Here is a 111,159-nt window from a genome sequence, read left to right as displayed (position 1 = left end):
CAAACTGGTACTAATTGTGCTACTACTTACACTGTATCAAACTCCCATTTATAAAATTATCTGCATCAGAATGCCTGGGGTCTGGCTTGACCTTACATTTGTAGGAATAGACTTCCTACCTCCACCGTAGAAGCAGAAGGCAGCAGTGGTCTGGGCATCCTTAAGAGATAGGGGTGCCAACAGAGGCGACTTCTCTTGAAGACCAATATCTTAACTCTTCCTTCTTTAGTTTGTTAGGTTAAAGAACACCTGGAAGTCATAAAACGTCTTAGATTCCATGGTTCCTGCAGACTATTAAACAATATTCTACTAGGATGTAGAATTACATGTATGTAACTATATATGTAACTATTTTTGCAGTCATATAGAGAAATATAATATCTCAACCACAATAATGTGTCAATAAAAGAGCCTTTTCATAGGCTGTTCCTAAATTTTGTGGTAATATTTGTTAGCAATTTGTTCATTCTTGTTGGTCTTGGGAACAGCTGACACAAAAGATTTTAAGAAAATTTATAGGAAAGAGTTAAATAGAGATAATTCTATTAACTTTCTGAAAATTGAGAAAAACTGATCTTATTCTATTCTTTTTAATTAAAATTTATTGGGGTGGCAATGGTGAGTAAAAGTACATAGGTTTCAAGTGTACAATTCTGTAATACATCATCTACGTATCACATTGTGTGATCTTGTTCTATTTTAACTGATGGTATCCAGATACAACTTTTGAAAGCAATCTTTAAACTCTAAAAGTTTTGAATTAAAGAACTAAGGAGAAGAAGAAGGGATGGGATTGACGCAACAGTGACTCCCGTGACTTTATATTTAGGACCCACCTTTTTGTGTCCAGTACCCCTGAAAACCAAAGTAGGACAATTGACTCACAGTAGACTAGACAATAGAACTTCCATGACTAGAAAGATTTAAAATATGACAAAATACCTAATAGTGGTATAAATTGATATTATTTGTCCTTTTCAGGATACGTAATGCATACACTGAACAACAAAAAGTAGGGCAAATACATAGAGACAAAAAGTAATTTGCTAAAGTAATTTCTACTCTCAATTCTACTTCGCTTAGCTTACTTGAAGTGGCATTGATATGAAACAAAATCAATTAGCTTTAACATTTTAAGAAGACGCTTCCTAGAAAAGCAAAACAATTTGCCTAGGATTGAGCAGGAGAATGTAACGATGCTCATTGACTGTACTGAAATATTTATTGAGTGAAAACTAAGCACCTGACTCCTTTGTGCTTTGAAAGCAGAAGCTGCTGCAAAGCCATATTATTGGCAGTGGTTCTGGGAACTTCCCTGAACCTTCAGATGTCTGGAGTGTTTGCAGTGAGAATTCTCAATCCTTAATTTAAAGATTTTTCGATTTCCACGATTAGTGCACTTTATCAGTCACGAGCTTTGACAATCTAATTCTAGCATTTCTTTTTCTTTTCCCTCATAATTCAATACATACTTGACAGACTTAAGTTCAAAAGAACATGGTTGCAACTAAAGCTAAACACCTGATTGTGACTAATTATTTGCATCTGCTATAATTGTAACACCAGTATCACTTTTCTATGACTAATTATTTAAAATAATGGCAATATACAATAAAATATTCAATCAATATTCAAGTAATTGTACAAACATTTCTGGACAAAGCATGGTTTCAAGAAAGCATGGTTTAAAATAATGTGTTTACTGACCAGCAAGGTCCTTGTGAAACTCCTTTAAATGTGTGCTTATCTGTTGATAAGTAAAAGTTGAAAGTCCAAAAACTGGGGTCATCATTATGGAATATATAAAAGTGAAGGTTGTTTAAAGTCATGTAGCTTATTTGTAAGTCAAGGTATTACCTTTATTTCTTCACTATCCATCAAGCAACAAAACATACTTTTTTCTGGGGGAAAAAATGAATGTCAAACTTTTCATTATAATACTATGGATAGTGAGTAATCATTTAATACAAATTTATCTCTACAAATAGAAGATATAAAATACATGTACACACACACACACACACACACACACACACAGTTCCCTGCATTGGGAGGGGTTATTTCCTACAAACGTATTGAGAAGTGCATATAGTGAGGCTGATATTATTAATACTTTTCTCAAATTGTTTCTCTTGTAACACAATGTGTAGGCACTTTCCAGGAAAATAGCTTTATTTTATTTACTTTATTTTTGTGAGATTTTTATTAAAATAGCCAGCATTCAATATTATGTTAGTTTCAGGTATACAGAATAGTTATTCACCATTTATGTACCTAAAGGAGTGATCATCGTGATAAGTTCAGCAACAACCTGACACTGTACCATGCTGTCACAGTATTATTGACTATATTCCCTATGCTGTACATTATACCCCCATGATTTATTTGTTTAATATCTGGAAATTTGGACTTCTTGCTCCTCTTCTCGTTTCCCCTTTTTAAAATTTTCAGTGACAGTTGACATTCAATTTTGTTTTATGTTAATTTCAGGTGTACAGCGTAGTGGTTAGACATTTATATTATTTAAGAAGTGATCCCCCGACTAGTCTGATACTCACCTGGCACTTTACAGAAAATCACTTTATTTTAATCTTTTGGAGCTTAAAAAAAAAAAAAAGAATTTTCACTTATCATTGGAAGCTGTAAAACCAATTATACTCACAATGATATTTTGTGTTGTTTAATTATTTTTGCTTAATTTAGTTTTGCTTTAATTCACCCTAGTGAGAGGCATGATGGAATATTTAAGAGCATGGGACTCAGGAGACAGGCTACCTGGGCTTGAATTCAGGCTCTCCCACTTCCCAGCAGTATAAGCCTGGGCAGTGCTCAACTTCCTTTTGCCTCAGTTTCCTCACTTGTAAAATGGGAATTAATAACTGGATTGTTGTGAGGAATCAAGGAGTAGTGAATGCAAAGCAATTAGTATAGGGCTTGGCATACACCTTTCTCCTGGGCCCAGCTCCTCCTCCATTTCAGTTCTCTTTTCTAGCTCAAAATAGGCAAAAATAAAAACACAGTTCTTAATGGGTACCAGAGGTATTTTGGATGGGACAATTAATTCATAGTGCAAAACTAACCAACAAATTGCAGAGTATTTATTGTCCTTGATGTCTGGGCACTAAATGTCAGTCGAATCCTACTGTCATTGTGACACCCCAAAATAGTACCCCCCCCCCGCCAACCACAACATTTGCAATTGCCCATCTGTGTTAAGAACCACAGTAGGTATGTAACACTTTCATTGATGTCAGCTAAAGATTATGGGGGGGAAATGGAAATAGTGGTAGATGAAGTAGACAATAATAACATTAACTACTATTGGTTGAGTCCATACTATATGCTGGAGCTTGTAACAGACCTGTAAGGAGAGAATGAAACTAAGACTTAAACATCAAATAACTAATCCAAGTCACAAAGGTATCCAGGTGGTACCGGAACTTGAATTCATGTTTATCTTACAGCATATCGTGTGCTCTTGCTCATCAAACTAGATCGTTTGCTGTTTCATGTTAATTAAACTAAGTCAGCTGAACTTGAGACACCTCCATCAGTTTGACCGAAGACCAGATTGGGTGCAAAGTTAACACACTTATCTATACGTCTATAAAGCATAGCTTGAACAGATCTGATTTTGCTCACCCTGAGCCTTGGATTCTTGACTTTAATAATTAGGTCGTGTTCAAGCACTTTGTAGATAGGTATGCATAACAATGTCTACAGTGTGAAAAGTGACAAGAACATAACCTGGAAGTCTCTGGGTCTTTCTAGCCTGTGGATATGGCTTCCGTTGGTTCATTGTCTCTACTTGCTCAGACATAAATTCCTGCCTCCAGAAATGTTCCCCTCCAGCATGCCTAGGCATTCCTAGAAGCTTGCTCAGATATGCCCAGGATCACCTGTTTTCCTCAAGCTCCACTCCAGCCTCTGTTTTATGAAACCCCCACTTGGGGGATACCTCATCATCGACATCACTAATGGAGCCTTCGATGAAAAGATTAATAGCTGTGCCAAATGAATTGTTTCCTGGCATTTCCAGGCTGACCATTTTGAAGGGCCAGAGCCATGCTGGGTTTCCCACAGAAGTGAGGAGGGTGGCTGTCTTCCCAACTCTGGGTCACATTGTTCTGAGTCATCTGCAAAGAACGTCTGCTTGAGCCCTGAGTCCACAGAATTTCTCAGGAAGCTCCTTTAGTTTGGGGCTCACCCATCTTTCCACTGGTTCTCAAACATGTCTGATGAACCAGACAGGGAGCAAATAGTATGGTGGTCATGCTTTCCACTCTCCTTGTCTCTAAGAAAGTAAAAGCAAAACCCCTTATTTTGGTGGTTAACTTTATGTGTCAGCTTTACTAGGCTAAGGTGCCCCAGTATAACATCCGTCTGGATGTTGTGTGAAAGTTATTTTTTAAGATACAATTAACATTTAAATTAGTAGACTTAGAATAAAGCAGATTCCCTCCATAATGTGGGTGAGCCCCATCCAATCCATTGAAGGCCTTTAGATAAAAGGCTAAGGTCCCTGAAGGAAAGAATTCGGCCCCAAGACTATTGTAGGACTCATGACTGCAACATCAACTGCTGGACGTTACAGCCTGCCAGTCTGCCCTGCACATTCGGGACTTGTCACCCCTATAACTGTGTGAGCCAGTTCCTTAAATCAGTCTAAATATAGATCTAAATATAGATATTAGATAGATATATAGACATAGGACAGATATTTTAAAAATATATACTATAATGGGATATCCTAATAGTATTTAGGATAATAGCATATAGGATCATAGAATATATAAAGGATTACAAGATTATATTGAAATACATATAATATTCCCTATATCTCATATATATATGTGTACATATATATATATATGTGTATATATATATATATATATATATATATATATATATATACTATATCTACCTACATCTATATCTAATATCCTATTGGTTCTGTTTCTCTGGAGAACGCTGATTGATACACTTACCCTATCCTCTTTCAGACCACCCAAAAGTAACTCAACAGATGCCCACAGACATCACCTGCTTGCAAGGTCAGCAACCAGACATTGATAAATTACCATTTTGAGGTCCTCTGAAGTGCCATTTTATGCTGTAGATTCATTATTTATAGGAGATACATGGTGGGTTAGGATATCAGTCTCAGTTTCTCTCACCTAGACCTCTAAACAAGTGTTGCTAAGAGGATACCTCCTGTGCTGGTCCTGTCTCATGTTGTTCTTTCCCCAGCCAGTTGGCACTGGGATATCTGCTTCTTCAAGAACATTCCTGCTGCAACAATTTCTATTTCTACTACTACTATAATTAGCCAACATTTATTGACCATTTCCTCTTTAACCCAAATGTCAGCTGGGATATACTCACTCTCTGAGATAAAATTAGCTTGAATCCACAGCCCCATGAAAGTCCAAATTTCTGCAGATTTTTAAATGAGAAGTAAAGTCAACACATGTCATCTTACACTTACACTCAGCTTTTTTCCTCTACTTCTATCTACAAGCTACTCAAACCAAATATTTGAGAATATATATGCAATACTGAGGATTTTTTAGGACTTTTAGGCTTGCTTATGTCCCAGTACCCAACACAGTATCACCAATCTAAAAATGCATATTAGTGTAGTGAATAATATTTGAAATATTAATTGAAGTTTCCTTTCTTTATGTTTCCTTTTACCATTATCTTTCCTCTTACTACTGAAGCAGCTGTAATATCTTTGTGTACTCTAAAAAGGAGGTCAGATATAAGCCTTTGAGTAGCAGAGTTAAGCTGAGAGCCACAACACCTGAAAAAAATGTTTTCTGGCTTCCAAAAACTTAGCTTTGATTATCTAGAGCCAAAGCCCGAAGGAAGAAGATATAAAGTTTACTCTCAAACAATATATGGGGAAGAGAAAGATGAAGAGCCCATTTTTGGCCACACAAAGAGGGGATAAAAGACTTTTGTTGGATCCCCAGCCAGAGAGAGTCAAAGTAGAGAAGACAGCAAGAGAGAGTTTATGAGTGTTTCCGGAACCTGCCCCCACTCTTGGCCTAAGCCAAGTCCAGGTAGGGAAGGCAACTGGAAATCTAAGATGGGTTTAGGGAACCCAAGCCAGAGAAGGATTGGGCTTTCCTTCTCAGAACATAGCCTGGGCAGACTTTGAATCTTTTAGAGGAACTCTGCATACATTCTGGCACCAGCAAAATCTGAGAAAGATGCCCAGACATCTGGCCCAAGCACAGCCTCATGTGCTCCCTGGGTGATGTGAGGACAGCAGCAGAAGATTACCTTGGCCCTGAGAGGGGGACGAGGGTGACACCCAGGCCAGTGGATGTGAAGGACGCTAGGATCTATGCCCCAGTGAGCAGGACTCAGAGTGGCCTGCACTCAGCAGATAATCTGGAGGCCTTTTAGGAGGACAGTGGTCATTTCAGCAGGACATGCATTCAGAGGCTGGTGGGATAAGTTGCAGTTCAGTGGCTGTCAGAGATGGACAGGGATTAATGGAAGACTAGGCATCCTTTTCCCCTGATCTGGATGATCATTAAATTCTTTTCATTTTGGAACACACATCACCTCCTGGGCAGAGAGGAGGAAAACTTGAGGGAGAATAGGAAATGACTGAGAAAATAGCCATAATCTACAGAGTTTCAAACCCTAACTATTTGAGTTCACCTTGAATGGGAAGATTACTTTTGTCACTACCGATTAAAAGGGGGGATTCAAATTTTAGTTCAATGCTAGATAAAAGAAGAAAGTTACAGTTCTGCATACCTGTGTAGTATTGGGATAAGTCTATAAAAGTTTCACTCAAAACATCTGTCATTCCTGCCTTTAAAATGCTATTGCACTCACCCGCCATGTTTCTTACTGGCCTTTCACCTAGCCTTTCTTTTTCTCTCTGACTCTCTACTCACAGGCATTTCTCTGCTCCTTTTCCACCAAAATTTCCTTGGGAACTCCAAATTCTCTTTTTGTAATGAGCAAGGCAAGTCAACACTCCCCAGCTCTTACTTTCATCGCATACCAACCAATTAAGTCTTTGGCAGCTCAAAGCACTTTTCCATTGAACAGAATCTGTCCTTAAAAGTCACTTAGGGATATGAATGGCAACTTTCTCCTTTCACAGCTATATACCAGAAATGTGCCAGTTGCCCTATGTATTTCACATCACAATAACACAAAAAAGGAAAACTGATAGGATCTCAAAAGAAAATGGAGGGAGACATGGTCAGAAAATTTGTGGGCAGTACTCAGATCCTGGTCTCCGTGTCCCCATTTCCTACACTAGTAGGCACTGTATTGCAAAAACTTCTAGTCTTTGCCTATGTGCTTGCTTAACGCCCTTGAGGTTTAAGTCTTGATTCCATTCCTTCTGAAGGCTTGGATTTCTTCCAGTCTGCTTTGCCTGATTTACTGGTTAATGAAACGGCTGATGGCTGGTTGACTCTGTCTCTCCAACTCAAGAGCTCATTATCTGCTTTTTCATTTTGGCAACTTTCTCAGTAGTGTAATCAGCCTTGCTGCCTTCTGAGGCCTGAGGGAATCTTTTAATTCCTCTTTGATGAGAATAGTCATTTCCTGCCCTGAGTTTCAACTGAAATTTAATCATGAACATTTCCTGCACATCTCTCTAGGAGCAGTAGCTAATGGGTGATATTATTGTTGAATTTTTTTATGTTCCCCTCTGTGGACTACTAGGATCACCCAAAGCAGTGTTCCTGCAACCTCCTTTGCCAAAAATTCCTCCAAAAGGGAGTTGACTTACAATAAATCCCAACCAATGTTCTCACAAGTAAATGGAGGAAAAGAGAATTCTGTAAATAGGTGGGATCACCCAAAATAATTTGCCCTAGATTTGAAAATTATGTATTTGGCAATACCTAGTAGCTCATGAAAAGTAGACATTTCATATATTTTCTCTTTTCTATAAAGACTGAATAAAAAAAGCACATTGCATTTAACCTTGGCAAACCAATTATCATTATGAATTTTATCTATTTTAAGATTATTTCACTATTAAAAATTAATAATTTTTAAGATTATTGAAAACAATCATAGCTAGAAAAATAATCTTTCATGAATTGATAAACTGTGCTACAGGAACTAAGCAGTCAAGTAAATCAAACTCAAATTTAACTTAATGAATTTCTCTGTTTTAAAAATCTATCCTAGGTTGGCAGATTGTTTTAACAATTAAAAATCAATATAAGATTAAAACAAAGTCCATGTTATCATCTTAATAGATGCAGAAAAATAATTCCACAAAAATCCAACATCCATTCTTAATTTTTTTTTTTAAGGACACTCTCAGCAAACTAGAAATAGAAGAGAACTTAACCTGATAAAGGGCATCTACAAAAATTACAGCAAATATCATATTAAATGATGAAAGTCTGAAGACTTTTTCTGTAAGAAGCAAGTCAAGGATGTCCACTCTCACCACTGTTATTCACCATTATGCCAGATGTTCTAGCCAGTGCAATAAGGCAGGGCCAAGAATCAGAGATATCCAGATTGAAAAATAAGTAAACCTCTATTTGCAACTGACATGATTCTATACACAGAAAATCCTACAGAAATTACACACAACAAAAGCTATTAGAACTAGCAAGGAAAGTTAGCAAGGATACAGGCTACAAGATCAACACAAAAACCAATTTTATTACTCTATACTAGCAACTAATAATTAGAAATTAAAAATAATACCATTTACTATACTATTAAATAATGGGAAGTGGGGATAAATCCAACCAAAAAAATGTAACAAATACTTATACTGCAAACTACAAACATTACTGAGGGAAACTTAAAGAAGAGTTAAATAAATGGAAAGTTATACCATCTTCATGGATTAGAGAACTCAATATATAATGTTACTCCCCAAATATATTTGTACATTTAATGCAATCCCAGTCAACATTGTAGCAAGTGTTTGTATGATTGACAAACTGATTTTATAAATCATGTAGAAATGCAAAGAACCTAGAATATTGAAAAGAATTTTGAAAAATGAGAACCAGTTTGGAAGTCTTACAGTAACTAACTTCAAAATTGTTAAACTACAGTAATCAAATCGAATTTGCTTAAGAATAGACATATATGGTCATATATGGTCAATTGACCCACACAAATATGGTCAATTGATTTTTAACTAAAATACAAAAGCAAGTCAGTGTAGAAAGGATAGTCTTCAATAAATGGTGCCAGAAAAATTGGATATCCATATGCAAAACTGATCCATGCTTTATACCATTCAACTCAAAATGGATCATAGATCTAAATGCAAGACCTGAAACTATAAAACTTCTAGGAGAAAATTTTTGTGACGATGAGCAAAGTTTTCTTACCTATAACACAAAAACACAATCCACTAAAAAACATCATAAATTGGGCTTTATCAAAATCAAGAAATGTTTTCTCTTTGAAAGACATTTTAAGAGAGTGAGAAGACAAGCCACTGCCTGGAAGAAAATATTTGCAAATCACATATCTGATAAAGGATTTGCATCCAGGATTTGTATATAAAATACTCTCAAAACTTGGTAATATGAAACTACACAATTTTTAAAAATGGGTGAACCACACATGGAAACAACCTAAATATCCATTGATCGATAAATGTATAAAGAAAATATGGTGTATATATACACAGTGGAATATAATCCAGCTATGAAAAATGAAAATCTGCCATTTACAACAACATGGGTGGAACTTGAGAGCATACTAAGCGAAGCATGTCAGACAGAGAAAGACAAATACTGTATGATTTCACTTATATGTGTGATCAAAAACATAGACGCATAGAAATAGAGTTGTCAGGAGCTTAGGGGTAGAAAAAATAGGGAGATGTTGTTCAAAGGGTACAAACTTCTACTTATAAGATGAATAAGTTCCAGGGTCTAAAGTATAGTATGGTGACTAAAGTTAACAATACTGTATTTTATACATAAAAGTTGCTATGAGAATAGAGCTTTAATGTTGTCACCAAAACAACGACAAAATGGTAATTATGTGAGGTGAAGAATGTGTTAACTAACCTTATTGTAGTAAACATTTAGCAATATACATGTGTATCAAATCATCACAATGAACACCTTAAACTTACACAATGTTATATGTCAATTATATTTCAATGTTATATGTCAGTTATATATCAATAAAGCAGGAAAATTGTTTTAAGTGAAAAAAAATGGGCAAAAAATTTGAACAAGCACATCACCAAAGAAGATATATGAATGGCAAAAAAACACATGAAAATATGATCAACATGATTAGTCCAACAGAAAAATACAAATTGCAAATGGATAAAATTAAAAAGATTAACCATACCATGTGTTAACAAAGATGGTGAGCAATTGGAAGTCTCATACACTGCCGATGGCAATGCAAAATGGTACAAACACTTTGGAAAATAGTTTGGCAATTTCTTAAATAGTAACACATATAACTTCTATTTGACTCAGCTATTCCACTCCTAGGCATTTACCCAAAAGAAACAAAAGCATATGTGCATACAAAGACTTATGAGTATTTTCTGCTGTTGTTTGAAATCGATTATAAGGAACCAAATATGTAAGTTCTCTTGTATATTAAACCTGCCACATACCTACCCGGAGTTGTCTGCCTCCTTCCTTCTCTCCTTGCCCTTCATGTATAGGGGCCAGTTTTACATTTCACGGGGGAACTCTGGAGTTTGTGGACCAACGCTAAGCTATATTCCAAATTGGTTACCTAATTCAAATTGCCATGCTCTGTCCTTTCTACTAGGTTATTGACAAGGTCATCATGTTAATGGGGATACTGATATAGTGCCATCAAATAGATCACTGGGCTTTTTTAGTCAGAGGCTCACATCTGGTTCGAGAGCCATGGGAGGTACCTGAGTCCTGAGTTCAGAGCAATAACATACCTCCCTTTGGCCATCACACCATTGGCTATAAATCTATGACATAAATAGGAATGCTGTTGGAGAAGTGGAATATACATTTAGGTTTTTTAAAGCCCTACAAATATTTCAATCCTTCTTTTCTTTCTTTGAGCCAAATAAAAATTCTCAAATTATTACCTTATAGAAATAATCAACTCCTTGATAAGGGTTAAAAACTTTTACATTTAGTTGACTTTGGGTTTACTGTCAGCCTTTATGACAAACTTGGAAAAAGACACCGGGTCTATGTTAGTTCATTTCACAGGGTAGCTGCTTCGCAAATGTTTGTTGAATTGACCAATTATTCAGATCACCAGATATTTACTGAACTAAACTCTGTAGAGCCTCCAAGAAGAAAAGGTCTCTGTCCTCAAGGAGTAATGACCTTGTTGGGGAGACTGGGTACAAACACTTGCTCCTACTGAGAGTTAATAATACAACACTTCAGAATAATAAAAAGCTAGCATGTAATTAATTGCTGGTAAAGTGATGAGAAACACAGTGAAAAATGTCTGTGCAGAAAGCAATTATTCAAGCATAGATATTCAAGTGTACATTTCACATGAGAAGATGGTTTGAATTTGATCTTAAAGGGTGGCTAAACTTTGGGTAGATGAAGGTGTTAGGAAGGGCTGCTATGAAAGACATGAGAACAGGGAAATGCAAAGATTTCCTTCCTGAGAGCCTGTTTTTCCACTGAAAATAGAGTGCAAAGTTATGGGGTGAAGTTGTTTATGTCAGAGTAATCGACGGTCTTTATTGATCTCAAAGAAGCAAAACATGTCAAGTATTCTTTAGGATTTTGGATACTAAATAAAATAGCTGAGATTCGAGTTTTGAAAAATCAGATAATCACTTTATACTGATTTCTTTAGCTACTTTTTAAACTACACACTGAAGAAATATCATTTGGAAAAGTAATTATCTTTTCCTAGAGTTTAAATTTAAAGTTTAGCTGCCATCTTAGTGTCCATGAGTTAAAGTTCAATTATTTAAATAATCAACAGATTCATTTATTCCCCATGAATATGAGTGCTTATAGTAATTTTCAATATGCTGTATTTAAAAAAAAAATCCCAAGTGTTTTTGTCTTTTATAAGCCACTTTGTTTTTTATTTTTTCAAATTCTATATTTTAAATTGAGATTATGTTCTGTGTGGAGAATAGTTTTCTGTTTATTTCTCTTTAATTCATGGCAGCATATCAGTCTTAAAGGTCATTTTCTCTTCCCAATAACTGGAGGTTCAGTTTGGTTTCTGAAGAACCTTGTCATGAGACAGTTTTACACAGAACTTGTATCCTGTGTCCTGCATATGTGCCCATCTGGAAATGACAACAAATTGGTTCTTAAAAGTAGATTGCCTGGTTTTGAAATACACACTTCTTATACAAGAATGAGACTAGAACAAAAACTTCCTTTGCTGAGGGAATCTAATAAAAGAAAATGAAAGGGAACATATCTATTATTGGAGCAAAAATTGTCATCTTCTTTCTAAATAGCACCAGAGGCACATGTGAAACATACTAAGAATAGGAAAAAAAATCTTATTTATTTTTTATTTTATTGTTAATGTAGCTTGTGTGAGGCAGCTGCAAATCTTCACTTTCATGGAAACAATCCCACACCCTTGTTCACCCCAAAGAGTTATTTTCTTCCAACTAAGAACAAATTTTGTTTTCCTTTCATAAGATCATGGAATTTTGAAAGTTAGAGATCATTCAGTCTAATTTTATTAACTAAATGGAGAGGATAATGAAGGAAAATAATGGGAGCATCTACATATCCCGTCACCCACCCTTGTGCTCATCTCCAAGCTAACTACACTCCAGCAGATCTAAAAGATCTGGTGATTTTAGGACTCCATATCTTGGCACAGGCAGTTCCCCTTGCCTGGAATGACCAGGTCCTTCCTCATCGGGAACATGCCTGCTCATCCTCCAAGGCCCAATTCAAAAGTCATCGCATCTATGGAGTTCTCTGAGGCAAGCGCTGTCTTCTGACCCTTGTGTTTTCCTGGAGTACCTGGTTGATACCTCCACCATGGCTCTTGTCACTGTGTATTATGATAATCTGTCATTTCACACACTAACTGGACCATGAGTGACTCTTCTTCAATCCTTCATTTTTATCTATCCATTGCTTAGCATAGTACTTGCCACATAAAAAGATAGTTAATAGCTGATAATTGAATGATTGGCCGGAACTTGCATGCAGCTCTCCTTGCCTCCCAATAGATTGATTATACATTCTCAGATCTGTTTCTTAGCTAAATTGAAATCATTACTTGAATCATGATTCCAAGCCCCACACTTTTTGGATAATAAACTAAATTAGCATAGTTGCTTGTTTTTAAGCTTCTTCAATATGTTTGTTGGATACATTACTAACCACAACTAACTATTCATCAAATTGAAGGAGTCATTCAGACTTCACCCTAGGAAAATTTAATCACTGGACTCAGCAAATTAATCACTGGACTCAGCAAATTTAAAGTAAAATTAGAGTTTGATTATTTTTGCCTTTTGGTAAGAAATTTCTTTGTCCTAACTAAATATGATTAGGCTTCATAATCGAGTTTTTGTAATTTCTTATCCTCATGCTTGTGCCTGGGGAGTTTTCCTTCGCTCGGAAAGTCTCCTGTCAAGTATTTTAGGGACTAAGAAGGACAGAGAGAAATATACATACATCTTTCTAAAATATTGCCAAGTACAAGATATCAAACCAAAAACAACAAAAGAACAAGACAAACAAATGAGAAAGAAAAACTCATAGACACAGACAATAATTTAGTGGTTACCAGAGGGTAAGGGGGTGGGGGTGGGAGATGAGGGTAAGGGGGATCAAATGTATGGTGATGGAAGAAGAACTGACTCTGGGTGGTGAACACACAATGGGATTTATAGATGATGTAATACAGAATTGTACACCTGAAATCTATGTAAATTTACTAACAATTGTCACCCCAATAAATTTAATAATAATAAAAAAAATTTATAAATTTAATTTCTTGAAGTCAGCTCTTCCAATCCAGTGGTAAAATGGAAATTATTTACTCTGGGAACTCTGACTGCCTTACTGAGTAATCATTCCTTCTGTGACATGAGGCCCCAGCTCTGGGTTCCTGTGTGTTCTCTCCATTGCGATATCATTGGTTTTATATGTTTATTTAAAACGAGCCAAACTGGTATACACATTTCAGCTCCGAAGGAAAGGCCGCTAACCTGTCTGAAAGGGGAACTCATTAGGAGTGTTGGACAAAACTTTTGGATAAAAATCAAAGGCTACATAAAGCCTGGTAAAAGCAAACTCTGTAAGCAGACATGGAGCCAAAAATAAATGTTGTGTATTGGCAATGGCTCAGGGCTCAGAAGTTAGGCTTTGAAACTTCTGGTATAAGTTTCAAACTTTCCCTGTAAACTGAAAATATTAGTATTTTCAGTTCGTTACAGTACTAAGTAGTTGTTCCCTGGAGAAAAATGCAGAAATTCTAAATGTTATTTTTATCTACTTTTTTCCTCCATTAAGCCAGTTGGTGTATTTGTTTTTCAGATACAGAAACTATAGTCTTTAAAATTTGCGTTATGATTTCCTACAGAGAGTTTTACCAAAGGTAAAATAATGTCTCCTCATATATCATGCTGCCACATTTTTTTCCCCTGAAATACAAAGTGACTGTAGCGCTTGTATATCCTGTGTCTGGACACCAACCAGAATGTTTTGCCCTCTTCCTTATTCTTCATAGATAAATAGGCAAATATGTGTATGTTGTATATATGTATGTATATTTGTATGTATACTAACATGTATATATGTACAAATATATATGTAGAGAGAGAATTCTGTTAAAATACATTTTTAAACAAATTACCAGACAGACCTTATTGACTATTAAAGGCCTATGATAGACGCTATGGAAATAATCATCTAATAATAACAGTGAAGTATATTTTTTCATTCTGCATCCCGGTTGTACCTACACATCCCATTTCACCTGGAAACAAAGTGGAGACATATTGGGAAAAGATGTTTATACATATACATCCTGGAAAGAGCAGGAAGTAACTGAAAAATCTCATGAGAGCCTTTCTTGAGACAAAGCCAGGCCAGTTTGGTAGATTCCAGATGTTTGTGAGCTTATTATAAACTTGGAATTGTTATATGAACCCTGACACTCACCATTACTTCATCCCTTCCCCACCCCCACCTGGAAACTTGAGGTAGTATGTCTTTATACCTTGGACTTAAAGAGGGAAAACCCAAACCACCCGTGACCCTGGCAAAACCCTTCACCAAAACCTTCCTATCTATCTCTTTGCTTTCTCTTTAAACCAAGAAAGGCACCAGGTTGCTTTCTAAAGTTTTCAAAGTCTGAATTCTAGTTTTCAAATATTGTTGCTATGAATCTAGCTCTTTCAGGAATTGTTTTGACTATTAGAACACTGAATTACTTTCTCTCCTGAGTGAAAACACCAAGAGCCAGGCTCTACAGAACAGACATCAGATCCCTAACCTTCTGCTGCTTCCTGTCCCTTAACGCCCTAAACTGCCACAGTGTGGAAGAGCAATTACATATTTACCAAATTATTTGAATAAAAGAAGAACTCTGTGTGTGTGTGTGTGTGTGTGTGTGTGTGTGTGTGTGTATATATATATATATATATATATAGCAAATAAAAGAGAAAGTCTCTTTCAATTGGAAGTGTTCTCTGTATAGCTTTAAATACAATGAAAGGCAAGCAGATAGGAAAACAATGCCTGGAGATAGAATAGCATCTAGAAATTTGCATGAGTTGTCCCGTTACCTGGATGACAGTGACACACCGTGACTGGATGTGACCTAAGCTTCCTCTTCCTCTCTGAGCTGGTGTGTCTTTCCCATCAAAGTCAGTCACTTAACCACGTGTAGAACCTTCTCTACTGTCAGGTGGTTCTGTTCCAAGAGGAGATTCACTTTCAATCTAAGAGTATATTTTCACTCATTGATTTCCACACCCAAGCCCACTGAAAGTGCATCAATCAGCAAAGCCTTTCAGCATATGTATGTCACAAGATGTGTGACATTGGTAAGTAGAGTCGGCAATGATGACTCAAGCCCAGTTAAGTTACAGGGAAAATCAGCAGTTACCCATCCATAATCCAGTTTTCTAGAGGCAAATTCTAGGGTAAAAAGAGCTGCCTTATAAGACTAAAACCTCAGTTTGTATTATTGAAGAAAAATGTGTGTCTTATTAATAACATTTAATAAATAAAATGTGTATCTTTTTTATTTTCGAAAATGGGTCATTTTCTAATGATCACAGACTAATAACAATCCAATCTTTGTGACAAAATCGCTTTTAGGAAGAATTAGTTGATTGCAGCTATGGTTTTTTTGTTTTTGTTTTTGTTTTTTGGGGGGGTCCCCCAACCAATGATTTTCCAAAAATCGAGTTTCTTTTACCCCTTGGAAAGCTACTTTAAAGTTTGCAGATTATTTTTGATCTTCTACTGTGTTTGTATGACTCCTGTTATGTGAGGTGGAGACGACTTTGTGACAAGTGTTGGACTCAAATTAGTGCAACAACAGCCAAGACACAGAACTAAACAAAAACATAAACAAAAACCATTTTCATAACATCTGTTCCCAGATCTCAGAGCCTGAGTAGCCTCTGTGCAGCTCAATCAGTTGCTGGTACCCAAAGGAGCTGTTTGTTCTGTGGCACTGGAAGGACCCCAGCATGTGCTGAGGGAGTGTCCTTGGTGCTGAGGTCCCATGAGGCTGAGCACTGTGGGTGGGTAACAGCCAACCAGGTGAGGAGAAGGAAGGGCTGCAGAGAGAACCGATGAATATGTGTATGTAGGCATAAGATGAAATGTCAGAAGCGGTTTGGTTCAAGGGCCATGGGAAATGTGCACAGAATAAAGACAAACTTTGAAAAGAGTTATAGTACAATTGGAACATGAGGAATAGAATCCAATGAAGTGTGGAAACTCAGAAGAAAATGAGGGAGACGGGGAGCTGGGTTAACATAGCAATGCAGGTCAGGTGGTGGTGGTGGTTGAGCTCCAGTAGTGAGAGTCACAATTTGGATGTGTAGTGTTTAGTATGAGTAGGCTCCAGATCCAAAGGTGGTGGGAATTGGTGGAGCACCTTTGGGCCAGGGATCTAAGGACCTGTGAACTTTGTTTTTTCCAGGTTGTACTATTAGAACACTAGAGTCCCAGATCCCTTTCTAATTTCTATTCAGTGCCACCTGCAACTTCTAATATTAGTCCTCAGTGATGAGGGATGAAAAGAATACAGAGCCACCTCTATCAATGAGATTGCTATTTGAAGGGTTTGGATCTAAGCTATCAGAGGCTCTCTAAATTTTATACGTATTAGTCACAGTGATGGGGAGTGAGGAAACTTGTTTAAAATACAAAACAACCCCAAGATCCATTTTCAACAGATCTAGCATCAGAATCCAGAAATCTGTATATATAACCAGCATTCTAGACCATTTCGATCAGGGCCAGTGGCTGGCATGTACGCAATGTGGTACCAATTAGAAAAAGTCACCTCCGCTCGGTGGACCAATATAAAAAGCTCTCCTTCCTCCAGTCCGACACACTCCTGCCAGACAGCACTCCCCAGCCAGCAGCACTGGTGGAATTTCAGCCCTGTCTCCTGCCCACTTGGCTTGGGCGGAGTACAACCTTTACAACCTTCTTCATTTTTTTTTTTAACTAAATTTATTGGGGTGACAATTGTTAGTAAATTTACATAGATTTCAGGTGTACAATTCTGTATTACATCGTCTATAAATCCCATTGTGTGCTCACCACCCAGAGTCAGTTCTCCTTCCATCACCATATATTTGATCCCCTTTACCCTCATCACCCACCCCCCACCCCCTTACCCTCTGGTAACCACTAAATTACTGTCTGTGTCTATGAGTTTTTGTTTCTCATTTGTTTGTCTTGTTCTTTTTGGTTTATATACCACATATCAGTGAAATCATAGGGTTCTCTGCTTTTTCTGTCTGACTTATTTCACTTAGCATTATACTCTCAAGGTCCATCCATGTTGTCACAAATGCTCCTATATCATCTTTCCTTAACGCCGAATAGTATTCTATTGTGTATATGTACCACAACTTCTTTATCCATTCATCTATCGAAGGACATTTTGGTTGTTTCCATGTCTTGGCCACCGTAAACAAAGCTGCAATGAACATTGGAGTACACGTGTCTCTATAGAGAAATGCTTTTATATTTTTGGGGTAGATACCCAGGAGAGCGATTGCTGGGTCATATGACAACCTCCTTCATTTTAAATGTTGGCCTTTAAATGTGCAAAAACCTACTTTAATTCAACGTTTCCCATACAGCCCCAATGATAACAACGTTCAAGTAACTTACTAAAATGAGGGATCCCTGTCTCCCACCCCAAGCCTATTGACTTAGGCTCTTCAGAGGCACAGATTGGAAATGAGTATTTCTAACAAGAGGCTCTGTCATTCTGATTCTCAGAAAAGTTTGGGGAGCACTAATTTGAGAGAACATAAAACACTGGTTCAACCTTTGTCCTTGATGTGTTCTCTCGCCTGAGGAAATCAGAGGCACCTTTCTAAACCAGATCCTATTGCTTCTCAGAACGGAATAGAAAAGCATAATAATGTGGACAGAGAGCAGACTTGAAAAGTGTACAGGAAGTTCCAATGCAGGGAACAATGACAACCTGAAACAAGCTACCCATTTTCATGGAAGAAGTTAGGAATATTTCCTTGCATTTTTAGGTTTAACAAGCTGTAAATATGGGGTTTGTATCCACAGTGCCTCTTCCAGTTGCCACACTATGTAAGATTATGGATTAAGTGAATTCAACATTTTCATGTCATCAGCCCTACACATTTTGAACACTTTAAGTTGTAAGCTTATTTGATAATAAAATTTATTCATATGTCTCACTGTTTTCACTTTAATTTTATAAAACAGTACAGAAATAGTATGTCCAGGAAAGAACAAAAGATTGAATAAAACTGTTAGAAGATTTGATTTATATAATCTTCTTTCTTAAATGTCTTTAAAAAAACAGCAGAAATGTGAATATAACACATGCTTTAAGAGTCCAATAATTTTCATGTAATGACCAAATCCTTATAGCATGCAGCTTTATAGTACCAAAATCCTACAATGTATGTTATTTGGAGTTACAACTCATCAGTGTCTTATTCTAAAACAAAACAAAATAAAACAAAAATCTCCATTATTGTGACCTGTGGAAATTAGATTCTATTCTTGAAGGTATTCTGGTCAAGAACTGGATTAGCAATGGATAGATGGTAGTAATATGAGTCAGAATAACTGTTTGATGTTCCTGGTGGATATTTATGACAAGCAGGGTCCTTGATTATTTGATGGTCTAATGACCACTCATAACCATGCCTGGAGATTTGGTTAACATTTTCAGGTTTTGTGTTCTTCACAAAATTGATTCCTCATGAATGTAAATGTTCACATCTATTTCTGGAGGAGGGTACCCATGCTGTGAATATTTGTTAAGTGATAAACATGAAAACCCAACATGAAAAGACTATTCTAAGTCAGGTCTGCTTTTAGAAAAGACAGAATTCTTTGTGAGCAGCAAATGGAAACCTTGCCAACTATCTGATTGAAACGCCAAAGGTTTGAATGACTCAACTCTGTTTATGGAGTAAGGGTGCCACAGAGGCTGAAGATATTGGAAAAGCCTGCAGCCATGCTTCCTTCCAAGGGCGTGGTGCTAAGAAACTCTTGGCCATGCTGCTCTGATGCTGCTGAAAGGCGGAACTGGAATGGGGACTTTCTCCTCCCAATAATCAACCAGAGTTTCATTAATATTTAGATTAGTTTCTCTGAGAAATAAATTTTAGCCTTTTAAACTTATTTTTGTAATCAATATTTAAAAATTAAAATTAAGAAGCATATTTTTTTTAGAGTTAAGTTTTTAAGGCATTTATTTCTTTCTATGGCATTTTGGGTTGCTCCACTTTAGCTCATCGTGTGGCAGGCTCTTGGGTATTCTGTCACTGTCCAATGTCTGTGTATGACTGAGTTTACCTATAGCCTGGAGTGGGTACTGCCAAAAAACTGGCGATGAGCCTGTATCACTACACATTATAGTATAAAAATAGATACTGACTTCTGAACTACACATGTAGACTAACAGCTACTGCCGCAGTTACCTGCCCTAAACTAATCAGATGTGCTGTTAAAGGAAAGAAGCAAGCAAGAAATCTTAAAAATGGTTCCTTTAGAAAGTCGGAGAGTTTGGAAACTCTGTTAGTGAGTAAAGTAACAAGTGGTATCTATTAGGGAATGGTTAGCTTGGGGCTGACTTCCAAGTATAGTTTGCCTACCACTGTGGTAATATTGCCTTTACCTAAATACTTTTTCCTTCCCCTAGTTTCTGCACTTCACAAACTACCAAAACTCGGACACGGTGAAATAGATAACAAGAAAGAAATATCCAGGCCCAGATATTTTCACTGGAAAATTTTACCAAGCATTCAAATAACACCAATTTTGTATTAATGCAATCGCTTTCATAAAGAGGTAGTACTTCCCAATTCCTTTTACAAGGCCATTATTACCCTGATATCAAAACCAGACAAAGACAACACACACAAAAATTATAGACCAATAGTTCTCACAAACATAGATGAAAAAATCCTCAACAAAATTTTAGTAACCCAGTAATGCATAAAAAAATAATACACTATGACCAAGTAGAATTAATTCCGGGTATACGAAGTTGGTTCAATATTTGAAAATCAACCAATGTAACCCGCCATATCAACAGGCTGATATGATCATATCAGTGTCTCTATTTGCAGACAACGGGATTGTCTACATAGAAAATATCTAGGGATCTACAACAAAACCCTAAAACTTAAAAGTCAGTTCAGTAAGGTACCATGATACAAATCAGCACACAGAAATTAATTAAATTTCTATGTACTTACAATGAACAAGTGAACCCAAAGTAAAAATGCAACACCATTTGCAATTGCTCTAAAGAAAATGAAATATTTAGACATAAATCTAACAAAATATGCACTAGGTATATATAATGAAAATTATAAAATTCTGATTAAAGAAATCAAATAAAATTTCAATACTTGGAGAGACATACTATGCTCATACATTGGATGACTCAATATAAAAAAGATGTCAATTCTCTCTAAATTGATCTATAGGTTTAACACAATTCCTGTCACAATCTCAGCAAGGTTTTTTGTAGACATAGACAAGCTTATTCTAAAATTTATATAGAAAAGGAAAAGCCCTAGAATAACCAAAACAATTCTGAGAAAGAAGAATACATTGGGAGGAATCACTCTTCCCAAGGGTAAGCCTTCCTACATAGTTACAGTAACCAAGACTGTGGTACTGGCCACAGAATAGACACATAGATCAGTGGAATAGAGTAGAGACCCAGAAATAGTTCCACACAAATATGGATTCAATTTATTTTTGACAAAGGAAGAAAAGCAATTCAATGGAGGAGATATAGCCTTTTAAATAAATGATGCTGGAGCAATAAATGGACATCCATAGGCAAAAACAAAACTGTAACCTAAACCTCACACCTTATACCAAATTTAACCTAATATGGATCATGGAATTAAATTTCTGACATAAAACTATAAAACCTCTAGAAAAAAAATAGAATACAGTGTTTGGGTGTAAGGACTAGACAAAAATTTCTAGACTTGATAATAAATGAATAATTGATAAAAAAGGAAATTAACAAGTTGGACCTTCCCCCCAATTTAAAACTTTTTCTCTGTGAAAGACCTGTTAAAAAGATGAAAAATAAAAATTGTAACTGGAAAAGATATTTGTAAATCACATGTTCAACAAAAGACTTGTGTCTAGAATATATAAAGAGATACAGTCTTTTTGGAAAATAACTTGGCACACATACTTCCTAAGCCTTTTACCTAAAGGTCTCCTTTTTGCGACCTCTAAGGAGATCATCCTAAATAAGAAAAAAATGATGTGCAAGAAGAAATTTTTCATGATGTCATTTGAAATAATAAAAAATTTTGGATGCAATCTAATTTCCCAGCATAAGCAAAAGGGTTAATGACATCAAGACATGCATCTATCCAGTGAAATTCCGCTGTCATTGAATGTGATGGTTAAAAATACAAAGTAGCCAAAAGAAAAATGCATATAAGTTAATAAAAAACACAAAATCAGGGTGCCAAATAGTATACATTACATTTATGCCAAAACAGAGGGTATGGATGTGTAAGAATGATACGTATGTCAGTATGATAAAATTTGGGATTTTTTGCTTTTCTGTATTTTCTATGCTTTGTAAATATTTCATTTTTTAACTCAAAATAAACAAATAAAATTCCCAACCCTTCCCAATGTTTACAACATTTATCACTTTGAGCAGGTTCAAAGGCATAGCTTTTGTATAACATCATGGCTGTGGGTGCTTGGTAGGAGGGGTGGAGGGGGTAAGCTGCACTGGTCACGCTTGTCTGTTTTTACAGTTGGTCTGAGGTCAGTATGATACCAGGGAAAAGATATTTTTTGCCTTCTACTTTCTATTTCACATGGCTCAGCACTCAATTTAGCGCTATTAACAATCATGATTCATGCTTTGGGGTAGTACGTGCCATGTGAGCTGTCTGGGCCCCTAATCATCACTTATTACATTGTTTCTGAATTCTAAATCACTGTCAACAGAATTGAAAAAGACCCTTGTACACTGTTGGTGGGAATGTAAAATGGTGCAGCCACTATGGAAACAGAACAGTTTCCTCAAAAAATTAAAAATAGAACTACCATATTATGCAGCAATCCCACTTGTGGATGTATATCCTAAGGAGGTGAAATCACCGTCTCGAAGAGGTATCTACATACTCATTATTTACAAGAGCCAGAATATGAAAATCTAAATGTCCACTGATGAATGAATGGGTAAAGAAAATGTGCTATATACATACAATGGAATATTATTCAGCCTTTACAAAGGAAATCAAGGAAATCCTACCATTTTGACAACATGGAGGACATTAAGCAAAGTGAAATATGTCAATCATAGGACAAATACTGCATAATGCTTCTTATATGTGGTATCAAAATAAAAGTCAGAAGCAGAGGATAGAATGGTAATTGCCAGGGAATGGGGCGAGGGGAAAATACTCAATGGGTATCAAGTTTCAGTTGTATAAGATGAGTAAATTCTAGAGATCTGCTGTACAACAACAGTGCCCATAGCTAACAGTACTGTGTTGTGCACTTAAAAATTTAAGAGGGTGGATCTCATGCTAAGGGTTTTCACCACCACCATCATAAAATAAAAAGCAAGGGAACACAAGAAGTCTTTTGGAGGCGATGGCTGTGTTTAGTATGTTGGTATCACAATTGTATACATATTTCCAAATTCATTAAAATGTATACATTAAATATGTGTAATTTTTAATATATAAAGTGTATCTTAATAAAACTGAAAAAAGAGCACTGCCTTTCCTGGGCAATAGAATATGGCTGCCCTCTGTTCTATGTTGGCAATAAAAATCTTGCCTATAACATATCCCTTGTGCTAGCAGATGCAGTACAGTCTTCCAGATGCAAATCTATTACTAATTTGGCAGTTTACAATAAATAAACAGTAATGATAATGTCAGTATCTCTTTATATTTTAATGCTTTAATATGGATCCCTCTGCATGTGTTTTTATAGGTCTGACGAACACAAGTGTTGATCCCTCCCCACTTCATAAAAATCAAATATGATTTGAAGGCATAACATGTGAGGGCAGTTAAGACCATGGAAATTCAGGTATTATGAATCCAGATATTTCCCTGGAAATGAGCAAATTTACCAGGAGATAGGTGTCTGACCGTAAGAGTGCTTACAATATTGTACATTTTCTTCCGGTATGTTGTAATTCATCAATACATATTCATTTATGTAATTGTTTAATGTTTCTCTTCCACTCAATTTGAAAACCAAAACTCATAGCCTAGCTCATAGTTGGTACCTGTTAAGTATGCACAGAAATAATAAATGTGAGATTATAGGGACATAAGATATTCTTCAGACTGTTGAATAGAGAGGATAAAACTAATATTTATGAGAATCAATTATGTGTTAGGAACTGTGTATGTTTTCTTATTTAATTCTTGTTACAATCCTTAAGCCAGCTACATAATTGCATTTGAAATAACCAAACTGACTATATTCAATATGGTTGCTGTCCTTATCATGGTGATCACTTCTTTAGATATATAAATGTTGAATAACTGTTGTGTATACCTGAAACTAATATAAGATTGTATGTTAGCTATATTTTAATAAAAATCTTTTAAAAATAAAATAAAGCATAGGCACAGACAACAGTTTAGTGGTTACCAGAGGTTACCAGAGGTTAAGGGGTAGAAGAGGGTAAAGGGGATCAAATACATGGTGATGGAAGGAGAACTGACTCTGGGTCATGAGCACACAATGCAATATATAGACAAAATATTATAGAAATGTATACTTGAAACCTATATAATTTTTCTAACCCATGTCACTCCAATAAATTTCATAAAAATTTTTTTAAAAATAAATAACCCAATTGAAGTTCAGAGAGGTTGAACCATTTACCAAAAGTAACACAGTTCGTTTTGGAACCCAGGTCTATGTGACCTTAAATACTTTGTTTTTTTCTACATCTCACTGCCACCTTAAGCCCTGCTGAGAGGAAAGGATTTAATAACCAAATCTCCTTTAGAACAGACTGGAAAATAATTGTGGGGTCATCTGTGGAATAAGCTTAATGGAGAAAAGAGATCACCTAGCAAATATGTATTTTATGAAGTCCTTGCCTGAAAAGTCCACATACTGCTGGCTGTGTTGGGGCTGAATTCCGGCCACCGTCAGGTTGGAGAAAAAAATGACAGAGAAACCCCTAGTCCTAGAAGCATTGTCTTTAAGGGAGACACTTCTCTCAGGGGTTACAATGGAACGTGATTGATGCCACCATAAGATGTCTAGTGGATTTTTCTTGGTAACTCTCCTTAATCCCACTTTGGTTGTCACACAACAACTTTGAAAGGTGCCTGAAGAATTTTTGATGCTATAATGACCTGAACAGTTAAAATAGTTTAAGTGCTCTGCAAAACCCAATACCGTTATATCTCTGTTATTCTCCAAGCATATCTACTTAAAATAAATTGATATAGGGCCATGTATACACTATTAAGGATCAAGAAACAAAGGGCAATGTGCCAGTCACTTCGACAAGACCAGCCATATTAATTCCTTCAACTAAAAGTCTTTTGTACCTGGTTGTGTGCCCGATGTGGGACTGCAAGACCAAAGAACAGAATCCTCCCTCATGAGGCTAACACTTTAAGTAATTATTAACAATAATCAAAGTCTGACCAAAATCCCCTGAATAAAAGCCTAACAGACAACTGGGACTGAGAGTTACTTAACTCCATAGCTGACAAGCATTGTTTACATGAAGAGTTAGAGAGAAAAGTAATCGAATACATTATGTTCCTTTAGGAGAGAACAGATTTCTCTTTTTCAGGCCAAATTCCTTCTGTGTCCCTTGAAAAACAATGGAAGCACAAAGGCAATGGGCAAAAGGAGTAGTGAGGATTTATTTGGCTAAGCATTTTGTACCGATTGCCCATTTCCAAGAGATAGGTTAATGATGTATGTTAAGCCACATGAGTTTAATGAAATTCTTCAGATAGTTTAAAGCTAATTATATATTTAAGTACAATTCTGTCTTAGAGTTCCATTTCATAAGGATAACGTCTGGTTTAGAAACTGCTCTGACTTCAAGAAGCTCATGCAAATACATTTTGATGTGTTGAGTGTAAGTGAATCAGAAACATATGGATTTTGTTTGCTTTGTAATACATAGGAGCTTAAAAATCAAGTGGAACAGTGGTTATCAAACTGTGTTCTGGGAAAATTAAAACAGTTTTTCTCTCAATCAGACCCAATGAAAACCTTTTCATTTGTATCCTTAATGATTTCTAGTAAAAACTTGGCACAGTTCTGAATTTTACTTTTTCTATTTTAATGTCTCATTTGGGGACATACCTCATTTAATAACCTCAGGCTTTAGGGATGACCTTTGCATTGCTTATGATTCTCTATCGAATACATAAAACTAAAAAAAAAAAAAAAAGTCCTGTGTTCAGACTTATTAATTTAAGTGGAAGTGAAGTTGACTATACCTGTTTCCTTTAGTGGTTAGTGGATGGATAGGAGAATACAATTTTATTTATCAAAAATCAATATTGCATTTGAAAGGAGGTTCAGGAATGTGGATCTTGCCATATTATCCCTCAGTTTGCTGTAGAATTTTATATCTGAATTTTTCTATACATTAATCTGATTGATTGTTTTCAATTAAAAACTCTTAGAAAGTTGACTGTGTAAGTTTTATCTGCTTTTATGGTGCTTAAAAAGTCCCATATTTCTCTAGGACCTGATTGATGATCAATGCAGTTGCATCGAGAATTTTCAAAGCATTTTAAGACCTCACACTTTATTTAAAGAAAAACCCTCAAAACCCAAATAACTCATTATTCCTTTATTACAAAATTTAATTTTTAAGTGCCAGACATAAAATCAACTGTGGATTAGAATTGCATAGTATTGCTTTTCTTTCTTATAAGTAAAATTTTATTTGTACTCAAAAAGAAAAAAAATTGCCTGTGTATGTATCCTTCATTCTTTTTAGAGAGGTTTACTTTTCTCCAGAGAAATATAAAAACACATGTTCTTGAAATGATTGTTATAGCTAACTCTATGGTCATAGGAGATCAACCATAATTTTTATGTTCAAACCCCTGTAGAGGTGCCATGACAGTCCCTTTTGCATACACAAAGTCAGGTTACCACTATTAATATTTAATTTAAGGAAAGTTGTTAGCCCTTTATACATTTTCCTACAAAATTATTTAATATTAGCCTAATATTTATTTTCATCAAGCTGAAGTTAACAGTATAAATGAGAACTTGTCAAAATGGTGGATCTCTGAATAAGAAAGTATATGTCACCTGCACCACCCTATCCTGACCATCTTCTGGGATAAAGTGTATGCAATACAAGGAATAAAACCTCATCAGACTCTGGGCATTGCAGCTAGTGGACACTTACAGTCTGTTTTTCACTTAGGTATTTGCCTAACTCGGTTATCACAAGAATTACCCAACATATCAAGCTGTCAACTGGTTTTTGACACCTATGTCAACACCAGATAGAAAGCAATGATTGCAGCTCTCCAGCTACACCCCTCCACACACCCCCTGACATCGCTAATCACAGGGCTGCCAGCTGGGACATATGATCAAACAGTTTAGCCTTACTTTCTTTTCCCATAAGTTTTGTGTAAAGTTTTGTCTTTTGTATGACATTCTGTTTTAACCTCCCCCAACCATAGAGACATAACCCAAGCTTTCCTAAGCATTAAAAAATACATCTTTTTCATCTCTTAGAAAAAATAATCAAGCATTATATTAGGATGCCTAAAGCAATGTTAGAAAATTTGTCTTTTCTAGTAATGTACCCTGTGTACTTTTGAACTTGTGCAGGCTTGGGACACATTTCATCTTGTTGACAAATGGTTTTGACAACTGACAGGTCACTGTCTTGCTGCCTCTCTAGCTACATTTCTACTCACGTCTGTGAAACCACAAGGTCAAAGGACAAGTTGTCCTAAGTACTGAACTCCTATATTTGTCCAGTGGGGAAGCATGTTTGAGGCAGATACTACTCTCCTGCCAACTGCTTCAACCTTGACCCACTGGACACCTGCCACCTTCATTACACAAGCAGTGATGCATCCGTGATGTATCTCTCCTAAGGTTTACATTCTTCTCAAGACATCCAGTTGGCTGGGGGAACTTCCAGAGAATTTCCATTACATATAAGCAATGTCATGGGACTTGCTTTGAGAAGCAAAATAATAATGGAAAAATCATGATATCTAGTCTGGATTTTTTCCCTAGCTCTACCACTAACTACCGTGATGGTTTTTTTGGAAGACAGTTAAATTGTCTATGTCTCAGTGGAAATGTAATGTCTGTATGCAATGTCAGAGGGGTAGTAGATGGGGGCAGGGGGGTTATCACTGTGTGAGGAATATAAATGATAAATGTCTAGCTATTACATTGTTTTGTACACCTGAAACTAATAAATAAAATAAATAAAAATAAATTATCTAGGTCTCTATATACTTCTGTGTGGAATGAAATAGCTGTATTGGGTCATGCCAGAAACCCTGCTTTCAATTTTTCAATGCACCTGCATGGTTTACCAATGAATAGGGAGACCACAACAACAAGAACACAAATCCTAGGTTCTCTGCTGTCTTGTGACATGTTGGATTACCACTTGCCTCATTTTCTTGGAGATAATAGTAGAACCATAGAATAAAAATAATCTTAGGAAGTTATCTAATCCAAGCCACTTACCTGATCACATAGGTACATTGTGGGGACAGAGTCCCGGAGAGCACTTTCCAGGCTCTCGGCCTCACTTGGAAAGGTGCTGGCTCAGTTATAAGATGGCCATCAGCTGTAATCGGATGGCCATTGCTGTGGCTGGGTGGCCATCAGCTATTACTGCTTAGCCATTGGCCACTAATATTACTGCCGCTTGGGGGTCGGTTGGTTGGCAGAGAAGTGGGCTATGGATTGTGCATAGTGTGGAGCCTGCTTCCTGTATCTCCAACCCAGCCGCCATCAAGAATATAGTGGTATGAACCCCTTATCCATGGCTCCATTGATGTTCCTTTTTGGCCTCACCATATCCTGCATTCTTGTGCCAGGAGCGAGACCAGAGACCCTACATGACATACATACTTGTAAGAGTGTTGAATATGTTGCAGCTTATATTTGTTTTATCACCAGTGAATTTCAATGGGAGAGTACAGGCCAGAGAAATGTGTGTAGAGTTTTTCTTCTTTGATGATTATATTTCCTTTTTATAATTAATCATATAAAGGAATTGACTGCCCAAGCATGATTTACTAAAGAATAAAATAATATGTAAACATCAAATTCCAAGTATATCATAAGTGTAAATAGAGAACACAACACAACCAGCATGAATGCAGAGTATCAACCAGTGTGTGCTGGGACAAAGGAACCTGAAAGATGATTTTACATAACCAGCTGCAAAACAGAAGTAAATAAGAAAGATCAATATCTGAAAACTTTTTATTAGACTAGCAATCCTGTCACCTCTAGTCCCCAGGACACTCTTTATTATAAGATGTTGTCAAAGACTGTCAGGAAGCCATGGGAGCTTGCATATCATTAAAAGAAAAAGTACAGTGGCACATCTGGTAAATCTATTTCCATGACAAGCACAAAATAATACGTTCTGGTATAAAATTGATTAGTTTTGTTGCTAAACATAGAGACGAGAACAAAATACAAAGATATTCAAAATTGTACTTCTTAGAGAGAGAAAAAAACAGGTAGACCTCACAGATACGTCAACAAGTTTGGCAAACCAACTACAAACAAAGTTGAAGGCAAATATTATGCTCAGAGAGAAAACGGAATTAGCTCCTCCCAAACTCCTTTTACTAAATGACACGGTCAATGGTAAATATTACAAAGGCATCCAGGGGTTGAGTTAGATGGGCATAGAAAGCAAAGGAAAAGCATTCCCCTTGAAAATCTCTTAGGATGGTGGTGATGGGATGTCAATGGTTACCACTTCAAAGACAAACGATCTCTTACTTAATACAACAAAATCAGTTTTTCTGCCACATTGGCACAGATCCTTACTACTTTGGTTGACATTGGATGAATTAGATGGATTTCATTAGATAGATTTCTTGATGTGCAAAATAACCACTTAGTGCAGTGGAATGAGAGACACATGGGATCGTAGAACAGCTTAGGAATGAAGAACAGACTCTCAGCCCCTATTTCATGATTAATTTGAGGCATAAACACATGGAGTAGAAGAGTAGGTGGAACTGTACTATTCTTTCTGTTTCTCTCTCAATCTCTCTCACTTCCTCTCTATGCATAGAGTTGAATACTCTAAATTAAATGTGCAAATTGTGCAATACTTTTGCATCAATCCGTTTTGAAATGATAGAACAACTCTGCATGTCTTCATATCTATCATATTTCACTTTGCTCTTAAATAACTGATGTGGAGTTCTTGACATGTATGTGAGGGAAATGTGCTTGACAACTTTGCTATAGGAGAAGATATATTGCAGTTAAAGACTATTTTGTGAACTAGATATCAACTGAAAAAAAATGCACTGAGATTAGTGTTATTATTAGGAATGGGTGCAGCAAATTAAAAAAAAGAATAGCACCTGGATGCTATCCACTGACTTATTTACAGAGGACAGTTTGTAATTCAAAAATACGCTTCCTAATGTTGATCACCTTGAAGCTTGTAATGATAATGAACTTCTAAATTACCAACATTTTCTCAAGTAGCTTATTCCAGTGACATATTTAGTACCTAGACAGAATCTCCCTCTCCCTCTGCTCCTGCTTCTTCATGTAAATCTACTACAATTATCTTTGCCTTGGGGTTGGGGAGGGGTGAGGAGAGAGGCAAGGAGGAAATGCAGCTGTCCAAGTGTTGGTAGGATAAGTTCAACTCATAAGGGAATGTTAGGACCTTAGTTCCAAGCTATATTCACCAATTCCATTATAATAAATCAAAGCTAATATTTGACCCCAGTTTCTGTGTCTGTATCTTGATTATCTCAGAACTCAGAGAGAAAAGAAATTAGATTAATTCAGAAGCCCAAACCCATGATGCATCAGTCAAGAGACTTTGTAAATGTACTAGCAGAACTAACAATGGGTTGTCAAGATATAGGATGATGAGGTTTTTGGGTTGGCTGAAGCATTTGGTGACTGCAAGTGAACGGCAGGTTTTATAACTAATATATTGCAAAGTCTCAACTCACTAAAATATATAGAAGAACAATCCCCCCCAACTGTGTTTGTTATACGACCCCATTTCTGCCGAGTAATTCAATTTTCTCTCAGTCCGATTCTATAACTTTTCAAGAACCTTATTAGAGCAGTTTCAATTCAGTTCAGTCTCAATAAAGTCCAATTCTTTATTTCTCTTTCAGCTTTATTGAGGTATTCTTGGAATACAATGAACTGTACGTGTTTGAAGTGTATAATTGGATAAGTTCTGATACATATAAACACCTGGTTCTTTGACCTACAGAGTAAGTTATATGTTATGAAAGACCAAATGAAAGTCTGCTGAAAATGCCTCCACCATCCATGATAATAAATCAAGAGGAATTTCACGTCTTGAGCAGAATGGTAGAATACAGGGACTGTGGTCCCTGTCATACCCCATTTAAATTTAATTTAAAATACACAGGTCAGGTAATGACTTGGGGACTTTGTGCTTCCCAGTTCTGCAACCTTTGCCTCTGCTGGGCCAAAGGTCCTCATTCCTGGGAAGGAGAGGAATCATTCTGTGAGGGAACAGCGTAAGGGCTCCGCGGAATCTTGAGTTCTTTTCCTTGTCGTTTTCAGCTTCTTATTCCAGAAGACGAATAAGCAAAGCAAAGAAGGAAGCCCTGGTTAACATGGAGATACAGGGTTACTACTATGTAATAAGGGCAAGGAAAGCTATGTCTTACATCCCTTTGTAGGAGCTTTCTCTGGTCATGAATGCACTTTTACCCATGTTCTGGGGTAGTCAACAGCCCCCAGGAGAAGTGCTGCACCATATTTGATGGAAATTGTCCCATTTCTCTCTCCCTCAGTGAGATAATTCTGAGTTAGATCATCTACCCTGTTTCCCAAAGGATTAAGCACCACTTATCAATGTAATACTTTTCTAGATAACACATCTTTCATTAGCTTCCTTCCTTTGCTATCTTAATCCCCTATTCCCTTATTCCTCCCAGATAAATTTCTGGCAGTAAAATCCTTGTCTCAGTGTTTGTTTCTGGGAAAACCCAAATGAAGTGTTCTAGCTAGTTGTCCTTCCTTTAAAGACTTGTCAAGAACATTTTTAATACACCATCGAGGTGATCGTTAGCCACGCACACTTCAGGAACCATTGCGGTGACGTATACATAGTATAAAACAGTGTTCTGATCACTTACACGCTCATCATCACGACCCAAAGGTACAAGAAAATGTCTTCTGCACAGTTGCTTTAAGAGTCCAGGAAATCGCATGCTAGTTTTAACAATCCATTTGAAATACTTATTTATAAATACATACATACACACAGGCATTTTAAATGTGGGTACTTAAAAGGACAAATTCCGGTTCTTTAAGAATTGTACCATGTGGAACAGCTTGTTTCACCCTTGAATCCTCAATGAAGCTGCTTTGAAGGCTGTGTCAATTATACTCTGCCTAAACCCTTTCACACTGTCGTCCACATGAATGACACTTCCTGGGGTTATACAGGGCAAAGCTAGCCAGACCTTATGGGTCTACAACATACAGTGGAAAAACAAATGTTTACCCCCTTAAATATTCCTGCCAGCCCTTTTTAAGTATAAAATGATGTGAAACATTCTATCAAACTGCACGTTCCCAACCAAATAAAAAAGGAAATGTTCAATTTTGACTGTTGAAGCTTTTATTCAATACCGGTTTTATTGTCCCAAGCTGCTTTATCTAATGCTGGAATGTACTCATTGAATCATATTTTAAACCCGTATTCTCTGTGATTCTATATGCGCCTTAAAGTCTAATCACGTTGGAACTAAATAAAGGGGCACTGTCAAGTTCAATTTAGCCAAGATTACCTCTTCAACAGTACTTCAAAGATTTTATTCACATAATTTATACAGGAGGATTAGAATATGCACTCAGTTAAAAAAAAAGATTACTTTGCTAGTCTGATGATCATGCAGAATCTTATTGCTAATAAACTCTTTTGTATAATTTCCCACACAAACAAGTGGAGTTTCTCATGGGAAATATGCTTATGTAACTTTTTTGAAAGAAATTTATAGTAACTTTGTATTTGTTTAAAAAACAACAAACAAAACAGTACCTTAAAGGGAATACCATACTAGAATAGTACAGAAAATGAATAGCCACTAAGCCTGTAGCGAATCGGTTTAAAAAATAATTTTAATTAATGATTTCAATTGACTGCATGATTATATGAGTAACCTTTAGAACAGATGTTGAAAATTTGCAGCCCAGAGGCCTAATACAGCCTGTATTTGTGTATTGCCTATCTCGCTAAGTGTTTTTAAATTTTTGTATTTGAATGATTTCTCAGTTCCATAGCCTCTCTCTCTCCATCTCACTATTATCAGATGCCCAACTAGATTCAGTTTGGTGTTATCTGCCTGGCCTGTGGGAGGCTGAAATTGCAGCATTGGAACTGGGGGCCGAGTAGATTTTCCTGAGACCCATACTTAGATGTATTTCATAACAAATGCAAACATATTTTTGCATACTTTCAATAATTATCACATACCTACATAGACTGCAACATGATTGAGAATTTAAAATTAAAATGCTGTAATTTCAAGATTTTTCTCTCCTCTCCTATTTTTCTTCTGCTAATTGTTGTTTGTACTAAGGATCCCCGAACCGTAAGAATGCTAGAAAGAAGGTCAACACAGGGCCAGCAAAAGGGGAAGCAGCACGACCAGTGTGCTGAAGTCCTTTCAGTATTAGTGGATCATGGGTCACGTTCTGGCCATCACTGCTGCTGACCCGTGGCAGTGGCACCAACCATGAACCACTGTTGAAGGGCTGCTTGGCAAATTAATCTGGTTTAAAAGAGTCACTTTTTGCCTAAGACCATATCCATATTCAACACAATTCCTATCAAACTACCAATGACATTTTTCACAGAAATGGAACATATAATCCTAAAATTTATATGGGAACATAAAAGACCCCAGATAGCCTCAGAAATCTTGAGAAATAAGAACAAAGTAGGAGGTGTAACAATACATGACATCAAATTATACTACAAGGCTACAGTGATCAAAACAGCATGGTACTGGCATAAAAATAGACACATAGATCAATGGAACAGAATAGAGAGCCCAGAAATAAATACATGCCTATATGGCCATTTAATCTACGACAACAGAAGCAAGAATGTACTGTGGGGTAAAGACAGTCTATTCAATAAATGGTGCTGGGAAACCTGGACAGACACATGCAAAAAAATGAAGCTGAACCACCTCCTTACACCATATACAAAAATAAATTCAAAATGGCTTAAAGACTTAAATGTTAGATCTGAAACCATAAAATTCCTAGAAGAAAATATAGGAAGAAACTTCACAGACATTACCCGGAGTAAGATTTTTACTGATATATCCCCTCCATCAAGGGAAGTAAGAGAAAAAATAAACATGTGGGATTACATCAAACTAAAAAGTTTTTTCACAGCAAAGGAAACCATCAATAAAACAAAAAGGGATCCTACTGAATGGGAAAAGATATTTGCCAATGATATATCTGATAAGGGGTTAATATCACAAATTTATAAAAAAAACTCACTCAACTCAACTCCAAAAAAACAAACAACCCAATTAAAAAATGGGCAGAAGACATGAAGAGACATTTTTCTGAAAAGGACATACAGATGGCAAACAGACATATGAAGAAATGCTCAACCTCACTAACCATCAGAGAAATGCAAATAAAAACCACCATGAGATGCCATCTCACCCCAGTCAAAATGGCTATCATCAATAAATCAACAAACAACAAGTGCTGGCGCGGATGTGGAGAAAAGGGAACGCTTGTGCACTGTTGGTCGGATTGCAGATTGGGGCAGCCATAGTGGAAAACAGTATGGAGGTATCTCAAAAATCTGAAAATGGAACTACCCTATGATCCAGCAATTCCACTCCTAGGTATCTATCCAGAGAAACCCAAAACTCCAATTCAAAAATCTTTATGCACTCCTATGTTTATTGCAGCACTATACACAATAGCCAAGACACGGAAACAACCGAAATGCCCATCGGTAGATGACTGGATTAAGAAACTGTGGTACATTTATACAATGGAGTATTACACAGCCATAAAAAAGAAAGAAATCTTACCATTTGCAACAACATGGATGGACCTAGAGAACATTATGTTAAGTGAAATAAGTCAGACGGAGAAAGACAAATACCATATGATCTCATTATATGTGGAATCTAAAGAGAATTAGTGAATGAACTAATCAGAAATAGTTTTGGAGACATAGAGGAAAAACTGAGGGTTGCTAGATGGGCAGGGGTGTGGGGATAAGGGGGAAGGTGAGGGGATTAGAAAACAGTCGGTAACCACAGATGGCCACGGGGTTTTGAAAATTAATTTGGGGAATGTAATCAATAATGTAAAGATTTTGTAGGGTATCCGATGGACAATTGTCCCATTTGGGAGACCACCTCAGGGATGATGTAGATGCCTGATCACTGCACTGTATACCTGAAGCTGAACAATAATGAATGCCAATTTTATATACATACGTATATATATATATATATATATACATATATATATATATATATATGTATGTATGTATGTATGTATGTATGTATGTATATACTTACAAGAAGCAGAGTACAGCATTAAGAATATAGACAGTGGAAATGTAATGGCTCTGTGCGATGTCAGAGGGATAGTGGATGGGGGTGGTTCACACAGTGTGAGGGATATAAATGATAAACGTCTAAGTATAACGTTGTCTTGTGTACCTGAAACTAATTTTAAAAAATTCTCAAAAAAAAGAGTCACTTATTTTAAAACCTTGGTTTATTTGTTTCAGTTTAATGTTAAAGATACTGCTGTATTACATGATTTATGTCTATAACCTGAGAATTAAGAGTTAGATTTTAAACTTTAAATGGTATCTGGAACTAAATTTCAGACTGATGGGGGTGTGAATTGATGCAAAACCTTAATAACTTAAGTTGTTCCCTGTGGTTTTGCTTACTTATGTCTCTCCTTACAATCTTTTGGAGAAGTTAAAGTAATATTATCTCCCCCATTTCACAGGGAAAAATGCAGTTGACAAGTTTTTTCTCATATCATATATTTGGTGTAGCTAGCAACCAGTAGGATTAATTTGTGTTCTTTGCCGCATGTGCTGGTCACATGCATGTGCCTTTTTATTTCATGATCTCTTGCGATTAGGCCAGCATCTTACTCAGGTGTAGCCTGGCTGTACAAACTGTCTATCCAGTTCCATGTAAAAGCACAAAAGGGCAAGTTTCCTCTAAAACTTCTGGAGAAGATGCGCAGTTGCCCTGCAGACTGTGGTCTAATTTGATAGTCGAGACTAGGGAAGGAGCCACACGAGAGCCGGCAGATTCAACTCAGCTATATAACTCCAGGTGTTCTCCTTGTGACTAAGCAAGCCAACATTGACTTGTATGAAGAAGCAAGGTGGACCAGACTGCTCACCATTAACACAGACTCTACCTTTCTGTCTAGGGCAAGAAAAGGGGGAGACAGTCTCCTTAATTTGCTGGGAGGCATCAATCTGTACCCATCCAAATATAAAAGTAAACAGGTGAGAACTTTTAAAATATATTGTCTGAAGCACTTCTCCCCGGAGGTCTTTAGGACTCATTACCAACTCAGAGAGCTTTCTAAGGGATGGATCTTGTGAGCCTAAGCCAGACAGTTTAAGACATCAAAGTCATGATGAGCAAGGACCTAACTCTCCCTCTCCCTTCCCCCCCCCACCAGACGTTAATTTACTTTTCATTGTTTGATCTCAAAGAATTTAAATTTTGATGAGGCTAGAGAGAATCCCTGGAAGGTGCTAGACAGGAACAGTTTCCACATGAGTATTTTGAGACCCAAGTTTTGCAACTTGGAATTCACAGCATTGTGCAAGAAGTTGTTGCTAAGTGGAAATTACAATTTAGCTATTCTTTAAGACTTGTGCAAGAACTTTTGGGTGGGTGATTCTATTATAGCTAGCTTTACGAATATATGGCATCGATGGTATGATCTGAAAGGTTTCAGTTCAGTATCTTAAAAGTTTGAATCTACTGCCTATCCTTCCACCATTGTGCCGTCATTCCTTTGGGACTTAGAGACTTCGTAATCATGCAACACTTTTAGTGCCAGAACTTGGAATTGAACCAGCTTTTCTGAATTTCACATCTTGGGGTTTTCACTTCATTTTGATGCTGCCTTTTAGCTAACAGCCCTTGAGAACTAGAATGGGACTTATAGGAGAAGCATGGCTTCAAAGGGGTGAGGGAAGGGTCTCAGGAGGAAGTGACAGGGAACTGCCAGAGATAATTAGGTTCCAGTAAAGAGATAAATCTACTTGCAGGTAGGACTTCTATTCTCTTTTTGGAATTGAAATATCCCTCATTTATTTGACTGAGCGTATGACACACTTCCTGACAGTATCCCTGTGCAATATTTTGTAAATGGAAAATGAATGAATTTAATATGAAGAATAGTAACACACACACACACACACACACACACACACACACACACACACCTGCCTTTCACATCTCAAAACCAAAGCTATGAATAAGTATTGTCAAATCAGCACTGCGGTGGCCAGAGAAAGCAACCACACTCTTTTTAAACATAATTACACTGTCTCTGTTATTTTGTCATAGAAATGAAATTAGCAGGAGGCTAATTTCTAGCAGTGACTAGAAATGAAAAACAAAGTCAGAGCTTGGAACAAGAGTAAGTAAAGGGGACCAAACATCCCAGTTTCCCTATGACTAAAGAATTTCCTGGAACATGGAACTTTCTGTGCTAAAACTGGGATGGTCCTGGGAAAATGAGAATGATTGGTCAACCTTGGTAGGTGGCAAGTTAAATAAACACTGAGTTCTGTTCTTTACATGGGTTGGCCTCTCCATTCAAAGGTATACCCAGTTAAGGAGAAGGTATCCTCAGTGAAAACACCATGTAGGGTCATTGTCCAGGAACATACATTTAAAGCATGCTTTCTGGAAGCTTAGTCAGAAGCAGTGCAAAGATATGGCTGGCAACATGCATGGGCCTTTATTTTCTAGTTTCGGGTTCCGAGTATGGCCAAGTCTGGAAGAAAGCAATGAGATAGAGATGGATGAAAAGCAAGCAAGACATCATTCTGGAGGTGATTGAGTGCACAGAGACAGGATATGTGTAGACCCAAGTCCCTGTCGGGGCATGGCACTCACCCCAGATAAATTGGTCTATACATTGTACCCCAAGCACACTCAGTGCTTTGCCACCTCCTCTGACCCAGAATGCCTTTCTCTTTCTTATACAGCTGCAAAAAGGAAATACTCGCTGTCTTTCAAGGATCTTTTGAAATTCCACTTCTTCAGGAAAGGCATCTGTAACCTTTAAGGATCTCTCTCCTTTAAGCACCCACAGGATGCCTCAGCCATTTGGCATTTACCCTCTGTTGTATCAATCACTGACTTTCCAATCTTATCTCCCCAGCTGGTTTGAAAAGGGTAGGCGAAGTCTGGATCATTCTTTCCTTGTAAAAAAGGCCTCTGGTATGTTGCATTGAGCCTAGCTCAGAATAGGCTTATCCAATATCTAAAGCAGCATTGTCCAATAGAAAGAGAAGGTGAGCCACATTTGTAACTTAAAAATGTCTAGCAGTTTCTCTGAAAGGAAGTCAAAAGAAATGGGTGCAAATAATTCTAATGATATATATTACTTAGCCCAATAAATATATCCCAAACATTATTTCCACATGTAATCCATATGCAAAAAAATTAATGAGACATTTTTACATGATTTTAATTGTACTGAATCTTTGAAATTCAGTGTATATTTTACTCCAGCACATCTCAATTTGGATTAGCCACAAATCAACTGCTCAAGAGCCACATATGGCTAATGGCTACTATATACAGCACAGGTCTAAAAGATAAGTTGAGAAAATGTACTGAGGCAGTTGATGGAGACTTTATATGATAGAAGAGTTTAGTTTCATTCTATAACCAATGAGAAGATACAGTGAGTTTTTCAGAAGACTGCAATAACTTATCTTAAGATGATGAGAATAGAGATTAGGGTAGTGAATTCATACAAATCAAGAGAAAGAATTGTATCTGTGATGAAGTATAAATGGAGGAATAGTAGCAGAACTTTATGACTGAGGGAACATAAAAAAGTAAAGGAGAGAAAGTAGTAAACAATAACTTAAGGCACCTGGAATACCAGGAGAATATTAAGAAGGACAATAGAGAGATACCAGTCTAAGAAAGAGTTAGTTTTATTTTCAACCATATAATTTCAGGTTCTGGAAAGTTCATCTTACCAGAGACACAATTTAGAGCAAGAATGAAAGATGAGGTCTGGCAAAGTAGCTTTTGGAACCAATGCTGAGCCTTAGGAATGGATAACAACTAAGATTGCGAAGGTGGATGGAGATAAGAATGATTCAAGAATTTAATCTTAACAGTTCCATAGTTAGTAGGCAGGACAAAAAGTTATCAGGATGGTAGAAAGAAAACAAAGAGATCATGGGAGCCAAGGCAGAAGACAATTTCTAGACAAAAATGGGGAGGAAGTAGAGAATTTGAGGCAGATGTGAACTGAGAAAAGTCCATTGGACATGGTTAGGAAGCAATTTCTAGAGCAATTAGAATCTTTGTCAAGGCAGAAGGAAGAAAGAGAAGGATTTATATCAGTTGAGCTCTTTTCTAAACCCCCAGTTTCCAATCCTTAGACCAACAGACTGACTGAAGGTATTTGGATTGAGAAAGCTGACTTTTTTGAGGAGATACAGACCCAGCAGGAATCCTGGCAGAAGGAAACAGAGACCAGCAGAGTCGGTGGAGCTCTAAGCGATTCTTGATTAATGGCCAAGGAAAAGAAAACCCAGAAATAAGTTAAGTGAAGGGTGCAGGGAAATTCATAGGGAGAGCAGTGCAGGACGGAAAACCATGGAGAAACCATTATTTGGTTTTAGATAAAAGACGAGCAGAAAAAAATAATTTAAAAGATAATTTGTCATTATAAGGACTTATTATATTTTTCAACCACTTTTTCAATATTTTATTGTTTACCTTAAAGGATGGGTAAATGTAGAATGTGTCCAGTGGAAAGTTGTCTTTAATTTTTTACACATTTTTGAAAGGGGGACGGGGGTGGAAAACAACAGTGGCCTGAAAACCCTTGAAACTCTAGAGGCCTGGAACTCCAATAGAATCCTGTTTCTCTTTCAAGCCTATTCGATTATAACACAAGCATCAGTATCTAGTATCCATCCATATGAAAAAAACAAAAACAACAACAACAGCAAAAAAAGAAAAAAAGCGGATTTTTTTTTGTCTTTGCTGAAATAGCTCCAAGATAATGGAGTCAAAATTAGAACTAATGAGAATCAACTCATTCAGTCTTGAAAGTTAAAGGAAATCCCTTACTCATGGACATGAGCTTTACTTTGGGTTGTATTTGGCAAGTGTAGGAGTACAGGGTGTGAAATTTATTCAGCTACAAAAGTCCCTTGAAAATCCCTGCAATTTCTTTAGGAGTTCAGATATACATAAATGCTTCTGAAATCTTTGGAAGATGATGATCTAGGTTACTCCTGCTGAAAATGACTAAATTGGATTTTCTGTTTTCATTCCTAAGAATACCAGAAGCTTGACAGATGACAGCGAAAGTGATTGAGGTATTTCTGAGAGGGGGAGGTGGGAAACAGGGGTGGGGGTGGTGGGGGTGGGGGGGTGGTGAAAGCATTACTTAGCTAAGAAGATACTAATTCCATTCCAACTAGCAGGAATAGAGTAATGCAAAAGGCAATGCAAATGAAGATGAAGTCAAAATAGCTTAATTCATTTCAAATATTTTGTTTCTAAATAGTCCATTCTATTTTCCCTCATCTGTCATAGTCCATTTTAGAGACTCATACTAGATCTGAAAACATTCTCTTCTTTCTACATCAAAACTCATTTTAAAAGTTGGGAAATAACCAAAGATCAGATACAGGATTCACACTTAATCAATAATTTCAAACAGGAAAAGAAATATGTAAGTCAAAGACTCTAGTGTGTTCAGATAGTCGTCAAACATCTTGTTTGTTAGAAAGGACTTACTCATTTTTGCTTAGAGATGAAATCATTTTTTTATTCACACACAGGAACACAGTGTGTTTTTGTTTCAGGAAGTACCCACATCAGATGGGCAGATTACTAGATAAACTCAGAGATTGGTATTTTGGCTAAATTGCTGGTTTCTAAATGTCAAATAGTTTACTCCAAATCATTGTGCTGCAGCCTAATCACAAACTGTCCCTTCAGGGTATTCAAATAAAAATATGCGAGGGAATAGTTTCTTAAATTTAAAAATAACCTCTATTAAAAAAAGGTGAAAAATTTTAGATCAGATCCCTCATCCTTAGAAATGAGAAAAAAGTTTATTGAGTCGTGAATCTTCACACTCTTGTGTAATGCCTCCAAGCCCTTATGGGGCTGAGTGAAATTGGTGGCAGAGTCAATAGTATTTCCCTTGATGTTGTTAATGATTATTTGCCTATGGCATCTGCTATTTACTGTAAAAATAAGTTTATATTGACAGAGTCTCTATTACTCAGGTTACTTACTAAAACAGATGATACCTTTGAAACCATGGTGCTATTTAGACGTCCACTTGTTTAATGTGGTCCATTGATGGCTCCATGATGTACATGAACTTCGAAAATGATCACTGAGATTTTCGACATGTGTCATTTTCTGGAGGGAAGCCCCAAACATTTAATGAGATTCTCTTTGGGAATACATGTCTTAAAGAAATTAAGAATGATTTAGAACATGACATAAAAAATTTATGTGTAATGCATCAATAGGAATCTGGCACTTTACCAAAGCTAACAGTGTTACTTACTAATAAATAAAGAGATATTTACCACAGTTATAAACAAAATAGACTTTTCTATCAAACAAAAATAGTACACACTCTGTGTATTATTGAAATTCAGTGTCTGTTTTGCATCCTTTTGGATTAAAATGAACAGTTTCACATCATGGCTTTCAATCTATCAGATTCCTAAACAGTAGGTAGCACAACATGAGGAACCTTGATTGTGTAATTTATTCTCTTGGAAATAGCAAATGTCATTTCCTTATAGCCCACCTCCAAACAACCATTACTACGTATTCACATTACTGGAGTTTTCAAAATATCAACTGCACGTTTTTAAAAACCTCTGTGATTTTCATTGGTGAAATAGTACGATTTGACAAAGTACCCTCATCCGGGCGTCTATGTGTCATTATCATAACTGTATTTTATTATAATTGTTTTCTTATTTACAAATTCTTCTCAATGAAAAGTAAACACGGGACAAAGACTCCCCCCCTCCCCCTTAGATGAACTCCGCTTAGGAGCAGCTTCAGACCCTGAGGTTGGGTCTTCCAGGGAAAGCAGGAATTGAGGCAGCGCCCGGCTTTCCGTCCCGCTCAGCCAGGCTCCCCAAGCCCGCAGTCCCTGAGCCGCCCACCCGCGGAGCCCCAGGCGAAATCAAGCTCACGAGTGTCCGCGGCGCACACACCCGGCGCCGCCGCGGCCGGACACCGCCTTCCTCGAGGATTGGCCCGCGCGTCCTGGCAGGAGGCGGGCTCACGTGGGGGCGAGCGAGCACGGGGGCGGGAGGGGGTGGTGCCGCCCGGCCCGGGCCCCGCCCCCGCGCCCCGCCCCGCCCCCGCGCCCCGCCCCCGCGCCCCGCCCCCGCGCCCCGCCCCCGCGCCCCGCCCCCCGCGCGGCTACACAGAAGGGCGCCCACGTGCCCAGCCCGCTTTCTGCAGCGCGGCGATTCAGGCGCTCCTCTCCGCGCGGACCCAGGAGGCGGCGGTCACCTCTCAGCCTTTGCGAGCCGCGGGTCCCCGACGCGCTCCAGCCACTCGCCCACCACCGCCCCCCTGCGCGGCCCTGCGCTGCCCCAGTAAGTTGCCAAGTCTCCGGCCACACGGAGGGGCCTCAGGCGAGGGGCAGCCTGGGCGCCCCGGCCGGAGCGGAAGGGCTGGGGTGGGGGCTCCGAGAGCCGCGTCCAGCTGCGCACAGCTGCCCGGAGGACACGCTCTGGCTACGCTGAGTCCCCGGGATGCGGGAGGGGGCTGCCGCCGCGGACACTCGTCTTTAGAGCTGCGCTCCGGGCTGTGCTGATCCCCGTCGGGTCCCCGAGACATCGGGGTCCCCAGTGGTCACACGGGTCGCGGGAGCTGGGAGACGGCCTGGCACGGCGACTCCGCGGGGGCCCTTTAGCCACTCGTGTCCAGAGGGGCCCTGTGCCTTCCTCCCCGGAAGGGCAGACCGAGTCTCCCAGCTTTTCCCACACTAAGGGGTCCCTGAAGTCGCCTTCCCCTCCCTTGAGGTTCTTGGTTTAAACATAGAGCCCCTTGGAGTTCTGGAAACCTTTTCACATCCCAGAGCTGCTCAGGACTGACAAGACAGGTAAAGTGACCCGTCCTAGTGTTTGGGGTATTTTAAAGCAAATGGGTGTAGTTTTAAACCTTTTGGGGACGGGCTGTACTTTTTTAAGCCTAATTCATTCAGTGTACACCCTTGAACTCGAAATGCTATTCTTGACGCTTAGGGAATCACGAGGCCCTTCACTCCAGAATACCGCTCCTCCAGAGAACTTTATAACTTCTCTTGACGCGTACATCCAATCCAGGGAGTAACGTTTTCAGAGATGGTATCTTAGAGATATATTTTAAAAAATACGCTGACAGGGTCATCTAAGTGGAACCAGTACCTAAATCTCAGGAGCAAAAATGTTCAAACTTTCAAATTTTCATGCAGAACTGCCTAAAAAGGCGATTAGGAGATGTGACTCTTTCAGGACTGGCAGTAAGATTTATCTAGTCTTTTATACAGAAACACTCATCCTTTTAATGAGGGGATATGGTTAAATGTTATTCAAATAAAGCTATCTGAATCTTGGGGGCACGGGGGCTGGCATGAAGTTAGAGTATGAGTCCTCTGACTTGACACTTTCTCCTTCTTGCCCCAGCCGGTCTTTAAAACTTAAGTCCCCTCTTTTCCCCCTCAGAATTAATAATAATTACCTCCTCAGCAAATTGCAAACATTTATGTTTGTGGTCTTTTTCTACGGGATGTACACGGTAAGAATATTCTAATTATATACTTATGGTTGTTACGGGTTTTCCCTTTTGTAATATTAAATTCTTTTTTCTTTTAATTGCACTAAAGCTTAACATAAAATGATTTCTCAGTGCCGAAGAACATAAGCATTTATTTCTCCCTTTACTAAAACGTTGCTCGTTGGAGACTCTGGGAGGTCACATTATTTATTAGGGTTTTTCATGTTTCCTCCCTTGCCCCATACTTGGTTTACACTTGGTTAGGGGATATCATTTACCTTAAGGCTTTTTAATCGTTTAGGGTTTGCCTCAGCCTTGAAGACCAGAGTAAAACTCTGGGTGTTTCCTGCAAAGATTCACTTTGCAGACTCTTTGGCCTCTTGAGCACATCAGCAAAGCCTTTTGTTTCCAAAGTTTCTAATCATTATCACTGGACTTAGAGTCAGGACTCTGAACGGGAGAATATAGTCTAGGAGAAGAGGGGAGACATGGGAGCTGTTGGAGTTTAAAAAGTCTAGAATACTCTGGAGTTTTGCATATCCTATTCTCATATATATTTTGTCATTTGAACATATGTGCCTGAAGAATTGTAAAGCTCATGTTTCTTGCTTTCCACTACAGACCTGCTCACCTTTGCAGAGTGGGAGTGCCTGGTCTCCTTTCTAGATGGCCCGGCTTTTGTTCTCTTCTCATGCTTCCTTACTGAAGTTATCACTGTTTCTCCTGGCTCTTCTGGCCAGACCTGGAGCCCTCATCTGTGGCCATTTCATCTCTTGACAGCCCACTTTTTCAAATGGGCTTTCCCTTCAGGTTTTCCTCTGGTGACCTCTATTTCCCTAGTTTCTGTCTGCCCTTCTGTTTTGTTATCTTTGCTTGTTGTTTCATATATCCATATGTGTCTAGAAAGGTATGTATTTTTTTAAGTGTTCAGAGCCATCTGCTGGTTTTACTTTGGTGACTTTCAGTAACCAACTTTCCAAATAGAATCTTGAAAATACCTTTCTGTTGCTGTTTGATTTTTCCTCAAACATGCTATGAATGTTTCCCCAAACATTGATTTTTAAGGACTGGCTTTTTACTGCATGTCAGACATTAAAAGCAACATTTACAGTTGAATATATTTCTAAATATTCTAAACATGTTTAGTGCTTTGTGTCTCATTTGAATGTTTTGTCATCCAGCTGAATGCAGGTATATCTCATCTTATTGTGCTTCGCTTTGTTGCATTTCACAGATTTGGTTTTTTACAAACTGAATGCAAGACCCTCCACCAGTAAAAAGATTACAACTCTATTGCGATACTTCTTTATTGCTGTGGTCTGGACCTGAACTTGAAATCTTTCTGAGGCAAGCCTGTACTAAAAAACCCAGTTAGCTTTCAGATTTCAATTACATGATACCACTTGTCCAACTGGTTGTGAAAATCTAAGTGGTTAACTCATTTCTATACCTTTAATCTGAATATTCAAAACCACGTACGTACATCTAGCCTTGATTTTTAAAAAAAGATAATGAAATCGTTCTTTTCATTGTCTTCTGTTTTAACAAATTTTCATGCTACTGTGTAACAGTGTCTGGCACATAACACATGCCCCATATATCTTTGTTGTTGAGTGAATGCTACTGATTTTAATAATCTGATAAAGGCTGTTATGTTTGTCTTCAAATGTATACTCCTTCATTGAAAATTGCTGAGTCCCTGTTCTGTACCAGGCACCAGACAACCAAAAGTAAAGCATAGATCCAATTGTAGAGGGATTCTGCCATTATTTTTGCATTCGATAGAGCCTCCGTTGAGGGATTTTAGGAGTAGTTTTGTGTTTGTTGTAATGTTATGGAAAGTAACAACACCTATAAACAGATGACTTTAGTACTGTCTACACGAGAAAGCAAGGAAGGAACACACTCTAATGTAGTCTTACGCCACTTAACAGGGATACGTTCTGAGGAATGCCATGTTAGGCGATTTCATCACGTGCGAACATCACAGAGTGCACGTACGCAAACCAGGATGGCCTATGCTTCGTGATCCTAGGCCTGTCCAGTGTGTTACTGTCTAAAACAACATACGAGTAAATCAAGCTCAGAAGAAAATGAATCAAGAGATGCAGCAAACCCAAGATGTGTGAGGCTGCTGCTGGAGTGACACGGCATACTGTGTCACAGCAACCTTGTTTTATAAGTAGGAAGAGTCCACTCTAAATGAATGATGTAGTGTAGTAAAGACATGAACATCGTCCATTATCAACTATTATGTACTGGACATAATTGTAGGTGCTATACTTTTCTACGACTGGCAGAGCTGTGGGTTTGTTTACACCAGCGTCTCCACAAACACGTGAGTAATGTGTTGTGCTAAGACCTTATGACAGCTGTGACATGTCACTTAGGCAATAGGAATCTTTCAGCTCCATTATAACTTCATGCGACCACCGTCGTACACACGGCCCGTCTGTGACCGTGCAGTCATTAAGTGAAGATGCTGCTGCTTTACGATTTCATCATCCAAAGCACATGTGCTTGGTGTTTTTGTTTTAATGGTAGTAATAAATTTGTCCTGACTCTTATTATGTTTTCGTGGAAATGCCTTTCTGGCTGTTATTTCAGAAGTGTTGTTTGAGGCTGCAGAAGCGTCTGCGGGTTCATTTCTACCAGGCTCTAACTAGTGGCTCTCCCTAGCTGAGTTACGATAATCAGACCATGATTTACCTATTAACTTCTCTTGTCCAACTTAGTAAACGTAACTGTTATACATTAATCTGTGGAATCAAGCAGTATACTATTGTTTTACATGTGATTATGGGTCTTTTTAACTTTAAATGTTTCTGAGGATGGCCTCTGCTGCCATCAGTTAGCCTTCTCGTTGGTAAGTACCGTCAGTGTTGACTTTAAGATTTCAGTTAACACAGTTTGTGTGTAAAAGTCTGGGTTTGAATGTGTGGGTCACATCTGTTCTGTTCTTATACAGACTTTTACTTTGGATCTCTCTCCTCCGGGAAATCTGTGGTTCTGCTTTCTGGGTGTGCATGGACATGATACGGTGTTGAAAACCTTGGGGTTTCTTGCATCCGAGATTGAATCATCAAGTTATAGTGTCTTGTGTGATGACTTAGTGCTGCAGATGTCACGTATTTAATTTTATGCCTTCTTCCTATCCCGCTGCAAAAAATAAATAAATAAAATAAAGAGAGCGCACACCCATTCCACTGCTGCACACTAGCACCGCTCTTCAGAATTGGAGCCTAATCTGGTATTGAGCAATAAGGCGGATGATGGAAGAACATTTCGTAACCTTTCTTCCAGGAGTTAGAAGAAAAGAGAGCTCTATCTTGTATTCATTTTTGGAATATTTTGTGAACAATACACAACAAAGAATTTTTATGGCCCTTGTTGATTCTTGCTAGTTTTTCCCACAGTTGTGGGGAAAATTCCTTTCTTTCCTTAACCCACTCTGGCTTCATCAAGACTTCCTACATTATACAATTATACCTAATGCAATGCTGTTTATGCTGTCAAAGCACTTCCAGTGGAGACCTAGTGATCACACTGCATGGAGCCTAATGTCACCAGGGTGCTGTAGGACACTGTAATTATGATGCTCTCATTTTATTCTTCTCCGTTTGCCCATCCTTTTTGTGGGGGGGGGGGAGAGGGTCAGATTTTAAGATAATTGGATCTCTTCCATTTAAAAAATGCTTATTCGTTCAAAAATTCAAGTAATAAAATCAAACTTAAAGGTCCCTTTTTATTTATTCTACTCCTGTGTCGGCAGAAAGATCATATGTGAGTTGGTAACTTGATCATAATTAGGAGATAAAAGTTGTTAGGTTAGGGTCTTTTCCTGCCTTGGCTCTGGGTATCTAACTGTCATCTTGGTAAATGACAACAATGATATAGCACTAGTGGAATTAACAGTTATTATGTTGAACCATAAACAGAAAAAATGGGGTCTCTTTGCATGTTCCACCTTATTTGTTTACTCCATTAATCTGAACTCTGGGCAGATTTTCAAAATGCAATTAAATTTCTTCTTTTAAAAACCACCATAATCTCTAGACCTTGAAATATATTTGCGTACTGGGGGTGGCACATAATCTCTGTATCACATGCAGGATGTATTTTCCCAAAGCCTGTGGGTTATTCCCTCTCTCCCTCATTCATGCTATCTGGTTTCTAAAAGAAGGTATCCATGTGATGGAAACAACTGGATTCGATTTTTGTGCAACATTTATAGTATTTAGCAATTGTATGTGCAACCAAATTACTTAAGACTGTGTTGATACATTGGGATTCCTTTGGAATAGGAAACATGACTTTGTAACTTTGATTCTAAGAATATCCTATGAGGTATTCTATTTAGAGTCTTCCATGATCAGCATTTAGTTAATCCATGGGTGAATATATGTTGTATATATCTGTGGCCCAAATCTAGAGTCTGTAGAGAAACAAAGAATAAATAACCTAGTTTCTGTTCTTCAGAAGTTGACTACTCAGTGGAGTTAAAAAGTACACACACAATGGGAAGGGAATGATAAAGCTGCCATTTGAGGGATACAAAAAGCAGGAGGAGAGAGAACAATCTTTTCTAAACTCTTTTTAATACAGAGGGTGCCAAAAAAAGTGTATACCATTTTAAGAAAGGAAAAAGCTGTATTAAAATTGTAATACTCAATATACCAATAACAAAAGACGAATACAAGTCATGTGTATATATATTTTTTGGCACTCCCAGTGTATGCAGTGTGTTCCAGACATAAACCAAATGGCCAATCAGTTTATGTATTGTCATCCGCATTACAGTTCCTGTCACTACTGTGAAAACTATTAGGTTGGTGCAAAAGCAATAGCAGTTTAAAAGGTTAAAACAATTGCAAAAGCCACAATTACTTTTGCACCAACCTAATATTACACTTCCTCCTCCTCCAGTTGCTTGCTGCTAAAACTTGGGTCACTTGGACTTCAGCTCAAGCTGAGCAGTTGTTCACTAAAATTTGCATTTTGGAGGGCAATAATACTTATTCATAACTTGACAGAATTGGCCATCATTTATTACCCGGGGCATCTAGGAAATTGTGATGTTTAACTGAAAATTTAAATGATCCCGAAAGGTCTTAGAGGAAAGTTAAAATACATTAGGAGATTATATTTTAGATGCAAATATTGAAAAACAAAACCATTCCAAAAGTGCAATCAAATCAAGGACTTGAGTGTTGCACACCAGAAACTCCTGTGATGTTGTACGTCAACTATACTTTAATAAAAAAATATTAAGAACGTGAGATTATCTTAATTTCTTACTCTGACAGTTGAGTTGTTACCTTAGGCAAGCTTGGGCCTTTATTTGAACTGAATGAGTTTAAAAAACCCACAAAGGGTCTTGTCAAGAAGGGAAAGATGGTTAAGAGGCCTTCAGCCATCCCATTGTTGCTTCTCCCACAGAACACCCTCAGGACCAAGAAAGCAGTCCCCATGTACAGCTTCGTATTGGTTCCAATCTTGGCTTTCATCTTGAAATGGACGAGGGACTGATAAAAATTCTGATAGCTGAAGAGATCCTTGTCTATTCCTTGTTAGAGAGGGAAGAGTTCTTTTGTTAGAAGGAATCATGTTCAGTTTAGTGTCCTACCATTGACTCAGTAGAAGAAAATAGGCTTTTTAAAATAATTATATAACCCAAAACTATATTTACTGTAGTCTTCAGTTGTTGTCAGACATAGCTTTTTTATTGTACGAGGGTTTCCACAAAGACATGGAGCTGGGTACCACAGCTTCACCTTCCAGGTTTCAATTCTTGTGAATATACTTTTTTAAAAATAATCTGATAATTGTTCCTGAGAGGTGGTAGGTATATGTGTTGTGGGGGGAGGCAGGAAATCGATTTATATCTTCAATCTACTAGGCAAATCTTTATTTAAAGGAATCCTGGGGTGAGTTCATTTCTACTAGTAAAAAAATTACTTTGCAAGGTTTTTGTTTAATGGACCTTATATGCTCAGAGTTCCATTAATCATAGCTCTTCCTTTGCAACACACTGTTGTTATGCCATTATTGGTTCATGTATGACCAATAAATATTCATTTTAGGTGCTTGGGTTGTTTGGTGGGTGGATATTCATTATATTCTTATTTTATAATAATATATGAATAAGTGAAATTTTAAATCAATTTCTCCTAAATAAATTAATACAAGTTTTTACAAATGTCTTCTTTGTGTTTGTCCTTCAAGTAGAGAACATCTGTATTGAATGAAATTTTCCCTTTTCCTTCGGAAGACCATCTTGCTTTAGATAGTGATGTTTTTCTTGCTGAAATTCACTTTATGCAGGCATACCTTGGAGATACTGCCAGTTTGATTCCAGACCACCACAATAAAGCAAGTATTGCAATAAAGCGAGTCATAATTCTTTTGCTGGTGCAGGGTCTTGCTTTCAGTTTGTAAAGTACGTAACATCTGGGAAGTATAATAAAGCAAAGCACAACAAAATGAGGTATGCCTGTACTCACTTCTATAATGTTTCCACTCTCTGGAAGAAAAGAGTACCTACTATTTTTGCATGGGCTCATAGTCCACATCCACAGGATGTTTGCAACTTGCTTAGGTGCTTGTCCTCATAAAATGGAAATGAAAACTTCCTGATAGTTTGTATCAGCTTAGGTATGAATTCTTCGGGAAAATCCTATGTCTAAAAAGTTCAGGCTACTTTGTATAGTCTTTTTATCTACTTTAATGATATTAAACAACACAATTTTATGTCTGTGGGTGAATCCAACAGCAAGTTTTAAGTGGTTTCTTTAATTCTGTTGTAGTTTGGGAGACATTTTTGTGAGACCTAGAAGAAGGCTGAGGTGAGTTTTTGACATTCTATTCTGAGGGCTCAATAACATTCTAGAGAGTTTGGCCCACTTGAGGAATTTACCTTTGTTCCAAGACAACCAGTGCAAGAAAATGAAGTCAAATTGGCTATGGTTAATCAAGCCAGGTGAGATTGCTGTTTCAGTGTTTAGGTTTGACATTTTGCATTGATTCGGATTTTTATGAAGGAGTTGGCAGAAGGAATGACAAACTTCACCTGAGTCCAAAACCTGCTGAGAGTTCAGTTTGTTCATCACCTCAAAACAAAATAGCACTGCTGAGTTTTTTAGTGAGTCTCAGCGTGGAGTAAATGTTGAGCACCAGCTCTGTGCAGTGTGAGGAGTGGGCCATGTGATAAATGAGGTGCCCTGTGGACCACAATTTAGTTCCATGGAGCTTCATGGTGTTCAGTTACTTTCCTACAGAATCCTCTTTTCTCTTTGGCATTTTAATCTATATTATGAATTTACATTAACGTTTTTGGAGGAGAAGTTAAGATCATGTTCTTTGTAGTAAAAGCATGTTAATATGAGGTCCATGCTGTTTGAGCAGTCTCTGAAATTTCACTGTTCAACTCTTAAAAGATTGGACAAGTGAATCAAGTGGGAGAACTAAAGAAATTCCGGTTGGAAAAGAAAAAATTACATTGACTTACTGTCTTTTCTAATGAAAGGCTTCATGGTAAGTTTCATACAATTGTGGTCAACTGAACTAATGGTAATTGTAGTTCTTTGACATACAGAGAATGAGCTCTTCCTTTAGTCTAATATTCTCTCCGTTCTGATTATGTTTATACTTCAGTGGAAAGAAGAAGAACCTCACATTTGCACATAAGATGCCCCTGCCCCAATAACTTTGTGTAAGATTTCAAGATTCCCTGAATTCCAACCAGTGGACCCTTACGGTTTCAGAAACCCAGGATGAGAGCCCTACAATTCAGAAGCCATTTCAGCTCCTAGGAAAAATATCTTAGGACAGAGCGCTTTGGGGCAGGATGGGTCCTTCTTGGTCATAACCTGCTGACATAAGATTGCTCATGGCCTCCAAGGAGGAGCTGAGAACTGGCTCAGAAGTAGGTGTAGTTGTGGAGGGCTCTGAGTTAAAAATCTATGACAATGATACAATGATGCCCGTTTTCATTTATGTCATGGTGGGAGCACTTTGGACTTCAGTTGTCTCCCATATTGCCACTCTTTCCACCAAAGTTTCAGATTTGCAGATTTCTATGTCTACTTATGGACCTAGAAGTAATAAGTTTAGCTGAGATCATTTTAATTGAGTAATTATAAATATATGCAAAATGGGAAGAAAAAGGTAGATAAAAATAGTACCCTCTTGTCTAAAATTGTTGCACCTTCAGAATGACATTGGAAATCCAACCTTATAGCTCAGTGTCAGTTTGATGTGCATTTTCTTGCAGAAATCGCTGGAATTTAATAAACTTCCAGTTTAATAGAACTAAAGAGGGCATACTAAAACAGCAATGTAAGCATCACTTCAGAGCCTGGTCAGTTTGTAAAACCTAACGCTATTCCTTTTACTTGTTTAATCATGCGCCAAATGAATAACAGTGAGGCAAAGTAAGCAATTTTAAAGTTGCCTTCTCTACTGTAATTCTTATCTTTCACAAAACTTGATTTATAAGTGGTTAAAATTTGTAATGTTTGTTGCAAGAAGCCTTCTGTAAATGCATTACATTTGTGACATAGTGGTTGTGTAGGTGGAGTAGGACTTGTGTATGCTGTATTCATCAAGAAAACAGCACAAAGCACATTTACATGGCATTGAGAAACAACAGTGGGTGGTAATAAAATTTGTAGTACTAGAGAGCTTTGAAAGCATATCCTGGGCTGGTCCTGTTTTAAACACTCCTGAAACTTAGAATTTCACCTTTAAAACAAAATCACTTTTTTTCTTTAGATGGTAATACATGAATAAGGCTCAGTATCCTGGAAATTTGGTTATACTACTGTAAAAAAATGGTGAGACACTGGTTGTGATTACTAGTTTTGGATTCCTTACTCTAAACTTAACAAAGCATCAAAACTTGTGGACAATTTCTGATGCTTTGGAAGTGTTCATCTCCAGCCTCTCTGTCCCAGAACAGTTCCTGAGTTCCTGGCCCTATGTACATGCCAAGCACAGTGCAAGAGAGATTCGGAAGGGAAGCAAGCTTCTAAGAATGACATTTTAGAACTCTTTTTATAGATTAAGAAACAGATTGTATGAAGTGTAACTCATAGTAAAAGATATAAGACAACTAGGGGCAGAGTGAAGACTTAATTTCAAGCATTTTGACTTAGCCAAAGCTCTGATTCATATCTGGCCATTCTGCTTTTGTGAAAGCATGTCATAATCACTATATTATACTACTTAAGTAGTAGGAATTTTATGAATAGGTATCAAAATACAATATTAACTTAGAAATTTTTAGATTTTAAAATTCCTTGGAAATTAATATTTGAATAAGACATTTTAGTGTGTTATTCACACTGGCATTCTTACGATGCTAATTTTTTTTTACAATGCTAATTTTTTTAATGGCATGCTTTTACCAAAAAAAAGGAAAAATTGGGAAAATGTAATCTTAACCTAAAAAATGATGACTGTAAATATGGGTTCTGAGCCATCTCAAGTCATTAGGATTTAAACCTTGTAAGTGGTGCTTTTAAACAAGTTAAGTTCTGTTTGGAGTGCTATTGTGCTATCTTAAAGAATAAAAAGCTGTTTGAATTTTTATTTTTTTCTGATTATCATAGGTAACAGATGGTTTGCACTTTGTTCAGTGAACCAAACAAAAAAAGAGCAAACTTTGCATAAAATTTCTGTTGATATTGCATTTTGTCTCACTGAGATAGATCACATGATCTTTCTGAATAATGAATAGCATATTTACATTATCCTGCTCTTTTTTTTGCAACAGAGTACAAAAGATTGTGAAGGACAAACAATCACTTTTTTTGGTCACTTCAAATGTTATTCTTAAAGTATTTTTCTATTCTTACTGCATTGCTAACTCTAGGGATATTGCATCCCTTGACTACTTCTAGAACTGATAAATTGTTCCTGTGACTTTGAAAACTGAAGGCACCATTTATTTCACTAAACTACTGGAAATAGTAGTAAACTAATTTTTATATGGATTTTAAACATTAGACAAAGCCTTGAGAACCCACATCATTAATCCCAATTTTGAAAGTATTTAGTACAGTTGCTATCTATCTACTACTTGACTTTCTTCTGATTGACCATCACCAACTTATTCATACTTGTCCATTAACTGTTGTGAGTGCTGTTGAAAGGTAGAGGTGATGATAGCATAAGGCAAGCAGGATGATATCACTGAAGGGGAGATAACTTGACTAGTGATGAGTGCAGACACCAGCTGTGCTTGTTGGTACCAATGGTAATTTAAAATTCAATTGAAAGTCTCTTCTGTTTTAAGAATGAGCCTTTTCTCATCACATCTAATTTTAATGCATTACATATTAGACCAGGGGCATCAGTTAAGTTGAGCTACATAATTTCACCTCTAACTTTGTTATGCATGAACCAGAATTCAGGCCATTTCAAGAACTGGAAGAAAAGCGGTCAGTTTATTTGAGCAAATTTAATTTCTATTGAGTGAATTAAAAAGGGAAAAAAAGAATACAATACAATCTTTATTCCTTTTTTTTTGTTTGCCCCCCCAACAAAATGATGTGTGTAGAATAATGTTCAACGAGGAAAAAGTAGTTTTTCTCTAGTGTTTACATCAACAGAACTTCAACTGAAATTATTTCCTGAATTCAGTTTTCTGCATCTTTTAAGGCATGATATACTGGATTCATAGTTTTACCAAATCATGAGACTTTAGGCTCAGAAGACTAAATATTTTATTTCAAATAGAATCATGCCTAACCATTCCTCTCAGGTGTGTGTATTATGTAAGAGTGAGCTGGAGATTATATGTGTGCACACATAACCGCAGAAAAGTCAAAATTTCCTAACTGGTAACATAAATGGAAATATTTTCATATTGAAAAACAATAAAATGTTGAGAATATTTATAACTGTAGCGAACAACCAGCATTTTCTCCTTAACTTCTTAATCCTCAATGATAAATACTGATTTTTTTTCCAACTCCATTTCAATACTTAGGAAAAGAGGGGTTTAGGGTATCAGACAATCCCTTAAGCTTCTTTGTTGCTCTAGAAGAAAAACAGCAAGCAGCCCGTTCTCATTTATTAGTCTCCTAGGGTTTCCCGCCAAGAGTTTCTTGACATCTCTTTTGACCATGTCCAGTATGTTGCCACTTATGTCTGTTAGAGACCCTGATATGTGGCTGGGGTGGTCGTGGGGTGGTTGCAGCTGGTAGGTATTTAAGATAATTCAATTTATAATCAACACAGCATTTACAGCTGACTCCAGGTTTTCTTCTGCTTCTTCCCTCCTCCCCACTCCTTCTCTTCCTCCTCTTTTCTTCTTCCTCCCTCCTCCCTCTCCTCCTCCTCCTCCCCTCTCATTTTTCTTCTAGTTGGAAGTGTGAATGGGTAAACTATGTTGTTAAACCTAGGCCTAGCACTAGAGACTAGAGACTAGAGCACTAGAGACCTAGCACTTCAGCCTGTCAAGGCTGAACTTTTTTGTAGACCATGCTCAGGATGTCTCTTTTAACTATCTGCTGTCCTTGGCATGTAGGTTGTATTTTCTTCTTTTGGTAAGGTCAGCCTTGGAGAACATTGCTACATGCATTTGAAAGATGCTTTGGGGAGCACTCCAGTGTGTGGGAAATCCACACGTCTGCTTATACTTCATGGCATGAGAGCAATAGTACCCTCGCTTTCCCTCTCTCTGTTATTCTCTTCCTAAACTCCCTCTCTCCATCCTGACTCTAAATGCGAACTTTAGGATAATTGACCACCTTTTCTGAGTAGAAACACAAACCAAACAGTGATGATAGGGAGTGTTAATTCTGTTTCATTATAGAAAACTCTGCTTTCCCATCCATTTATAGCATCACGTTAACTTTGCGTGGAAGAGCCCTTTGTACTTACTCTAAAAAAGAGCCAGTGTTGTGTTTTCTGGAGATATCAACTTGTCTGTTTGTCATCACTTTTAGTCATTGCTTTTCTGAGTAACTTTTAAATGGAGCTAGGAAGTGCTCAGTTCATAATTTGAGTGAGAATAATATAGTTACTGCTTTAAGAAATTCTGTTATCAGTTATTACATTTGTTATGGTAGAGATTATTCACAGGACAGATTCAGTGAATTAGGTTTGTATTCCAGTAATATCTGTCTAAAGCATTAATCATTATGTATGTATATATTAAAAGAACTATCAAACTTAGAAAAACATCTGGCAGAACATATTAGAGTTTGGCTTTTTTAAGGATAATAACCATTTTATAAGGACTTGCTGTCAGGCACCAACTCTGGGGGCTAAACATCGAAATGACTTCCCATTTATAACTGCAACTCTGAAAGTTAGAATTTAGAGAGTTGGAACCCATAACAGGGACACCAAAGTTCCTTCACAAGCCACCTCTTCACAAACTGTGACATAGAGAACCAATGACTTCATAGCACTATTGCCATTTTTGAAGCAAATGAAATCTTTGGCTCATTGGCCGAAAGATAAATATTAAACTTTATAATTCAATTTTTCTTTTAAAACTAGAGAGCAGTCAATTTAAAAAATACTGTGTGTCCCAAAATGTACATTGGGAGTTGGGAGGAGTGACCTAGAAAACATTTATAAAGAACCCAGAAGAGTCCCTCACATTGTGAAAAGAGTAGATGTGGAGTAAAACTGCAGCTTAGAAAACCTTAATTTTTATTCTAGATCTCTTTAAATAGGTCAGAACACACTGGTGTAGAAGTAATTTCAAATATATTTTCCCTTCTTGAGAGTACACAGAGAAAGGAACTGGGCAATATGTAGCGGCTGTTGACGGGAGTTGACTCCTTGCAACGATTAGGTGGGTGCAAAAGTACTTGCGGTTTAAAAGGTTAAAAATTATTGCAAAAACCACTAATACTTTTGCACCAACCTAATATCTAATTTTGGGATAACTTAAAATGTTAATTTAATTTTAATTTTTAGAATAACTTAAGGTTTCCCTCTTAAAGCTATTCTGGGAACAAAATTCAATTTTTGCTCTAGAACGGGTGTCCAAACTTTTTTCAACCAAGGGCCATATGCGGTAAAATACACAAACAGCCGGGCCACTCACTCGAGGTGAAGTACATATTGCCTCACCTGGTTTATTTAAGTAAACTAAATATATTTTTGGAATTTGCTGCGGGCCAATTAACAATGGATTGCGGGCCACAGTTGGCCCGCGAGCCGCAGTTTTGACACCCCTGACCTAGAAGGTCCTTTTCCTGCTTCTTAGATCCCATATTCATCTCTTAAGCTAGCTTCACTATCCTTCATTCAGCCAAAAATGTTGTCTTGTAAAAATGGTCAAAAAAGCTTCATCTTCAAGCAGATTCTAGTTTTTTAAATTATGAACCACAACTACCGTAAATCCTGGAAGCATAACAGTAATTAGGATAAAATCAGTGGAGACTGATGAATTTTACTGAAATGAGAAAGACAAAATCTGTTCACGTGTGGTCTGAATATTCCCAGTATTTAGTATTTTCTAGGTTAGAGCTTTTCTGGTCTTGCAGAAAAGCGTTTTGTGTATGATGGCAGGTGCATTGTTAGAGCTGTTATGAAAGATATTACCTGCTATTCAGAATTAAATATTCCATGTAGGTGTATAGGGAAAAGGAAAGAGAAAGAGGAATTATAGTTCTTACCGCAAAAAAAGACTGTTGCATCAGGTGAACCTTTAAACTTAAGACCCATTTACCAAATCAATACTTATTTGATCTGAGTGGTGGATGTGTAATGGTGTAATGCTCTTTGAAACTTTTCAAAAGTCATCACTATTATGAGGACATACCTGGTGGGGCTTTTTTCTTTTTTTTTCCTGGTCATTGTGAACTTACATGTCTGCTACTTTTTTGGAAAGTGAGGATGTTGAATGGGGTGGGAGGTTTTGGCAATATGGACTTCAGTGTAAACTGAAGTAAACCTATTATCAGTGTAAACAGTGTAAACCTATTATCTGACCATTGGTTTGTACATATGCAGAGAATCATGAAAAACTTAGTTTTTCAGCCACAAAAACAGAAATTGTACCTTTAACTCAGAATTTGAGTTGGCAGATACTTTAGCTAATACCCTTCTAACGAAACCTTGTTCTGCAAATTTCTTAATCATTTTGAATCACCTGTTCTCTTTAAAATAATGACATAAATCTGACATCTTTATGGGTGGGCAGCTTCTTATGAGAACACCCTTTAGTCGTAGCAAGGTCTACCTTTTATTTGGTTACTATCATAATCTTTTTATATTTATTTCCTTCATTTGAAGTTTTTATCTTCTGGTTTAATGTGGATAGCGTCCTTGTCTTCTTACACATCACCACTCACATATTCGAATGAAGTTTTATCATCTCTTCTCTAAAGTCTTTTTTCCCCCAAGAGTGAAAAGAAGTGAAATGTAGAAATAATACCAACTTATGTTTCTAAAGCGCTTTTCTATTTGCCAGATGCTTTTCCTGTTCACTTATGTCTTAGAGCAGTTGTTTCAAAGATGAGAACACTGAGACTCCAGTGACCTGCCCAGACCCATGGCTGCTGACTCTCAGTACTTGTTGGCTAGACGCTGAGCAGGGTTCCCTCTCGGGGTCCCGCTACTTCCCTGCTTAGTGTGCCCGAACCCCTGTTTCTTTAATTGCTGTTCAAGTCATGATGTGGTTTCCAGACCCCTCACCTTCTTCTGGTCACTCTTTAGTGGATATACTTCTGGTCAGCCTTTAAGAAAAAAGATGGTGGCTACAGCCAAGCATCCAAACATTCAGAAATATTTGAGTGTGACTGTGTGTCAGGTACTCTGTAGGTTTTTGGCATACACAAGTAAACACAACAGTCAAGCAAAATCTGTGCCCTTATGAAGCTTATATTCTGAGGGTTTTCAGTGAGGCTGAGACCACTGCCCCTAACCGATATCCTACAGGAGTTTGGAACAAGTGCCTAATGAGTTGGACTAGCAGACTCGGTGCTGTTAAGGAGTTAAGATGGGGATTCTATATGAAAACTTCAAATGATGTATCAAATATATACTAATAGCTCTGCTGGTTTTCATTCCTTCAAATAGATGACTTCTGTGAATTAAGAAAATAATGTTGACTTCAACTGAATTAGACCAGTTCATTTGTAGGCACAAAATGAGGCTATAGAAAAAAATTTGGTAATGGAAAGGAAAGGCCCCTGATATTACCAGAGGCCATTTGCAATAAAATCTAAGCAAAATGAAAACACAAAAGATGTGAGTTTCAGGGCCAGACGTCTTTATTTATTCTGAAATACATTTTAAATTCAGAAATATGGGGAGAATTGAGAATGTTAGATACATGAAAACGCAAGAGATGGATAAGGAATGAACTAGATAAATTGTAAAATGAATACTATGTTTCCGAAAATCTTACATGTTTTAGTCAAAGTCTTCAGTATTTATATTAAAACTTTCTTATATTAAATCTTTGGAGGTTTTTGTATCTAGAACAAGTGAGTTTTAATACATGTTAGAATTTTAATACAGACTGTTATAATACTTATTTAGTTCTTTTTCTTGGTCCTTAAAATGTTTTTCTCCATTGCTTATATTTTAATAACTATTACATTTTCAGTCTTAAGGCAGTAATGGTTCATGAATTTGAAACGTTAAAATCTGTTGGAGGTGAAGTTCTAAAATTCCAAAGTCTTCCAAATATATTTTTGGTAACATCTGGATGGTGACCTTCAAATTATCTTCCATCAGCTGGGTGTTCGGTGAGCTGCCAAGAGCCTGGGAACAGGTAGAATTCTGCATCTCTCCTTGCTTCTAGGTTATGTGATATAGAGGAAAGAGCGTGGACTTTGGAGCTTCATAACCTTAGATTCAAATCCAGCTCTGTTACTTCAAGCAAGTTGCTTAACATCTCTGAGCATCAGTTTCATCATCTGAAGATGGGACATTTCCCCTGAGCTTGTTGAGAGGATTATTAAAATCATGTATGTCAAGAGCCCAGAACACAATAGGAGAGCAATCAATGATCCCAATTATTTCTTTTTATTTTTATATCCTATATTTATTCCTTTCCTCCCTCCGCTCCCCGTCCTTCCATTCACTTCTCCCTCCCTTCTTTCCTTCCTTCCTTCCTTCCTTCCTTCCTTCCTTCCTTCCTTTCTTCCTTCCTTCCTTCCTTCCTTCCTTCCTTCCTTCCTTCCTTCCATTTTGCCGCCATAACATCCAAAACTAAAGGAGCAGTATCCTGCAACTCTTGAGCATGCTATATTGAACTAGATGATGTAATCATTGGCTAACATTGGCTTTTAACCAAGCCGTGGCGACAAGTTGCTTTCCTTAAGGCATGCTCTGGATAGTATTTCATCTCAGTTTAGAAAGTGTATGTCATAACTGGGCTATTTATTGGCAGAGAACAGCAGCCTGTGCTTCACTTCTGGGATGTGGATGTTAACACTTTGCTCATCAGGGCACACTCTGTCTCTTCAGCCTAGTACTCATCGTGGGAAACTTTTAGCTCTGAGAGAAATGTAAACTCCATGCTTGTCTCTATAGATGGCACAAACCAATCAAAAGCTGCAGTAGCTGTAAAAAACTAGAACCATTAGGGGAAAAAAGTTGTGTTTTTTAAAAGAAATTGTGAGACTTCATGACGTTGCTTTTGGTAATCTTATTACCATGTTTCCCCGAAAATAATACCTAACCGGAAAATAAGCCATAGCATGATTTTTCAGGATGACATCCCTTGAACATAAGTCCTAATGCGTCCTTTGGAGCAAAAATTAATTTAAGACCAGGTCTTATTTTCGGGGAAACACAGTGTGGAGTCAGACAGACTTGATTTTGTGTTCTGACTTTGATATACACTAACTAGTATTTAATCTCTCTAAGCTTTGGTTTTCTGATCTGTAAACTAGAGACTGATAGTACCTAGCTGATAGGGTTATTGGGTAATTTAGTTGGGTGAATATATGCAATGCCCTTGATTAATATCAGCTCTCAGGAATGGCAGGGGAAGTAAAAGCCATAGTGGTGATAGCATATTTGTGTACATTTTATGAAATTGTCTCATTCCAGGAACTTGCCAGAACTCTTCGTAAGTTTTAAATTGATGGTTGAATTCTCTTTAAGCAATATCAACGAGAGTTTCTCTTTTCTTTTATATTCCTGCTGCCATTTTTTTTATTATTAATTTCAGGTGTACAAAACAACATAATGATTAGAAATTTACACCCCTCACAAAATGATAACCCCACCAAGTCTACCCACCTGACACTGTAGATAGCTTTTTAACACCATTAATTATATTCCCTATACTGTACTTCACATCTGGTGACTATATATATATTTTTAATTATAGTTGACATTCAATACTATTTTATATTAGTTTCAGGTATACAGTGCAGTGGCCAGGCATCCATACAACTTATGAAGTGATTCCCCCTGTCAAGTCCAGCACCCATTTGACACCATACACAGTTTTACAACATTTTTTACTACATTCCTATACTACACTTCACATCCCTGTGACTATTTTGTAACTACTAATTTGTGCTTCCTAATCCCTTCACCATTCTCACCCATCCCCTCAACCCTCCTCCCATTTAGCAACATTCAGTTTGTTCTCTGTGTCTGAGTCTATTTCTGATTTGTTTATTTATTCTCTTCTTTGTATTTCACATATAAGTGAGATAATAATGCTATTTGTCTTTCTCAGTCTGACTTCTTTCACTTAATATCCTTGTCATGCAAGGCAGCCCGCGGCGTCTCTGCTCCCACTCCCCACATAAGAACACAGGACATGGTGAGGCCAAAAAGGAACACCCGCGGAGCCATAGGTAGGGGAGTCATACCACTATAGTCTCACTGGAGGCTGCATTCACATGACGTGCGACCTGCTGTCCGCTTTTCTGCCAACCGACCGACAACTCTTGCTAGCTGCAATCCGCCGTGTTAACTGCAATCCGCGCTTGCTAGCTCAGCCACCATCTTCTTGCTAGCCCCCATTTTCTGCTAGCGTAGCCATGGCAGTTGTATTAGTGGCCAATGGCTCAATGGTTACAGCTGACGGCCAACTAGCCACAGCTGATGGCCATACAGTCACAGTTGGTGGCCATCTACTACCCGAGCCAGCACCTTTCCACGTGAGGCCGAGAGCCTGGAAACTGCTCTCTGGGGCTCTGTTTCCACAATCCTCTAGGTCCATCCATGTTGTTACAAATGGTTAAGATTTTATTCTTTTGTATGACAGAGTAATACTCCATTGTATAAATGTACCACAATTTCTTTGTCCATTCATCTATTGAAGGGCATTTTGGTTATTTACATATCTTGGCTATTGTGAATAGCACTGCAGTACACATGGAGTGCATATATTATTTTGAATTCATGTTTTGGATTTCTTTGGATAAATATCTACAGTAGAATTGCTGGGTCATAAAGTAGTTCTATTTTTAATTTTTTGAGAAACTTCCATACTGTTTTCCATAGTGGCTGCACCAATCTGCAATCCCACCAACAGTGCACAAGAGTTCCCTTTTCTCCACATCCGCGCCAACACTTATTGTCTATTGATTTATTGATGATGGCCATTCTGACAGGGGTGGTATTTCATTGTGGTTTTTATTTGCATTTCTCTGGTTAGTGACGTTGAACATCTTTTCATATGTCTTTTGGCCACCTGTTGCCATTTTCTTTTCCCAGGATAATTACAAGTCGCCTGTCTCTGAATCCTGTTCTTGCAAATCTGTTCCTCCAGGTCAGCCTGCACTGAGGATGTGGAGTTTGGGGACTCATCTTTTGCCTCTCACCCTGCTTTCTACATAGCTGTTTGTATCCAATTGCCTTGTGCTTCCCTAATCTTTTTTTTTAAATTTATTAGTTTCAGGTGTACACGACAAGGTAATACTTAGACATTCATCATTTATATCCCTCACGCTGTGACCCCCCCTCCCCGCATCCACTATCCCTCCGACCTCACACCGAGCCATCACATTATATATATGTGCTTCCCTAATCTTTGCTTCAAACCCTTCAGACTGTTGCTCTTACTTTTTCCCCTGCTATTGTACCTCATTTACTTCAAGGTCACTTTTATAAAGAAGGTGCAAGTTTCTCCAGGTCTTCTGAATAAGAGAGGCCAGATTCCTAAAACAACTGTGCACATTCAGTTTGCCAAGCTAACTCTGATTGCTCAAAATATTCTCTGCTGTCTTTTCTCCGTAAAGCCTTCCAGACTGATCCAGTAAGAACACCCTGCTTCTTCTCCTAGGAACCCTGGTAAGGGATCCAGCAATCCCAATCTACCAGTAGAACATTTGATAGATTGAAATAACTTATACCTCAACAATAAATTTAGGAAAAGAAGAGTTTTCTGTAGAAGGAATTATTAGTTATTATCATAGTGAAACATATGTTAAAGCTATATTATATTTAGTTTTGAATGCTATTTGGCACTGATTTTAGAATTTGGGACATTTTGAGACTTTGATAAGTGACAAATGCATTTAAAATCTTAAAACATACTCGTAGGTTATGTGTAATAAATAGCAAACGTGTTTTAGGAAAGAATCATCAAAGGTAGAAAGTTTCTTATTATGGTGTATGTTCCATTAAAATATATTTCAAGGCACAGTTATATCAAGCTTAGAGATTCATGAAAGTGTATTTTTGGCTCTAATAAACAATACGGATGTATGTTTATCCACACACACACAAATAACTCATAAATCTCAACAACAAAAAAAAATCCAATTATAAATGGGCAGAAGGCCTGAATAGACACTTGTCTAAGGAAGACATACAAATGGCTATCCTGTTTCTCTGAAAATAAGACCTAGCCAGACAATCAGCTCTAATACATCTTTTGGAGCAAAAATTAATATAAGACCCAGTATTATATTATGTTATATTGTATTGTATTATATTATATTATATTATATTACACCTGGTCTTATAGTTAAATAAGACCAGGTCTTATATTAATTTTTTAATTAATTATATTACTTTTTTAATCAATTTTTTGAGAGGGTAAAGGGGGCCAAATATATGGTGATGGAAGGAGACTAGACTTCAGGTGGTGAGCACACACTAGAGTATAAAGATGTACTATAAAGTTGTACACGTGAAATTTATATAATGTTAACTAATGTCACCTCAATAAATTCAATTTTAGAAAATAGTGATGTAAAAAAGTCAATACTTTTTCAACACAGAAATTGTTGAAAAAATTGTTTAAACATTATATTTTAGTATTTTTTACAATTCAAGGGGTATGTGGTGAGTTCCAATTCAAGGGTTATATGAAGACACATAGGACACAGTTTCTGCCCTCTAGGTTTATCAAATCCATGTGTTGGAAATGAGGTGATAAGCCAAATACATATGGTGCTCCAGTCCAGGGCACAGGTGATACACGTCATCCAGAGAGGTGTCAACAGGACATCATGGGCTCTCCAAAGAGGGGTCACATCCACTTGAGGGGATTAAGAGGAAGTTTCATGGAGAAGTCAGGATTTGAAAAGGACCTAGAGAGAGGAATAAATATGTTTGGGCATAAGGGTATCTACAATTAGAGAGGAGGTTAAGAAGACGTTCTTGATAGTGAAACATCATGAGCAAAGGACTCTGAAAAGTATGGGAACTGTTGGCAAAATAGCACACAATTCTCTTTGACCAAAATAAGGTACAATGTGAGGGAATTGTGGGGAGAGGAAGGGGAAAAGAAGAGTAATAATAGTAACAGCTCACATTTATTGAATACCTACTATGTGCCAAGCATTGTTTTAAGCATTTGTATTAACTGATTTAATCCTAAGAAAGATAAAGCTAGAAATACAGATTGAGTCATAGTTTGGACTTTGAATGATGAGGTAAGGAGTTTGTATTCTGGTTTGCAGTGAAGTGTCTGAAGTGCAACAAGGAATAACTGCTCCTGTGAAGTGAGGACCAGGGTATGAACTAAGGTTATAGCAGTTAGGATGGTGTTCATGGAAATTTTAAATTGAGGTAGTTGGGCATATTAGAAATCCCCATGAGCAGCAGTGTTAGTATTTTCACATTTGCAACTTTCCAAAAAAGACGATACCTTTTAAAATAAAGTAACGTGAGTTTATTTTATATTTCAATATTGATTTGTGCCCATACATCTGCTATACTATATGCATTTTTAAAGTATCTTTTAAAAAGCATGTACCTGCTTTAAACTTACTTAACTTTTTAACCTGGAGCTGAATATATGTGTTACTGAAATGACCTCTGTAAAGCTATTTCAAGCTTAGAATTTTTTTGGATGTGATTTGTTTTGGAAAGATAACATAGTACCATAATGATATTTATTCTCACTGATTTGTTGATATTATTGATTAGGCTAATATATGCAAGACAACTACAAACTACAGTAATTTCCCTATTAGTCTTTTTTGTAGTCCTTGAGACTTTTTACTTGTCTTCTAGGAAAAATATATTTAAAATATGAAATTGTATATTTTGGATGCCAAAGAATGTTTATCTTTTAGGAAAGTGCAGGGAAATCCTTATAGGATTTAAGCAAAAATTTGGAAAAGCTGTGCGTTCCCCCTACACACAAAAGCTTATAAATGGTTTATGTTTGTTCTTTGTGGTTGATGGCAGGTTACAGTGCAGGACTGGAAGAATTCACATCAGATTAATTTGGCAGGATTCTGATAGTTCCTTGATATTCTAGGCACACTGTTTCTGTCCTGTTAGTTTGTGTAAACGTCTTGATTAAGGAATTGCACTAAGGGAGCTCTTCTCTCTTACGCACACTGAATTCTGCCTGCCATCATCTAGTGCCTCTGGAATTCTACTCCTGGGCCAGACCTCTCTGTGAAGACAGCCATGGCGGGACCCAGCCCAAAGGTGGTGCCAGTAGCCCCAGAGTGGGGCTCTTCCCTGGAAAAAGCCTCACTGGGCTGTGGCCTCTTTTCAGCTTTCTGGCAACAAGTCTCTCATTAGCATGGGGTGCTGGGATACGCTTGGCTAAGGAAAAAAAACCCAAGGCAAAGCCTTGAAGAAAGCCCTAGTCTTTACTTGTGTCCATGCCCAGAATGATGCATTGCTAGCATGCAGCCAGTTGTAAAGGAAAGAAATCAAACCCAAATGTGAAAGCAAGTTTCTTAATGCTTTCATTTAAAGTTTTCTGTCATGCAGCTTCCTTAGGGAGAGAACACCCAGTGGCCAGGCTCAGGAAATTGTATTTAGAAGTTCTTTTAACCAAGATTACAGAATATCATTGAGACTGTACACAAATGACTCTAATGGCTGCAGCCACACAACCTCTTAGGCAAGAGGAGGAAAATGATCCAGGCTGTATGGAGCCTTCGAGAATAAAAACATCACCAGCCACAGCAAAGCAGTGCTGAGCATGTATCCTTGGACCTAAATATGTTGTGCCACCCTAGTAAGTGGCCGCAGGAAGGACTAGGCAGGATTCTTACTATGTTTCATCACATTTTCTCAGATGATATAACGAAAAGAACTGTTTGTCATCAACATCTACTTTTGTTTTTACCTGGGCATATGCATAAATACTGAAATCAAGACTAGGTTCTCGGCCTCCCCTGAAGACTCCATCAAATATGCTGTTTAACTCATTCTGTTTAACTGGGTTTTACATTTCTAGGATTACATTTTTTTATTTCTACAAGTTATATTTAGTTTTTTAAAAAAATATCTGCCTGGTTATTTTGGTAATATCTTGTTTTGATTCATTTTTAAAATTTAATCTTTTTGGACGTCATCAAAATGGCGGCATGAGGTGAGCCTCTGTAAAGCTCCCCTGGAATTTACAACTAATCGAACAAGAATAACTCCACAAAGGACTCCCTGCACAGCAGACAGGCAAGACGAAGAGGGCCACTACTGAATTCACCTAAAGGTGGGAGAATCGCGCGAACAGGGGAGGAAGGAAAGGAGAAGTGCGGAGACGGAGCCCCGCATGGGGCAGGACGCAGACCTAGCTCAGTGCTCCGAGCTCGCTGCATCCTGGAACTACCGCAGCTGCGGGAGAGGGAAGGCCTCGAACTGCTAGGGCTCCGCTGATGGCCCACAGGGCTGAGGGGGCAGCATATAACACGGCTGAACCCAACGCTCATGGCAGAGACCTCAGAGAAAAGACTGAGGGAAGAAGGCTGAAAACAGTGGTTTAAGCCCTCACTGCCAAGCAGAGAATGGAAGCTTTAGGCAATGAGACTAGCCGCCCCCTCCCTACTCTCCCAGAGCTCCCCCCACCCCCACCTGCCCGGTGCTACAAGTGGCAAAGGGGCGGGAGCTGTGGAAGCAGGACCAGCTGTGGTGGTGGTGGCCTCCATTGCTCTGGGCCACCTCTCATAACTCACCCCGCCCCATCCCCACCTATCTGGGCGGATCCCTGCAGGAGTAAACAGAACTGCTGAAACATACGGGCTCTGAATCTGCTGCAGGAAGAGCTTTGGAACTTCAAAAGCTCTCCGCATACTTACAGGGACGTTGTGCCCTGTGACCCAGGCGAACTATTAACAGAGGAGAAACCCGTCTCCCAGGAAATCCCCCCATTGTGTGAGAAGCTGGAATAGTGCAGAGAAAACATAGCACTACCGTGTGAGAGAGAAAAAAAAGGCTTCAGTCCGAGAGAAAATAAAACATTCTACCAACAAGTACTGGAAAACAAAGACCTCTTCCTATCAGCCTGTTTCAGGAGCCACTCCTGTAGATGTCTAGGAAGAGAAATAATAAATCAGTAATTGCCATGAATAACCAAGGAAACAAGACAGCTCAGAAAGAAAGTGAAAAGTCTCCAGAAAAGGAACTTAAAGATATGGAAATATATGACTTAAATAACAGAGAATTCAAGATTGCATTTCTGAAAAAACTCAACAAGATGCAAGAAAACACAGAAAGGCAGTTTAATGAACTCAGAAACACAATCAAAGAACAACATGAGTGTCGTGCGGGGCAGCCTGCGGGGTCTCTGGTCCCGCTCCCCACATAAGAATGCAGGACACGGTGAGGCCAAACAGGAACACCCACGGAGCCATAGATAAGGGACTCAAACAAATATATTCTCGCTGGCGGCTGGGCTGGAGACACAGGAAGCAGAATCTACATAATCTGCAACCCGCCGTCCTAACAGCAGTCCGCGCTTGCCAGCCACCATCTTCTTGCTAGCCCCCATTCTTTCTGCTAGCGTAGCCACAGCAGTTATATTAGTGGCCAGTGGCTTACGGGTTACAGCTGACGGCCAACTAGCCACAGCTGATGGCCATCTGATTACAGTTGATGGCCATTTACTACCCGAGACAGCACCTTTCTATGTGAGGCCGAGAGCCTGGAAACTGCTTTCTGGGGCTCTGTCCCCACAATGAGCATTTTACAAAAGAGATTGAAAATTTTAAAAAGAACCAAATGGAATTTCTGGAGATTAAGAACTCAATAGAAGAAATTAAGAAAGACATAACCATTCTTAATTAGGTAGTAGAGTTGACCAGATGGAGGAAAGAATCAGTGACATCGAAGATAGAAACCTGGAAATTACACAGATGGAAGAAGAAAGAGACTTGAGACTTAAAAGAAATGAAAGAACTCTACAAGAACTTTCTGACTCCATCAGAAAGAGCAATATAAGAATAATGGGCATACCAGAAGGAGAAGAAAGAGAGAAGGGAACAGAGAATATATTCAAACAAATTATTGATGAGAACTTCCCAATCTTGTGGACAGAACTGGATCCTCGAATCCAAGAAGCAAATAGAACACCTAATTACCTCAATCCCAATAGGCCTTCTTCAAGGTGCATTGTATTGAAGCTGTCTAAAATCAACGACAAGGAATCCTCAAGGCAGCCAGGGAAAAGAAGATGGTAACCTACAAAGGAAAACTCGTTAGATTATCATCATATTTTTCAGCAGAAACTCTACAAGCCAGGAGAGAGTGGAACCAAATATTCAAACTATTAAAAAAGAGAAATTATGAGCCAAGAATAATATATCCAGCAAAGATGTCGTTTAGATATGAAGGAGGAATAAAGACCTTTCCAGACATACAGAAGCTGAGGGAATTTTCTAATACACGACCTGCACTACAAGAAATACTAAAGGAGGCTATTCAACCACCATCAACAGGGACAATTTGTGGCAACCATAACATAAAAAGGGGGAGAGTAAAGGCCTGAACTGGAATATGGGAATGGAGAAAGTAAGTGTGCTGAAGAAAATGGAATACTCTAAATATCAAACTTTCTTTTACATGAACTTAAGGGTAACCACTCAAAAAAAATCCAGAAACTGTAATATATACTGTAATAAAAGAAGAAACAGAGGGAAACATCATAGAATACCACCACACAGAAATAATAGACAACAAAAAGGCAAAGAAACAATGGAGACACAGCCTTACCAGAAAACTAAAGATAGAATAACAAGAAATCCTCACATATCAATAATCACCCTAAATGTAAATGGACTGAACTCACCAATAAAAAGGCACAGAGTAGCAGATTGGATCAAAAAACTAAACCCAACCATATGCTGTCTCCAAGAGACACATCTCAGCTACAAGGACAAGCATAGACTCAAAGTGAAAGGGTGGAAATTGGCACTCCAAGCAAATGGTACCCAGAGAAAATCAGGTGAAGCCATAATGATATCAGATGAAACAGACTTCAGGGTGAAAAAGATAACAAGAGACAAAGATGGACATTTCATAATGGTAAAGGGGACTATACAACAAGAAGACATAACAGTCATCAATATTTATGCCCCCTATCAGGGAGCACCGAAATATACCAAGCAACTACTAACAGAACTAAAAGGAGAAATTGACCAAAACACAATTATACTAGGGGACTTAAATACATCATTGACAGCTATGGATAGATCATCCAAAAGAAAATAAATAAAGAAATAGCAGCCCTAAATGACACATTAGATTAAATGGACATAATTGACATTTATAGAGCACTTCATCCTAAAACATCAGACTATACATTCTTTTCTAGTGTACAAGGAACATTCTCAAGGATAGACCATATATTGGGACATAAAATCAGCCTCAGCAAATTTAAGAAGATTGAAATCATACCAAGCATATTCTCTGATCAGAAGGCTTTGAAATTGGATATCAAAGGCAAAAAGAAAGCAGGAAAAAAACACAAATAACATGGAGATTAAACAACATACTTTTAAAGAACAACTGGGTCAAAGAAGAAATTAAAGGCTATATCAAAAGATACATAGAAACAAATGACAATGAAAATACATCCCACCAAAATTTTTGGAATGCAGCAAAAGCAGTTTTAAGAGGGAAATTTATATCATTACAGGCCTATGTCAAGAAACAAGAAAAATCCCAAATAAATAATTTCATGTTACACCTTAAAGAACTAGAAAAAGAAGAACGAATAAAACCCATGGTCAGAAGAGGCAGACCAGAAATCAGAGCAGAACTAAATGAAATAGAGAACAAAAAGACAATAGGAAAAATTAATGTGACAAAGAGCTGGTTCTTTGAAAAGATTAACAAAATTGGCAAACCCTTGGCTAGACTCACTAAGATAAAAAGAGAGAAGATGCTAATTAACAAAATTAGAAATGAAAAAGGGGAAGTTATCACGGACACCACAGAAATACAAAGGATCATCCAAGAATACTATGAAGGACTATATGCCACCAAATTCAATAACCTAGAAGAAATGGACAAGTTCTTAGAAACACATAGCCTTCTAAGGCTGAACCATGAAGAACTGGAAAATTTAAACAGACCAATCACCAGTAACGAAATTGTATCAGTCATCCAAAACCTTCCCAAAAGCAAAAGTCCAGGACAAGATGGCTTCTCTAGTGAATTCCAACAAACCTTCAAAGAGGATCTAATACCAATTTGCTCAAACTCTTCCAAAAAATTGAAGAAGAGACAGTACTCCCTCACTCATTTTATGAGGCCAGCGTTACCCTGATACCAAACCTGGTAAGGACAACACAAAAAAAGAAAACTGCGGACCAATATCTCTGATGAATACAGATGCAAAAATCCTAAACAAAATTCTAGCAAATCGAATACAACAATGCATTTAAAAGATTATTCATCACGACCAAGTGGGGTTCATACCCGGGGCACAAGGATGGTTCAACATCTGCAAATCCATCAATGTGATACGTCACATCAACAAAATAAAGGACAAAGTCATATGATTATATCAATTGATGCAAAAAAAGCATTTGACAAGATACAACATCCATTTATGATGAAAACACTTAATAAAATAGGTATAGAAGGAAAATACCTTAACATAATAAAGGCCATATAAGACAAGCCCTCAGCTAATCTCATGATTAATGGTGAAAAACTGAAGCAGTTTGTTCTACGTTCAGGAACATGACAGGACTCTCCCCTGTCACCTCTGCTTTTCAACACAGTGTTGGAAGTCCTTGCCAGAGCAATCAGGCAAGAGAAAGAAATAAAACGCATCCAAATTGGGAATGAAGAAGTTAAATTATCACTCTTTGCAGATGACATGATGCTATATATAGAAAACCCCAAAGACTCCACCAAAAAGCTATTAGAAACAATCAACGAATATAGTAAAGTTGCTGGCTACAAAATCAACGTACAAAAGTCCATTGCATTCTTATATACTAACAATGAAATCTCAGAAAAAGAAATACAAAAAACAATTCCTTTTGCAATTGCAGCAAAAAGAATAAAATACCTAGGAATAAACTTAACCAAGGATGTGAAGGACCTATATGCTGAAAACTATAAGACATTTTTGAAAGAAATTGAAGAAGACACAAAGAAATGGAAGACATTCCGTGCTCATGGATTGGAAGAATCAACATAGTTAAAATGGCCATATTACCCAAAGCAATATACAGATTTAATGCAATCCCCACCAAAATCCCAATGGCATTTTTTAAAGAAATAGAACAAAAAATCATCAGATTTGTTTGGAACCACAAAAGACCCCGAATAGCCAAAGCAATCTTAAAAAAAAAAGAACAATACTGGAGGTATCACACTCCCTGACTTTAGCTTGTACTACAGGGCTACAATAATCAAAACAGCATGGTATTGGCAGAAAAACAGACACATAGATCAATGTAATAGAACTGAGAACCCAGAAATAAAACCACATAATTATGGACAGATAATTTTTGACAAAGAAGCTAAAAATATACAATGGAGGAAAGTCAGCCTCTTCAATAAATGGTGTTGGGAGAATTGGATAGCCAGGTGCAAAAGAATGAAACTGGACTGTTATCTATCACCATGTACCAAAATTAATTCAAAATGGATCAAAGACTTAAGCATAAGACCTGATACAATAAACTTCATAGAAGAAAACATAGGTACTAAACTTATGGACCTTGGGTTCAAAGAGCATTTTATGAATTTGACTCCAAAGGCAATGGAAGTAAAAGCTAAAATAAACGAATGGGACTGTATGAAACTTAAAAGCTTCTGCACAGCAAAAGAAACCATTGACAAAATAAAGAGGCAACCAACTGAATGGGAGAAGATTTTTGCAAACAGTGCCTCCGATAAGGGGCTAATATCCAAAATATACAAGGAACTCATGAAACTGAACAACAAAAAAACAAACAACCCAATTGAAAAATGGGCAGAGGACCTGAAAAGACATTTTTCCAAAGAGGCAAATAGACATATGAAAAAATGCTCAACATCACTAATCATCAGAGGAATGCAAATAAAAACCACAATGAGATATCACCTCACCCCAGTCAGAATGGCTATCATCAACAAGACAAAAATAGTAACAAGTGTTGGAGAGGCTTTGTAGAAAAAAGGAACCCTCACACACTGTTGGTGGGAATGCAGACTGGTGTAGCCTTTATGGAAGGCAGTGTGGAGGTTCCTCAAAAAATTACGAATAGAATTACCATATTACCCAGCAATCCCTCTCCTGGGTATGTACCCAAAAAATCTGAAAACATCCATAAAGACACGTGTGTTCCAATGTTCATTGCAGCTTTGTTTATTGTAGGCAAGACATGGTAACAACCAAAATGTCCTTCAATAGATGAATGGATAAGAAGTTGTGGTATATATACACAATGGAATACTATTCGGTGGTAAGAAAAGATGATATAGGAACATTTGTGACAACATGGATGGATCTTGAGAGTATGATGCTAGGCGAAATAAGTGAAACAGAAAAAGCAGAGAACCATATGATTTCACTGATATGTGGTACACAAAGCAAAAACAACAAGAGAACAAGACAAACAAATGAGAAACAAAAACTCATAGACACAGACAATAGTTTAGTGGTTACCAGAGGGTAATGGGAGTGAGGGGTGGGAGATGAGGGTAAGGGGTATCAAATGTATGGTGATGGAAGGAGAACTGACTCTGGGTGGTGAACACACAATGGGATTTATAGATGATGGATGATGTAATACAGAATTGTACACTTGAAATCTATGTAATTTTACTAACAATTGTCACCCCAATAAATTAAAAAAAAAGCTTCAATAAACTGAATTACATAAAAAAAAATTTAATCTTTTTTCTTTAAACTTTTTCTACATAGTTATTCCATATGCTTGTCTGTTATTTCTAGTATCTGACTTGTTACAGAGTTTAAATCTGTTGATTGTTTCCATGGATTCTTAAACATAGTAGTTTATTTTGTATGTGTTTAGGAATTTTTGATTGTGAGCTCATATTGTATTGACTTTAATCAGTGGGAATCCTGAAGGCCTCATAGGGTGGGCTTTCCTCTGGGGAGGATTTGCATTTGTATATACAGATAAGCTAAGAGACTATTTTATTAGATGCATAACGTGCTACTGACCTAGACTAGACTACTTATCCCCTTTTGTCCTGCCCTAGCATGTAGTCTTGTTATGAAGGTCAAATGACTCTTTATCTTGAGGAGAGTTGCGGCTTTGTACTTACATAGGCGTTTATTCCCTTCACATTAATTTAGCATCCACTGTTCTGCTTTTATCTCACTCATTCACGTTGATTCTGTCTATGTCTGTCTGTCTGTCTCTTTCAGTATGTGTCTATCTGTGTGTCTGTTTGCCTTGTGAAGTTTCCATTATATTCTGGTGAGCTCTATTATATTATGTTATCATTTATCCAGGATTAGTTGTATTTTTGTAAGAAAACTCTTCAGAGTATGCAGCCCACTATACTTCTGGAAATGGAAATCCTCATGTACTTGCTAAGATTTAGTAGTGTAAGTATATTTTTAGAGTTTTCAATAAGTAATTCTGATATGGGAAAGATATCCTTGTACCTGTAAGATTTAACAATTACATGTAATTGCAAGATTAAGCCTCTGATTTCTCAGGTCTTCTGACATTTAAAGGACTATATTGTAGAGACTTCAAGAGACTTGAATGTTAGTATGCTGATGTTTGGGCATAAGGGAATTTTATGTCAAGAAACAGAACTTTTTGTTTCTCAAATACAAGGGATTTCTTTTTCTCTCCTTTAAATGCCTCTACTTCTAAAATTTGGATTAAGAGGAAAAGACTTGTTCATACAAAATCTCTTGAAAGAGAGGGGTGGGATGGGGGCAAGGATGGAAGGGGAGCCTGCCCCTTTCGTCTCACAGGGTGGGCTTCCCCTGAAATGCTTTTGAGGAATAAGTTAGAGAACCACTGAGAAGTACAGCATTGGTCACCTAATTTGTAAATAAATCTCCTTTCAGAGCACGCTACCACATATGGTCATGATTAGTTGGAGATAGAATTCAGCATGGTAAGCCACATGGTGTCATCTACTGAGCACTGAGTGGAATGGTGAAACCTGGATTCTGAGCTGATCTCATTAGCTGTCTGTGCACCTGGAAAAAGTCCCTGGGCCTCAGTTTTCTCCTTTAAACTTAGAGTACAGGACTGACGGTCCTTTCATTCTAAATCTTAAGTTCTGTATATCTACAAATCTTTTCAAGTGAAAAGTAAGTGGCTTTTATAAATGGATTATTTTTGGTGTTCCAAGACATAAATGCCAAACACGTCTTTATATTATAATGAATAAACAGCAACTGCCATATGTTGAATGCCTACTCTGTAGTGGGCACTTCACATATATTTTCCCATTTGACCTTCATAACAACCTTATGAGAATATAATTTTACAAGTGAGAAAATGAGTGCTGAGAGGTAAACTCTGCCTGCCTCTAAAACCCCAAGCTCTTTCCCATACTAGGTTGCTTTTATGAGTCTGCTTTTATTACTAGCTATAGGACCAGGTGAGTGTGGATGTTAATATTATAATTACACCTGATTCTCATTAGAATTTTTAAAGTGTTTAATTTTGAGGGCTACTTAAATTTCTTTTTGATGACTGGGAGGATGGGAATTTTGCTATTTTGTTGTTGTTATCATTGTAAAGGGGCAAATGAAAAGCAATTTGCCTGCTCTTTCCGCCAGGAATGAGTAAAATAATTGGCTGAAGTGTGTATGCATTTATGTACATAGTTGTGATTTTCACATCTAGCCCTGATTTTTTTTTCTAGTTTGTTTGTATTGGGGAAAAACAGAGCCACAATATGTCATCTGGAACAAGTTCTTAGCAGATGTGATTTGTTTCCTGGTGCTTACTTGCTATGTATACTGATAGCACTTTAACTTTTGGATGTGGAGAAATTACCAAAAATGACTGATGGGGCAAGAGTGAAGGATGACTCAGAACTAGACTGGGTCCCTACATCTAGATAAAGTTGTAACCTAACAGGGAACCATTGTTCCACCATATTTTCCCTGTATTTTCATTGCATTTGTGTTGCTATCCTTTCAGCCCCTGAGAGAAGTTTGCCTTGACTTTTAAGTTGAATAACATCCATCACTGGGTGTCTTAAATGTGCTAGGCTCTAGGACTGCCCCATTAGAAGGGAAATTTTGGTTATGAGTATTTCTCCAATTTGAAGGACAAAAAGTTGTTTAGAAGTCTTTTAAAAAGAAAAAAAAAACCTCTACAATATGAAACAAGACAGTGGCCAAAATGCGTTGTATAATTAGTATTTATTGCATTTTCTTCTGATTCATCAATAAATTATCTTTACACTCACAGAAAGATGTTCTAGAAAAAAGACCTTACACAAATAACGGTTCGGATGTTTGAACTATAGGAACAGCAAGTCCAGAGGGAAGCACAGGAGATAATCCAGAAGGGTGTGTTTGCTGGGGTTTTAATTCAGCAATGAGCTGTCCACCTTCCAATTTTCCTGGTAGAATTGTGAGTGCTTCGTTAGTGATTGGGTGCGTGTGAGCTCACGCTCAGAGTTCATGAAGCAACTCGACGGTGCGACAGCCCTAGAGGATGAAATGCTGTTTTACTGCTTGCAAACAAGGACCTTCCCGCACGGAGGGTTGTTGCAACCTTCCTGTGAGAGATTGTTAAACAAACTTGGTTTTTGTGGACATAAGATAAATGAAATACAGAGGCTGAGTAGTGAGAGCTTAGGAGTTTCAAAGATTTTGCACAAGCTGTACTTTTTGGTAGCATTCATAAAATATTTGTTTCTTGATGACAAGGAAATCATTTGCTTATACCTTAGAATGTTCCATAATGAACAGATAGCAGATGCAGTCTGTGTACCCTAGATCTTTCGAAAGCAGATTTCTAAATAGTCAGAGAAAATATTAATGTAACTACATGGACTGTATGCAACCCTAAAAGGTAATACTATTTGGAAAGAAGTAAAGAGAAATAACTGTACAATCAAAATCCTAATCAAATGGCCAGTGTGAGGAACAGGAAGGGCAGATGCCAGAAAGATTCATTGTGCTTGCCACGGGAATTCATTTGAGGGGCTCAGACTTAAAAGATGGGATAAAGTGAATGGTATGAATCTGTTAAAAATAACAAAGGAATGTTTGAGTTGAATCTTTATGAAACATTTAGTCAGGAAGGAGAAAAAGAGAGGGGGAACCTGGTGTTGTACCAATAGGTGACTGAGGGAAGGCCGAGCTGCTAAATCTTGTCTTTACAAGAAGGGTGGCTATCTGACTAGAGGATAGAACACATAACTGAAAGGGAACCGGAAGCCCAGATTGGTGAGCGAGAACCTTGCTTCCTTAAACTAGTTTACAGTTTCAGGCCTGGATGAATTTATATCTCGTGATATTAAAATAACCTGTAGATATGAAAGTGGAAAACCCATCTGCAGTCTTGGAGGTACCCTGAAGTACAAGAAAGGGAGCAGAAGAAAGGAAAGAAGCAGTTAACCTTTATTCTCAAAATGGAGGCCAGTGTAGATTCTAGAAACTTCTGATCAGGAAGCTGAACACTGTTCATCAGCAAAATTCTAGCAGTTTTAGCTATATAGTTGGAAGAGAAGTGACTGATTCCCAAAAGTCATTAATTTACTAAGAATAAGCTATGCCTCGCAAACTCCATATCCTCTTTTTACATGGTTATTAGATTGGTGGATTTGGGAAGTGTAAACATAATGAATTAGGATTTCAGGAAAGCATTTAAGATACTGCATTATGATAACCTTGGGATAAGTTGGAGAGAAATGTGTATTTCTTGTTGGTTGCATGATATACTAGGATGTTGATTAATGGGTCAACACTATTTTGGAAGGACAGTGTTGGTGGTATGCCATGGTACTCTGCCCTTGGCCCTTTACCTTTACTCTGCCCTTTATCACTTATTTGGAGTAAGATAGAAGACATGCTTATTGAATTTTCAGTGAGATAAAAGTAGGATGCTTAATATATCAATTGATGGACTTGTAGTACACATAATACCAAGTAATATTAAACTTAAAATTCTGAATTTAGACTATAAAATATCCTCTGAAACAAAATGGAATCAAGAAGAGCAGTCTATACAGATATCTTTTGGAAAAAGACCTCAGGGTTTTATTGGACAACAAACCAAATATGAATCATTCATTCACCGAACAAATGTTTACTTCACTCCTATCTGTGTTTCAGTCACTGGGAGTACACTGGGAATGCAACAAATGAATAAAATATAGACTTTGCTTTCAAGAATCTTTTAGTCTAAAGGAGTGTATTCATTTCCTAGGGTTGCCATAAAAAAGTAGCACAAACTGGGTGGCTTAAAACAAAACATGTGATTGTGTCACAGCTCTGGAAACTAGAGGTCTCAAATCAAGGTGGCAGCAAGGCTGCGCTCCCTCTGAAACATGCAGCGGAGAATCCCCCTAGCTTCTGGTGGTGGCTGTCAACTGTAGTGTTTCTTGGCTTTGCAGCTGTATCACTGCAGTTTCTGCCTCTGACATCACATGTCTTCTCCCTGTGTGTCTCTGTCTTCGCACACCCCTTTCCTCTTACGAGAACGCCAGTCATATTGGATTAGAGCTCACCCTAATGACCTCATCTTAATTTGATAACCGACAACGATCCTGTTTTCAAATAAGGTGCCAGGGTTTAGGACTTCCACATACCTTTTTGGGGAGCACAGGTCAACCCATAACAAGGGGAAAATTTGTTCATCCAAGTAGTTGACTATAATTATGATAAAGACAAGGTGCCGCAAAAATACAGAGTGCTGTGAGAACAAGCAATAGGGTGACCTAATTTAGCTTGGGGGAAGGTGTCAAGGATGATTGGGAGTTATCTATGCGAAGAGGAAAAGGAGCAACTTTCCATGAAGAAGAAACAACTCTGCAGAAAGCCTGGAGGCAGTAAGAGACTTAGAGTTCTGAGCAAGTTAAAAGGAAACTCAGTGTAGCTAGAAGGTGTGAGGAGGAGGAGGAAGATGGGTTAAGGAGATCGCAAGGCAGATCCAGCAGAGCTGTCTGTATACATTGTGTTTAAGTGGTTTGTGGTGGCTATTGAAAATAAGACATATCATCTTTTCTTACCGTCGAATAGTATTCCATTCACCCCAATAAATTTAATTAAAAAAAGAAAAAAAAGAAAATAAGACATAAAGAATTAATATAAGTATATAGAATGGAGGAAGATAACAAGCAAATTAGATTCTGTATTTGCTTGACCATATCTGGAATGCTTTACCTTGTTGGGAGTGTCATTTTAAGTTAGTGTTTTTCAAAGTGTGATTGTTGTATTTTGACTTAATGTAATTCTCTGAGAGGAAGGAAGTCCTGGGATGGTAGCCATTAAGGTTCATTGAGTGAGAAGCGTTTTCTGTATTCTTAGGGCAGAATTAGGCCAACGGGTTGGGGTTGTAGAAGGGCTCCATGAAAGAAAAGTAAAGAAGAGGATGTCTTAAGAAGTAGGCCTCTCCTTGCCCAAGGAGGGTGGCCACGTGTTGGAGATGAAACAGATTCTGCAGTAAAGGTGAAGTGAAGGACGATTCGCTCTAAGGTCCCCTACAAGAAGTATCCTCTAGGGTTTCAAGTGCAATATTAAAATTTCTAAAATACATTTATACATACTTTCTAATTAAAACTTAAGAGCATTAAAGAGCTTTAAAATTAAATGTCACTGGGGGATTACTAAAAACTATATTTAAAAATCTTTGTAATACAATGCTATATGTCAATTATATCTCAATTAAAAAAAGCTTTGCAGAATTATTTAGACACATTCGTAGCTGTAGTGTCATTTGCCTCATGTCTTTGGTACAACTATCTCTTTTCTTGCCCTGATGTTCTCTCAGCTGCCCTTGCTCGCCTTGTTCTATCCAACTTGTTTCTAAGGAGCAATTGCCAGTCCCTTATGTTAAGCCAAACAAATCCTATTTGGAAGTGATGGTATGTAAATGTGTACTTTCCTTTTTACACCAAAAAAGCAGTTCTACCTTTACTGGGGGAGGAGAGAGGGGACAGGAATGGTGCAAACTACTATCAAGTGTTAATCCTACCCAAGTATCTTGGGACCCAGTCTCTTCAGGGTCATATTCAAAGTAACACCGACCTACTGCCAAAAGTATATTTAAAAGGAATTTCGACCTCCCCTCGCATCTCTTGGAGGAGATCCAATTCATATCCCTCATCAGCACTTCTCAAAATTCCCCTTTCCTCACCACCCTGCTTCTCTTTGCCAAGTGGATAGTCTCTAGGCTTCTGGCTTTTCTTCTGTCCGTGGCCCCTTATTATATACATCAGCCTGGCTTACTTAGAAAAATTAAGTGTGTGGTGTATGTTTTTTTTTTTTCTTTGAGTCAAAAAGCTCAGGAGTTGACAGAGAAGGCAAGACAGAACCTCCCTGCTGTCTCTGCAGTAGCTCAGAAGGCCTAGGAACCAGAACCCACCAAAGAGGACTAGGGGGCGACCAGAAACACACAGGTCAATACATCTTGTCACCTACATGTGGACAAGAATTAAGACATTCTAGGGGTAGGTAGACAAATTGGACTGTACTATTCATGTGGAGAATAACAAAATATATAAGGCTAGGAAGGTAGGCTGAAGACAGAGGATGGAGGTTTGGTTTTAAAACCTAGGCTGTGATGTTCTTTCTAGTTGTTGGAGAAGTTGGCAGGAGGCGGATTAGACATAAGTGTAAGTAAATAGATTCAAAGCATTAAAATTCAGCTCATTCTGTATATTTCAGAATTTGGTTACTTAGGAGTATGCTGATATTTGTAAACATTTACACGTATGTTTTAATATTAAGGACACTCAACTCTGTTTGACCAAGTTGATTCATTTACACATCTCTGTACAGCATGGTTTCAAATAGTTGCTTCCTATCCCAGGCATCATTTAAAGTCAGGCGTGGGAAATAACAGTGCTGGTTTCCTGGACAGCTAGAATCAGAGCCCAAGATAGAATATGTCTCTCTCTGCATCTTAGTGCTGAATATTCTGAAGGTCTGATGAAACAGCTCTTTGCAAAGAAGCAGCAGAAGTGTAAGGATGAAGGGAGTTTATTTATCTTCTTGTTTGATTCTTATTTTAATATTACAGGTGTACCTTGGCCATGTTGTAATACAGAGCCATTATAGAAATTTTAGATGTGAGAAGGCCAAGTTATAGTTTTATTTGGGGGGTAGCAAAAAGATTAAAATTGAGTGGTTTTAAAAAGAAGTTTGAGCAACTCTTTGAGTAGTAGATATATGTATATACATATATTTTAGATTTCTGATTAAATGGCAGGTCGTATAACGCTCTATACTTTTTGTTTTTATGAATTATATTCCTTGTAGAGCCCATGCCTCACACATTATTTATTTGTTTAGAAAACTCTTATTGATCAATGATTACCAAGTAGCGCTTTTAGAAGATTATGAGGTGATTGGAAATTTAAATTGTATAAGAGCTTAAGCTAGTGCTGTTCAAAATTAAAAATCAACATAGATGTTTCCAGGGACTTATAATTAAGTTATATGTAGATAAATATTATTATTTCAATGATGTGTTGCTATTTATTAGGGAAATAATTGCAGCTGTTATTAAGTATTTATATAATATTCATTATCTATTTCCAATAAAGGAATTTTCTTTCAAATAAAGTAAGGAAGAGGAAAAGTTGAACTTTAAAGTAATTGATTTTAGGAAATGGTTGATTATATAAATTTCAGAATGACTTTTAAAGATTATGGATATTGCATAGTTATTAGAAAAATTCAGTTGGTTTTCTTGTTTATTCCTTTGTTCTAAGGGCTAGTTAAGTAGTATTCAGCTTTATTTTTTTTTTTCTAAATGAATTCTGGAATGGAAGAATGGGTAACAAATCAGATTAATTATGGCTCCCCCCAGGGAGACACCACCCCCAGCCCAAATCTAAACAGGGTGCCCCCACTGGGGGTCCCAGTAGTACCCTGGACCCTTACCCACAAAGGTATGATATGGGGGGTGGCCACTTGTACTTCTTTTGCTCCCTCTGCCTATACCCACTGCTCCCTGGAATTTTGGTCAGAAATTGCATTTAGAACTTTTCCGTTTTTCTTTTTGAAATTTCTAAGGCTTGATCTTTTAGAGAAATTGACAGTGCATTAAGTAATTGATAGGTTGAATTCAGTCTATGAAATATATAATATTTAAATTAAGAAAAAGTCTGGTGAAGACCTAAGCTGGAGAAATTGTTTGTAGTTATGGCATATTAATAAGTAGACTGTACATGTGGCAAGATTGTCAGACCTCAGTTTTCAGGACCTCATTTTAAGTTGTTTTGATTTTTAAAATCCTTAGTTCTCATATTCTAAACTTACATTTTAGAGGCTCTGACTCATGGTGATGAAGAACTGGCACAGTTTTAATTGCTTTCTCTGAGCACACAATATAAATGTTTTATTCAGATTTATTTGAAGCCAACATGAACTTCCAAATCTCTCTCAGCCAATAGCAGTGTTTCAACCATCTGCCAAGATGCTAATGATAAAAATCTGTGATGATACATTGTGTCTGTATTTTAAGAAGTAACAAATCAAAACATGCTTTTCAAAATTGAAAATATGGTTTCAAAAATGACCATTTTTTCAAGAAATGATTTTTCCAGCAAAACTATAAACCATACGTACACTCGGTATATTATCTATCTAAATTTCTTGAATTTGGACTAAAAATGAATGTGAATTCTTGTTGAATTCCTTTTCTGCCACAGTTTGATGGAAGCAATTTTACCTAGCATTGAAATGAAAGTGGCTTCATTAATTAAATTAGGTAGCTTTTTGGGAGGGGTGTAGGAGGGTTAATTAAAAGGGGTACTTTGGCTGTATTTGGAAAGAGAACGCTTAGAGGAAAGTAGCCTTCTAAAGTATTTCTCAGTTCTTTACTCTCAGACAAAAAAGAGCTTTCTGGTACTTTAACGCTCCTCCTAGTCCATGAACAACATCCTTCTAGCATCTTTAATCTGAAATTCAGCTACTAATCCAGAAATAAATGGGGGAGAAAAAAACACAAAGAAACTTCCTGAGCAATGACTGTTAGTCAGCAGGAGCATGAGGTCCTCCAGGTTACCTGAATTTTGTTAGTATCTTTGAGTTGGTGATAAGGTGTGTGACAGTGGTTTAAAATGAAGGTAGTAGTGAATATTTGTGGGGTTTTTTGCTTGTTTTTAAAATAGTTACGTTCATCGTTTTAGGCAGTTTCTTGAGAAATAATACAGAATGAATCATTTTCAGGTAAAGATGAGCTGTTTGGACTCCTATTTCCACAGCAGATACCTACCATAAGTTTTGTAGCACTTAGCAGAATCACTGGGTTGTGGCAAGATTTGATCAATAGGCAAAGATTGAGAGATTTAAACTTCAGTAATCTAGGAAGCTCACTCATCTAGAATTCCTTGTTCCGTGAGAACATCCTGCCAAATGTTGCTGCGCTTTCTGACAGTTCAAAGAGCTTGACATGGAAATTTTAATGATATTCTAGGAGCCGTGCTTCCCCCACTTACCCCTAGCTGTTCCCCAGCCCCTAAGCTCTCAGCGTATGGAACTATTCTCTCTCCCTTTGCACTTGCCATTCCCTGTGCTTAGAACACTCATAGTTCCTACCAGTCCCCTCCTGGCCTCCTTCCCACTATTCATTCAGATGGCTACATCCAGCTCATCCTTTACGTCTCAGATTAGACATAGTTTTCTCCAGGAAAGCTTCTCTGACCACCTGAATCCCAATCAGAGTCTGAGTTAAGAGCCCTACTGTGCCCCCGACTCCCTGCCCCAGCCCTTATACACAAGCATTGCTTTATGATATTGCTCAGGCTCTTGTCTGTGCCACCCACCAGACTGTAAGTGCCATGAGGGGAGGAGATGTGGCAGCCTTGTTCATGGGGGTTCAGTGCCTAGCAGTGAGCCCTGAAGTATTTGTGGAACTAATAAAATAGTAGGAGTCCTTTTAAGAAATTTGCATTTGTAACAAAAAATAGCTCGCTAGTATTAAAGTCTTAAGGCGAGGCTATTGGGAGACTTCTCTGACTCAGGAAACTCTTAAAAATCTTCTCCAGTATGATAAAATGTTTCCAGTGCTTACTTCACTAACCCTCCCTTCATTAGGTTGAATAATTGCTCTACTAGTTTACTACTATAATTCATTGGTGAAAAAAAAAGTGGTTTAAACATCATTAGTAAGTACTCTAGAGCCCTTGTTTGCTACATGTGGGACCTTGACTAGGTGCGGGATACTCCTTGGCCAGCAGTGGGCATTGAGAAATAGGGTTACAAGAGCCCAGGTTGGTTGTAGGTACATCTAAGAAGAAACTATTTCTTCTGCCTACCTCTTTCACGTGGAAGATTTATGTATCTGCGGGTGGATGTAAAGGCAGGTTTAATGCATGTTCAACTCTTTGAGTTCCTTATAAGAAGAATACCTAACCAAATTCAAATCATTGCATCAGGAAGTCGCTCTTGGAAAGAAGAGAGGGTATCAGGAAAGCCAGCGGAAATGGCAGGAGATAGGGGAAGTTGTGAAGGGGTGACATCAGATGGAGTCAGGCAGAGCAGACCTTCTCGATACCACTTGACCTTCATCAGTGGCTTCCAGTTTCAAGGAACAGAGACCACTCAAAACAGCTTAAGTGACAGCTTAAGTGTTGAAAGGACACCAGGGAATCTCACATACCCAACATCAGGAAGGACAGCAGGGTCTCGGGGAAAGATAAAAGTTGACCCCTCTGAGTCTCGCTGCTGGCACTGCAGCCTCTCCCATCTCTACTGTCCTGGATGGCTGTGGTCTGGCTTCTGTTGCCAGCCTCTTGATTTCCACATGCTGTCCAGCTGGCCCCCAGCCTGCATGCCTTCAGCCTGCACACTGGATCATCTGACCAATTCAGTCATGTTATTCAGATTTCCAAGAATATCAAGTGAGCATACCCAGCCTTCGGAGATTTCACCGTGAGTCAGGTGTCTGTCTCTGGTCCAGTTACCTGTGGCTAGGGGGAGGGAGGACCATGCTGTGGGGAGAGCAGATTCTCTTCAAAGAAGGTGTGGGCAGTGGTAGTGACTGGGCTCTCTGGCGGTACAGCCTAGTGGCTGTGAATAAAGCCTCCAGAGTCACACCTGCAGGGTTCATCCCTGGTTCCAAATGCAAACTGTGACATTGGCTAACCTTTCTATGCCTCAGTTTCTTCATTTGTATTATGAGATTCACAATAGTCCTGATCTTACAGGGATATTGTGAAGATTCATGAAAGAATAAATGAAAAGGATTGAGATTATACCTGGCAAATGGTAAGTGACCAACAAACACCAGCCATTTTATTAGTATAGCACTTGAGTAGTGACGGGTGAAAAATAACTTTAGAAAGGGTATCTCTTGATTTTTGAAATGGCATGTATAGGGTGACTGTTCCTAGCAGAGGACGCTTCCTTGGGTAAACTGGTTGGGGAGAGGGAACAGATGGTACTCTCTGGCATTTGCAGTGATATGTTAGCCAAAGATTGCTAAGACCTAATGGAAACGGGCGTCTGCCTGGTGCCGAAGCATTCTACCATGAAAGTGGAGTGCTGACTGGGCTGATACTCCAGTTGCACAGGTGCTGAGGGCTCTGCCCTCTTTTCTTCACATTTTTTTTTTTTTTACTTCCTCCCTTTTTCAATCTTAAAAACAAAAGTTGGACACGTAATTTTTTTTTATTGTTCTGCATCTGTTTGAATGAGGCAGGTAGGTACACTTTATTTCTTTCTTTTTGCCTTTACTAAGCTAACTGGATTCACACATCTGCCTTTACAAACTTTCCAGAATTCTCTATCAGCTGTTGGGTTGCTGGTTGTCCTTAGGTAAGATGCTTGTTTATATCTGGATTCTGTATCAGAAATTTTGAAATAGGTTAACTTCCTGGTAGTACCAATTTGATATAAAAATAGAGAAAATAGTGTATTTGCTATTGCTACAATGATTGCAACTTTGTAATGGCCTCAATTGTGTGTTTAATTTTTACTTATTTCTACATTTGCATTCACCTATCTGGAGAAAACTTTGGAGATATTGTTCAGAAATTTGATTTGGAGAAAAGATAAGTTTGGACCAAATATAAATAAAATGTATACAAAAACATGTTTTTGTTTTCCAGAAAAATAAATATTTTAGGTTTGAATGCAAAGGTTTATTGTTTTTCTTTTGTTTTTTTCTAACCAAAGTGAACAGTTGCCATTTCTGATTATCTTTTATCCTGCATTATATTTTTGATATACGAGTATTTTTGAAGAAACTAATATCTTTAAAGTAAATAAAAAGAATGAGAAAGTCAATAAATCCATTGTATCATGGCCATATTCTTCCCTCCTTTTACTAAATTATTTACCCTACAGCATAATTTGAAAATGTGTTTTTGAACTTTAACGTTATAGAAATGTAATTGATGTTGAGTTTGCAGATTGCAAAACCAAAAGGTACAGTTTAGAGAACACACACACACACACACACACAAAAAAAAAAAAAAAAAATGGGACAGAGACCCCAGTTATATATGGCTTAATTCCTTTTTCCCTGTTATTCCAAAAACAGGAAGTGCAGGTGTCTCATTATGATTCTAGCAACTCGAATGAAGAAGGAAAATTTGGTTATAATTCGGATGAGCTGATTTGTTGAGGGTTTATTGGAATGCCTGCCCCACGGGCTTGCCACAACTCCTTTCTCCTGTAAGATTTATCATCAGGGCCTGTGATACGGAGACAGAGTGTGAAATTTCAGCCTTGACTTAGGGGAAGAGGGTAAAGATTCATTTCTATGCGACTAAATGATACATCCAACTTCTGAACCAAAGTGAAAATCCAGGACCAACTTTTGACTCTTAATTTTCAGATTTTGAAAGATTTCTGTGGTTAGTTGAAAGGAAGTCTGCTCTATGATATCATATCATCTGTGCTAGGTATTTACTTGACCTAAAATTCTGTACTGTCAAGTTTACAACCTGGATTGAAGATGTTTGAGAAGGAACAAGTTACTGAGGAAGAAATTAAATTTTTCAGCAAGAATTAATAGTGGCTCCATTAAAGAGCTAGGTGTCTTGAAACTATTATCCTTAAGGTTGGGGCCAAGGAACATCCAACTGAATCATCAGGCTCATTAAAATCATTCAGAGATTTTTCTGCTGCAGAGTTTACTGCAGATCCCTTCCAGGCTTCCTTTGGATAATTACGTTTTCATATCTAAGCTGAACGTGTGCATATTTTTGTCCTCAATAAAGAGGGCATTGTCTTAGTACTTAGTAAAATAATTGTTTATTGAAGAAAGTTACACATCTGTTTCTGGTATCACCAGAATCACTTGCGACTTTGTAGGAATGTTGATCAGAGTTTTTATATTCTAAGGCTAAGGCCACGAGTATGAGTGTTACATAGACCTCTTCCCAAAGTCAAGATCATTGTCATTATTACACATGTATAAGCTTCATATTAAATACCAATCCTTGGTCACAGTAGCAGTGGCTGGCAGTGGTTATGATGGTATAAATCCTTTCTCTGCTCTTGGGAAAACAAAGTCTTGCTCTCCAGAATAACAGAATCACCTTCAAATTCCTTGTGTATTCTCCCTGCATAGTTGTTTGTTGATGAGACAGTATACCAGAGCCCTGGAAAGGGCAGTGGATGCAGACCTGAATCCAAGGATAGGTATGAGTGGATTTTTCTTCAACAATGAAAGAACCTTGTAGAAATGAGAATAAGGTTGTCATAAGCATTTCACATAAGAAGCATATCTTGGTAAAATGTTTTAAAGGAAGAGATATACAATTTTTAAAATATGTAAATATCAAATTATATCCCTTATATTAAACACAAATATCTTATTTTTTTCTCATTCCCCTGTCGCCACTCTATTTTCATGTATCAATCTGTTTCTAAAAAAACATACTTTACAAAAGCACAGGGTTTTTTTTTTTTTCTTGACTAAACATTGTCTGATACACCTGCTAGGACTTAATAAATGTTTGTTGAACAGTGATTCATTAAATTGACCCAGTATGTTTTACATTGCTTTTCTCCCATTCCATTATATTTCTACAAAATTGGTTTTCTGTCACAGCTTTTGCAATCAGTATTTTATCAGCTGTGCATAGTTGAGAATGTACGCAAAGAACATTGCGTAACCTGTTCTGAGAAGAGCAGACTGACGTTTGCTTTTCTGTTACTCAAAAGCAAATGAATGCTTGGCAAATGTCAGTTTTATCTTATTTCTTTGGGGTAACATGGAAAAACCTAGTGTTACTACTTTCCAGTAGCAGTCTGATCTTAGCTAATTAAAGGTATACATCTTTGTAAAGAACAGTTCTGCTTCTTATGTAATCTAGAGTGAATTAAATTCACTTTTATATCAAGATCATGGTCACTCTTTTACTCATTTTGGGTAACTGTTAACAATAAGCGTTTTCACTGTTTTTAACATTTTCAGAGGTTTAGTTATTGGTTGACTTGCTTATTCCCTTTCATTGTGTGTGTGTGTGTGTGTATGTGTGCGCGCAGGCATGTGTGTGTGTGTGTTTAAAAAGAATTTTCACAAACAACATCATGACTATATTACCAGAAAAAAGGATTAAAAAATAAAGAAAAGTTTACTCACAATCTTTTCACTCTCCAAAATTTCTTCTTAGTTTTCCTTGCTTTATTCCAGATCCTTTCTCTTAAATGTGCAGTAGTTACAGAATTTGTGTCTTTTTTTCATAAATATTGAGGTAAGTCAAGTACTTTATCAAGACAGTGTTTATTTAGCCAAATGACAAACAGGTATGCCTAATTTTGTATATTAGTTTCCTGAAGTTGTGTATGTTGGGTCCCATTTTCACATGATCTTAAATCATTATTAGATTCAATGGATCTAGATCATTTCTGAGCATTTTTTCATTGTCAGTGGTCCCTAAATCTTTATCTTTGCACGTCTCTGTTCGTATAAAACCACCTAAATGTTCGGGAAGGTCGGCATTTAGTAAATACCCACAATTCAATCTCCCGCCTACATCAGTTGACCTCTGTATAGCTTCAACTTTTCACATATTTATTTTTTTAAGCAGAACACTTTTCTACCTTATCTTCTAGATGTGATCTTGATCTTCTTGATCATGATCTTCTAGATATCTTCTACCTTATCTTATATGAGAAATAGTAAGTTGAGGAATAGTTAGGGGAAGAAATTGATACACAGTTGATTTATAGAAGTATTGAGAGTTTTTGACTTTCGAAGCCAAAATATCGCAATATTGGAAATGTCATCTGTATTTGCAAATTTTTCCACAAGTATTTGTGAAGTGCCATGCTTGGCATTCTGTCAGGTGGTGTGGAAGACACTGATGAGTCAGACTTTATTGTTATTGTCAGGGAACTTGTAAGTCATTTTCATTTTTCTTTAGGAATTTTTTCTGTGTTCTTTGAGTTGCTTTCAGTATCAGGGACTTGCATTTGTATTGATGTGTGAATAATGTTCAGTAAGTTAGCTTTATCTACTAGGTTTAGTGTGAAACTGGATTATTCATGCCCCAGAAAATATATCTCTTATAAGCAACAAGTCATTTAGATTTAGTAGAGAAAATTTATTTTATCTATTATTTTAAAATAAAATAATTTTTAATAATAGGTGGTTTTTTTTGCAGAGATAAAAGTTGAGAAATGTTTAAGGGTTTATTTTATAGGTTGTGAAACCTCTAAATTCATCGGAGAAGATTTGTGATCTCACGAGTTAAGATTATTGATAATGAATATAATGAGATTGAAAGGGATAGTGCTATGCTCAACCTCTGTAGATTACAATGCAGTAGAAGTGGCAAACATGAATTTGAACTTCTAACAGTTAAATACATTTGATTATATTGACTGATAAGCTGCATATACCATTATACTCCCTGTTCCTCAGTTATTTTCTAATCTGCTGAATTATATCTCTGTATACAAGGCCATTGAGGGCTTTTTAACTTTTATACTTTTTTATACATAAATTGCACATATTCATCAGAGATAAATTAGAAATACATATAATATTAGCAATATAATACACATTACATAAAATACATAGAAGTAAAAATTAGCCCACAACCCAAAGATCAGTACTGTTAATATTTTTATATATTTTGCTTCAGACTTTTTGCTGTAATATGTGTATACTTTTTTCCTACTAAAATCCATACTTTGTTTTAAAACCTGATAATTTTTTTCAGTGTTAGGCAGTTTGGATCTGTCGGGGTGGTAGAGGTAGAGTGAACCTTTTCTGTCTCACTTTATTCATGCCATTTAAAAAGAACACATAATACTTGGCATGGACTTTGGGTTCATTTATTTATTTAGAGATCTCAAGTAACTATAAATAAGCACCTGTATTTTACTACAAATTCATACTTAAATTCATTCTCCTATTTCTTTACACCCAAATAAGCCATTGTCGCAGTCTCTTCTAAAAGGGCATGTACGGTATGAGTGAACTCGAACAAATTCACACCTTTGGCTTATTAAGCGGTCCTTCTGATAGCTCCGGGCCACACCTCTAACAACAAGTGAAAAAAATAAAAATCCAGGAGCCATAATTGTGCTGAGAACCTGGGCAGTTGATTGGAGGGATGATGATTCCAGATCAGCTCCTAACCTCCTCCCTTCTTTCTCTTCCTCAGGTTGACCTCTTCAGAATGATTCCCTGCAGAGCAGCGCTGTCTTTTGCCCGATGTCTGATCCGGAGAAAAATTGTGGTTCTGGACAGTCTAGAAGACTCTAAATTAAGCCGTTGTTTATCCACTGTGGACCTCATTGCTCTGGGGGTTGGAAGCACTCTTGGTGCTGGGGTTTACGTCCTTGCCGGAGAGGTTGCCAAAGCTGATTCTGGCCCCAGTATCGTCCTTTCCTTTCTCATTGCTGCCATTGCTTCTGTGATGGCAGGCCTTTGCTATGCTGAATTTGGCGCCCGAGTTCCCAAGACTGGGTCTGCGTACTTGTACACTTATGTTACTGTTGGAGAGCTGTGGGCCTTCATCACTGGCTGGAATCTTATTTTATCTTATGTGATAGGTAGGTTTCCAAAAATCAATCTCATGGTGTGGAATGGTAAAAATAGCACTCCTGAGTCAGAGTCTGTAGGGTTCCATTGTGGGTCTGCGTTAGTTCAACTACGTGATCTTGAGTGAATCTCTTGATTCCTGGGTGTCTCCATGTTCTCATCTCTAAAATGTCTCCTCCTAACTGCAAAATTGGGTGATTCTGCTTCATCTGTGAATATGCCTTTTAGTGAATTTGAAAACCTGTTGTGATTTAAAAAAAAAAAAAAAAACACTATAGTTCTTTACAGCAGATAAAATTACCTGATTCCACACTTAATGAACTTTAGCATTTGATTACTGTTGTATAATTATAACATTATAATTTTATATGTGATTAAAATTTTTAGTTCTGTCTGAACTAGCCCATGTTTACCCTAAAATAGAGTGATAATTGATGTTATGTTAATTTTCTCCCAGTGACCTTGTATTCTCTGAATGTTTTGTGTTTTGGGAAGGTACCTCAAGTGTTGCAAGAGCATGGAGTGGCACCTTTGATGAACTTCTTAACAAACAGATTGGTCAGTTTTTCAGGACATACTTCAATATAAATTATGCCGGCCTTGCAGAGTACCCTGACTTTTTTGCTGTGTGCCTTATATTACTTCTAGCAGGTAAGAAAACCAATTACACTTCTCCGTATGATAAGCCAGACTAATTGTCCCAGGAAAATAGGTTACCATGAAAATTGGGGCCTAAATTCCCCAAACTAGGCAGCATCTGTGTACACTCAGGTTATTATTGGAGATCTGCGGTCCTCACCACTGGCTAGGGTCACAATTTATGTGATAGGTATGTTTCAAAAATAAATCTAAGTGTGTGGAGTGGTAGAAATAGCACTTCTGGGTTAATGACACCTGGAATGAACTAAATAATAGGATGAGGCACATCAGTTTTATAATACTGATTGGAGATTTGCCAGAATGGCAGTGAAGTTTCAATAGGGAAGAACATGTAATTTTGGGCATTATTTCGTTTTGTTGGAATAAGTAAGGATATTTCCACGCATACTAATTCTAGAAGAAATTCTATTTGTGCCATCATCTATATAATGTAGGCACCAGGTTGAAAAGGAAGCACATTCAAGCCACCTGTTGTATTTTAATGTAGACATTACATAGACAATGTACTTGATAACTAGGATTTTTCCATTTTCATCAGTACTGTAACATAGTGGTTTAGAAAGACACAGGAACTAGAGTTAGAGTACCCAGATCATTAATCCCATTCTGCTACTTACTATCTTTGGAACACTGAGTGAGTTAATTTTTCCATGACTCAGTCTGCTCATCCATAGATATCAGTGTGTATCTTGTACAGACTTGGTACCTAGTAAGCACTTAGATGGCAGATAATTTTATTTTGTAGGCATAGTTAATACCCTACTGTCCATTTATATTTGTTTTTAAATATTTGAACATTTCCTGTTTTGATTGTCATTTCTACCTCCACTCCTGTTTGAATGTATCAAGGATTGCACTAAGAATAAAATCCATATTTGTTTCCACTTCCTACTTGATATACCCCAGGTAATCTGCCCCTCGCTTTCCTTTCCAACCTTAGTTCCAGCTACGTTCTCCCTTGGTTACAAAGACATGATTGAAAGATATTTCTATAATGACTTGTAAAATTATATAATTTTTAAAATAGGTTTACCCTTAAAAACATTAGTCATTAATTAAATGTTTCATATAGGGATAGAGTTAGAGACACGAACAAAATTTATAGGTCTAAAAAATTGGCATTTTGCTTCTAATATCAAGGAAAATCATATCAATTGTTTTTCAGCAGGTGATAGATTTTGTTTGTTTTGGTTTCTAAACAGCCTAGCTACCATTAAATTAGTTACATCTTATTTTATTTAAGGGTGGTTTCAATGAACTTAAAATATTTGGCTTTAATCTCTAAACAATGAGAAGCATGTGACTGTGACACAGTTAGAATCATTAAATTCGATGGCAGGACTCAGGCCTTGGCCTCCATCATTGTCCTGTGTTCACTGACCATCATGTCTTTACTTTAAATATAGGCTAAGCTTCCATGATAACTTTGTTATTAGAATCTTTGAAGATCAAAACTTCCTATTATACATTTTATTCATATATATGTTATATATGAGCAGACTGCACATATATAATCAACACTAATATTAAAAGCAAATAACAAACTGGGAAAAACACAGGCAATACATGATAGGCAGGGTGCTTATAGCATTATTATATAAATAAATCTTATAAATCAGTATGAACAAGAATAGCCTAACAGAAAAAAATGGATGATTTAAATCAGTCCAAACTTTATGGAGAATGTTTTGACTATATGAACCAAAAGCCTTGTATAAAAGTGCATATCCTTGATACAGTATTACCTTATAGAAAATTATTGTAAGATAATTAGCAAGTGTACAAAGATATACAAAGCTGATTATGGTCAGTACTGTTTATAGTTTTAAAAAACTAAAAGTGACCTGATTGTCTATAAATAAGGGGTTAAATTATAGTGTCTCCATATATGGAAGATAAGCGGCTGTTAAAAATAAGATTATATATTTATTGACATGAAAAATGTGTGTGTGTGTGTATGCACATATGTGCAAAATTCTAGAGAGGAATTACCTTTGATCTTTATTTCCTTCATATTTTTTTTTGTATCTCCAACTTACTTGAACAGGAAGTTGATTACTTTTATAATCAGAATATAAAACTATTAAAATGAGAACCAATTTAACTAAATATCTGTTTGGCGTGACAGTTGAGGAATTATTTTGTTGATATATTTAGTTAATATAATGCAATCATATTCGATTGAGCTTTTACTTTCAAATTTTTGCAGCTACTAACCTTGATATGTCTTTAGAACAACATTTCATTAAAATTAAGTTACTTTACCCCTACCTGCCTGTTGGTAATAATAGCCAAAGTTACTAGATTTATTTATTTCTTGGAGAGTGCTATTTCCTATCTGTGAGCATCATCTGCCTTCTAAAATCAAGTTGGTTATATTCAGAAGACATTATTTCACAGGCAATGGGTAAGACTTTGTAATAGAAAGGGGAAATGTGAGTTAAATAGATGAATGCTGGTGAAATAAAGCCTCTGCCTCAAAATGCCATTATCTTTCCTACACGTAAAAACTTAATTATTTTTTCTTTTCCTATAGGTCTTTTATCTTTTGGAGTAAAAGAGTCTGCTTGGGTGAATAAAATCTTCACAGCTGTTAATATCTTGGTCCTCCTCTTTGTTATGGTTGCTGGCTTTGTGAAAGGAAATGTGGCAAACTGGAAGATTAGTGAAGAGTTTCTCAAAAATATATCAGCAAGTGCCAGGTAAAGCATTTGGGTTTTTCCCCTCTTGTTCTGAGTTTTTCCTTAATTTGCTTAATTTGTCTTATGTTACATTTTCCTCTAGAACAATGGTTATGAAATTTTTGGCTTCAGAGACCTTTCTGAGGGTCTGTTCTATCCTAGGACTTTTCTTCCCAGGCTGGCCTCAAACATAAATAGCTATGTTCACTATTGCACAGCTATAAAACCATGCAGCTGTTGGTTCTCAACTTCAATCTCTGTTCCAGGTTTAGGGGACAGAAAGGAGATTGTAACCATTGGAAAAATACTTTTTTTCTTCCAAAGGTTTGCCATTTCTAAATAACAATGAGTATTTTTGAGCCATGTGTCCTTCGGATCTTCTCTTGCGACCACCATTCGGTTTCATTGCGTTTTTTTCAGCCTTGTAGTAATTTTCAGGCCTCGTTTTCTAGAGAATGTTACTACGTAGTTGCATAAGCAAACTTATCCATGCATTTCATTTTAAACGTGATAGTCTCAAAGATTAAATTAATAACAATTATATATGAAAGGTTTCATCATAGGATTTATTTAAGCATAATATTCCTATGTGTATATGAAATATGATTACAAAAATATCTATTACATGGAGTGAGGTATGTCCATATGTTTTTCTTTACATGAGCTGTCTGATGAGGCAAAAAATATTCTGGTTTTATACAATTTTTAGCATGTAACAAAATATTCAACTTCAGTATTATTAATCAAGCCTAGAGAATTTTATCTCACCTTTTCAAATGTCTTCACAGTAAATTGTTTAAATGTGCAGTTTGCCCAGTTGTCCAAGAGATGGAAGTTTCTAGTCTTTATTTCAGATCATGGCCCATAGATGGAGTCTGTATTCTCAAAATCCTGTCTGGCTGTGTGTTCCAGCCACAGTGGGTCTAGACCTCCTGCGAATGCAGTCAGCCTCTAACATCAGTGTCTGTAACCTGATCTGTAACCTGAGATGGTGCCATTGTTGGGAATACCACCGTCTCTAGGACAGGGTCAGAGATTCAGGGTTTACTTTTAGGTTGGTGTATGTCAACTTCAAAAAGCTGATGAACACAGCAGCCTTCTGAGGATGTAGTTTCAGACAAATCACCAGAAGAAGCAGTTTCATATGAAAATGACATTTGGACATTTGTTCTCCTTCTTAGAGAGCCGCCGTGTGAAAATGGAACAAGTATCTATGGGGCTGGTGGCTTCATGCCTTACGGCTTTGCAGGAACTTTGGCTGGTGCTGCAACTTGCTTTTATGCCTTTGTGGGATTTGACTGCATTGCAACAACTGGTAAGAGCAGTCTTGGCTCTAGGTAGAAGGAAAAGGTGCTCTTTGTACCACTTGAGGACCCGTGGGTGGCAGCAGAGGGTCAAGAAAAGAGAATGAGATGTGGAGCTGATTCTAGCCCCAGCTGTGACACCTGCTGTATATAATAAAAAGAATTTACTGAAACTCGCTGAGTCTTGGTTTCCATTGGTAAAATTGGGAGAGCAGTACCCACCCCTCAAATGTCATGAAGGTTACCTAAGATATAGATACATATGAAAAAATACTGTGAGGGAATTCTGCATGAAAAATGCTTTGCAAGTGATCAAATACTTTATAAATGTTAGTCATAATTATTATCCTTAATCTTCTATCTGCAAGTGTTATCACAGTGACTAACAAATGATGACCATGCTCTTAAATTGTCTCTTTTTTAGTAGGACAAAATATATTTCTCTTTATCCTATACAACAAAGTAATCATTCCAGAATCACACTCCTAAGTATCTGCTCTGTTCATATTTTTGCATGGCCTTGTAATTGACCGTGTTTTAGGTGATTCAAATGCCAAATCTTATTGGAAGGATCCAAAATATACTATTTTCTTTTAAAATTAGAGTTTAATATAAATAGATGAATTGGGTAGAAGTTTATCTGAAGCCTTCATATTTAAGGACCTAAGAGTATCACGACAGTCATTTAATCTCTGTGGATTAATCGTTTTCAAAATGGAGTCTATTGTTAAACATTTAATAGTAATGGTCTATCATGTTTTTTCTTTCTGGAATTGGATTTTTATGTCATAGCAAGTATCCTTAAGAAGAGAGAAAATTTCACATAGAATAGATGGATTAAGTTAAGAAAACAGAAGGAACAAAAGCAGAGTAGAATTACTCTGGAGGAGGAGCAGAATTAATGCTTTACCAATTAATGTTTTATTAAACATACAAAACTTTTGTTTATGTTTCCTTAGGTGAAGAAGTCCGGAATCCTCAGAAAGCTATTCCTATTGGAATTGTGACCTCTTTGCTTGTTTGCTTTATGGCCTATTTTGGGGTCTCTGCAGCTTTGACACTTATGATGCCATACTACCTACTGGATGAAAAAAGCCCACTTCCAGTAGCATTTGAATATGTTGGTTGGGGACCTGCCAAATATGTCGTGGCAGCAGGCTCCCTCTGTGCTTTGTCAGCAAGGTACGTTTCATTACCTTTGGGTCAGGGGCTGTTTGGGTTACTGCAAAGTTTAGACAGTGTCTAAAGAATTCCTTTTGTGTGTTTTAAAGATAATCCTAATACGAGAAACATATTATGCAACTGTGTATTCTCTGAATAGTTTGCCCAGAATTGCTTGCCTTAATCTTAAGTGATAAAGTCCTCCCCTCCTCATCAGTTAAGAGTCAGTTTTTCAAGATAATGGTAGTCCACTCTTCAGTAGAAATACATATGGCATTGGCACTTGCACCCACGTACACACTTGTATATGTCATACGTGTTCATATATGTCTGCATTATAAAACTTTAAGAAGCTTATACTACTGGCTCTAGTGTCACTCAGCTACAGACAGCTGAGACCTTAGGTACAGACTTGACATTTTTTTTCTGTTGCCTTTTAAAGCAATATGAGGTCTGTGTTCATGGAAGCTATATACTGTGGCATTGTTAAATATAATATGATTTTTATTGTGAAACACTGAGACTTTTTCTCTTAGCACTGATCAGAGTGAACTTGGTCTAGAAATAGAAATTATTATTCTCAAATTAATGATGGAAATTTTTATAATAGCTATGTGAAAAGAAAAAAGTAACTCAATCTCAAGTGTTCGGATTTTCAGTAGCTGCTTGTATCGATACTTCAGAATTCATTTCTCAGGTTTCTTGAACTACTCACCTTTCAAATTAACATATGATCATAAGATATTTCATTCTAGTTTTATACTGTACTATACGGTATAGCACTTTTATGAAGAGAAAATTAATATCTGCCTGATTACTAATTTTTTTAAGTGAAAATAATTTTCTAAAAGTCTGATATTGGAAAAAGAAATCTTTTTCTATAATTCATCAGCCTAACTTTTCTTTTCTCAAAATCCTTTTCATTTTCTATTCAAGATCATGTGAATCAGCAATTAGAAATTACCCCCATTGGTTTCTCAGCCATCTGCTAGTGAAAAGTTTTATTCTGAATTGTTTCAAATAGTTTCAAAAATCTGAACTGTGACAACAAAAATCTAAACTTGCCATCACAGTCCTAAAAGAGACAAACACAGACTTATCTGTGGCCAACCTCAATCCAGCTTTATTAAAAGATGAAGAAGATATATTTTTTTAAATAAAATATTTTCTTTTCTTTTAAAGAAAGAGTTATTGTTCACAACTAGGTCATGTATGGAATAATGCAGCCAATAAGCAATCAAGTAATTTAAAACATCTACATTTTTTTAAACTTTTAATCCTGGCTACATCTATGTACTAATCTTATAGTGAGCTGATTTTTTTTTTTAAATCTTTTCTCTATCTTGATTATCTTATGATGCTTGGAATTATTGCTAATTTGAACAAAGACCAGGCTATATGAGGAAAAATAATTGTAAAATAAATATAAAAATACGTAAGTAAATAAATGAAGGGACTATTCTATGAAGTCAAATTACTTAATCTCTTCTTTAATTACCTATCAGTTTAGGAGTTTTATTTTCTGAGTTTTTGCCATTAATAATGTCTTAATGATATGATTGGTTTGGGTTGATTGTTAAGTCTTAATTACTTAATGTTAATTCAGTAATAATCATGGGCATGCAAAAATCACTTGCATTGTTATTTTTAGTCTTATAATTGTGCTAAGCAAATATCTGCAACAGAATAATAAGTAGCACAGTAGTAAATATTGGCAGATATTTTTAAATGGCCCATCATAATACGTTTTAAAAATAACATGACTTTAATCACATATGTGATGCTGAATTTTATACAATTACTTAATTTCAATTCTGCGATGTAATCTTGCATGAATGTGTTTGCCATACTGCATGTGTTTGCTTTTTATTCAGTCTTCTTGGATGCATTTTCCCAATGCCTCGTGTAATCTATGCTATGGCAGAGGATGGGTTGCTTTTCAAATGTCTAGGTCAAATCAATTCCAAAACGAAGACACCAATAATTGCTACTTTATCATCAGGTGCTGTGGCAGGTGAGAGTTTACTTTCATTAAGAAAATTGGGGATCTTTTCTCATCAAGGATTCTGAAAAAATATGGACAGTTAGGTAGTTTTCTATTTTGATGTGCATAAAGGTCAATGACTTTTTTTGTGAATGTTTCCTATTTTGAATTTTGGGGGGCATAGGTTCTGCACTTTAGTGTGTCTAGTCTGTACCTGTATGTACCTGTCTGGAATACTGCTTGTAATAACTCACACATGGATTATGAATTTTTCTGTTCTAGTCTTCTGGGCTCTATGTTTCCTTTACCCCGAATTCTGTTTGCCATGGCCCGGGATGGTTTACTGTTTAGATTTCTTGCCAGAGTGAGTAAGAGGCAGTCACCAGTTGCTGCCACATTGACAGCAGGGTTCATTTCTGGTAAGCTTTACAAAAATAGGCTTCTTCAACATTCGACTTGAACATTTCTTGCGCATGCATGACTTATACGGAGGGTCTGCTTGCTGTGCATGTAAGTTAAAAACAAAATCACTGATAAATTCAGGTCCTGGCATTGGGATTACTTACATTTGAAAATTGTGGTGGCAGTGGTTTACTGAAACTCATTCTTAACTGACCCTTTGGGATTTATTTGCTATTTTGTTAATTTAACCATTTGGGCTTCTAACAAATGTGTAAATGGCTCTAATTGTTCTTCACTGTATGACAGATATGAAATGCTTTTCAGACAGATGAACTAGCATATATAATTGTATTGTTAACACATATAATTTTAATTAAAGAATGATTACTTAATTTTTGACTTATTCATTAAGAATAATGATTCAATGCTTTCTTTTTTCTTCAGGATTTGAGTTGAATATTGCTAAAGGACCATAGCATTTATGAAAAGCTAAAGTTTGCCCATGCTTAATTAAGCATCAGAAATGTCAAAGATACTTTATACTTGGCTGTTGTAGTCACTGCTGTGGGTATGGTAGATGTCCCCACTTCCTGGGACATGGTTTTCTAAGAGTAAACCCCAGTAGGAATCTATTTTTCTTTCAACAGTTTTGGTATTTAAGTCATGGTCTAAAACTCCAGAGGCTACCTTTTGGATGTAAAATGCATTTGGACAGACTCTTATTCCATGCACAAATTTTCAGATATTCTATAGCTCAACAGAATGGCTTAAATGTCCTTTTACAGGAAGCAAGAGAAAGACTCTAGCAAACTTTGTAGATAAAATGATAAACTATCTTAGTAGTAGAAATTCAAACCAAAAACGATAATTTTGCTCAGGCACTAAATTGTTGGGAAATTAGGTTAGAGAATGCTAGTAGTTAGTTATGTATGAAATGGGATTTTTTTTTTTCCAGAGTAAGAAAGAATTGCCTAAACAGCCTCACTTTGTAAATATTTTCTAATAAATTTGGCATTTTATTGGACATAAGATTGGAAAGTCAAGTCACTTATTTTCTCAGAGCTTAGATTTCTGCCCCCATAAAATAAAAGTTGCACTAGATGATCTAAAGCCCATTTTATTATTAAACAGTGCATTATTATATTAAAGATACTTTATAATAATGACAAAGGATTACACGTTTTATTAACTCCACACAAACTTTATATTTTCCAACAAAACCTTGCCCAGTAATACTCTACTATATACTCAGAATTTTTAAAAATATGTCCTTCTTCCTTCAGGAAGAATTTAATCTGGCAGCATAAGAAGATATTAAAGTTAATAATTAAATGAAGATAATGGTAACAAAGGGCTTTTTAATGCTATAAAATATTGTATTTTTGTTATTTTTTACTCCCATACCTTACTTTGCTTATTTTTTAATTAGATGAGGTTGTATGGGTAATTACTTTCTTCTGTCTTGGCAACATTATTTTGGCTGTGATTCTTATAAAATGTATTGAAATTTTAATAATTTAATGTACAATATACTAGCAGTGGAGACTTTTCAAAGTAGGTATGAGGTGTATTTAAAGGAACAATTTAGTATTGTAGGAGGCATATGTACTTTAGGTGGAACTCTGTTTCTACCTAGTAGTTGTAACTTTGCTAAGTTAACCTGTCTATAAAATGGGGATAATAATCCTTAGGGCAAGCCATGCAAAATAACTGTTTTTCATTTGTTTGTTTGTTGTCAAAAACAGTCAAATACTGGTGATTTTATATGGCTAATCCTAAATAATTTTTCCTGTCTCACAGAATCATTGAATTGAATATAAAATAAGATCATAGAGATAGATATAAAGCTTGCAAAGAGGTCTAGAACACCATATAAATGGAATGTGGTGTTATCTACTTACTAAGTTAGGGACAGCTGCGTGGTAAATTCAAGTTAATATTATCACTATTTTGATGTTTCAATGGAGAAAAAAAATTTAAATGCAAGTTAACTATTCCAGTATGTAAAGTAGATTTTGCCTCTTAACATTGTTGGGATTTGGATACAGGACCATAAACTGAGCTCTCAAATCTAGTCAGTTTTACTGGATTGTGTGGTTTTAATCAAAGTAGAATTTAACCTGTATATAAGAAACATAATTTAATTGGAAGTTATTTTACTTTGTATATGATATAACTCGAAATGCAGATGTAAATCAAAATGATTATGTATCATTTATAATGAAAGCTCTTCTGTTTGAATTCTTTATGGTTTTAAAAAGGGAGCTAGCTAATATTTTTCAGCAATGTTTTTCTTCTGAAACATCAAAAGAGAGTATTCTGTTATATAATATTTTCACTCTTTGTCAAGCCAATATTTTTCAAGTAATCAAAATGGATGATTTTTATAAATCAAAGTAGTTACCTATCAGATAATGGGGTTTTTTGAAGTTTTATTAGCAATTTATATGACCTAAAGAACATCTTATTAATTGTGAGAAATGCATTTTCTATACTTTTTTTGACTAACTTTGGTACTAAAACAACAAAAATGTCAGTCAGTTGTTCCTGACTTGAACATTATCAACCGTGTATAGAATTTTATCATTGGCCGTTCACCATTCTTTTCTTTTCCCATTAGCTGTGATGGCATTTCTTTTTGACCTGAAGGCACTCGTGGACATGATGTCCATTGGCACTCTTCTGGCCTACTCTCTGGTCGCAGCCTGTGTTCTCATTCTCAGGTGAGTTGTCCTCGTTGACAGATGGTTCTGAAGGATGTGCTTTCAGAACACATCCATGTGGGGCCCAGGGGATAAAGAAAATTGGGACTTACCATCCTTACTTTTAAGGAGTTAGCAGTCTCACAGAGCCAAGAGGTCATGGACATAGAAACATCAATATGAAGTATAATAATCATACTTGGTCCTTAACAAAGAATCAAATAGAGTTGATAATTAGTGAAAGGTTGTCACAATCTATGTGAATGGCAGGTTCTCCTAATGTATAAAGTATACATTTTATACATTTGTATAATTATACATTTATAAGTATACATTTAAGTATACATAAGTATATAAGTATAAGTTTACACTTATTCTTAAGTATAAAGATACTTAAGAATATTATACTTTCTGTCCCAGTAATTTAACTGCTGAGATTTTATACTAAAGATTTAATCAAAGAGGCACACACAGATATACATATGTAAAGAATGTTCATGGAAAAGATAATTTACATTAGTGAAAAATTGAACTAACCTGAATATCAATAAGAGAATGGTGAAATACATGAGGATACATTTATTCAGTGACCTCTTCTACAACAAAGAAAGTGATATTTTATTATTTGGAGAAATATATCAGTCTCAGGATATAAAGCTATATGTAGCATCTGAATTTATTTAAATAATAACATAAATGTACATGAAGAAATCAACTTTTTGTATGTGTATATATGTATATTTATACACATATAAATATATATATACATATATATATATTTATATATATATAAATGCATTTATGCCCTCCTGAAATTGTCCCAAAATGTTATCAGTGATGAACACTGTGCACTAGTTTTAATTTTCTTTTGTGTACTCTTGTGCATTTTTTTCTCAGTGAGCATATTCCTTAGATGGAGGACAAATGTTACCTTTCAATTTAAGTAAAGGCTGCTCAGAGGGAAGAGACCACCCTGGGGAGGCTGGGGCAGATAGTAGCAGGTGAAGCAAGCTGATATCTTGACACAGGCTATAGAGGATAAAATAATAAAGGAGAGTGGCACTCATGGGATTGGGAAGTGGCACAATGGCGGGCGAGCGAGTCAGGGTGAAGGTATAGGACTTGGGTAGGCGAATTGAGAGGCAGATTGTGATGAGGCCTTTAGCTGCCAGACTGAAGACTACATGTTATTCTGTAGCTGATCCTTAATCAGTTTCTGTGCTGTTCCTGTGAACCACGTTTCCTTTGGATGTAGATATTTCAGAATAATCCTCTATTACCACACTTGTCTCACTTTAAAATGTAGCTCCCTTCTGCATCTAATATATAACTTTCTAAATAAATGGCTATCAAAGGAAACTCAGAGTTGGTGCATATATTATATTGAGCAGGGGCGGGACTCCCCGAGAAGTGGTGAGATATTGCACAAGCTGTGACACTGTAAGATACCTCATTTAGAGTCTTAGGTGCTCATTTCATTTGAGCCAAGGGTCTCGTTCAGAATAAAGACACAGACTTTTATTTGGGGGTAGGTACCAGCCCGGCTTACCTTATGAGCAGCCCAAATATTCTCCTGAGAAAGAAGCTCTGAGATCATTTGCCAGTGCAACCTCGGAAAGTGCATCCCAGGCCATCATGCTGCAAGGACAGGGTTTCAGCCTGCGATTCCTCTTCAGCCCCTCGGCTCTGCCTACACAACAGTCATCTTCTCTCGTGAGCTTTCTAGTCGGATTCCTTGGTAAGTGCTTTCACTGCATGCATTACGAAGACCCAACAGATGTGTGTGGCTAGAGCAGGTATGATGTGAGAGAGGACAAAAGGCCTCACATTACCCGAGAACATGTTAGCAACTACCCGGAGCCCTGAAATTTCCACCTAACAGGTCACTAGACTGGATATCATATTTGTATTAGTAAGATAAATGTATCACATTTGAGTAAATGAAGATGACAGGAAGAAATTCCCTTAGGTGAGAGTGGCAGAAGTGCCAAATCGGTACATTTCATTTGCTGTTAGGGAGCTCCCTGGGTGAACGCGGCAGGCCAAGGACAGCTGCCAATCACGGAACGGGGACCCAAGGAGGCTGGCAGGCAATATAGAACATCCGTGTCTGCTCACCCACAGTTGTGTAATCTTTCATATTTTCAGCAACATTTATTGAGCATCATCTATGTGCTAGGAACTCTGCTGGGATATCAACAGATATCTCTTGATATCTTGAGATATCAAGAGAGATGGCCCTTGGACTCACTGAGCTTTACAGACAGGATTATAGGTAGCAAGCTAGGGGCCTCTGAGAGCCCATAGGATGGACTCCTAATGCAGACTTGATGGTCAGAGATAGAGTGGGTGGGTGGTGATGTCACTCGGTGAAATAGGGAGAAAAGATGCAGATCATATATTAGTTGTTTACATTAACAATCAGTATTAACAACAGCTAAAAATGGGTAGACTTGCCATTTCCCATTTTTAAAAAAAGGGAATTATCCATCCCTGACAGCTTCCCATTAATCCATGTAATATAGTCTGGGACAGTAGCAGATGAGGACCCAGGTGGCACACGGGCGGACAAAGGGCATAAAAAGCAAGAGGGTAGTGGCAGAGGGGAGGTTGACTTCTGAGGGGGAGACAGTCATGAGTCAGCAAGCAGTGTTTCTTAAATCAGTGAAATCAACCATTCTGCTCATAAAGGAAATGAAGAATCTTAGTATTTGGCAAGAAAGAAGGAACTTGATGTCCTACCAAAATGGGCTATTTGAATGGAAGCATCTGAGTGAAGTGTGTGTGCTGATTTTGTTTTGCATCCTTATCTCCTCTGCAGCGTTTCTTGTTTTGGGCCTGAGTATTTTGACCACGTACGGAGTCCATACTATCGCCAGCCTGGAAGCATGGAGCCTGGCTCTTCTCGTGCTATTCATTGTTCTCTTCATTGTCATAGTTCTCATCATTTGGAGGCAGCCCCAGAATCAACATAAAGTAGCCTTTATGGTATGTGTAATGAGGATTAGAGATGCTAAATACTAATGCACATTTTCTCTTGTACGTTAGTTTTTGTGAGTTGTCTCTTTAAAAAAAAAAAAAATAGGACTTCCGATGAAGTTAACCAATGCCCAAGAGTGTCACAATTCTTTGAGGTGTACCTATTTGTCATAAGTATTCTCCCTGCATTGGCTGTGTTACTTCCCTTTTCAAAATTATGAATATTCTCCCATCAATATCTTATTATGTATACATAGTAGTAAACCAATTTCTTTTCAAATAATCTACAGTAGTAGAATACTAATTAGACTATTTTGTTTTAAAAACTCAGGACCCTCTCAGGAAGTTTATTTTCACCAAAAGCCCTTCCACATCAAGTGAAATTATCCTGTGCCATTCTAACTAAGGGCAGGTTTCAGCTTTAAGAGAGTTTTCTGGAAGTATCCCCTGAGATGCTGTGTGTATCCAGAGTTCCAGAAGCATGTCCTGTTGATGTCTGAACTGAATCAGTAGACCCTAAACTAAACTGAAGCCTAAAACCCATTGCATCTTGGTGATGATGCAGACATCACAAGGCTGGGTAAATTCCCTGTGGCTTTGGGCTGCAATAATTAGTGTAAAATGTCATGCTCCCCTTCGTATTCTCTAGAAGAATGAGTTTTATTCAGGTTGTCCTTTTTGTAAGAATATAAACTTAGTGAAACAAAGTCAAAGTGTATACAGTGTCAAATTAGTTACTACCATGTCAGAATAACTTGGGGAATGTGCTTTCAAAATTTGAGTATATTTAAGAAGATGTTTTCCCCCCTTAGGTTCCGTTCCTACCGTTTTTGCCAGCATTCAGCATCCTGGTGAACATTTATTTGATGGTCCAGTTGAGTGCAGAGACTTGGATCAGATTTAGCATTTGGATGGCACTTGGTATGTCTTTTAATATTTTAGCTTTCTCAACTTAGGTTTTTTTCCAATTCCATGCACTGCGATTAGAAAGATTCGTCCCTTCCCCCTTCCTGGAAATTAAGGCTTTTTCCAGTTTCCTCCTTGCCCAATTTTTAGAACATCTGAGGGCTTACTTTTCCAGATGTTTTCAGATGCCTTTTTAAAATTCAGTGTCTCTCAGTATGCCTGTAGCACCGTATAGGTTCTATTTTCTGCAGCTTAATGGATGAGAGAAATGAAGCCCCCAGATGTCAAAGGATCTAACTTATAAATGGCAGCCCAAGACTCTGATTGCAAAGCCAGTGCCTTCCAGTGTGCCAGGAAATTTCTGGAGACATTTTGAATGTGCTATTAGCAATAAATCTCTTTTCTGATATCTATCTTTCATATTATGAGAGCCTGGGAGGGAGGGGAATTTAGCATAAAATAATATGAATGAGCTTATTTATTTCTACATTACACTGTTTTTCATTGTAACCTCTTCAGTTTTCTATGTGAAAATTGAGTTGGGAATTAAGAGTTAAAGTTTGTTGTAACTCAAGCACTGAGCACTGAGTTTTGCTTGTATTTTGGGGGATCTTACACAGTGCCAAGGAATTGGGGGGGTGCCTTGGGTCAAAACTTATCCATCCATCCAGGTTACACTAAACGGTTCTCTTTCTGTCAAGGTGACCATTTCTGGTAAGTGGCTCTATTGCTTCAAGGATAAGCTCCTGACAGGAATCAGCTACCAATTGGCTACTCCCTCAGGGATGTCCCACACAGCCATTCCTTTGGGGTCCTGCCACCTCCCCAGGTGGCTCCAGGAAGCTTAGGCTAAATCCCAGGGCACAAGTCTAGAGAATTCACTCCCCTACCCTGAGTCCAGAAGAATCTCTTTCTAATCTGGTAGTAAGCTTCTCCATACTTTCTGCCTTCCATTGCTTCTTTCTTCAAATTGTAACTCACTATGATTTAATGTACTTGATCTTGGTTAAGAACGTGAACTACAGAGCCAGTCTCTGTGTATTTGAATCCCCCTCTGCCATTTATTAGCTGGGTGACCTAGGCCAAGTTACCTCCCTGGTTTCGTGCCTCAGTTTCTTTGTAAAATGTTGACTATGGTCCCTTTATTTGAGGGAGGGCCAGATCTTGAGGACAGGAGAGGAAATAGAATCATTCCTAATAACTGGACATGCCAAAACACTGGTTGGTAGTCTACTTCCCATTATTCTGAAAGGGGGAAATTATAATGCATTTCATATCAACCCAAAACTCTCAACCAATTTTTTAAAATATTGCTAAAACCCAACAAAATGCCTATGTATACCTATGTATAAGTAATAAACTATTTTGTGAGGATACTTGAAACATTTCCTTCTAATCTCTGCTAGCATGGCTGTTAATAAACAGTTGCTTTGTATACACAGTTATCAGGCCTCGCCTGGTGGTAGTAACATGTGTAAGACACACCCACGTGCCCCTTGTTTACACAGGGCATGCTTCCCGACGTATCTGACAGTGATTCTGATCATCCACTGCTTGTATTTGGGATGTAATTTAAGATTTTGCCCCACATGTCCTTTTGTTTAAAGTGTAGTATTAAGTTTTGATAACACAAATATACTTTTTTTCTACATGAATATCTGAAAAACACTTATTGAGAGAAACACACATTCTATAAATGTTGGGTTTTGAAAATGAAGTGCATTCTACCTGGAAAATATTAATCAAGGACCTTCTGTGGGGTATCCTGTACTTGCCTTCTGTTCTTCTAAAATAGCACAGAAAGAGAAGGCAAAAAGCCCTGTTATGTTCCGTATTAAATTTTCCATGTTGAAACAGTCATTTTATGACACATCTAACACGTTGATATTTTGTTATCTAAAAGGTTTTCTGATTTACTTCACTTATGGCATCAGACACAGCCTGGAGGGCAATTCAAGGGATGAAGACGATGACGAAGATGCATATTCAGATGACATTAATACAGCGACGGAAGAAAAATCTGCCATTCAAGAAAATGACGATCACGAAAGAAACCTCAGTTTACCTTTCATATTCCATGAAAAGACAAGCGAATGCTAACGCTTGTAGGAGCAGAGCTGGTCCACAGTCTTAACATATATCCTACATGGAGTAAACCCTGACAGATGGCATCATCAGGCTAGGTTGTCATGGGTTTGCTGAAGACATAGTTCACCCTAATTTATACTTAACTCACCTGGACAGCACCTCCTCAGATGGTGAATTATGTACCTGGAGAAACCTGAGCTCTCTCCTCAGTGATGAATAGCCCCAAAATATTGTGTGTGTGTGTGTGTGTGTGTGTGTGTGCATGCGCATGTGTGTGTTGAGGAATACAAATGTTAAAAGTTGTTGGTGTTTCACTATTACATTTTCTCAGTGTTGTCATTAATTGGTGGCACATACTGCACATACTGAAATGGAGGTATTCACTGAATCCAAACGTGTTTTGTATGTGCCTGGTATGGTTAGGGAAATAACTGTTGCTTTTCCTAATTAGACTTCATTAATGGCAATTTAGAACGTGCACAAATGCTCAAGTACCCATGTTGGTGTCTGTCCTTGGTCAGGAGAAGGAGGGGATAAGAAACGAACCTTTTGCTGTAACTTAAAAATGCCAGCTGTGGGATTTGTACAGATTTTTCTACTATGAGGTATGCCAATTAGCTAAAACTTTAGCCAATAGGAATGTTTGCCTCTGCCATCCTACACAGGGCAGGAGTGGTATTCTGCGGCACCAGATGGCACCCCTTTGAACAGCTCTCTTCTCTGAGAGCAGTGGTCAGTAACTCTGAGGCCTTTACCGCTGTAAATGATATGCCCCCTTCAGCCCAGTCAGGGGCTTGAGAGAGGTAGTGTGATCTACTTGAGACCCTTTATGCTAGAAAGTGAAGGTGATCCCCATGGCCAGAAAACTAGCATAACTGGCAATGATGAGGATATGTTTGAAAATCAGAGTTAGACATGCGTTTGGATGAGTAGATAACAAACATCCTTGTTTTAAAAGTCACTTACGTAAGCCGTTAGACTTTCCCAGATCACACAATTGGTGGAATGATTCATACTTTTTTTCATTATTTAATAACTAATCACAGTTCAGTTTTTTTAACCTGTCAGACACAGAATTCACTCCTTTGTTTCTATTTGCATTTTGTCTTGTCCTAGAGATTTCCTACAGTAGCAGATGTCTACTACATGCAAAAGAGGAAAAAATAAATTTCCCTGTTCTGATTTTAAAGTGCCTATTCATATATTAGAGGGCATATGGCTCAATTTGAGGGGTTCAGGACAAATTTGCCTCTGATGTTTCTTTTGGAAACATTTAAGGATATTTTTCCTTCCCCATCCCATAACAGTTTAGTGCTTTTTATTTCATTTATTTCTATAAGGGCCACATTAAATTATTAATACAAGCTCCAGTATTCTCAATAACCCATCTTATTAATACAAGCTCCAGTATTCTCAATAACCCATCCAAAAAATAAAATAGTTTTGTTAAATACATGATTATTTAAAACTTTAAGCTAAAAAAATTAACCAAGTTGAGTTAAAACACAGTAACCTTCATTGAGTAAATGATTTGTTTTTATATTTAAGATTCTCTAATTACTATATTTTACTTTATGGGATTGTCTAATAGTGGACTATTTATCTGCAGTGTTTTTTACTTCTCATGAATTATTTCTCTTACAAATTTTAAATGGTCCGCTAGATGAGGCTACAGTCTGAAACACACACACACACACACACACACACACACACACACACACACACACACACATTACATTCCCAGGATAAACATTATCAAGCACATCAGTTGATCAGCTAAATCCAAAGGCAAGGAAAACATTTCCGACAGCTCTTCCAGAAGATCAGTTATTTTGTCGATACCATTAAAAAGCAAGTTGTGATTGTTTATCTAATCAGGAATTTATTGTGATTAAATATCAAATAAACAGATAGAAAGCCTGGGTTTTTGGCTGCTAGTGCCCTCGCATCCCTGATATAGAACTCAGTACTGACATTCCACAATTTCCAGGGTGTAAACGGTAAAATCTGATGCCAGAATTTTCTTTCAAGTTGCATGTTTCGTTGGAGAGGAAAAGTTGGATAGACAAGGGGTGAAGTATTTTTATAAGGACTGTAGGCATACTCATAAATCTTTGTTATCATAGCCATACCCTGATAACCCCTTTTATTCCATAATTAACCTAGAATAGGCCCTTCACACAGGGAACATGAGGAATTTCATATATGAATATTTAAATCTTTTACTGTAACGCAATCAAGAAGTGTGTTTAGAATGTGATAGGCAGCTAAAACTATTACGCCCACTGTGTTCAATTAGAAGAATTTAGTTCAGAATTATTTTTCCACATTGAAACACTTTGCTAGCACAAATATCTATGAAAACATGCTTTGTCAGTGACTGCTTTTGTTCTGTGAAGACTCAAATGTGTGTCCGTATGTATGTGTGAGTGTATATAAATTATATATATATGTGTGTATATGTATGTGTGTGTATTTCAGATGTCAGTGTATCAGTCAGTTGGGTTTATTATGGGCTTTCAATACCATTGTGTGGATTTAAAATAAAAACAACTGATGTAGAGAAAGAATACTGTTTTATATTGATAGGTATGCTTTTACAAAATTCTTAGGTTTTAAAGTATTTTGAAATACACAGTGATTTTATATGTATAATATTTTCTATGGATAGATTCTTTTAAAAAGCTATATTTATAATGTTTCTAATATAAAATCACTAAACTCTAGTACATTATAACAGGTGCTTTATAATCTGAAATGGAGTGGGCATAGGGGACATTAGGGTATTTCTGTTTACTTGTTTCTGTGGCACCTTTTCTGACACCTCTGTCTTGGTCTGTGTTTATTAGGAAAAGCCAGTACTACCAGCTCTGTTACCACGTCCCTGTTTCTACATTTGAATTTATAACCTTTTGAATAAAATGTTGTTTTTACTTTCTTAGGATTATCAAAATGTTTTGTATAGATTTGACTAGTAATCAATCACGTTTATATAAAGTTGTCTCTAGAAATTAAAAAGTACATATACATATACATAGTCTCTTTATTGTGTTTGTGTAAAAGCAGCTTAAATTACTTTCCTTTTTTATACTAGGAAATATGTTCTCTTAGTATTTTCAGTGAGAAACTTCTTATAATAGCACCTTTATTTTAAACTCTTAAAAAAAGAAGATAATTTGATAACCATATAAAGGCCATCCCTACCTTACATTTAACAAGGTAGCTATGCAAATTCAAGTGTAAAAACTATGAGAACACTTATATTAGAGCTTTTGATATATACTGAAATACAGATTATTACACATTAATAATAACATTTTCCCAAAAGATGAACATCAAGAAAACTAAGATTGAAACATTATTTGGGATATATGCATTAAAAAAAATTAATGTTGATATACATAAAACTTTACTCTTACCAACCATAGTTGATGGAAAATATCCGTTGCAGAATTAGCTTCCCTTAAGAGACAAGAGCTTCTCTTAATTTTTCTGAATAATGTTTTTTTAAAAAAACTGTTTAATTTTAAATATTAGCCAAAATCGTTTCTAAGTCCTAGGAATTGTCAGGCAGTTGTCAAAATATTTTTAATTAGAATCTATATTTACCA

The 111,159-nt window shown here is 37.1% G+C and overlaps 1 protein-coding gene and 1 long non-coding RNA gene across 7 annotated transcripts; one reads left to right on the top strand and one right to left on the bottom strand.

Moving 5' to 3' along the window:
- Window positions 1-28,929: 28,929 nt before the first annotated feature.
- Window positions 28,930-42,466, bottom strand: LOC308496805. Its single transcript, XR_013993229.1, has 3 exons — window positions 42,412-42,466; window positions 41,464-41,593; window positions 28,930-31,510 (listed from the first exon to the last, which is right to left on the bottom strand). It is a non-coding gene; the product is annotated as an uncharacterized lncRNA (long non-coding RNA).
- Window positions 42,467-42,630: 164 nt separating this feature from the next.
- SLC7A2 (solute carrier family 7 member 2) lies at window positions 42,631-110,581 on the top strand. 6 transcript variants are annotated; one of them, XM_081045686.1, is made up of 13 exons: window positions 42,661-42,801; window positions 84,881-84,941; window positions 90,302-90,692; window positions 91,177-91,332; window positions 93,878-94,043; window positions 95,204-95,337; window positions 96,286-96,508; window positions 98,754-98,890; window positions 101,494-101,596; window positions 103,108-103,313; window positions 104,397-104,563; window positions 105,367-105,475; window positions 107,364-110,581. In XM_081045686.1, exons 2-13 carry the CDS (start codon window positions 84,939-84,941, stop codon window positions 107,558-107,560), a joined length of 1,992 nt encoding a protein of 663 aa, XP_080901812.1. In that variant the 5' UTR covers window positions 42,661-42,801; window positions 84,881-84,938; the 3' UTR covers window positions 107,561-110,581. The 6 variants fall into 6 exon arrangements, with proteins under 6 accessions (XP_080901814.1, XP_080901813.1, XP_080901812.1 ...); XM_081045685.1 differs by lacking the exon at window positions 42,661-42,801 and adding an exon at window positions 84,556-84,605; XM_081045688.1 differs by lacking the exon at window positions 84,881-84,941 and having other exon boundaries at window positions 42,631-42,801.
- Window positions 110,582-111,159: the final 578 nt, after the last annotated feature.

Source organism: Rhinolophus hipposideros, assembly GCF_964194185.1.
Source record: "Rhinolophus hipposideros genome assembly, chromosome: 4".
Taxonomy (NCBI): domain Eukaryota; kingdom Metazoa; phylum Chordata; class Mammalia; order Chiroptera; family Rhinolophidae; genus Rhinolophus; species Rhinolophus hipposideros.
Note: the sequence above shows the minus strand (reverse complement) of the source record. Positions and strands in the feature narration are given on the sequence as shown.

Excerpts from the sequence above, each read along its gene's own strand:
- SLC7A2 (XM_081045683.1), top strand. The coding sequence starts at position 46,191 with ATGAACATCGTCCATTATCAACTATTATGTACTGGACATAATTGTAGG. Across the intron at positions 46,302-90,301 it reads ACCAGCGTCTCCACAAACAC|GTTGACCTCTTCAGAATGAT; the intron begins GTGAGTAATGTG and ends TCTCTTCCTCAG. Across the intron at positions 105,476-107,363 it reads TAGCATTTGGATGGCACTTG|GTTTTCTGATTTACTTCACT; the intron begins GTATGTCTTTTA and ends GTTATCTAAAAG.